The sequence below is a fragment of the Anopheles arabiensis genome, chromosome 3, assembly GCF_016920715.1.
Source record: "Anopheles arabiensis isolate DONGOLA chromosome 3, AaraD3, whole genome shotgun sequence".
In the NCBI taxonomy this organism is placed as follows: Eukaryota; Metazoa; Arthropoda; class Insecta; order Diptera; family Culicidae; genus Anopheles; species Anopheles arabiensis.
In genome coordinates, this window is record NC_053518.1 from 28655923 (window position 1) to 28797149 (window position 141227).

The following is a 141227-nucleotide window of genomic DNA, read 5'->3' on the forward strand; positions in this document are numbered from 1 at the left end:
AGCGTGGCAGTTTAAAAGAAAAACAGAAACGACCTGTGAGCGAAAAATAAAGCAAACCCTAAGCCCCCGCACACTGACTTAGGAACGCTGCCGGTCCGGCAGGAGAGAGCTAACAAATTTTGGTCCAAAGGATGCGCCCGATACACACCACCACCATCATCATCACCACCCACTACCACAGCTCACGGTCGGACAGTACGGGCGTACGAACCAGGCGGGTAAGTTTTATGCAAAAGCACATAAATACATCAGCCGTCAGATTATTTTTTGCTCTTTCTCTTTCCACCCCTTTAGGTCCCTTGTCACCTTCCCCACTGTCGCTCTCTGTCTCTTTCATTTGTTCTGTTGTTCGAGTTCAGTTGCAGCATCCCTGCGGTAAGGGCAAAGAACCGTTACCGTGGTAACGGTTTCGTTAGCTGGCAGGTCGATTTTCCGTGCTGTTCCAGTTGTACCAGTGGCACGTTGTTCATCCTTCCCCGCCCTGTGCAATGGTGTCCACCAGCTACCCGCCAACCTAGTGAGGGTCGATCCCGCCTGTCGCTTTTTGGTGGCTGCCGCTGTTTGTGTGTCGTCGCAAGGGCCGCGCTTAATAATGCGCCGGTTGACTGGCGGTGGCAGGGTTTGGCTGGTACCTTGCAGAGCCCGGCAGAACTTAGCATACCAGCGAGCGGAACATGGTACGATGTTAAAATTAGCTCTCCGTTCCTTAGGTCGCGTCCGTCTCACCCGGTTGCCCACTCGCAAGGTACGGTGGTACGTGTTTTCTCGTACTTTGTTTGCCGGTTGTTTCTGCATCTTGTTCAACCCGGCTTATGATTACCTGTCTACCTTTAATGAGGTTTGCAGGGAGGGTTGTATGTGTTTTTTCTTCCTCTTATATTTGCTCTCCTGTCACTGCTGCTACGACTACACTGCACAGCCGCTACAAACCATCGTACCGTGGTGCTGATCCGTTTCAGCATTCCAACCCCGGCGTGTGCCGGAGCGCCCATCTATCAAGTCGTTCGTCTCGAAAGTTAGTCATTCGAATCGAAGTTTTGTTCGCCCGTTTCCCTTTACCTGGGTCGAACTGGTCTTTTTTATGTCGAGATAGACACGGCAAACAAAAAACGCATTTGTTAATTTATCTGCTCAGCAGAATGGTTCATTTTGTATAAGCAAAAAATAGAAGTTTATTTGAGTTTTTCATCCTTCTTACCGCCCTGTTCATCCTTAAAAGCTCATCAATGGCTCGCTGATTGCATTTATCGTACAATTTAATGCTCGAAATACTTTTTCCCTAATTATTGACACACTTTATGCGGGGGAGCTAGCATTTAGCTAGCGTTTTTGTTCCACCCTCCCGGACCGTTTGCCCCCCTGCCTAATTGTCGTTAATTGCAAAGTTGAGCTTGAACAGATCGGTGCTATAGGGCAAAAACAAAGTTGATCCTTGTTTTTAGCTAGATTATTCCACCATCCTCAAGCTTCAGCAATAATTTAAAGTAGAATAAAAGTTTCAAAAAGTGGTTACGCTTGCTTAAGCGTAATTTTAATAACGCTGGTAGCTCCACTCCTGTCCAACGCCCCAGAAAGCGTAGGGAAATGTTTAAGCATGCAGCATTCATTAAGCAAAAACTTTGCACCTCATCATTCCACCCAGCGCTGCTACGGCGTACCGCTACAACACACCTCCACCGTGCTGTAAAGATCGATGTTACACATGAGCGTAATAAATGTTTGCTACCATTTCCCAGCCGTCGGCAGGATAGGATAGGGAATCATCTGCCCGCACACAGCCCAGTGCCGATGCATGTTTAATAACGTGAGATGATTGATTTCCTGCCGGTTCATCCCGAAGCCCGGGGAGTGGGCCGCCGCTGCCTTTAATCAATCCTGTGGTCATGCTTTTATCTCGCCCACCGGACGGAACTGACGTGCAGACTACACCGGGAAGTGGCGCGCAAATATGGTTACAGTTTGTAGAAGAAATAAAGCAATTCGTTATTTACCCGATATGGGTGAGGAAGCGCACTAACTAGTACGATTTTGCGAAAGATGTTGTGTGATCAAATTTGCCGTAAGTTATTTTGTTTATCAAAACGCCTAAATATATGCAATATGTTATACAATATTGTTATACCATAAAAATACGTCATTAAAACGCCTAAATTTATGCAAAACCTATTACATGTTTGCATTTTTATGTAATTTGCACGGTTTTCTTAGAATTTTAAAAATCAATGAGGCATAGAAACTTTAAAAATTTATGAATTTAAATGAAATAATTTTCAATTTATCAGCTTTAACTAGTTCACCTTACCATGAGCGTCAATATCTTATTATTTGCGATTATTTAACCGAAAACCATCTTCACCTTATCGCCAACATTTTGTCACCCACTGTACACTTGCAAGGCCGGCAAACCGTGCATTACCTATGCTCTTTCACCGGACTAAAATCTACTCAAAAACTGACTATCAATATTTTAATGCTATTAAATATGCAATGCCGGCTTCGTTCGTACCGCTCGACACCACGCACCGATCATGATCCTGCCATTGCTTCGCGTCTTACTTTTTTGAGCTTAACGCATTCCGCATCCCATCGTACCGAGCATTGCTACCGGGCTGGCCAAAACAAAACCGGGGCCGTGCGCCGGGTGAGTAATTTCATGGTTGCACGATTCGTACCATTTCGCCGTCCCAGCTTGCTAGGGCTTGCCGGCCAAGCTAATAACTCATTCAAAAACTCAATCAACCGTTCACGAGCGAACCAAGCCCAAAACCACGAATCGTTCCACAGTAGAGCGGGTTGTTATGGAAGTGTGTGTGTGTGTGTGTGTGTGTGTGTGTGTGTGTGTGTGTGTGTGTGTGAGAGAGAGAGAGAAAGCAAGTGATGCTGTGGGGCAAGAAACATTCTTTTATGCAATTCAACAGCAACAACAGCAACCACCGAACATTCGTCCCTTGACCGTGGTGGTCGGGTTTGGTGAGCGCGAGTTGGTTGCAAATAAAAGTCTACCCCGAAGGAACTAACCGTGCCAGTTCGGGTGGAATGGCCAGCTTCGGTTGAGTTGGTTGAGCAACAACAACAAAAAAAAACCAAAACACCCTACCGTTGCATTTTCATACATCACATTCATAGCATACCGTGAGCTTGGGTTACCGCCAACCTAGCCACTTCCAAACGCCCTTGACGCCGCCACCAACGCTCACCGATGGATGGCCCCTTTCTGGCAAACAATTCAGCATTTTTCGCTCTCATTTTTTTTTATTATAGCTGTGTCACCCTGTGCCGTAACTTTGAATTGGCCATTCCATTCCCGTACAACCGAGCAGTCCTGCTAGTACGACCTACCACCTACAATAATTTTCATTCAGATATTGATCTGCAGCTCCCCCGCCCCAGCAGTGGAACAGGGAAGTGGTAGGAAAGGATGAAAGCCTCAAACCCTGCACAGCATCCCTCGCACACATCCACTAACACATAGACACGTGCTCCCACACACACATACACACATACGCACGTAGGGTCAGCACACGCACACTTGCAGCTCGATTCTGCACAATCTCAATGTGTATGCAATCCGCACTACACACTGCTACGGGTGTGCTCCGGGCAGCGGGACCAAAACCAGACCTTTTTATTGCTACCGTCCCACTCGCTCCCGTCGGCGGGGGAGCCCCATTTTCCTGCTCGAGGTTTCCATTGTTCCCTCCTCGCCTCGAGTAGCTTCCATCGCGTCCCGTGTACTATGCAAAAGTGGGAAAGCAACGCCACTTTGCAGAAAGAGACAACCAGTGACGGAAAAGCTGCATGCTTGCCGTTCATGCTGCCTCTTTGCCAATGGTTCGTTCTCTATCGCTCGTTGTTTTGCTCTCTTTCTATGGTTTTTTTTCATTTGCACTACCATCACTCACACTAACACAGCCAGCAACAGTTCGTGCAGCGCTCAACGCAACCATAACCCCCCCTTGCAACTCGCCCCATATGATAGGGAAATTTTCGACTTTCCTAAATTGTTCGCCCAGAAAGAATGCCCCCAGAATTTATGTGTCGTTTGTTTTCCATCTTTATTTGCAATGTTTTGCTTCCTTCAGCAGTGCAAGAGAGATGAGATGGAGCAAGTGAACAAGAGAGAGAGAGTGAGAGAGTGAGAGAGAAAGAGAGGTCTTTATCCGGTTATGAAAGCGGTAAACTTTCACACTACAATGGGGCTACTTAGGGGCCATTTGACTTTCTATTATTCTTTTCAAATTGTTCGCTTCACGCCTGGCGTGAATTGTGCTCGTGTAAGATGGAAATGGAACATGTCCCCAAACGGCAAGGAAATGACGTTGGGGTTTATCGTTCGAGCAGGCATTTTGGAGAAATGTTGTATCTGTGTTTGGCACTAAGGAGCAGAGTAAACATGCTAAAACTAAATCAGAATCTTTGCCAAACCTCGATGAATTAAAAATGAAAGAATATTTTTACATTCGTTCAACGATTGATGAATTGTTTTCCTCATATTTTTGAATCATTCGCCCGGTACATTTGGTGTTTTCCTTTTTTTAATAATTTGTACCTAACAAAAATAAATATTGAAACATCATATTGCATACCTTTAGGCTACTTAATTATTAATATAATTCTTGCCTATCTTTAGGCGCTCAGTACAGCGTTTCAAGCCAGCAGATTAATATACAATATATATATATATATATATATATATATATATATATATATATATATATATATATATATATATATATATATATATATATATATAAAACTTAGGTGTTTCCCAGTATATGCTCCACTGCTCTAAGTGATAATGAATCAATAGAATGTAAACCTAATAATGCCATATTTGCGTACCTCTTCGATTCATTAAATCTTATTCCACCGCAACGAAACGCGTGCGCCTCTATATGCATCAATCAACAAACAACTAGCCAACCGCTATGCAGCATTTAAATGTGACTAATTTAATATCGATTATTCCATTCCGTTTGAGCAGCACCCTGAGCGCACACGTAGATTGACGTTTCCACAGCAGGCAGCGCACGATGCTGACATCGTACCGATCAAAGCCAATATAAATCATTGCCAGCGGCAAATGCATGCAGCTCTTCACCGAGTGCAATGATATGAAATAATTTTGCACCTCATTCACTCCGGGTTTTAAATGCCGTCTCCTCGCTCCACATGCCTAGCGTACGTGATCTTTCGACACATTCCATTAGCCGGCTACCCGGGGGTGGCTGGTGAGCAGGAAGAATCGATACAATCTGGTATTTCCGGCATCCGGTGGGCATTATGATGGAATATGGTCCACGCGCGTGTTGCCTGCCTGTGCACTGTAGCACTGTCGATACGATGCTACTCCTTGATGACTGCTGCTGCTGCTGCTGCTGCTACGGTTCTGATAAACGGGACGATCCTCATTCCGCACACATATCGTGCAAACACACACACAGAAGAGCTGTTCTTATGATTATTTATATAACTTCCCGCCTTCTCGTTCACTCGAACGCTGCGGCCGCTGGCCGAATGGTGTATCTTTTATTGATTTATAATCATGAGGTCTCGAAACGGCTGGCTGGCATGCCCATGCTGTGTGCATATAAATGAGTAATGTGATCTCCCGTATCACTGCAACCGTGTGTTGAATAGGGGATCCAATTCCGTATTTAGAGGAGGGGGAGATGGTTTGCGCTTCGGTTTTATTTTCATATTGCTCTATCAATACTATCACCACAGTGGTACGAGGTGAAATTTTCCAAAGCACTCGCCGGAACACGGATACCACACGATCCGCTTGCATTGAACTGTGGCTTTCTGGCGAAATATCATATCATCGCTTGGCAGGAGCAAGCAAAACATTTCCCAAGAAAATGTCCACATCAAGCTCGTTCGGTCTGGTACTGCACACTGGATGTTATTTGCATGAATGTATGGTTCCCTTTTCTTGGGAAAATGGATCGAAAATCATCTAGCCAACACAGTGCGATGCTTATTGCCCCATACATCCTGCAAGCAGGCAGCAGAAACGGACACATACAGTCTCTGAAAACCGACTCGACATTCTGCTTTACCTTATTTGTGTGTGTTTTCTTCGCTCCGTTTTAACCATTGGCATAATGTAAGCAACCTAGACGAGCAAGAAACAATTCATCGAAGCATTTGAATTGTGCTTTGGCCTGTGGAAGGTTGACGCAGGGGCAAAATATGATATACCACGATCCTGATCAAAAGGATACTGCTTCAAAGGGATGACTCCGAGGGTTGGTACTCAATTCGCAAATCATTGCACCGTTGCTCGTTGCACTATAGCCGATCGCATTGGCAATATCTGTGGCAAACAAACTGGACCACATTGGTTCTTTGAAAATATAATATTGCTGCGCTTAATGAATGATACTGTTTCATTCCCTTATTCCACGAACCTTGGGTAAGAATGTCATAATGTTCCATTGTCGGGCTCAAAATGACGAATGAGGATTAATTAAACACACCTCAACAGCCATTTGTTAACACATTTAATAGTGAATGCAACTTTAATTGCTTCCTGAGTGTGATTTTTGTGAGTGCCACTCAAGCATTTCAATCGCTTTACAGCTAAAAACTTCATATCACAATAATGATCACCCATCGCAAACCCTTTCCCCCGCGATTGGAAAGCGTTTTCAGCTGAATTGATAAATTATTTAATCACCAACCACAACACCATGGTGCAATAAATGTGTTGCGGCATTGCAAAACATATGATCAGGAGAAACCAAACCAAAAAACAAAAACAAACATCAAGCTAACCAACGAACGGTGCATAAAATGCATGCAACGAAACAATCACCACAACACCTAAACCAACCACCAACGCTGCCGGCATCTATCAGGAGTCACCAGTTTTTGTGATCACCTCACACACACACCGTCCTCGAACCAACAATAACATCAAACGTGGAAGGGTAGGGCCTTCCACGCGCACAAAACCATAACATCAAACGTGGAAGGGTAGGGCCTTCCACGCGCACAAAACCATCAATTTGAAGGGAAAATGAACTTCAACTAGCGTCCATGCAACAGCATCCAATGAGTGCGAAAAAGTGAACGAGAGAGAGAGAGAGAGAGAGAGAGAGAGATAAAAGAATAAAAAAAAGTAATAGAATTGAGGGAACGGGAGCAGGGAACAAACAGACAAAAAGGCGAACGAAAGCATCGTAAATATTTTCACTGCCATCACCATAACTTTGCTCATCGAGTGTAATGAGATGGGGTGTGAGCTTATTTTTTATAAAGCCGTGCATAACTGGCCACAGCAAATGTGTAGCGCTAAAACCAAAACAACACTATCATCATCATCATCATCACCGTCAGCCGCTGCCGCGTTCAGCAACAACGGCGAGCAGCATTCTGGTGGTGATCGACATCCTTAGGGAGCGGGGTGAGCTGAGAGGGGTGAGGATGGGAGACGATGGGAACACCATCCCAAAAACTATATTTGTGCATCTCGCCGGCCACAGTCCCCGGGAATGGAAAGCCATTTTTGCCACGATGGAGCAGCCCAGTCCCTCACCCGGGTGGCATTTTTACCATGGAGCAGCCCAGTAGCTCACAGCCCCCCCACTGACTGCGTACGTGGAATGGTTCAAAGTCGGTTTGCTATTTTTGCTTTCATGAGAACCAGAAACGCACACACACACAGAGGCGGTCGGTACGCTTTCATCCCAAAACCGAATCGTCCCGCTATTTTGGCGTACACCGGCGTGGAAAGTTATTCTTGCTGCATCAGCTTGATGAAACGAAATTTATGAATGTTTTTCTTTACCTTTACCCCCATTGCTTACCCTGACTCCAGTTTTTTCCCTCCTTTGCCCCCACCACCCTCCTCACCATCTAAAACCACTCGTGCGGGATGGTTGGGAATTCTCCCTCGAAAGCGAACGTTATGCAGTGCAAGTTGGCTAAATGTCGTTTCCTGTGTTCCACCCTCAACACCCGTTTTCTCCAAGCCCCACAGCCCAACTATCCACACACACACACACACACACAAACCGCCCTGTCGTTAGCGCATTGTCTAAATTCAGTGGCAAACTTTGCCGCCCGAGAATGTGCGCTGTATGTTTTATGTATTCGACAAATAAGCGCACCGTTGGAATGGACCGACGGGAGCGGGATTCGATCCTCGGGCAGGTCAACGGTTTTAACGTACCGAGAGGTTCGACGAGCTCGGTTGGTTGTGGCGGCTCGCGTGCGCTTGCACCACACCTGGCTGGTGGAAGGAGTGGCAAAATGAGTGCTTATGATGACAAATTTGCAAAATCGTTCTCGTGCAAAAAAAAGCAGAATGAACTCGATGAAGAGTTTGTGCATTGCTGGAGGAACGGTATTTGGGTCAGACATTTTGTGCAGTTGTGGTTGTGTTGTTTTAGGCGAACAAAAGGGGCATCGTTGATCACTGTCGATGATGGCGATGATGAAGTGCCAAAATACTTTTGCCCAGTGTCTCCGGTGTGTGTTTGAACTGCAAAGTTTGGGTTTGCAGTTTTTTTTTTTGTAGATGTGGAAAGTTTTTTGCGTTTACTGGGTTTTCCAGGAGTTCTCATAGCTGTGAGACACTTTATTGACTATTTATTAGGTGAAATGAACTTAATGTTATAGGAATTAGACTCTATAGCATCCTTGTAGGACAAATCCAATAGGAATTTCTAGAAAGGGTGCCATAGAGTCCAATTTCCATCATATGAAGTTCACTTCACATAGGAAAGAGTCAAGGAAGTGTTGCGAAACTAAGGGATCCACTGGAAAATACTGTAATTGACATATTTTAAAATGTGTAAAAACATATACAGTATCTTATTCATTAACTTTTTTTTATCTACAAGAACATTCAAAAAGTTTTGAAAATTTGCGAGAAAGATTAGAAATTCTGATAGAAACCTTTCAAACTCTTATTTGAAAACATTAAATGGAATAAATGTGCATTTATTTTATTATTTATTTTTATCATTTATTATTTTTTTAACTGTATTGTTTTCAGATCACACCATCCACCATTTCTCATCACACTCCAACCAAGAGGTCTGTTTTATGCGACACAAGCAACCAATCAGGCAGAAAAGGAAACACACGTTTCCGTGATTCTAGGCATTCGGCATCCATTCAATCATTAGTTCTCCGAAAAAGGCCTCCAAATCAATGGTCGCTCGCTGGCACCGATTCTGTTACGCTCCGTCAGGCGTTACTCGTGCGCGTTCACCATTGCGTTGCTGGTCTTACACGTGGCGGTGCGCTTGATACAGCGCAATCCACAATCGCCACTCCCCGGGGCCCCGACAGCACTGAACGGCCCCGTGTGCAGCGAGCCGGTAATGTACACACACACACCCGAAAGCTTCCACCCAGCCGCCTGGTCAGCTGTGGCAAACAGCGTATGCCAACCGGTTCGTCACAAGCGAACGCGCTTTGCATTGTTTTGCACTTTCCGGTACTCTGATGAGGGAGAGTTGGGAGGAGCATAATAAAGAAAAAAAAAAACAAACGGAATTGCGAAAAAAGGAACCACTTCCCAGTCAGCTCGCGCAGTTTTCGTGGGCTTTTTGCGGGAATGGAGATGCAGAACCAGAACGTGCGCAGCCAGGACGGCACAACGACGACAGGTGGCGAGAAAAAGTTGAAAGATAAAATACATCCGGACGGATTTGCATTTCATTTTTCGAAGCTCAGCGCGAAATGCTTGCACACTTGGATTATTCATGATTCGCGGAATTTCGCACCACCAGCAGCAGAGGCTGAAGGATTTCGGTCCCGGGCTTCAGTCGAATAATATATACGGCACGTACCGCTGAGCAGCACACACACACAACCACTTTTGATGGTAACGGCGGCAAATAAAGAGAGGGGGAAAACAGAGAAGAAGAAAAAACAACTTGCAAAAATTAAAAGAATATTTAACCGAGCTGATTTCGTACCCTCGCGTTCGTTAGTTTAACAACAATTGCTGTTTTGGTTCCAAGAATTGTACCCAAACTGTTTCATTAAAGCTTTTGCAAACTTTCAAATGCATGAACCAAAAGGAGTGAAGGGATGAAAGGAAACACCAAGCCTGAAACAACTGCAAAACCAGCGCTGCCCGATGAGCGATGAACGGTTCTGTCAGGTTTGCGCACTTTTTATTGGTTTGTGAGTGCCACAAAATAAAAAAACGCACGAACGAACGGGGCTCTCCCGTGACGTGACGTGGTTACGCAAACGTACGACACATTGTAAATTTTCCTGTTTTCAAGCCCACGTCATAAACAAAAGGGCTGCCTGTAGCTGTAAATGTTGGTACAATTTCTTCGAAAAATGGTTCAATGGGGAGCAAATGCTGTCAAAAGCTGAGTGAGATGGTGGTAAATTTATGATCGGTTCGTTGGGAAAAGATATCGAAGAAAAATATAAGTCTAAAAAGTGGAACAAATAACGATGGAGTTGGTATCATGCTTTTATTCATTTTTATTATTCCTGTATAAAATTCCTGTATATAAACCGACTTGTGGAGAATCATATTTAAATAGAAAATCATAAAATCTCACAATAACGTCTTTGCTCCTTAGCTTTTATGTAAATCGTCTCGTAAAAAGCGCCTAAATGTATGTATCAAGAAATAATAACCCTTTTCTGCATAACTTTAGGCGTTCAGCAGAAAATGTTCAATTTTGCTTCAATATTTCGTTGACAACTGATTCTTGATTCATTTCTTTGTAAAGTTAGCATGAATCCTTACAATTTTTACGTCATCAATAAGAAGATCGCGTTAAATTTGATTACTTTTCTCTACGCCATTCCAGCAGCTTTACAATTGTGCCCTGAACACGACAACATACTGTACTTTCAAATTGATTTTTCTTCATTATATTTTTAATGATTCTCCGCGCTCGCCATACATTTCCAGCCAAGAAAATATGCCCCCAGTCCATGTCAATTTGAGGTTAAAAAAAGAGGAAAAGAGAAGGGGCAATGTGAAACCTTTCTAGCATAAAAGTATCCGTCCGTTATTTTCAATTGTCCATTCCATTCCATTCATCTGCTTTAAATTACATTCTACTCATCGCTTTGAGTTGGAAAATTAATAAATTTCCCCCTCTTTCTCACTCTCTATTTGCCCTTTTCCTTCGCAGCCAACCTAAAGCACCCAAGCACCCGTTCGCTTGGTTTCTGCTTTAGCTCAACTCTATCAAAAATAAATTCTTCAATTCAGCGCCAAGCATAAAACATACCGTTTAACATCTGTTTCCTATTTCCGAGCTGCCAGCAGCCCCCGGAGCGAGGACACAAAAAATGGAGTCGCAAAAACGAAAAATACCGATCCTTAAAAATATCTTTTCTACCCCACACCCACACAAAAAAAAAACTTGTGCAAAAGGGATTCCTTCCATTCGAGACTGCAGATTAAATCCGTAAGCTGGTAGTGTTGCTTGCTGCTACAACTGGACGCGGGGAACAGGGAACGCCCGGTGGCGTGCAAACTGAAACTGAAATACAAATGGAACGAAAGCACCAACGCCTTTTCCCAATGGTGTGCGGGTGCGATGAGCAAAACTCGATGGCCACCCTTCCGAAGCGACTTGGGCAGGGGAAAAAGCGCACCGAGAAAGCAGCAACGACACACACACACTCACAAAACTGCGCCCAAACATAATGGGAAAAAATGAAAGCTTTCTTCTTGTTCATCCACCCATCCAGCACCACACACACACACACTTTGCGCCACCTGGTTTTCCATTATTCTTTTGCTTTTTTCTTATCATCTCACCCTCTCATTGCCCTTGCCACGAAGGAGAGGGATGAGTTGAAAATGGTTTTATATTGTGCACAAGATTCGTTTTTCCGTCTCAAGAAGAAAAAAACTCCTTCCATCACCCTCTCGCTCACTGAACCACGGGCAGATGGAGAAGAAGAAAAGTTAAATTGCTTTTCTTTTGGCGTTTCTGTGTGTTGGCCCGGGCCGGCTCGCTCGCTCCAAAAGCCCGGGCATCTTCACGGGCAATGGGTTGCTCTGAAGTTCATTGCGAAACGTGCGCCGAACTTTGCACCGAGCAGCGAAAACCGGGCACTGGGGGGATGTGGAAAGAGAAAACTGTAGAATGAGCAAGGGAAGCGGAAGAAGAAGAAAGAGAGAAAAACGCCCTCGCAAAGCAAGCTGCTGGGAAATAAACGATCTAAGAAATGTTTGAAACGAAACAGTAAAACGACCCACCCGTGCCATATTTCTCACAATTCGTAGCGAATTGAGCATTCGCAACATACGCACACAGCGGGCATAGTGGCGAATGCTCCTCTAGCTCGGCTAGCCGCACCCGCACGCTCGTATCTTTGGGCCACTTTAAGAGCGACCATATATTCCACTCTTTTCTATCTGCTGTCAGCTTGCAGCTGGAAGATGTGAATAGTGTTCAACACCCTCAAGCTTGTCCCGCATGGCAAATGGTTAAAAAGATACGTCCCCGACCAAAAAAAAAGTGCACCCGATTAACCGATACCTACGACCGATGCCCGTATCTAGCGTCAGGGCCTTTAAACGAGCGGCAGAAGGATTCCACAATGTACGAAGATTGAATTTATTTCTTCGTATCAAATGGATTTTTCTTCGTTCTTTTTTTCATTTTTTCGGAACAATAAAATACACCATACAAGCCAATGTGATGGAAACCTTAAACGCATACTCCTGTTGAAGTTCAAAAATTGTTATAGAAATGTAATATGGCGCCTAAAAACAGGCTTTGTATTGCTTTTCTTAAAGAAAATGTTATTTAAATAGGAATATCAAATGCTAACAATCAAAAGTTGAACACATGTTCCCAAAACATCAAACAATGTTTTAAAAAACTCCAGTCTTAAATTCCGCAGCATTACATGTAAGCTTTGTTATCTCTTATTTTTGATTGCTAACTGAAGGAGGTTTATTCAATGATATTAATAGTATGAATACTTTCATAATTCCTGGTAACTATGCGTATATACAAAAAAAATCGCTGCAAAAAGGATTCATAAACAATTTAAAGTAAGCACTAGCGCTGTTCTTGCTCGATATGCTTTGAGAGGCGCCTAAAGCTATGCAATTTGATGATTTATTATTACATATAAGTAATTTTTGGTATGCAGGTATTTGCATTGCGTGAATAGTCTGAATATTTTAAAAATAAGCCGTAAACTTTATTCCTAAGACTAATCTGGTCAAATTCGATATAAATTGTAATTATATACGAGGATCACAATTAAGCATACCCTGAAGTAAGCCGTTCTCTTACGAGAACATTAAAAAAAGAACAACCTTAAGTTGAATTATTTCATTTACGTTATTATTTATTTTTAGATGAATTTGGAACAGTTCAAAGTTTCCAATGTATTTCAAAGAAAATAGTTACATGTTCTTCATGTTTTACAATCATATTGTTTACGTAAGTAGAGCTATTTCAGTAGGTATCTTGTTAAAATTTCTATACCACTAAAATTTTTTTGCCCCTTTAAACAAAACGTTGCCAGTGAAAGAAAAGAACTGATGTTCACATCTCCAAAACAAAACGAATGTATTTTTAAGCTAAACATATTGCCCTCCTTCCACCCGCTCAATGAACGATGCAGGTACTAAACTTGCCAACCCCCAACTAAAAAGATCCATTCATCAACCGGCGTTAAAAACAGTGCCATCTGTACCGTGTGCAATCCATTAGTGTGCAAGCAAAACCAGCACAGCTCCCAACACGAATGCATCTAGCAGGACGAGCAAAAGTGCAACCAACACGCACAGTGCACGCATCGTGTTAAAGAACGGCTTCCGGGACGGGGAAGCTTCTTGAAGAATGTGGCACTGTTGCTGTGTGGCTTTTGGGGAGTGGAACATTTGTCTACCAACGGGAGCATTCGTACCTCGTACAGCCCATCGTACAGATGTTTGTACATAATCATAGCGAAAAGGGCGGCACCGACGTACCCACGATCGTCTAAAAGCCATCCTTTGACTGAGAGACTAATGGGTTGACCATTTGTTTTAAAGCCATCGGCAATTAATTTGCTGTAAATGATGCCGTTTCGTAGCACCAAGTTCACTTTCTTATTTGTGTTTGTAAACGTGGTCTGCATACGTTTTTTAATGTAGTGTTGCTTGAAAAACAATGACAAATAAAATGAAGTTCATTATTTTCGCACGCTGTAAACAAGCGGCTCTTAATGAAATTATAATACAATTTTCAATTTCCAAATGGCGTACACAAAAAACAAACTGTGGAAAAAATTGAAACATTTTAAACTCTGTGTTCATTTCTGTCGAACCCTCCAGAAATATGCATCTACTTATGGATGCACCATGGGCCAAAAAACGAACGAGAACCAAAAAATGCTGATTAAAACGGAATGCCTTGTAACGAATAAATCAACACCCGCAAGCACGCACCAGCCAACCATGCACAGCATCCCAAAAAAGTGCATTCATTCACGCTCGGCCAGCGCTACACCGGTGCTGGTGCCACGCGTGCACAAAAATGAAAAATGGGAACACGTCCAGCATTTATCATTCAAACGGTGCAAACACGAGTCGTCTGCAAGGGGGAGAACTAGCGGCCTGGGTATTGTCCAGGTTTCGGGGACAAAAATACGCGTACGCGTGAGCAGTTTACAAAATCTCCCTCCCTGTTTTTTGCGACAACCGTAAGCCGAAATGCGTACACGCACACAAAAGAGGAATAAATTTTCCGCCCCGTTGACATGTCCGCTTTGGATGATGGAAGCTGGTGTGGGGTTTTTTTCACATTTTGGGAAAATCGAATGTGAATAATTTCGCCACAGAAAATGCCACCAGCCAGCACACAAAAACATACATTTGGCCAATAAAATATGCTCCACCGACGACGCACCGCAAATCCTGCCCGGGGAACGTTCCGGGTTGCACTGGGCTATGATTTAAAGGGGCTTGATTTCCCGGGCTGGTCGTGGGAAGGCGTGAACAGTTTAGATAGTGAAGCAGTGAGCAACCCTGTTTCCCGGAAGGGACTGCAAGTATGGATGGAAAAGATAGAAAAGGCAACCCAAGTCCCAAATCTAATTTCGTCCCTTAAGCCATCACTGGGAGATAGTGACCACCAGGGTGCAGATAGAGTGAAGGAGAGAGAGCGAGAGGCAGAGAGAGACAAAGATAAAAGAAAGCAAACATCCGCCCAACAGCTCGACGCTGACGCACGATTTTCTCCATTGTGAAGGGCGACGGGAATGAGTGGGGACTGGTTGTCCTTGGCTTTCTGGTTTCGTCCCATGGACGATGCCTATTTTCGCTGACTTTGCGCTCCCGTGAGGGGAACGGGCACCCAAAAGGACGGTATTTACGCCATTACGCTGTGCACGCGCATGAATAAAATGGTTCAAATCCAAACCCGAATGCAAATTTTTAAATAAATTTACCAAAAGTATAAACTGTGTGAGGGAGGCTCCGGCAGCATCCATGCTCGGTTTGTTCGGCCGGCAAAGCAAATCATGCCAAATTTTGATACCCAACTATGCCGATTTGTTTTGTCCTCTAACTCGTTGTGCGTTGTTTAGCATCTCTTTTCGGTAACGCACTGGATTGCGCAGAAGAACGAATGCAAATTAATGGATAAATGGCATGGTTTTGGGGTTTGAATGTGCTTCCGGCAGCAAAACGAAAGTATTTATTCAGCAAATAACCAATTCACAAAGAGCTAACAATCACAATCACTAAACCTCTTAAAAATGAATTCGAGTTGGATCAACAGTTCAGAAGCGGGTATATTGAAAAACAGGCATTAAAACCTTCTTGCAAAGCATGTTAATTGTTACAAAGCAGTTAATAAGTTTATTTAACATAATTAATGCTAGTAGCACAATTACACATAATTCTATGCACTAATAGTATACTACCAGGCGCATACATTTTATAGCACATACGCAAATGTGCAGCAAGCGCCTAAATATAGGCAATAAAAAAATAGTAAAATACATGCTATTGATACTAAGCAACCGGGTTTTGTCAATGTTTTATATCCACACTCGAGTACTTTAGGGATGTCTTGGTTACAAACGGAAAGTAAATCATCTATACATGCGTTAAAGTAAATAAGTTACAGTTTTCTCAATTTGAACAGCGGCAAAAGTTATGCAAAATTTAAGGTTTTTTTTATTGTTTTTATATGATATAAATTTATAGCAAATGTGTTCATGATCCGTTTTTGATATTCCCAATTGACATTTTCGAGTTCTAAAATCGGGATTTCGATCTATTTCCCTTAAACTGGCACCTTAAACTTCCCTTAAACTGCACCAGTTTAAGGGACTTTTAGAACAAGCCCTTTAAAATCGACTGTGAAGCGTATTTTTCGATGCTTTCATCTCTATAATTTGGTAAATTACGTTTTCAATTCTTATTACTAGTCGTATAGCTATTTTAAACAAAAAAACCTTCGAATTTTCACTAAATAACGCCGTACAAAAAGTACCTTTTTTTTTGCCAAATATTAAAGCAAATTAATGTTAAACGAAATGGACGCCATCTTCATCCAGATGAGGAAGGTCATTCGCATGCACAAACGAAATTTTGATACTTTTTACACGGTTTATCTCTCACACATCCACATATTTTGGTATCTCGAGCAACATTCGAGAAGATTATGGTAAAAAATTTAGATCAAATGTCACTTGAGTTTATATCCTTATGTGTTATAAAAACACAACTTAAAATACCTTAAAAAACAGTGTCTTGCCCTTTCATTGCATTTTGTATCTTGAATACTTTAAAATACATATTAAATATTTTGAAATTTCAAGCAAACTATTAGTTTAATACCGAAAGGGTCAAAATACATTTCAATAAAATTCCTTATTGCATATATTTAGGCGCAAAATAGATTCATTTCAGAACAGGAAACACAGTAAAAGTTGAAGATCTCGCTTTATATCGCACTTTAATAGCTCACTCTGGTGGTATATCTGGTGGTGATGGTGGCAGTCTTTCTTCACACCACTTTCCAACAGCCATCGGTCATTCATTTCGGAATACCAAGTAGCGTCCAGTGCACCGTCAGCATCATGTTTCAACCGATGTGCTGCATTCCCTCGGTGTGTTGCGCCGACCAGAGCGCCGAAACGAAACGCCCGTTTGGTTTCCTACACGGAACACTATTACCACCAGTCAACCGTAGCATTTGTAGTTGCCAAGCGTCCAGCAGTGGGATTCTTCCGGCGCTATGGCGATTCTCTTGTTGTGCTTTGGTTGCCATTCTCTTCCACCTACCACCCCTATCACTTGCCGTGTCAGGGATGTACCGCGACATCGGTTATTCTGATTGTCGACAGATAGGCCGACAGCGGTAGCACTAGCAACAGCAACATTTGCACGGAATGGTGATGCTTGTTCCATGCCCCTGGTTCCAAGCCTTGTGTCGTCTTGGACAACCAATTGCGACCGTCATTCAAACGGCATCAGGAAGAAATTTATGATCTACTCGAGAAATGCAGTGCCCGATGCAGTGGGCGAACGCAAGCAACAAGAGCTAAAACACACACACAAAAAGGAAAGAACAACACAACAAGAGAAAACATACGAACCGGCAGCGACGAAGAGAGGCCACTGGGAAACGGCTGCTGAGCTGGCACCATCCATTGGGACATTTCGGGATTCGACTTTATCGTCGACTGGTTTCCATTTCCGCCGTTATGGTCAGAAAGGGGCAAGGTAACGGTAGGAAAAAGGGTGGCTGGAAAAAAACGAAGGAAAAACTATTTCTGAATCTGATTGTATGTAAATTTTTGCTGCTTTCACAGCACGACTGAACGAAACTTCCTGTGCACTGCTGCTGGTACTGACACCGACACACACCGACACACACCGAACCCAAGTAGCGCAGGGATATGGTTCAAACCTCATCAAATGCACTTCCATGGTCCTGAATCGTTCGTTCATCTCTCGAATTTGCTTCTTTTTGCTGATGCCAATCCTTTTGCGCCTCTCGAGCGGTGGACGAACTTTATCTTCCGCTTTTGCACCGAAGAACGCAAGAAAGGTGAGTGATTTTGTGTCTGATTGCAGCACCAAGCTCAAGTTTGATATTTCCATTCGGATGAGCTTGTGAGTGATTGTGCAAGCTGTCACAGCTGCGAGCTGGGATTGGGCACTAGGAAATGGTGGAAGTGGCATAACATCATGCTCAATAGGTTGGTAGACAAGAGAGAAGGAGTTGAGTTGAGTCCATTCTTCACGCTTGCAGGAGATGTGCTGAAAGTTGTGTGAGTGTTTTTATAGCTTTTCTGTCGTTGATGGTGCCTGTTTATGGCAGGGAGGAGTCGATCAGTTTTATAAGGCCATTATTACGGGTTTAAGAGCATTGGGATTGATTCATTGTAGTTATAGCTTAACTAAGGCCATTGAATCAAGCTCTTGAAGCTACCGCATATACTCTCGGACACGTCGATACGTTCTTTCAAAGCTCGTTGCACTACCTCACTTTCCATTTTGCCATCATTAATCGCTTATAGCATTCCCTGCAACCTTCCGGACGCTTTTTACCGAAATCAACGTTGACGATGTGCAATTAGAATCCAACCACCGTCAGCAAGCGCGCATGTTATCTCAAAATCGGGTGCCAGAACGATTACGATTACTCCCTACGCCAGGCTTCACAGTCCCTGCCTTTTTGCTACGCCTAATGACACATCTTTCTCTTTGGCAGCGTTGGCGCTGGGCTGTTGCTTAATTCGATAATCAAACTTCCCCATTCATTTCGCGCGTCGAACACGATGGCATCCCACACGATGGGCGATGCTGGGAGGACCGAACGTGCACAAAGAACGCGCGCAACACGGTGCCTAATCGTATAAGCCTTTACGCCTGCCGTGCGCGTACCCACAAAAACCGATCGATAATCCTTTACCGGAGCAAGAAATCAGAGGAGAACCACCGAATCTCATCCCATTCCGATGGGGCAGGATGTGCATAATTTGGTAGCAAATGAGATGTAACGCGGGTAACGCGCGCTCCACCCGAGCTCGGCGGGTGGAAGAGTGTGCTGCTGGTTTATGGTAATGGATGCATAATTGGGCTCGCAGGCGCTAAGCCAACTCGTACGAAACTGGCGGCGGCGGAGGCGAAGGCATTCAAATTGCCAGGTTTGGGGGGATGATTTAGTAACGATGGGAGTTTTCTGTCAGATGCCGTTTTTATTGAGCAGGTTTAAAGGTAACATTTACAGGTTTTAAATGTACACATATCGTTCGGCACTGACTAGACGCGTTGGCTCCAAAATGACTAAACGCGATTAACTCTCACTTATCTACCTTATCACAAAGCTTTTGTTTTTCGAAGTCTTTAGTACATCTGATCCTATCTGATCGTGTCGGTAGTTACACCAAAGAAGAATAAAAAGAAGAAGAAAAAGTGGAAGAAGAAGAAAAAGAAGAGAAAAAGCAGTCGTTTTTTATATAAACGATCGATTATTATTAAACAAAGCATTTTCATGACTCCTAATGAAGTTTTTAAAGATTCTTGCCATTTTTTGAATTTTTCCCTGAGATGTTGACCGCTTTGAAGCCATTAAGCCGTACAATCGAATCCAAAATAATTGCAAAACTATAAAAAATCCAATGAGAAAAATTCAAATGTACTAATTTTCGATTAAAATAAAGTATTTAATGTTCGACAATAAAAATAGCTTCGATTCAAGCATAAAATCTAACTTTTTTAATTTATTTCACAATATCACTGAGTCTTCGACAATGATTTATATTTGTTCTTAATAAAAAATTTAGCCCAAACAACATCAAACACTAATGTTACGAACTTATTACGTTGATTTTAGTTAATAATCAACTAAAATTTAAATTCGTATTCTTAACACCTTAACAGCACAGCTTTTTATCTGAAGTGTGAAGCAAAACGTAACGCAATCACGTTTTTGTCGCCTGGGAACTGTGATATTCAATTTTCTTTAGCGCCATCTATTGGGAAATCAAGTCAAACTGCTCATCACGGTGGGAAATCTCATTCAAATTCAAATGGAATCAAATTCATTGTGCGCAATTCGTTTTCTTTCTGTAATTGTTCAATAAAAAAACATGTATTTTAATGTATGTTTCATTTATTTAATGCTAATTTTTCGACTCTGTTAAATTTTGATTTTTTTTCTTTTTTATAAGCCATTTTCGATGCTTTGTATACCAATTGGTATTTGAGTTAATTATTTCAATAAGAAAGTGAATAAAAATATGAACTTCTACAAGCAATTTTGCAACATTCTCAGTTCCATTGCATTAAACCATGACCCAAACTCACTCTTCCCCGTTGCCTTGTTCCGAAAAGTCCATCACCCGGCTCAGAATGTCCTCGATCAGCTCGTTCGCCATCCGGGAAATCTCCTCCTCTTCCACACCTTCCTCCATTACACCTTCCTCCCCCACCTCCTGCCCTTCGTAATCGAGGGCCGAAAAATCACTGCCCCCGATCTCCTCCTCCTCGTCCTCGGGCAGCTCTTCTACCTCGTTCTCGGAGTAGGCCGCATCCACGACCGGCGGCTGCAGCACGGCCCGATCGATAATACCATCCAGCAACCCACTGACTACCCGGCGCTCCTCGGGCTGGCGCTCCAAATCTTCCTTCAGCTGACTAGCATCCATATCCTCACGATCAGCTTTTTCTTTCTTCTCATCTTCCTCCTGCTCCTCCTCCTCCTCCTTTCGGTTGTAAATCAGCTCATGCACATTGGCCAACATTGACCGTTGCTTAAATTTTACATTCTCCCGAGCCGCTCGCCGGAACAGCTCGGGGAGCAGCATCTCGTCCGCCAGTGCTCCCGCCACACCGCCGACAGCTTCCCGATGCCCTGCGACCCCATCCCCGGCCATCAGCAGCAGCGAGCTGCCGTCACTGCGCCGATCCGCCTCCTCGTCGAACTTGCGCGCCATCTGCTGGATCCGCTCCCGCATCTCGTCCACATTGTCCGCCTGCTCGAGCAGTGCCGCCTCTAGGTAGAGGGCCATCTCATCGCCGCTCAGCTGCTGCTTCCGGTCCAGCATCGAGCCCGGCTCACTGTCCGCCTCCCGCCGATGACGTTCCCGTTCCGCGAGCAAGTAGAACGCCTGCGTGTTGCGCTCGTTCTGCAGCCGCGTCAGCTCCCTTTCGAGCGTACTCATCAACGAGCTCATCTGTGCGTGCGTACTGCTCTCGATGAACGCGTCCAGCAGCTGCTCGTTCTTGAGAATGTGCAGATAACGCTCCCGAACACTCCCCCCGGACGGCTCTCCACCGAACGATTGTAGGCCATCCGAGGGGAAAAACTCCTCCACAACGGGCAGCCGATGGGACGCGAGCAAATCATCCATCAGGTCGTGCTCGGTGGCGTAGTCACGGTGAATCATGTCCTGCGTCGCACGGCCTTTGATAAGCTTCTGGAGCAGAACGGCCTGCTGGTAGAGGTTGTCGCTTTCTTTCTCGGGCGAAACGGCGACTGGAGACATGATGACACTTTCCGTGGGTGATGAAACGACGATCAGACATTGCGGGATTGCTCGCTCGCTGTCTTTGCGGTTGCGGAATTGCTGAAGGAAGGAATTGCTGGGTGAGTTCCGAGGACTTTACTCCGAGCGAAAAGTCTTACCTTTAGTGACTCGTACAGCTTGCGAAGGAAGTTGTCCGACCAGAAGCCTTTTTGGAGCTCACGACAGACTTCCTTCGGCTTCCAGAGCTCCGGACGCTGATCCCGAGGGTTTACGAACTTCTGAGGAACAGTCGTCTTCTTGTCCAACTTTGCCAACCTAAGGACAAGATCAGATATTGAATTACATGTAGATCGCTCTCCTTGGAACATCCAACTTCTTACCCCACTTCAATAAGATTCGGATCGTAATCGTACGACTGCTTCGTGTACTTCTTCCTCGCCCCGGCCAGCGCCTCCAGCGCAAGTGTCTCCATCGCCTCCTGCCCCCGGCTCTTCCCCCCGTACCGCACGCTCAGCTGATGCCGCTTGCGGTCCAACTTCCTCAGATTGCGCTCAAAGTTTGCCTCCAGCTTTTCCATCGCCCGGTTCCGGGCCTGATTGATGCGCCGCTTCGTGTTCTCCATCTTGCCCTCCGTCGCCTGATGGTTGTCCCGTTCGCGCTTCTCCATTATCTTGGCCACCAGCTGCAACCGCAGCATCTGGTACCGATCGATCTGCCGCTCCCGGGCGACCCACTCCTCCCACTCGAAGATCTGCAGCACCAGCTTCTGCTGGCGCCACTCGTCCAGCGAGTCGCAGCTGCCGAGCGCATACTCCCAGGTCCGCTTGCGCCTCGCCCGCTCCACTATCTCCACCTCGTTCACGCCCGGGAAGCGCGTGTGCTGCAGCATCTCCGCCACGTACACAATTTCCGCCCCCGGCATCGCACTGTCCTTCAGTACGGCCGTCGGCATCCAGGGTTGCGTTTGGGCGGACGATTCGCGGTACTCCGTTTGGGAGGCTACCTCCCGAAAGCGGGCTGGTTGGGCTCCTCCCTCTTCATATTCATCTTCACAACCACAGTACTCCGGCTCCGCACCTGGCACGTAATCCGGGGCGTATCGAACATTGCAGCCCGACTCGCCCGCATTCGGATGGCAGAAAAACTTGGGCCGCTCCGAACCGAGCACTTTCGACGTGTCCGGATGGTGACCGTACCCACGGATCGGATCCACGCCCGGTTCCGGGTAGTACGGCAGCGGATTGCTATGCATCACGTAGTGGTTGCGGGTGAGCCGGGGCAGCTCGCTGAACATCGACTGGTACACGGGAAAGATGCCGATCGGGGCCGACTTCGTGAGCGCCGCATGGTTCGCCCGGCAGACGTCCTTCCGGTCGGAGGCCACGTACAGCGGGTCGTAGATGTGATCGAAGGCACGGGACGGTCCCACGTTGTGGCTGCGGTACGTCATGCTAGTAACACCACTTTTACCTGCACTTTATCAAGAATTGCAGAACGTAATTAACAAATTCCTACACCACAGCGCGTTGCTGTACGGGACGAATTCCGATGCACTACTACCGGATGCAAATACCTACGGCTGACGGGTTGTTGTACTGTATTTCCACGGTTAAATTTGATCGATAAATAAACAAAAATGCCTTTGGCCTTTGCCTTCGCCATAGCAACAGGATACTGGCACACCTTGATTGGCTTTGACGCGGACGGGAACGAGCAACACGTGCTTTGTTTGAAAATCAGCAACAGGTGGTTACTATGGTTATTTCTTTCGATTTTTATGGGTGTGAGTAGTTAAGAGAAGTGAAAACAAATTAATTGACCAATGAGCAAATTTGAACAAATCATTAAACAAAAATAAGTTATGAATTTATAAAACTGATAAAAGCTGATGTTACAATGTATCGTGATGCTTTATGTTATTTATTGCTACCCTAGACAACTAAGATAGTTTATAAGATCAGTGATAAGGCCGCAATGAAGGCCAATCACTTAACAAATACAAATTTAGATAATACAAACAAATAAACAAATAAACAAAACCAATCACAATTTGTTAAACAAGTAGGCGGTGTGAATAAAGAAGAAAATAGAAAAATAAAATAATAAAACATAAGAAAACACAAAGGTTTGAAACTTAAATATTATAAAATTCTTTCTATGATTTCCAAAAAGTTCTGAACAAAATTAGATAACATATACTATACACAAATATACAAAAATATACAAAAAAACTATTATAAGAACGACGTTCTTTTCATTAGCTCTCTTTATTTTTTCAACATTTCATTTCACATTTCATAAAACGGTAAAAATTCGCCTTGTTAACTGGACACGTGTGTCATTATATCATATGCTAAGAATTTTAAAATAGTCTGTTGTTTTATGCATTTTAACAATATTTTATTTTACTATTTTTACTTATATAATATCATTTGAGTTTTTTTTTTAATTATTTGATTTTCTCCTTCCTCTGAGTATTCAAAATGATGCAACTTAAAGTAAACATCACAACTTTCACCTCGTCATTTCTTATGTAAGATATTTCTTTTCAAATTAATCTCCCATTAGGTTTTTTTGGTACTTTTTTTCTTTTTAGTTAACTATGATAGAGCAGTCTTTTAAGAACCATTCTCTATTTACTCTTTTATATAGATCTACTCATAGCCTTGCTAACGAACCTCTATCTTCGTGATTATGATTCTTCATACAATGTAGAATTGCACATACATACACTGCACGTGCGTTTCATCCGCCATCGATCGATGACGTAAGATCGCGGATGAAACCGCCCTCGCCACCCTTACGCGCAAAAAAATACCAGACAATCGGTCTTCCCTGACGAGAATAAAGCTCAACATTCGCTCTGATTATCTCACATGGAACGAGACGCCACATTGCTCCCCCCAGTGGAGTGCATTTTTCGATCGCTAACTGTACAGTCGCGGACGCCCGTCAATTGGAAGCGTTCCGTACACTATCAGACCCGGCCCGGCCCACTGTTGCTCCACATTCTGTTCTGCAGCGAAAAATCCCTCGTTCTCATCTCGAAACCCCCGAGAGCGCTCTCAGTCGCCTTTCGCTATTGTGCGTGCAAAGAACCTTAGCCGCGTTTGTCCTCTTACTACTACCAGCACTGTAGCAGCAGCAGCAGCAGCAGTATCAGCTATCAGCTCAGAACAGTTCGTTTGGATGCTCTGAAACTCATATCACAATCTGCTTTACAATCAAATCGGCAGTGATGAAAATAACAAAAGCCAACGCTCTACCACAACCGCAAACCAACGATGATAATCGTTACGAGCCTCGGTGAAGAAAGCGTGTGCACCAATGCCAACAGATGGCATTTTTTGTGTTAACCTCTACTACGATGGTAGAACTGTGCGACAGTTTTGCTTTCCCCGGCTCTGGCCACAGTCGCGAACTGGCCGTGTTGCGAATCGGAAGTGCGTAAAATATCAGTCCGCTGACTGTGCTGGGTGCAGTTGATGGTTGGTGTGTAAGGAATGTTGTGATTGTGCTGCTTCCCACGGGTGTCTTATTGTCCACGATCGTTGAGTAATGCACGCGCCAATTACCAGGCGCCAATGTTTGAAAGTGAACCATACGTGCGAGTGCCTCGGTAGAAAGTGACGATCAGAACATACTCTTTTAATCGGTCGCGTAGGTTTGATCGTTTCCCCCACAATCTAGACCGTTTGTGCTCGTGATCGTGAGTATGGCAGAACCGCCCCACGGGTCCGCCCAAAACACCAACGACAGCTTGATCGCGATGAACGCTCAGACGGAACCGGGCGTTACCGATCTGGTCGAGATGCGTCGGCTGGAACCGCTCGAGCTGGGCTACGCAGAGGACGGTACGGCCAGCGTATCGGAGGTGGACGGTCGGCGTAAGACACGGGCAAGTCAAACGCAAACGTACGACATCCACAAGGGAATTGCCGAAAGTGCCATGGACATATCGCTGCTGACGGCGAACGCGAACCAGCTGCGGCTGCTGATGACGTACAACGAGAAGTCGCACACGTACGTGGCCTGCATTGCGCTCGTTATAAGCTCGCTGGTGTTGCAGATTTTTGTGGCCAGTGGTGTTATCATTATAAAGGTGGGTGGTCTTTAAATGTTACATTTTTGCGTTCTTTTTGAAAGAAAATTTTCATAAAGTCTTTCTTGTTTTGCTTCCAGAGCTATCCACGATCGAAGCCAAATCGTAGAATTCACAAGCTAAAAGTGTGCACCTCCATACTGGTGTCGATCATCACGGTCATAAACATTCTGGTGGCTTCGCTCGTCATCACGGATAAGTAGTTGACCCGCAGTCACTAAGAACATCCCCCTCCAACGCGTGGTTTAGCCGTTATAAACTGCTTATAAACCCAACACCAACACACACGTAGCTATAAGCGTATTTAGATGGCGTAACGCTTGACAAGCGTTACGCGCTGAATGTGATTCCAATCTCCAAACAGCTAGCTTTAAAGGAGCTGCTTGACTTCCAGTTTTTTGCGGATACAATTATCGTGCTCGGCACGCAAACGTAGCAATCCATTGTATCTATGTACAAAGCCCCAGTTCAGTCTTACACTACCTGCACTACTGCCCCATGTGATTGATGTTCATTCCACCACCAGAACCGACAGCGTAAAGATGACCAGCAACAGCACCACGATTTACAGAACCAAACCTACCGACGCTGCTGCCAATCAGCATCGTCTTGAAGTGGGCACCCCCATCGAGCACGGATCGTCCCGTTCGGCATCGGAGGAGCTAACGTACGATAGTGCCGGATCCGAGTACTATCTTGCTCTCAGCTACACCGGGTACGACTTCTTCCGATGTGTCGTCGAGATCGCGCTCAGTGTGTCCTTTCTAGCGGCAAACAGTAATCTGCTCCGGCTGCTGGTTAGCTTCAAGGAGACGGAATCGTTCATCGCCACCGAGGTGCTGGTGACGGTTTCGATCGTGCTGCAGATACTGGTGGCGATCTCCGTCATAACGATCACGGTAGGAGGGTGTACCACTTGGAAGTTTTAATACCTTAACCATGATTGGCGTTATATCTTACAGCAGGTGAACGATCCGAGTCGATACGCGAAGATGAAAGCATTTGCCGTGACGGGTGCGATCATCATTTCGCTCGTCAATCTGCTGATACCGTTCATGATCAATGTGGAGCATTCGCGGATTGATTTCGAGGAGATCTATCGGAGCCTTGGTGAACGTGCAGGACAACAGTAGTTTTTAAGGCTTTAGGACATTCGAAGTGGATATTATTTTAATAAAGATATAAGCATTATTTTTGTTACTTTTTAAAACATCTTTGTAAATTGATTATTAGTTTTACTTTATGCATCGTTCTTGTACCTTGTCCGAAAAGGGTTTGCACGCACTTCCATCCGGAAACGATGTACGGTTGGTAATGCATGGTTAAGCACCGACGAGGGTTAAAGAACATCACTAAGGGCTGTTCGGTGTGCATACAACCTTCACATCGGCTTCTTGCAGCCGCTGCACTGCCCTTGACTTACAAGCTTATAATAGCGCTCGGATGGTAGGGTACGATTTTCAGACGCTCCTCGGCCACCGGCACGTTATCACCGGTTGCGCAGTACGCAACCAAGCTTTGCGCAAAACGGTAAACGCGATCGCTTCCTCCCGGGCTCTTCATCATGACCAGACCCGAACCATCCCGCCGAAGCCCCGTGCGCTACAATAGACCGTCGCCACCGCCCCACCAGCACGTCGAGCACGCTGGCAATCGGGGCGTACGCATCTTTACCGGCAGCGAGAAACAGTCGAAAGTGTTCTGCAATCCGGTGATCTTCCACCAGGACGCTATCCGCGTCCAGCCGTACCAGGAGAACGATTGGGACAACAACGAAACGACACCGAACTACGAGGCGGATCGTGCCGTGAATGGGTCGGATCGACGGGACCGGGACAACGGTGGTTACGATGTGCGACGCTCGGTGCTGGAGAATGCGCTCAACATTGCCTTCCTGGCGGCCAACTCCAATCAGCTGCGACTGCTGGGCAGCTCCAACAGCGAGCGCCAGGAAACGGTCAGCTATCAAACTATCTTCGCGCTGCTGATAGTGTCGCTCGTACTGCAAATACTGAACTGTGTCGCCATGCTGATGATGTCGGTTAGTATATCGCGATGGAAGGGAGGGCGAGATTTTTTTTCAGTTGCCAATGCTAAATTCCAACGTATCGTTGTTGTTTCGTTTGCAGACGTACACCAGTCAGCGTTGGCCGCTGCTACGAACCCTGGCCTGCTTGGTGGCGACGGTAATTGCGCTGCTGAATCTGGGCGTCGTAACGCTGCTGAATGTTTTGCTGGAAACTTAGCCAACTTTCCCACCATGGAGTGAGGCATGTGTAATTGCTGTGGTGATTTGTTATCGTTTTTGTTGATTTGTTTGTCATAAAATATACATTTTTCTTCAAAAGAGCATTGTAAAGCTGAAACATATTCCAATAAATACCATCGCAAAACTCAGAAATCGTGCTGTATCTGCTCAATATGTTTTAAATTAATAATATTGAATTGGGAAAATTAAGATAAGATGATTCTTTCTCTACAAATCGTTATGAACCGTTCGGCATACGCCTGAACTGTAGTTGCTAATTGCTTATTTCTTATTACGTTTTACTCAGCCGATCCCGAGGTGTCCCGGTGGTCTAATGATAATCCCCCCGAAAGCTGATAAAACCAAATGTGGTTAGATTCCCCCAACTAAGATTGACGTTTATCTCATCACGCATGAAATATATGCAAAAATGCAAAAATAAATCTAATTAGCCTTGACCTTGTTTATAGACCCACATGACCTCACGTCGTTATTTAAAGAACTCATTAAATAAGTAAGGCTTAACAGTTAAGGGTGTTTGCTCTTTTATATTACTTCGATGTGCCTGAAGATAATACTTGTTATTTGAATTGTCCTTCAGAACATATAATTTTGCTCCTCTCTATAGCAACCTTCAATGAACAATAATTCTACTATTCAGACACAATTATCTTTTTATGTTCCGATTTAAATTACATCCCATTTAAGTCCTCCTTAAGGCTAAACTGACCTTCTTGCGATTAATATAGCATATCAAAAAAGCGTTTCACCTGACCAATCTCAGTTGCCCGCGACTTCCGAGTTCGATCGATACATACATTAATTCTATAGATCCCTGCTCGATACCCGTCCGGCAAGCGTTACTTTCCGAATGAGGTTATCATCGCACACCGACCACAGTGATCGTGCAGTTCGTTCCGAGGCAGCGTTCAGAAAGGATCGGAACGGATCAGCTTTGTAACGGTGAGGATCAGTAGTTATCTTTTTGTTTATATGGATGTAAAGTACAGTGCCCTTTTCCGGTTGATCAACGGTATTTGAAGCAAGTTATCTGACCGGACAATTTTGGTTAAGAAAGTGTCTTGTTTACTTTACTGTCCCATATGTAGGCCACAGTCTCGGTACGATCCCATTTCTACTCAGTGCAATGAACGATCGTGAGCAAGAGAAGCGCCCTGCCGATCTACCCGTAGTGTACCGTCCAAACGTTGCGACACCCAATGGACACTACAGGAACAACATTACCCGCACGAACCCCCTGTTCGGTAGGAGCAAAAGTGAACTCGATATAGCGAGCGGACAATTCGAGCTAAATCCGGAAGGAGCTGATTCGAACACGGATCCGTTGTCAGCGTTAATTGCACGCTCGTCCCGCAGCTCAACGGCAGCAGTTCCACCGACACCGCCACCCTTGCCCCCGAAACCAATTACCGTGACCGGTATCTATCAGACGGATAGTGGGCGCAGGGAGTCTACCATAACGCCTTCGTACGACATCTCCAAAAGCATCGCCGAAAGTGCTATGGACATTTCTCTGCTGACGGCGAACGCAAACCAGCTGCGGCTGCTCATTACCTACAACCAGGGTTCCAAGACGTACGTTGCGTGCATCACGTTCGTGATCATGTCGCTGGTACTGCAAATGATGGTCGCCATTACGATGATCGTAGTTTCGGTAGGTAGAATGAGGTTCTTTGTGTTGTATCTCGATAAACCATATTACTCTACTTTTCAATTTCAATCCTTCTTCAAAAGCTCACCAAACCCCAACGTGATGATCCGAAACGGCAGCGCGTCAAGATCGTAACGTCGATCGGTGTAGCCATCATTACGATGATCAACATCCTTGTAGCATCGCTGGTTGTTGCGGAACAACCACCCAATGCTATCGTGGCCTCTTCCGGCAGCGTGGTCGGTCTGCTTACCAACGTGAACATAACGGATAGCGCTCTTGGTGGAACGTAGAACACCTGCACGGAAGAACAGTTATGACCTTGACATAGCACTCCGATTTATAGTAATGCAGCTGCTGCTTTTGTCTTTATTTTTTCCATTTTTTTCGAAGAAATATTTCTTTTATTATTCATAGAATAGTTGAAGTCATCAAGTCAAACTCGAATAATTGATAAATAAAAGAAAATAAAGCTCTGCGTAAATCGATAAAAAAATTGTTACATAAACGGTCATTTCAAATCATCAAACTGCGGAACCTTACAAATGTCACTCTGCGCAACGGCTCCGCTGCTCCAGCTGTCAAACAGACGTTGTGCAAAAGAATCGCACGAAAAGAACAAACACAAGAACGAGCATTTCGTAAACATTCGACACACTTTCTGCGATTTCTCCAAATTAAGTGCAAGGTAGGTAAAGCACTGCTAAACATTCCTTATCATTGGTGAAACGGGTTCGTTCTGTGATACAAAGTCGCTTTCGGTTGTTTTTGTTGCGTCGCCCCGGCAAGAGCACCAACCACCCACCAGCACCACAATCGGCATGATGTAACACACAAACACATCAAGCTAGCTTCTTCCGGCAAACGCGGCGCAAGTGTCCCAAAAGCTGCATTCCTTTGCTCAACCTCACGCAATCCCCCTTGCAAAGGGAAGAAAAAACCTCCGCCGTGTACGAGATCACTAATTCCGGTCCGGTCTGTTTCAGATTGCGACCCTTCCGGGCACGGTGTGTGTTTGTGTTGCCAGCGCGGGGAACTGAATGCAAACCAGGCGCTACCGGTACCGGTCCCTCCCACCCATTTACTGAAACGATGGGTGAACCGATAGTGCTCATCCTGTCGGCGGACGCCACCGTCCAACCGGAAAGCATTGTCGAGCGGATCCGCAAGCACACGAACGGCCAGGACCGTATCACGATCGGCGATGCGCCAGAATCGATCGGCTTCCCCTATCAGATACACACCAAGTATTACGATACGCAGGTGGTGCTGTGTGCGCACGGTTCCGCCGACCTGTCCACAGTGCCCAGTACAATACTTAATCGCACGGAGGGCATGCTAATCTACTTCGATGGCAAGGATCGCACGTTTCTCGACCGGCTGCCGGCGTACGGGGCGTTCGTGCAGCAGCACGAGATCGAGTTTGGCATACTGCTCTGCTCGACGCTGCAGGAAAGCAGCGCGGAGGGTGTGACGTACGCGGAGGCCAAGAGCCAGTGCACCGTGCTGGACGTGATAGAGCTCGAACCGAGCGCCGAGGACGAGGCGGAAGGAAGCGAGGAGGTGGCGGGGGCGGTTGAAGCGACCGGGGTGGACGAGCTGATACAGGCGATGCATAATTACATCTGGTCTAATGTGAACATACACCGGGGGAGCAGGAACGCACCGGTGACGGATGGGGATGGGTCGGCTTTGTTGCCTTCCGCCAACCCGGGGAATGATGATGGCGCAGGTGGTGGTGGTGCTGGTGTTGGTGAAGAGGAAGACGATGATGGTCCGATAACGGAGGAGGAGGAACGGATAATCGAAGCCGAGCTGAACGGGTTCGAGCGACTGCTGACGGAGGTGATGAACTTCCAGCCAAACACCAGCAACTGGACGCGCAACGAGCGGCTAATGTACGCGGAAGAGCTGGCGGAGATGTTTGACGAAATGTTCGAGGAGGACGACGGTGTCGGGCATCCTTAAAGAGGTTCCTTTTTCGTTTGAACCTTAGCTTAAGTGCGCATTCCGCGATACAACCGCGAGAACTCATCTGAAGTATTGTTTAAGGGTGTTTTACTTTTTTACTTCTGTTGGCATTTACTGTCCCTCCAACTATGAACTTTGTATGCTCCCTACATGAATCATTGCGTTGAATTGACCTATTTTTTTACCAATCAACAGCTAGCGACTGTGTTACTATTGAAGAATAAATTCTTTTGAATCTGTATAAGCAGGATAATCAGGGCAACCCTCACAAACATTCCGACCAAATAACATCCGATGGCTCATTTTACATTCCAGTTCGGATCCTCCACACACACACACACACACAATGCTGTTCAAGCACCTTTCCCGACTGCTCCCGGCCACTGGCATCCGGCTGTACGCAACGGCCGAGAAGAGTGCGCTCGCGACGCTGCGCAAAAAGACCGGCTACACCTTTGCCAACTGCAAGAAAGCGCTCGAACTGCACAACAACGATCTGGCGAAGGCCGAACAGTGGCTGAAGGAGCAGGCAACGGCCATGGGCTGGTCAAAGGCGACCAAGCTCGAGGGGCGCAATACGGCCCAGGGACTGATCGGAGTGCTGGTGCAGCGAAATGTCGGCGCGATGGTGGAGGTGAACTGTGAGACGGACTTTGTGGCCCGCAACGCAAGCTTCCAGCGGTTTGTGCAGGTGGCGTCGGCCGCCTGTGTGCGGCACCTGGAGAAGGTCGAGTCCGACGCCAACCTGACCAAGGTGGGCCTGAACAGTGAGGCGCTGAAGCAGATCGTGCTGGACGATGGCAAATCGCTGGGCGACCATCTGGCGCTGATGATCGGTACGGTTGGGGAGAATGCGTCGCTCAACAGGGCGATCTGCTACAAAGTGCCAGACAGCATACAGCTGACGGGTAAGCTATGCGAGCAGAGTAAATCTTTAAATTATTTTAAATAAATAACCGTTTTCTGTGCTCTTTTTTTGTTTTGTTTTGCTAGGCTACGTACATCCCGCACCGAGCGAAGAAATCCCGCACGATGTCCCGCTGCTCGGCAAGTACGGCAGCCTGGTCGCATTTAAGTCGGAACATTCCACAGTGCAGGAGGGAGCGAACGTTGCCGAGCTAAGCCCGGCCCAGGTCGCGCGCAAAGTGTGCCAACACATCGTGGGCATGAAGCCGGAACGTATCGGTGTGCCGGGCAAGGATGAACCGGCCGCCGATAAGGACGACGAAACGTGCCTGATCCATCAGGAGTATCTGGTCGATCCGGCCTACACGGTGGGCGAGGTGCTCGAGGCGAACCGGTTGCAGATTGTCGACTTTCAGCGGTTCGCTTGCGGTGAGAAGAGCCAGTCCGAGGAGCAAAACGTTCGTGCCGCGACGAACTAGGGAGAAGAGGAAGGGTTGGGCCTGGACCACGTGTGTAGCATAGTCACAAAAAAATAAAATCTCTCAAGGAAGAGATTCTGCACCGTTTCCATGTTACAACTCGGCTGTCTCGTGTTGCGTGTGTCGATGACATAATTTTAGTTCCTCACCTTTTCGCGTTGTACCAACCACTGGGGTTAGGGACCGACCTTCCCAAATGTCCGCCGAGGTTGGCGCTACGTTTTGTTAAAAAACATGTGTTCTGTGTCGGTGCATTGTTAGACAGAGGGCAACTTAATTAACGTCCGTCGTTGTTAATTTGCAAACTTTTGAAAGGGTAGCTCTAAATATTTGTCGAAACGGCAAAAAAAAAACACAAAAACACATCAGCTCTTTTACATGGTAAAATACCCATTTATTACCGACTAAGGCTCTTAGCGCTGTTATGGGTTTTTTTCCTTCCCCCCAGATCTGTATAGAGTTTGAAGTGAAACAGAAAAATCAACCCGCTCTTTCCGCCCGTTCGGTATGATGAATGGCCACCCAGGGGCCTTGCAAAATCTGCCCTTTTCCGCGGATAAACGTACGCAAATAACATACACACACACACACACACACACACACACACACACACACACAGACCGGAGCCATGGTCCGGTAGGCACGCTGACGGGGTGGCTCTTAATAAACCCTCTTCGAGTGCCGCCGGGCATTTCTGCATATGGAATGTGATCAATGCATTTGCACACAGTGCGCGCCATGTTCGCCGAAGGGAAATGTTCCGGTGATACGGAAAGAAATGGAGGAGCGAGGGAGAGAGATGGAACAAAAAATGCGTTACACCGGCTAAAACCACAAAACGCGCTGCGGAACATACATAAATGGCCATCCAGCGAGGCGCGTAAATGTTTCAGGAGAAAAAGAGGCCGATTGATCGGGGGGAGCTGGTGAAAAGCCAGAACTAGATGGTCTGCTTTTTTTTCCCCTGCCGCGCATTTACTGATCGTAGCAAAACGGGAGAGGGTGGGTTGTGTATGTTGCGAATGATCTTTTTTTTATGTTGTTGAAGCATTTCTTTGAAACCCATCAACGGTTTCGCGAACTTCGATACACACCACGCTAATCATATTATCATGCAGTTAGTGTCCAGTCGGGCGTCGATCGTATCACGCGGGCATTTCGCGGGAGTGTGTGGTTCTGAATTTTGTGGCAAAATCTTCATTTTCTTCGTTAGATTGTGAGTTTGAGACCTTCTGCTGTTAGTTTGAGACACACTAAACATTACAAAACAAAACAAACATACCGTTTGATCGATTTTTTGGGATGATCGATTCGATACGGTCTCGGATCTTGTTGATCGGTGTGTGGGTGATCTGCAAAAAACGCGCGTTTTAGTTGACGGTTTGCCTTTGACCGAGTAAACATTGTTTTGCAACATTTGCTGTGGGTACTTTATGGTAGAGAATAAAGATACTAACCAACGCAAAAAGCTGTGTCCAATTAGTGATCGATGATCGTGTGACAGTTTGTAAATGCAGATCCAGTTATTGTGGTGAAGTGGTGGTGCAAACGATTTTGGGTTTTTGCAGGCGTTGTGTTCTATTCATTCTTTTCAGGTTGTTGTAGTACAGTAAACAAAACCAAAAAGTCAACAGTCTCACGGCTAGGCTACATGAGGAGGGAAGGGATGCGCTTTTCCGAATCAGCCACGGTCACCGTTCCTTCCACTACTTTATTGTTCCACTGAGTGTCGTTTAGTGCACTCTCGCTCTGCCTCTCCGTGCCCTCTCTGGAAGTAGGAGAAGCCAAGCCCAGCGCTTTTAGGATGGGTAACACTAAAGAACGGCTTTCCACCACCACCCAGGGTACAATTACACCCCCCCCCTCTTCCTTCAGTGGTGATGGACTGGAGAATACATCCAACAATAACCCACGCCCTTCCAACCTACCCTCTAGCACCGTTGCCTTGAAGTTTGTGGGAGCGCGCTAGAACGGGGTTCCTCCCCTGGAGGCCCCGCACGGTATTGTGTGTGCACGTTGTGACGGGTCGGTTCGTGCGTGACAGTTTGCAGCCGATTAGTTGAAAGTGAAATTCGCTCCCCGACGGTCGACGATCGCGCGACGCTCGTGAGATTCGTGTGGGACGAGCTAAAACGAAAATTAGCTGCAGACTAGGGCGAGATCGTGTGTTTCCTGTGATTACTCCCATCGATTAACGATCGTCTAATGATCGTTAGTGCTGATTGGTAAAAAGGGGAGGACAAATTTAATGTTTTGGCTGTTTGATTTTTCCTCCTCAAGTGTGTGTGATTAAGCTTCTCGGTGGCAGTTAAAGCGAAACTCCGGAAGTGTGGTTTTTGGGGGGAAAATTGCAACCCGCAGCGCGTGTGTGGATTATGTGACTGCAAGATCGAATTGGTGAAAAATTGAATAGTGAAACAAGAAGAAGAATTGATTGTGTCATTCGAGCCGTAAAATGATCAACACTAACCCGTTTTTGGTAAGTAGCGCAGTGGTGAGGTGAACGTTGATTTTTTAAGTATATTTAAAATTTCTTTTATATTTTAAATTAAATTGGAGAATTCACTTTTCTTTCGAATCAGCTGTGTTTTGAGGCAACTTGTTAATATATTAATTTTCAACCTGTTTGAGAAAACGAGCTTAAAGCGAAGAGCACGTCAGCAGAGGCCCTATTCGGTGCTTGCTGAACCATAAATTACCATTATTTAGACGACCATTCATCACCTCCCCGCACTCCAAGCATTCCCAACCTCAGCGACTATACGCGTACTTTACAGCACCCAACTTCCGGTGACATCGTTATTCTACTTCCCCACTCACACACCCCGTTACTTTCATTTCATCCGCCAGTCGGTTTCGAGCGGTAGAACAAACAAAAAATGGAAAAGCTCCAGCGAAGAGAATTTGCTTTTTGAAATAAAAAAAACAGCCATGGAACCCCGAGAATTATCCCAAAACCATTGTGGTAACGTTGGGTGGGTTTTTGGACGGGGCTGTGAAAAATGCGTAATGGTAAATGTAACGTTCACTCGTATCGGATGGTTGGATGGATGGGAACCGAAAACTGTTGCCTCGGCCAGAACGGTGGGTACAGAGCAACAGAACAGAGAAAAAAACGGCACCGCTAAGCTGGTGGTATAATAATAATCGGATCGACGGTGTATCGTTTGTGGTCTGTGACAAAAAAAAGTTAAATGAAAAGGAGGTTTGAATGGCCCGAACCGAGTCGGAATGAATGATTCATGTCGAATTGGTTTCGGAATTGCGATGGCAAAATTGCAGTGTGTGTGTGTGCAGGCAAAGTGACTAAACATATTTGCTTTTTAAATGAATATTTTTAAATGAGCTCAAAGTCTTGACAAAGGGACAATCGAAAAAGAGTTTGTGCTAGACTGTGCAATTTTGGCTATTTTCATGATTAAATTGAGTTGTAACTCATAACACCTGTACATTAATAAACGACCTAGAATATCGACGATCCCAAGGTGCTGTGCCAGAGCTCGCGGCCTAACGCAACGAAGGTTGTCTATCGTAATCTAATCTGGACCCGTGATCCAATCTTCTTTAATTAATGACATGAAGTCGGGTAAAATGAATTGTAATTACTATTCATGAAAGGTTATTATTCAAAAGTAAAGAAAGTACAGAAAACAAAATACAATAACAAGAAATAATGTTCACGTACATCTTACAGGACTTAAACACACATATATCTCTATCTATCGACTGCGCGCGCACACACCCATCACACGACAATCACAATGCTTGCACGTTGATCAATTTTACCCTCTGCCTTCGAATTATCTCTCTCTTCCTTTTATTTCCACTGCAATCCTCGTTTTTCCATACATAATTGGAAAACAGTGGTATGGTGCTCTATTGCCACGCCGCGATACCTTTCAATCTTCTTTGACTCTCCTCCATTCACGTTGAATGCCAACTGTGTAATGCCAAACCCCTGGCGGGAAAATTCAGGCACGATCTTCTTCACGGCCCTTTACCGTGTGTACCCGCTTCCCGAAGCGATCTTCTTTTACGCGATCGACGCGGCATCGTTGCGCAAAAATTGTCGATCGAAGCTCATCCGCGCCTATTGCCTTTCCCTTAACAGCTGACGTTCTCGTTAGACGACGCGTTTGGCAAAGGCAAATTGTGAGGGCTGCTCTGCTCTTTGGTGCTGCACGGCAAAGGAGGAAACCCCATTCCGTGCCCTACCAGCGTGTCTGATGCTTTCGTGTACGAACTGCCCGCTTCCCAAGCGTTTGAAGGGTGTGTGGGGCGCATGTTTATCGTTGCAGTCACATCCAACAACGAGCGCACCGTTGTGGCAGCAGCTAGACGGTTCTGTTGTACTGTTTGCGAGGCGTGCTATCTTCCCCTCCCATTCAGTTGTGTATATACGAACCGGTGCCACGCTGGGAAAGGTCAAAGCCGCCAGTGCCCATGCCGCAACCATAATAAAAGTTTGGCGGGTGAAGGAATGTGTGCTATATTTACCCCTCGGCACGGTAAGAAACAACGAAACCCCTGGCTCCAAATCGCTCGCGATTATACGCGTCACTTCTTGCCCACATAAAGCGTGATGAAGCGTGAACCATCACCATGCCCACGGTGAATGAAGGTGTTGACAGGGCGCTCCAATCTCGAATTGAATCACCGACGTGTGTCGAACTTGTTTTTCTGTAATTTTTGGGACAGAAATAATGGTACGGAACATAACGATAATGCCAGACGATGGGAAAGTTCGTTAGCCAAGAAGTTCTTGTTTAAAAAATGATCTTCTCTGCAAAGGTAGAAAGAACATTCGGATTCTCTCAAAATCCAAACGATGCTTTCCGCACTGTAGCGGACACAGCGAAACAAGGAAAAGCGCAGGAATAGGCGAGATGGAAAAGATTACAAATTTCTAATATAATGACCGTAGCGGGGGAAGGGTAATCGTCATCTTCTCGGAACTGCCATTAGACTGGGGAACTGCCGTTTCCTGCACTGCGTCTGCCAGCGTCGGGAACGATTCACACGATTCGTCATACTGGATAATTGGTGGAGAGTGAAGACGCGTCTCCATTCGTGTTGACCGGTGCTGAGTGCTACTGTCTCGGTCGCGGGATGGTTTGGCCCCTTGAAAGGTAAAACTTTACACCCAAATCGTTCGGGTTTTAATTTGGAAGCGTTGAGCAGTTTGGCTAATGGTAGTGATTACATTTCGAGCTGTACAATTTTTGGATATTAATTTTGGGAACTGCATTCTGGTTATTCTGCAGGAGGTTTCTAGTTACGAAAGTGGGTTTTAAAATACTCTGTAGTTTGTATGGCTTTTTTATTCCAGGCAAAGGGGAAAATATTAAAACAAATCAAATCATTCTTTAAAAAAGCTAAAGACAAAGGCTACAAACAAGAACATTTGATTAAAAATATCATATTATTGCTCGGTCTTGTATGTATTTGTACTTGTATTGGAGAAATTCGAAATATTTTCGGAAGTTGTATTATATGAATGAGTTATCGTAATTATTAAGCAAAAACTGATGAAGTAACGAGGATGAAAGTAATAAAAAAATTGTTTTCTGGTGGATTAAGTATCATGACATCATGCTTTGTCGTAGGGAAAGGTGGATACCGAATTCATTTCCTGCTGAGGCACTTCACGAAATCCAATATCTTGCCACGACTTGGACAACTTTAATCAATGTGAAGAAGAGACATTGATATGACATCGTTCAGGAATAGATGAAAGAATCTGTAATATTACACATGACTTGGCCTATTCAAAATAGTCCCTTAAAAATGCTAGGGTCGCTAACTTTCCATGACGTATTTTTCTACAGAGATGTTCTAGACCAGGGGTCTCCAAACTACGGCCCGCGGGCCGCATGCGGCCCTCAATAGCCTTTAATGCGGCCCGCGATGACTGGGTGAAGGTTAAATTAAATAGCTTTCTTTTCTGACTAACCAATCAAAATTTATTTTTTTAATTCTGGAAGACGAAAATCAAGATTCAATAAAAGAAAGCTCTAGAAATTTTATGTACTTTGCTAGTATTTTCTTATTAAAACAAGATTAAAACAAGACTCTAAAGGTAGCGTCAAAATAGTCCTCAACAAAGTTGATTGTGAAGCAATGCGGCCCGCGAACTGAAAAGTTTGGAGATCCCTGTTCTAGACTGTTGTTCTGTAAGCTGAATCAACGTCCGCTGCTAGTTCCAGATCCTTAGATTCTATAATCGAAATGCATTAGATTCTGAATTCTTCGATAAAAAACGCTAAATTCACGGCTAAATGAACCGCATTTGCAATTAGCCAACAATTGGGTATTTTGCGTACTAGGACGTGAAAAGCGATGGAGTGTGTTAAAATATTATGAACCTCTTAAATTTCCAACGTTTCTAAAAGTGTTTATCTTACCCTTCATGGTCTCCATCTTTCTTATATTAAGTGTCCGTCTTACCCGCACATTTCAAAACTGCACGGAAAGACCATGTTTTTATTTCATGAAACATAACAAAACATAAAAATCGATAAAAATTTAAAAGTTTCAACACATTTTCTGATAAAACATGAAAGTAAGATAAGGTGTGCACGTTTTCTAGGTCGTTGTATCAATATATCCCTAGGTTTTTAAAGTTTTGCTTGACGTGTTCTTCTTTACCTACCTTTCCTTATTGTTTTTTTATAAATTATAATAATTAGTAATTTCATTACAATAAATTCATTTTGTAGATATTAATATTGTATAAATAGAATGCTTTTATCCTATGTTTGAAATCCGCTTTTGTCTATCCATTATGTCCATGCTATTATCTCCAACTCGATAATGATAGAGAGGTAATAGCATTTCACTTTGATCATGTTTCCAACTTCTCCAAGCATCAATTGACACACCTAGCCCATTCTGCAACAATGTGTTCCTTTAGTTTTTCTTCAATCGTTGCAATTACCTACTTTTATGCTCTCTACAATCACAGACACTCACACACACACACGGTCCGCTGGCCGAGGGGTTGGTCCCTTTGATTTGTGTGCAATTCGCTCGATCATCACAGGAAAGCGTGCCAGAGCAAACGCACCATTCGATATGTACCTATTGTAAAAACGAATGGGGGGGAGGGGGGGGACAAACTAAATTTACCTCCCCTTGTGTAACATTCGCTACACTTTGCCAATGAAAAGGGGCAGCAAGGGGCCAACTGCTTTGAACTTTTCTTGCTTGCTAAACAAACACAAAGAATATCGCCCCTTTCCTTCCAGGGGGCCCTTTATTCTTCTACTCCCCCCTTTTATGAGGATGAATTATCTTATGCGGGCATGGGGCTGTTCTGTTTTTATGTACCAATACATTTCCCTCCTTAGCTGAGCGAGCGCATGCGCTGGTAGGAAGTTGCGAAAGAAAGGCCCAACTTACAGGCGCGTGCAATCGACGATCACAAGACAAACATGCCGCAAAACGCTTGCTCTGTCTGTCCGTCTGTGTCTGTGTGTTGTATCCCCCCCTCTTCCCCCACAATCCGCCTAACAAACGGCACCGTTGACACGGATCGTGCCCCTTTAACACCTCAAAGAAGGGCCCCCTATTTTACCCTGCCAAAAGGGCCGGAAAGTGCATCCGCACGCGCGCGCGCTCCGTATGTTTTCCGTTTTCATTTTCCAACCGCGCTCGCCAATGCGCTCGCGTGTGTCGCGTGTAATTTATCGGTTCAATGAACTCTCAAGCACAAGAATGATCGACTGTGTAGCTCTTGCGCGTTGTAGTATTATTGTGCTTTCTTTGCTGTTTCGCTTTGCTTCGTGTGGCGCTACTTCTGAGTCAACCCTTTCTTTCTTCGCCGTCACGAAGAAAACGATCTTTCTTTCCGGCTGGAAAGGGATTTTCTTCCCTTTGCCACCCCGGTTCGTGTTACGGGCATTGTGTTTTCTGGTGCGTGAGTAGAGCATCAAAAGCTCCCCTCCCTTCTTCTCTTTCCTTCGCGCGATCATGTCCTCCCCTTGCGCGTTCATGGAACCGTAGCGGCAAGAACGTAATGACGCCGGTAATGGTGGGCCAGAACGGCGTTCGAATAGCGATCAAATCGAATTATTTACGGTTCATTACTCAATCAATTTCGAAAACAGCTTCAATGGTAGATTAGCCCTCCGCATCCGCCACACACACCCGCAGCACGAGCAAGAACCTCCCCGTGTCTGGGTGATGGATGGGATGGCAAAGAAAGGTTTTTCAATTCAACTTTCTGGCTTTCTGTCCCATGCGTAAGTCTTCATTCGAGATCGTGCTCGGAAACGAAACGGAATTGAAATCCGCCTGCTGATCGTGTCGTTTGGTTCAGGAATATGTATATCATGTTGTACATGTCGTTTTTGAGGGATCAATCAATAGATTAGTTGTAGGAGCTTTTTCACGTACATGCTAAAGAAACAAGGAAACACAATTAGGAATTAGACCACGCTGTTGCGTGACACATCGTTTAGCACATGCTCGTGATTTGAGCTTAACAATGAAAAGAAGTTATGAAACAAATGGAAATATTCAAAAAAAGCGCCATGTTGGGTATTTTATAATACTTCTTCAATCGAATTGCTTAGTATTTAGTAGTCATTGTTAGTTTTTAGTACTAAATAGCTTGATTATTAATTTTAAAAGCAATCACAATGCCTTTTTAATTAAATTTCCGTGTTTTGAAGAATTTTGTTCTTTAAAATTATAAGTTGGTTTGAGAAAGAGCATCGTTCAATTTGAAAAACAGATGATTTATACCTTTGCTTAACTTATAATAACTGCAACTCTGACAATTTCAATAAATCTGAGCTCGTTTTGCCCAAAAGCCGTTTACCTAAAGGGCCTTCACTTGGCCTTGGACTTGGCCAAACTGGATCGGAAAGCGTTCATTATATCGTAATGAAACCCTTATCAATGCTTTTCACTCGCCTCTGGCCTCATCTCGGCCTCGGTTACATCAAACGAATCATCTCATCACGGCGCTATGACACAGCTCTGACCGTGACACAGCGTACACGAATACTGGCCAAAAATACCTCTGGCAGCGGACTCCTGAGGGCTCCATCAACGGATGTGGCCGGTGGGGTTTATTTTTGCCACGCCGGAAATCTGCAGCACCCGAATGCAGCCCGTGGGAGCACCGTAACAGCAAGCAGCGTAAACAAGGGAGGGAAACAAAACTGAAAACCCCGACCTCGCATGCGGCATTTTTTTTTTGTTTCTTTTTTCTTCATGGACCGTCGATTTCTTCCATCGGGGTCCGGCTCCAAGTACGGTGGGCTCGCACCGTACGGTTCATTCCAGCATCGTCGCTCGGTGCGCAACGTTCGTCGCTTGCAGCAGCGCGCAAGTCGTTTGTTCGCGTTTTGTGCTCGCTGTTGAGTTTTGTTTTTTGTTTTTTTTTTGTTTTTCCTGTTGTTGTTTGCTGTTCATTTTTCGCTCACTGTCTCCCGCGGGTTCTTTTCATTTCCTGCTTTGCAAAGCGCAAAACTGCAATTGGGACTAATTGGTTTGTGTCGTGTAGTGTCGTGTATGGTGTAAGTGAAGAAAGAAAATCATCTTTAGCACAGTTGGAAGCATAGTTGTATTTTCTTCCCCTTTTGGTGGAAAATTGGACGGGAAGTGAACAAGAAGCTTCGAAACGCACACACACATGCAGTGCATACGCAGTAGAAAAGTGGAAATGTTTTCTTGGAGCGATTAGTGAGCTAGTTTGTGATTTGTGTGATAGTTTCTTGGAGAAGATATTCTCTTCCCTTCCCTTGCGGTGGCAATTAGCCAGCGTGAACTCTGTGGCAAACTCGTCAACTTTATCGTGATAGTTAAAGCTTTAGATTGATAAGCAGTGTGTGTGTGTGTGCAAAACGTTTGCGCAGGTTAATTGGGCAGAAATAGCGCTTTGTTGTCTGCCCGTGAAGAACGCGTGAGAAACGCCAAGTCGCCAAGATGCAGATACTGGATATAAATCAGAAAGATTATGTACGTATTGTTGGGAGCTGTGTGGTGGGTGTGACTTTATCGCTGCTTTTTTAAGTGGAACGCATTAAAGCTCTTGCTTATCGCTCTTTTTTTAATGTTCGCTTTCGATGCAAGCAAATTATTTGATAATCTAATCGTTGTAGGAGATTATAAGAATACATTGTCGGAGATTTAGATCCAATTAGTTTTTTTTCTACAAACATACTTACATATCTATCCACAATTACTTCTTCATTTGTGTCCTCCCTTCCCACTTAACTTCCCTATGCTAATGATCAATAACTACCGCTGGTACACGATTCCTGCAAGCCATTCCAACATCCATTCTTATTACGCATGTAAAACCAGCTCGTCAAAATTATGTAGCACCGATTGCTCTAAGCTCAGGAACGGTGGCGGAACCACATCAATGTTGCTCTCGTTTTACCGCAAAGGGTTTTCCATCCGTCCATCGGCTAACCGACAACAGCAATGCCCTTCCCTGCCCTGCATGGCGTGCTTTATCCCTGGCCGGCGTACCGATTGAGCCGATTGCAATGTTGCACGTTTTACTGTTTCATTCCACCCCTTTCACTCCTTTCACTGCTTTGTAGCCCTCCCTTTGTGGTCGTTTGTATTTTGACTTCCTTCTTTCTATTTAGTTTTTTGTATTTTTTGCCTTCCGGACTCTACCACCCACAGTAACGGAAAGCGGGTGGGCCATAGCGCACTTAAGGGCACTTGGAAAGAAGGAAGTCATAAAAATTTAATCCTAAAAGCAGTATCAGGCAGACAGGCCGCCACAGAACGGAGCTGTTCCATTTAAACGACAGCGAGGGTACATTATTTATGTGTTTGCTACGGAGTGGCTTAGCTAGCTGGGAGGGGGGGGGGATTTCTGGTACGCCTGAAGGTCGGGCGTTTTCTTTTACCGGAACGAAATTGTTGCACACACTTTTATGCATATCTATTGTGTGTTGGTAGTTTAATGGTTTTTGTTGTTGTTGAAGGGAACACATTTCTTCGGATTATCGCTGGCACAGGGTAATGGTTTTGTGTCTTTGTTTCTATCACAAAGAAATTGGCTAACACTTCAATTAATTTTATTTTTATTTTTTAGTTTTTTATTTTCTACTTTTACTATTATAATCCGTTCTGTTGGCAGAAAATGGATGATAATGGTGTCAATGCATTCTATTTAAACAGTATATTTTAGATGCCAAAACTCCACAAGGTCATAACTAAGTGGAAGTGTTTGTGATGTACTTCAAGTACTGAAGAGATAATGAAAACAATGATAATGAAACAAAACATAATTCGATGGAATGAGCATTTTTTGCACTTTTTCTTTTATTATTTTCGATAAAACAGCTTTTGGACTGTAACATTACGTAAGAAAAGTTAGACGATCAGCCAAAAACCTGGCAACGATCGTTTAAAAAACAATAAATACTTTAAACTGCTTTAGTATTAATTTCTATTACATTTTAACAAAGACTTTCTTTCGAATTTCTTCTTTTGTAACTTTAAAACGATATTTTATCAATCAAAATCAAGCTGCAAGAGGAAAACGATTGTTTCCATTTTCTCATTAAAGTCTCTACGGCTCAGCTCCACGATCAATCTACCCGTCTAATTTGCGTCACTAAGATTTATCACTTCACAGGCGACGAACCCGACAAAAAGAAGCAACTTTATCTCAGAATGATCTATTGCTTTCCGAGCGTACTTTGCATTCAGCAAATTTGCCCTACCCCTTACTTTACGATGCCATAATTTCATCCCTCTCGCCGTATTTCAATCAGCTCCCATCCCATAGCGATCAACCGAGTCCCGCTATTTATCATCTTCTTATGCCTTGCGGGGAAGGTTAGGGATGTTCTTACGTGCTTTACAATATGGCAAAGGTGGACTGTAGAAAAGAAGCAACTCACGAAGGAAATGCAAACCTTTCAATTATCCGTCTGCCCTAGCTGTGCTATTGTGGTCATCAGGCACGAACAAAACCCCATTCCCCATGGCCGTGTTTGCTGGGAATGGCCGTTAAAGGTTAGAGCCGTTGTTTTGCTCAAATTGTCTGCATGAAACGATTTTTTGTTGTTTGTGAGCTAGAATAAGTCAATCAGTGATTAGAGCAAGAGCGATCGAAGTGGTGTGGCGAGTGTTGTCTTAAATAGTTACAATTTTTCATAAAACTTTCCCAAATTTTCTCTAAAACATTGTACTTTCTATCCAATTTTCCATTACACTTGAGACATTTGAATATAATTTGCTTTCATTGCCTCTCTCTCGCTCTATCTCTGTGTCATCTTGTCAGGGTGAAACTGCATATCCCAAAAAACGAGATCATCCAAACCTGCTAAACGATCGGCAAACACAGCGTAAAAGGCAACCAAATAAATTTAATTAAAGCTTCCCAGCGCTTCCGGAAGGCGGCCGGGCACGCGTAACTAGACGCATCCATTTCCATTTGGAATGGCCAAAATTAATTAATTAATAATCCTCTCTTTCGCTTTCGCGCCGCTTCCCAGAAAGCCCTCCACCTCTTAAACCGAACGATTTGCTTAAGCCTAACCTCGATTACGATAAGTTGACCATGGCTAAATATTGCTAGCAGAAAGTCTAAGGGGGAGGAAACATCACAACAATTCCGACGAAAAAAACCCGCGCACACGGCAAGACTTTCTTTCCTATTAAGATGATCTTACTTCCGGCAAAACTGTATGTATATTTGCTTCATTTCGTTTCGCCTCATCGATGCATTTGGGTTGGTTTGTAAAATCCGACCGACAAATTGACGTTGATTTGGTTTCGCGAAGGGGGGTTTTCCCCCCCTTAGGGTCGCTACCATAGCGTCGTTGCGTATTTAATAGTGCCGGTAGTTTTCCGGCTTCTCGCTCGGTGTGGCGAATGTGGCCGTAGCCAAAGGGGCTAGGCAATGGAAGAGGCAAAAAAACCGGACCATTTTACGATCGATCATAATTTCTGCGCACCATTTCAGCACCTTTCCTTTTGCTCGCCGGGTGATGATGGGCGCGTGCGCCTGGGATTTTTTGTTGTTGTTGTTGTGTGTGCATCCAATCGGTGATGTTGCATGGCATAAACGCATTAAACGCAGCGTCAACGTTAGTACATGGCTTACTGACGCTTGCGTATACTAATGGGCACGAGAAGCGCTTGGCTGCGGTTGTATGTTATTCGCGCTAATGAGGAAGTGTGATAAGCCTGTGTGACACCTGCTCGATTGCAGTTTGACATGCGCAGTGGTTGAGGGTCGTCAATTGCGAGACGACCTAATCAATTGTTTATAAATTACAAATAGGCTTACCAATTTAGCTGTAAAGTGTTGCAATGTTATTATTTTTTTTTACTATTTTTTTGTGATGTACTTAATGGTCTTTTTATGTAAAATAGAATAGATTTATTTATTTATTATTAAATTTATTATTATTATTTATTATGTTTTAATTTATAAAGATATTTTTATTGTAGTTTAAAGAAGTTAGTGAATAATATTAAACATGTTTTAAGTTATTTATATTATTTTTCATGTCTTATTTTTCTTATGTAGCTCTTATTACTGTTTTTATTATTTTTTATTTGTTTTATTATACATTAAACTTAATCAAGCGACAAAGATTGTTAATTAATCCTCAGGTACTTATGTATAACTTTAAAAAAGGGTTTTCTAAGTCAAGTTTCAATTCAACTCATAATTGACTTGTGAAATGCACATTGCACCGAGCACGATGGACACTTTTGCATTGGTGGCTTACTGCACTGCACCGACCGCTGTGCATATCTCAATCCATCACGCCAATTGAAAGTGGAGAGCAGCGATGATAATAAAAAAAGACAGACTCGTCATGACGATTTCTCGGTGCGGAAAATTGCACTTCTTTTATGGGCTTACCACCACCACTAGCACATGGCATGAGAAATCGACTGTAAAACAACGGAATAACAGCCATCACCGTCTTCCTCTCTCCTCCCCTGTTCCCAAATCCTTCGGAAGTGGAAACAAAACACCCCCCGGTAACTTCGATGCAGATCGAGTGCAGCAACCTGCTGCACACGACTGTGCATCGCTGCACTTTGCACCCGCTCAGGCATGCAAATGCGAGCGATCGGGCAACCGAGCCAGCGGTCAATGGTCGGCCCTCCCGCCTCACGCCTTTTCTAATAGTGGCAATGCAAATGCTCTTTTCCTCCTCTGCATTTCTTTCTCCATTTTGCATACCCTACTTTGCATAATCTCTCACCACCTTCCTCCTGTGTTCCAAGTGGCAAACGGTCTGAGTGATGGAAAAGCAAATGTTCGAAACATCGCACAACCGTTCCGTTCCGCGTCAACACAGGCGCCCGTACGACTACGGGTGGGATTTAAATCATACCACAAGCGACGAACCTAGTGACTGCGTGTGCAATGATCAACAGCACCGGTCAACCTGCTTGGGCCTTTGCTGGGGTGGAAATGACAGCCTCACGTCAATTTTCCCTTCGGTAAACCACACACTGGTGGTTTTCACAGTTACATTTTCCCATGTCCACGAGAGAACCGAAGCGAACGAAGCATAATGAACATGCTACATGTCTGCCTTCCCTGTTCCCCCCCCCCCCCCTGAATATTAGCTTGCAACCGTCAACATCAAATACCGACGCAACGGCAGCAGCAGCAGCAACAGGTGTAAATGCAGCATAATTACCACCAGCGAAGGTCGTTAAAACGCGTTTAAAAGAAAGGGGAAGGGCGGCCAATAGCAAGATGAATCATTAATGTGTGTGCCACAAAGGGGGGGAAAAACATGCCCCATCCATTAGTGGATCGTCTAAATAGTGAAGTTTGCTAAAAGATTAAGTATCAAGTGGCAGGTTTGGTTTTTTGTTTATGTGCGTTTGAATGTGGTCCCTCTTCGCTTCCCTTTGTTTTCCTCTATCACTCTTAGCACGGTAAAATACGAAAAAGTCTATAATAATAGGCACACGGCACATCTAATTAAACGCCCCGTAAGTATAAGGCTCTATCAACCGCGCTCTCCCGCTCGGTGTACTGATCCATTCACATTAAACAAAGCTTTTAATGGTAGTAGTCGAACGAAAGTGACCAATTTACATAAATTTTGGGCAGCTGTGAGCTGGGATGGGTTGGGCTTGGGGCTGGCTAAAACAAAACGGGCGCCAATAAAAGGAAGAAACAAACCCATCAATCATCTCCGAATGGTACATTTTCGCTGGGAAATGGTGTAAATGGAGTGGAGGTGTAGAAATGGTGTTTCGAGTAGAAGGAAAGCAGCAAGTTGCAAGTTTATTGATTTGCAGGGTTGTGGTTAAAGATGAATGCTTGGTACTTTAATTGTATGCATATGGATTTTGATAGCTGTTTGACGAAGATTTTACAATTTTACTAATTAAATGTAAATATGTATTAGTATCAGGAGCTTTATAATCTTTCAATTGGATATCCAATATGCAAATATGCTCTAATTTACTCATATGATCAAATAAAGGTCTCCATAGTCAACTGATTTCAATTCACAAAAATCAATCAATTTAAGTGCTTATCTGGAAATCATTGGAGCTCAGCAGAAGCCAACCAACCAATACAATCAAACCGTCATCATCTCGATTGTAGTATTCAATTCAACAAAATTAACGAATGTTTTGTATTCAAGGAATTCTTTGGAGCTCAAAAGTCATCATTCTAAGATCCGCCCGCTGTACAATGTTGGTTTCTACCTTAATTCTAGCGGCCCTTTGTTTGATCAAGACCTTGTCATGTACGACAAAATTGATTTATTGACTCTCCGTTGCAACAATGTGTATCGATCATGCAATGATGCAACCTCCCCAAAAAGGGCTACTCTAAAACAATGCAAATCAGATATAGGCCATCCAATTGACTCCACCCTGCAGCCCAATTTAATCATATTGACCAATGAATGGCACACGATCGTGCCTATGATTGACTACTTTACATGGAGTACGGTCATAGATTGAAATACTACCAGAACACAATGCCTCTGATCGCAACACGCAACATCTCCACAAAGCTGTGGGTTTTCCCACAACAGCACAATTTCAACAAAACCCCTCCAAAGACACACCTTGCTCCATATTGAATGAAGATCACTGTTTTGCTCCCGCACAGTGCATTACCCGTAGAACCAGCGTCATGAACCGCTCGTGTTAAGCGTCTGGTGCCTCGTTAGTCATTAACCTCAAACATTGGTACATTGGTACATTGGGGGTTTGGGAGTCTCTTTTATGCGGGTACGTTAGAAATTGATGGATTGGTTGCTTTCGGTGCGGTTCTAAAATGGGGTGGTGGTGGGAGAATGACCGTTTTGTCGATCCGTTTTTTACCGGTTCGGTGTAGTGGGCCACCACCTCTAATGCCCGCGTAGGGGTAATATTTGGAGGTTGTGTCGTGCTCGCGCGATCTACGAAACAGCAAAGTAGGCGTCGATTTTCCACTCCACCGAAGCGTAACATCATCATCATCATTGTTGTCGTTGTCTGCATGGTTACCATGTTGTGGCTTCTACCTTGATGTGATGAGTGATGTGTTCTTCCAGATAGAATATCCTCCAAACAGTTTCTGTGTACAAATACCGTATATCTCGGTGTAGGAATTATAGCAATATTACGCTTTTGTCAACTGCAAACATCACTAACATTCCCCACCCTTAAATTCACTCCATGTAGGATCAGAAGCGTCCGGTGTACGAGGACATCAAGATTGATACCGCGTTCCGGAAGATTAGTCCCCGCTCGATCGGCTTCCACGTCTGGCGCATTCAGCAGGATCATGTGGAGACACTGCCAAAGGAACAGTACGGTACGTTCTATGACGAGTGTGCGTACGTCATCTATGCTGCGTCGCTTGCGGGGACCACCTGCGATAAGAGCACTATTGTGAGTAGATCTTCGAAGAATTCGAATGGCTAGTAGTATCTTCAACAGTCATTATATCTTCTCAGAGCCGTGAAATCAAAACTCCTGGAGCGGCAATCGAGCGCAACATTCACTTCTGGCTTGGTGCTAACATTCCTGCGGAACGTTCGAAATCTGCGGCGTACAAGATAATTGAGCTGGATCTACATCTCGACCACAAAACGACGCAGTTCCGGGAGTCGCAGGGTAACGAGGGCATACGCTTTCTGTCCTACTTCAAGGATGACGGTATCCTGTAAGTGGAGATCTCGTTGAATATCCCAATGTATCTAATTTCTTACAAGATCTTTTTTGAACTCCCTCTCCTGAAGTGTCCATTCTGGTAGCGATGCATCTTCAACTCCAACCGACCCAAGGCTGTATCAAATTTCCGGGACAGCTCCGCAACGCTGCGTCCAGCAGAAAACGATCAGCTGGCAGTGCTTCAACAGCGGTCAGGTGATGATCCTCCAGACGGCATCGATCGTGTTCGTGTGGATTGGTCGTTCGACCGGCTCGGTCGAGCGGATCTTTGGCATACGGATGGGTGAACGGCTCAAGCAACAGCACACCATTGCCGAGCTGGCGATCGTGGACGATGGTTACGAGCAGTCGATGAGCATCGCCCGGAAGGAGGTCTGGAACGGGTATCTAAATCTGGCCAAACGCTTCGTCAAACCGATGCCCCTCACGTCGACCGTCGCCGAGCGGCTGCTGAAGCTGTACCACTGTGACACAGTGAACGGTGTGTTCCGGGTGGAGTTGGTAAAGACGGGTGCGCTCGAGCAAGCGGATCTGTACGGGCGGGACAGTATCTACATTGTGGATTACTTCCCACAAGCGATCTGGATCTGGATTGGGCGCAGCTCCCACAAACAGAATCGGGCAGAAGCGATGCGCCATGTGCGGGGGTACGTCATCAAGAAGGGTTATCCCGCGGGTACACCTGTGGCGCGTGTTATTGATGGCCTTGAGCCGGCCGAGTTTGTGAGCCTCTTCCCGGCGTGGACCAGCGCCGACATTAACGGGAACACGGTGAAGGGGCTGTCGGAGAAGTTTGACGCACTGACGCTGATACAGCGCCCCCGGATGGCGGCCAAGATACAGCTGATGGACGATGGGTCGGGCGACATGACCGTGTACCAGATCGGCATCGATGAGGTGAAAGAGATCCCGAACAAGTACGCAAAAACGTTTTACTCGGGCAACTGTTACGCGGTGCACTACGAGGTCGCTTGCAGTACGGAGAACGCGAACGGTTCACTGCCAAACTCGATCCGTAATGTGGTCTATCTGTGGTGTGGATTGAATGCACCGCCCGAGCATCGTACGATTGGCGAAGCGTTCCTGGCCGAGCTGTGCGAGCATCTGAAGAAGAACGTGGTGCAGGTACGCATTGCGGAGGGCATGGAGCCGCCCCACTTTCTGCAGATCTTCAAGGGATCGCTGATCGTGCTGAATGCGCAAGATCCGAGTCTGGAGCAGGCGGGCGCTGTAGTTAACATACGCCAGTACCCCACGAGCTTCGTGCTGAAGGTGGTGGGGAATGCGACTTACACCTGCAAGGCGGTGCAGGTGTCGAGCAAGACGCTGTACTATCCGGAAGATTGCTACATCCTGAAGGCGCCGGACAATGAGGTGTGGATCTGGTGCGGCCAGTACTCGACGGGAGATTCGCGCGAGATGGCCAAGTCGATCGCGGGCCAGCTCGGGGAGTACAGTCTCGTGATGGAGGGCAATGAGACGGACGAGTTCTTCAACTCGGTGGGCGAGAAGTTCCTGAAGCAGCTGAAGAAGACGACCACGGCGGGTAATATTATAACGCCCGCGGTACAGACGAACGTGGCGCAGACGTGGGACCGGGCCGTGATTGGGCTGTACCGCTGTCAGTTGCTGGAGGATGGGAAGCCAACGTTGAGACAGATCTTTGGCTTTTCGCAGCAGGATCTACGGCCGGACAGTATCTTCCTGCTGGATGCGGGCAGTATCGTGTACGTGTGGATTGGGGAGCAGACGGTGGTGGAAGAGCGGGCCCAGTGTTGGGAGCTGGCGAGGCAGTTGATCGCGACGCATCCGGTGCAGCGCGATACGGCAATGCCGATCGCTGCCGTACGGCAGGGTGAGGAACCGATCACGTTCGTGGGCTTTTTTGATAGCTGGGACAGGAAGCGTTTTGAGGTAAGTGAAGCGTTTTGACAGCTACTAAGCGTGTATACTAATGGAAGTGTCTTTTTGCTTTCCCTTCCTGCGAAGTCGTGTGTGCTGTATGAAAATCTGCGAAGCGAAATCGAATATCCGAACGGTGTTGGAGCTGGTGGACGGTTGCCGGGTGCTCCCATTCCCGTGCCCCGCTCGTCCGTGCGGAGTGATGATGGGAGTGGTGATGATTTCGACCGATACCAAAAGTACCCGCTAGATATGCTGCGTGGCGATGCGGCCAATCTGCCGGCCAGTGTCAATCCGACGCGCAAGGAGATCCATCTGACGCACGACGACTTTGTGACGGTGTTCAGCATGACGTACCACGAGTTCGAGGAGCTGCCCAAGTGGAAGCAGGTGGAGCTGAAGAAGCAGAAGAAACTGTTTTGAGCCAGGTTGGGCTGTTAGGGAGGGGGGAGTTGTTACTAGATGGATGCTATTAGTGTATTGCGTTTTTCGATTGCGATTGTATTTTACGCACCAAAGCAAAGGTTGTTGCGCGTTATGGTGCATTTTATTTATCCGTTATGTGGTTTAATATTTGTAATATTTTTAACCTGAAACCTTTTTTTCCTTTTTTTAATACATGAAAGCAAAATAAACGCTTACACTACACACGTTTTTATTTGAAAATAAACTGAATTAAAATCATCTGTTTGATTACTTTTACTGTTTTTGGTGTTGGTTTTACTTTTTTCTTTTTGTTCGTTTATATTTTTCTGCTTCCGTTTGTTCTACTTTCTTTTTTATCTTTTTTCTATATTTTTACTTTAATGTATTCAATTTTTCTTTCTTCAATCTCTTAAAATATGGTTAAAATTCATTTTTGTACTTTCGTTTTTAATATTTTTTATTGTATTTTCACATTAATGCTACTATTTATCGATCCTCTTTCCATCTTTAATTATTTAATTATTTATTATTACTTACTGCTCCGTTGAAATATACTTTCGGACTAACCTTATTACCCCCTTGTTACCAAATGTAAAGTGTTCAAACGTTTAGTTTACTTATTTTCTGTTTCATTTCGCTTTTGTGTTGCTATATTTCAAACTGTGTTGCCTTTCTTTCTCATTTTCTTTCTACACTACTCTTTTATGTCTTATTTCTTTCTTTCAATTCTTACAACACCGTCAAAGTTTACTTTCATACAAAAAGTGTATATACTTTTATTACCGTATATATATCCGAGGGTTTTTTGCGCCTCTCATTGCTTACATTTCCGAACATTTTGCAGTAATGTATCTCGGATGGAGAAATAGGCTTACATACTTTTGGCTATTTGCTTACAGAAAATGTTCATTGCCTTGTCTTAAAGCTAGGTCGAGTAAATGCGGAACGGAACGACTTTCCGAAATCGATTCCGTTGGCTCCTTTCGTAAAACTAATAAAATAGCACATGTGCGCGTTGAATACGTTGGATATAGGGTAGCATTAGCATAGTTATAATAGTGATAGAACTGATTACGATAACATATTGCGTGGAATATTTGGCTTTTACTACAAGATCGTCCCTCGTTTTTTGCCCTAACTACTTCCTTTGCTGCGCTCGATTGAACGTTTTTTTCTTCGTCCTCTTTTCATTTCCCTCTGCTGCACGATATGGAAGATATGGAGGGAGAAAGTATCAAAAATTAAAACCTGTATTAAATTTGGATGCTCGAAAATAAGTGGCATTAATTGTTTTTTTTTTTGGAAATTTGCCATACAAAATAAACCTTTGGTTTAACATTCTCTCTTGTGCCTTCCTTTAATCCCGCTCCTGCTGCTTAGCTGTCGAAGCAAAAGTCGTAATTTTCCGGCTCCGGTGGAATGGCCGGTGGATCCTTGGAAATGTCCACCCCCTCCGTGTCGAGCAGCCGCAGCTTGATCTCCATCGACAGCAGCGTCTCGAAGTCTTCCTCCTGCTGCTTGCTCGTCATCGGCTGCCCGAGCAGCGCATTGATACCATCGGTCCAGTAGTTGAACGTGGCCTCGTCCGGTGCAATAAAGTCAAGCGTCGGCTGCTCGCTGCTTTCCGGCACGAGCGAAAACCCGAGCGGCGTGGACGCTTTCTTCGACCGCATCTCCTTCATGTGCGGGCACTCCTTGCCGACCAGCATCTGGCGGATGTCGATCACCGGCAGTTTGTTCGACAGCTCCTCCAGCGTCGGCACCGTCTTCTCGTCACAGTCGCCGTAGTGAATGACCTTGTGGTTGGGGGACAGCCGCACGTACCAGTACTTGTCCCGCTCGCGCTTGCCGCCCGAGTACTTGCAGAACCGTGTGCCCACGATCAGGTAGCCGAGCCGCTGCTCCTTAATAAGCGCCCTGATCTCGGGGGTAATTTTCTTCTTTAAGCTCACAATGGCCGATGCGGTCGATTCGCACTCCTCGCGCGACGTTCGCTCCTGCTGGCGCAGCGTCGTGATGGTGTTGTAGGTGAACGTGTGTATCTTCGCCTTGAAGTCCTCCAGGCTTGCCGGCCGCCCAACGATGCTGCGCACGATCTGTTCCCGCACCACCGAGAACACCTTCACAAAGTCCTCCGTCGTGGCGCGCATATCCTTCCACGTTTTGTTCAACACCACGATGCAGATGCAGAAAAACTCCTCGAACGGGTGGTCGTGGGTGAAGAACATCGGGTAAAACTCCTGCCCCTGCTCGGAGGGCGATTCGCCGATCCGGAAGATGTCGCACAGCACCTTCACCAGCTCGATGCTGGTGCGCCCGAACGGGCACTCGTGCTCGTCCGCCCGGCAGCTGTTCTCGTGCACCACCTTCGTGTAGCTTTGCGTGTAGTTGCGCGCAAAGTAGATCATACAGTCGAGGGCGAGCGTGCCGGGCGGCGTTTCGAAAAAGTCCTGCGCCGGATTGATGTCACACTTGAAGCCGAGCTTTTTGTAGTGGCTCGAGTAGGAGGAACCGTGCTGCCGGCGGGCCGTCACGTCCGGCATCGGTTCGATCCCGTCCGCCTCGAACGCTATCCGCCGCAGTTCCTTGATCTTTTCCTGCGCGTCCATTGCCGTCTTCATGCGCTGCTCCAGCAGACCCAGCGTAAGCGTTTGCAGCACGTACAGCTGGTGGGCCATCTCGGCGCCCATCGTCGGTGTGATGACGCTGTTGATCACGCTGCGGTACTGTTTCGAGCCGAGTGTCGCCGCCAGCATACGCCGCTTGCCGTCGTCCGCCTTAATGAAGAGCGCGTTCAGCAGCGCGATTGCGTTCTGCTGCACCTGCGTACGCGTTGCGTCGCGCAGCAGCTTCAGCAGCGTCTCGAGCGTAATTTCCTTCTCGACCAGTGCGTACTTGTTGCTGCTCTGCACAATGTTCTCCAGGATGGACAGGGCCGACTGGATAATTTCCGGCTTCGAGGACCCATTGATGAACGCCACGTTCCGCATGATGAACGACGGTTCCAGTATGTCCCACGAGATGGTACCGTGCTCCATCAGCTGCACGAACGAGCAGAGCGCCAGCTCGAGTATGCGCTCCTCGCACTGCCCGTCCTCGATCAGCGCAATGATTAACCGCAGGCCCTGCTCCTTGATAAACTCGAGCGCAAACGTGTTGTCCGCGCTCAGCACCTGCAGCTCCTTCAGCTCGGCCACCTTCTCGTCCTCCGTTCCGCTGCGCAGCTTCTCCAGTATGTCGTTCGTCGTCTTCGAGGGCGAAAAGCGCAACTTCAGCACCGTCCCATTCTTCACCTCGTTCCGGTTCTTCTCCGTCACGTAGTTGATGCCGTCGAACTGCAGGGCGTAGCTTTCCGCGTCCGGTATGCCCCAGGAGCTGCACAGGTTCTGGATGATGGCACCGAGCGGTTGCCGCTGGTCGAACTCGATCAGCTGCGGGTACATCTGGGGCGTGTTGTCCACATACTCGACCGCAATCTTCACGATGTGGCTGTCCTTAATTGCTGGCATTTTGCTGTGTTTCGGTAACATCGAGCAACTCTCTGGCGGTCGTGTTTCCGGTGGGCACCACCCCGTTTTTTGTTGTTGCTTGCCTTACCCTTTCTTGGCCTCAGGAGGGGGGGATTGTGTTGTAGCACCCCCTTAGCTACCAGGAAGACGTCTAACGAAAGCGGAAAACATTATTAAATTCAACAATACGTTAGTGAAAGCATAAATTTACCTGGAAAGACGCTACAGAAAGGGAAAATCAGTTAGTTTTTCTGCTTATCGATACGGGGCGAGAAATTGTTTCCCTTGAAGTCACTTTTTTAAGCCAATCAGCTCTGCTAATCACAACAGCACACATAGGGACGTCAGCGGTCATTTTATTTGAACGTTGATAAAACGGTTGCGATTTTTAAGATATTTTTCGATTTTGTAAAGTTGTTTGGCAATAAAACAATACTGGTTTTTGTTGAAATTTTGCTAGAATATCTTCTATTTTGTATTTTATAACTTTTTCGTAAATAATAATTCGTCAAAATTTCGATAATGCACATTGGAATCAGTGTGGCCAGATTATTTTGGCGGTTTTCGGTAGGTGCATCAAAATTTAATCGGTAGTTTTCGGTAGGTTATAACTCAAAACTTAACTGAGTTAAAAAAAAATAAAAAACGAAAGAAGTGTTAAGAGATGGCTAATGCGCAAAATGAAAGTTCCATCTCACGAGAATATGCATCCTTTATCTAAGATATGGATTAGATTTGGTTCAGCGGCTACACAAATGAAGGTCTTTCTGAAGTGTCGATGTGAAAATTGTACTGGGAATTCTAAGCCAAAGAAGAACTAAGATGCACATTATTTTTCTCAGTGGTGGCAAGTTCTTTTTCTCGGGGCTCTACCCGACCGCTTAGGGCCGCAGCAGTGCTCCATTTGATACAACTTTATCGTACGTGCTGTCATTTGATTTTCGCTGGATTATTTAGATTGATATGATTGTGTGGCTGAGTTTTACAGTTCAAGAATTAAAAAAATTGAAATCCTAGATATATATATACAGTCTGTTCCCGAGTTACACGGTTCTCGACTAACGCGGATTCGGAGATACGCGGTTTTCTAAATTTGACAGATTAAATGTCAAATCAGTACAATTTGCTTCAAGTTCGGTATAAATTGCATTTTTGCTAACAAATTGAAACCGCTTTAAAGCCAGAAATATTAGAATTTTCTGCACAAATCATAACAAATTAATGCTAAAGTGTATAAAAGTACTAAATTAGATCAAAAACTCCGAGTAATCAATAGTATTTTAGTCAAAAAACGTGAAATTCGACTTACGCGGATATTCGAGTTACGCGGATTCATCGGGAACGCAGAAACCGCGTAACTCGGGAGCAGATTGTATATATATACAGTGGAGCGCCGATTATCCAGGCTCTTCGGGGCTCGACCTCGCACGGATAGTCGAATAACACGGATAATGAGTCAACCCAAATAGCCAGAATTGCTTAAGCAGCTCATTTTGGCACGCTAAAGATCGCTGCTCTAATTCGCCTTTTGCAGTAGATAAACTGCATCAAAGATCTATGTGGGTCTTTCAAACAGCGCCTAAGCAGCTTCCTTATGCCACGATGCCAGGGATTATTTTTCTTTAGCAAGCGTCATCGATGAAATAAACAACAACATTTGTTTCGTTTTAACACATATGCATATTTTTAAATCTTTTGTATTGATGAATTACGCAAAATTATACACAATTTACTGGTAATTCACAATAACTTCACTCAATATTCATTCTTCAATTAACGAATCTAACTTGTGCAGCAGCAATGAGATTATTGCCGGCGTCCGTCTTTGACACTTTGACAAGAGCCACCTTGTACCGATGGCATGCATTAAAAAGCGATAAAGTTCCACCAAGTTCAGTACCCTTTCTTAACAAGCCTTCAAGTTCCATCATGAACCCTACACATAGTGCTAATCAGCCGCAAAGTTCCAAAGAGTACCATGTGCCTGTTTAAAAGCTCCATAGTTCCGCAAAGTACCGTCTATCTCTTAATCAGCCACAAAGTACGACATCGGAACGATTTTTCGTTAAACAGCCCTAAATCAGCTATAAAGTACGAGCTGGCTATTTGGGAAAGTATTTATTTTATCAGAAAATCCCGGTTTGTTTTAGAAATTGATAGTATGTTTCAGTAAAACCTAGCCAGTTTTATAAGCTTCATGTTTTTCAATGAGAATATTTGAAATGTGCCATGAATTATAACTTATTTTGTTAAGAGAAAATGCTCTGGTAACCGTTATTTCAAATATCTTTCTCAGCACGCAATGTCATATATGTATTGAACTGTCATTTTTCAACAGCACGGATAAACGGATAACCGAATAAAAGGTACCCGGATAAACGGCGCTCTACTGTATATACATCAGTATTTCTGGTCACTTTGCCCACAGGGCAAGGCGAGCTTTTTGGCGGCCACCGTCGCAAAACCGTCGCAAAACGTCAAAACCGGCGTCGCATGTACTGCAAACCGACGTCGCCGGTGAGCGAAACTCGCAACGATTTCGAGGCGCTGGCGACGGTCGTTTTTGACGTTTTGCGACGGTTATTGACCTTTCGAGCGAGCTTTTGCCCTGCGGGCCAGTGTGGCCAGATTATATTGGCAGATCTCGGTAGGAGCACTGTTGAGAACGCAACCATTTAACCTTCGTTTCTAAGACCAAAAATACACCCTCATCTTTATGACCACCTACCCGGATAGGTCATACATTTTGTATAGGAGTTTGCATTTCTGGATGGTAAATTGATCATATCTTCTGTTTTAATTATTGAAATAACTTCAAATTTTCAAGAAAGCTGCATGTGGAAAATTACACCGGGTGTGAAATTGGAGGAAAACTTGTGATATTTTGGGAATAAGAAAATAACGTGTAGACGGTTGAACTGTCACTTTGCTAATGTCTATTAACTTGTCTGTTTGGGTTCATTTGTACATGCTATAATTCATTGCATAGTTCAGTTAATCCTCATCTCCCAAGTAGCCTTAAGAAACTTTATTTGATTATTAACAGTGTTTTAAAGCCTTTAAAAATCAAATAGAGTTTCTTAAGAGAATGTGACATTTGACAGCGTTACAGCAGAACGACGTATTCCGTTACCCTGTTTTTTTTCGATTCGGGCCAATATAACACACAGTGTTTTTCAAATTTTATATACACCAGTTTCATTGTTTCAATATTCGGAAAATTATTTTTTTATTCTTATTTATGCATTATTACATAATTTTATTTTCACAACAAAATATTTGTTTGTTTAATGGTACGTAAAATATGTTTTTCTTTTTTCCTTCACTTGAATCTACGGTGCTAATAAAAAAAATAATAAAAAAATAATGTTTCAAATTTTTAAATATTATATGCAATGAGTTTGATGAAGGATATGCTAATGAGATAAATGTTTATAAAAAAATATTTTTTGTACAAAATAATATACTCTTGATGATGATAATTTTTGAGACATACTGTACATGGTCACGTACATGGCGCCTCCATTTCTGATGTCAAAAAGTTCGTCAAGCTTCTTGTGTATTGTGTGTAGATGACAACAAAACCAAGCGTCTGCGACAACTTCTATCAGCTATCGTTTAATTTGTGTATCATCATGCTTTTACAACAGGTCAGTGTATCGATATTACCAATCTCTACACATGAGCTACATAAGTTTTATATTTCGCAGCATTTTCGATTCGGATAGCGTTTGGACATCATGTTTTCCGTCCACGGCTGCAGCTAACCTCCATGCTAAATTGATGGAAGAAACTCATGGAATGAATGAAACTTATGTGAAACAGTGACAATATGCAGCGGCAAAATGATTAAATGTCGAATAAAAGCATTCGTGTTGCATTTATGCATTTATTCCATGAAATAATAACACCCATTGTTGTAACTTAACGAAGATCTAGAAAATTCGTATAGAAAGAGAAACAGCAATACAGCCATCTCTGTCGATTTGTTCGTTGAGTTTGATATTTTTCGTTAAAAATACCGGCTAAATTTTAATTTTTAACGAAACATTGACGAAGCCAGGAATGCGTTACGCAGTGTTTTAAGCCCCAGAATTACTGCTGTATGGAAAGCTAAAAGTAATACTTTTAGGCATACTTTTAACGGTTTCTTAACAGGATTGTGCTACTTGGGCTAGCTCCTTCCAAGCGCCACAGATTAAGCTTAAACGACTGGAAAATTGAATATCCATAGAAAAAAAATGAAAGCTCTACAGCTTCATTGGTTTGATCAATAGATGGCGTATTAAAACTGATTATTATATTGCTATCCTTTTCTTGCAATGTATTTCGACAAGTTTCATCTTATCATGACCTATATAGCCTTAAAAATTTCTGAGCAAAAATCTATATGAATGGTCGTGTGGTCAGATACGTGGGTATCAACACCAACGACCATTACTCAAATCTCACTTTCTTCAGTGCTGGTGGTTTCCGTTGGAGTTTAGTATTTAAGCAATCGTATCGCCGTTCTAGTTCTAGCGATGCATAACTTCAATGCGAAACCATACAACAGTACAGAGGCAATGAGAAAGCTCTCCTCCAAGCGATGAAGCTCAACTGGTTGGGGTATCCCACCAACAGAGAGCGCCACCAGCTTTTTGGCTGTTTTTAGAATGCATGAGTCGTTTGCCGTCTGCTAAACGAAGTCTTTCTATATTCCGTTTAGGTAGAGAACTTGAGTCGTTTAGAAGCCGTTTAGTGGTCGTTTAGTGGATTTGTGGCACTTGGGTTGTTATCCAGTAATCTTCAGATCATCATTTTAATCCAAGAACTGGCCGTTGCGTAGGTTTTTTTGGCTTCTTTCTTCGTGCCACGCCTGAGCAAAACCACATACAATTTTTGCGAGATTTTGTTTAAACTTTAAGGCATACTAGATTTTGCTATGGAGCAAACCGTCAAATTGTGTGTCGATGTATTGGGGAGAAAGAACACCATAAGCCCACCTGATATATACACTCACTTTGGTTAAATGGTTGCGTTCTCAACAGTGCTCCTACCGAGATCTGCCAATATAATCTGGCCACACTGGCCCGCAGGGCAAAAGCTCGCTCGAAAGGTCAATAACCGTCGCAAAACGTCAAAAACGACCGTCGCCAGCGCCTCGAAATCGTTGCGAGTTTCGCTCACCGGCGACGTCGGTTTGCAGTACATGCGACGCCGGTTTTGACGTTTTGCGACGGTTTTGCGACGGTGGCCGCCAAAAAGCTCGCCTGACCTGCGGACCAGTGTGGCCAGATTATATTGGCAGATTTCGGCAGGAGCACTGTTGAGAAAGCAACCATTTATATTTATTCAATTTGTTTAACGATCAATTTCTTCTTCATTTCTTCTTCTACAATGAAACAGCGCGAGCGAGCGTTCTTTTCAGTGGCACTCACTGGCGCTCTGCCTCGTGCATTTTAAAGGCATGCAATAGAGCGCATTCTCTCCGTGAAGGCGCTTCATCCGCCATTTTTAATTTTCAGCCCAAAACAACGGACTTCGGATCCGATCTTGGGCCGGAACCCCACCGTGTGTTTGTACCTACCCCTCGACTGAAAATTTAATTCTCTTTTTCTGTCAGGTGAGCTTAAACCGCGGACAGCGAGATTAAAATTCAAATTTAAATAATTTTCTTTGACGAGCAATTCTCGGAATCCCCACAACTGACATGGTCTACTTATTAGGAACATTAAATTTTAACAGATAAAACTAAAAAGTGCCAGGCAAACAAACGTGCATCAGCGCGATAAGTAACAAATGAGGATAGCGATCCTTGAAACAGCAACCCAAGCGCCACAGATTAAGCTGAAACGACTGAAAAATCAAATATCTGTGATAATGGATCAAATATCTATAAATGGAAAATCGGTAGTTTTAGAGCGGTCATCTGTGACCGTCCAAATAAACATAGAGCGACAACGTCGCGCGCGACGAAAAATAGCTCAACATTTCACTCGGTGTAGATCAAAGTAGCTCATTTGACTCAGTCAACCAACTTGTTTTTTTATTTGAAAACACACAAAAATAGGTTAAAATGTGTTCAAATTTATTTATTTTTGTGTTTGGTATTAATCTCGCTCAGCCGGTCTCGTAGTACAGTCAAGTCGTACGACTTAACAACATGCCCGTCATGGGTTCAATCCCCAAACAGACCGTGCCGCCATACGTAGGATTGACTATCCTGCTATGGGGGGGAATCAATTAGTCACTGAAAGCCAAGCCCACAAGTGGGTACAGGCAGGCCTTGACCGACATCGGTTGTTGAGCCAAAGAAGAAGATTAATCTCGCTTGTAAAAAAAACTAGATAATTCGATTATATAGGATGAAGCAAAAATGTCGCGCGCGACGAGTAGCTCTGTTTGCAAAATTGAGCTACTTTTTTCGCGCGCGCCGTCGTCTCGCGCGACGTTGTCGCTGTATGTCTATTTGGACGGTGAATCGGTAGGCGTATAAAAAATCGGTAGGAATACAGATAAATCGGTATTTCTGGTCACTCTGGCTGTCACCGTCGCTCATTGGACGCGAATAGAAAAAAATCTGTAGAGCTTCGGCTTGCGGCACAATTCCCAATTGTTATTACCAGTGAAAAAAGGTTAAATCGATTCCACTTCGTCCTACTTTATTGGTTAAAGTGCATCAGAAAGTGTTCTCTCAGCAACGAACGAAACACGCAAAACGGTAATTACGCTCAGCGTTTGTGTTTTTCACTTCGTATCTCGCGCTATGGCCGCCCGGTGAAGGGGGTCATGCATTGTGCTAAGGGACAGGAAGAAGAAAAAAGAAGCGCATCAACAACATCTCCATGTTGGCTTCTAAATTCGCTTCTTTGCTAAAGTGTTCCCCCTTTCCCCTTTTCAGCAATGCGCCGTAAAGCAAGTGGCGGTGTGAGCACACCGGAAAAATCTACCCCACGCCGTTCGACCCGGGGCCGGGTCCGTCGGTCGCCGTCGAAAAGTCCCGAACCGGAGCCGGACACGGACGAGTACGCCGCCACGACCAGTGCGCAGGATGAGGAGAAAAACAGTAGCTCCGAGGAGGAAACGACCAGCCGGAAGGGTGTTGGCCGGGGGCGCAGTGTACGCGGCCGCAGCACCCCTTCCCGGCGCAAGAAGGAAGAGACACCGCCGGCCCGCACCCGTCGCAACAGTCGGCGGGACAAAGAGTCGCAGGAGAAGACGATTGTTGCGGAGCAGGTAGAGGAAAATGGTGCCGAAATGCAAACAGAGCAAACTGTTCAGCGCGAGGAGCAGAAGGAGAAGGAACAACCGCAAGAGGTGGTTGATTCCGGTGCGTCCGAAGAGGTGATGGAACCGATTCCGGAAGAAACGCCGGAAGAGCTGCATGAAACTGACGCGACCACGGCTGAACAGAATGTGGCCCCAGACGAGCAAGACACCGGAAGCGAGACAGCGACGGCATCCGCACGCGTCGATGATAGAGCGCAGAAGGAAAGGAGCGAGCGAAGCCCTCCGGCCAGGCAGGATTCGGAGCCAGAGTCGAAGGCACCAGCGGCTGCCAGCGTAGAAAAGGTAAGTCATACAAATGGTGATGAGGAAGAGGAGGAAGAAGAAGAAGTGAAGGAAGCAAATAGAGACACCGAGAGACAGAAGACGGTGGAGCCGGAAGATGCACGAGATGATAGCAAACCGGTCGTTAACAATCGTTCTCGAACAAGGCAAGAAAGCGATTCCAACGAAAGTGTCCCGGAAGAAGAGCAAAGAGCAGAGGAGGATGAGGAGGAGGATGAAAAGATGGAGGAGAAAGCGGACTCAAGGCCGGCGAAAAGGGGCGAACGAGAGGTGCAACCGGAGGAACCGTCCGGTGGGGCGGAAGAATCGATGGATGCGGCCACCTCAGGCACGGAGGAGGAAGCGAAAGAGGCTTCGTCGCGTCGCGACTCGCATGATGCTGTAGAGTCGAATCGCAAGCAGAGAAACGATTCAGAAACGGCACGCGATCGTCGATCGCCCGCTAAAGCGAAACACGATTCGCCGCCCAGCAAAGAAGACGCGAACGAAGAGGAGCTGGAAGCGGGTGAAATAAAGGACACCGACCAGCAAGGTACGGCGGAACAGCAGCAGCAACAGCAGCAGTGCCCCAAGGAGGAGGGTGCGGCACTGGAGGCGCCAAAGATTCGCCCGCTGCAGCGCAAACGTCGCTGGCTGTCGTCGAAGAGTGCCGACGCGAAACCGGCCGTCATTACCATCTCGACGGACTCGCTGAAGAACATCATTTCCGACGTGAAGCCCGTCCCGCTGGCGGACGTGAAGCTGGACTCGTCGTCCGAGCCGGAGGGTGCCGACGATGCGCCGAGCGCGGACGAGAACGAAAAGGACCGTGTCAAGCGCAAGGTGCGCGAGGTGAACGAACCGGTCACGCAGCAGCAACCGCAGCAGCAGCCGCAGCAGCTCGCACCGTTGCCACAGCGACGCCGGCCATCGGCGGAGAAGGAAAACATCGCCACCGACGAGGCGGCGGACGTTGAGACGAACAATGGTGACGGAGCGGGGGTGAAGCAGAAGCCGGTCGGCGAAAAGATTGCCCTCACGCGCAAGATCAGCATCGTGAGCGATGATGGTAGCACGGTCAGCACAAAGGCACCGGTCGTGCGGCCCCCCAGCCCGGCCAAGCATCTGACGAGCAATATCCTGTACATTACGAACCTGGTGCGCCCGTTCACGGTGCTGCAGCTGAAGGGGCTGCTGGCACGGACTGGCAAGATCGTGGAGAATGGGTTCTGGATCGACAAGATCAAATCCAAGTGCTACGTCAAGTACGAAACGGAAGAGTAAGTGTCGAATTGAAGTATTTGGTGAGAACATTCTTTTAAAATGTTGTTTTGTCCTTTTCCCTCCAAAAAAATTGCAGCGAAGCTACGGAAACACGTCACGCACTGCACGGCATCCGTTGGCCAGTGTCGAATCCGAAATGTTTGGTGGTGGATTTCGGCAGCGAGGAGGCAATGGACAAGGCGATACTTTCCACGCTGGAAGATGGTGCGCTTCGTGCGACGGTCGAGGGGGCGAAGGATGGGAAAGAGTTTGGCTGGTCGCGTGATGCAGTCAAAAAGGAGGAGGTAAGCATGGCTGGATGATGGAATGGGTTTACGGCAAGTTGCCATACATTTTTGTCCTTAAGCTAGTGTCGTGCTTCATGAATTATTTGCTCAGATTCATCCATATGAATCTTCGGCGATCAGTGAGTTGAATCTCGAATCGTGTTTGTAATGATTTATAAAAGATTGATTTTTCGTAAAAGATTAAAGAATATCCCAAGATTGATGAACTTCCGAAGATTAATAAATCTGTAAAGATTAACTAACCTCCAAATGTTCATGAAGCTCCAAAGATTCATGAATCTTTGTTGATTCATGAGTCGTTAGAGATATGTGATTTTCAAGATATTGAATAATCTGAAAATCTCAGAAGTTTTATGTATCTCAGACTATTCATTAATCTCTTTAGATTTAAGAAATTAAAGATATTCATGACTGCCTAGAGCTGTTATTTGGCATATCATGATGATCATCAGAAATTCATGAATATTTGGAGATTCTTTTTGGATTCATAACTCTTCGGAGATTCATGAATCTCAAACTTTGAGATTCAGATTCATTAATAAATTTCATAGATTCATTCAACATTCATGAATCTGAATCAGAGTTTCCCATCTCTACTTAGGTCATCCTTCAAGGCATCAAATTTTACATTCTTTGTAGTTTCGCAGGCATTAATTATTTACTGTAAATCAATCGCTTTGTTTACAAAGTTAAACTTGATTTCTGAATCTCTGTGTTCCAAAATAAGTCAGTTAGAGGCACATATTTACAGGGTTCCAGTTCCAAGTTTCGAATGTAAACATTGTTATTCACCGCGCGCAACCTGTTAATCCACATCAATCTGATGTTTCATTTTCATTACAATAATTTTTAATTTCTTCAGCAAGATTTTCAACACGATTCAAATTGAGTTTGAGTTTGACAGTGCTTTGTTATGTGTCGAAAATCATGTGTTGAAACTGAAATATCATTTTGAAACAAATTAACCATTTGATAGCTGTTGAAAAACATCTTGGATGCGGTGAATAATTATGTGCACATAATTAAAAGTTGTAAAAGTTATGGCTGACTTTTTGAATGAAGTGTATCTGAAAGTCTCCATCAAATTGGTAAAATATCTTGAGATTTGTCATTACTTGTAATAGAATCAAACATTGTTGACTTATAGACAAAACACATACGTTAGAAACAAAAAAACTGATGCACGTTGCTAAAAAATAATGATTTAGAGCCTTGGCTACAACGACTGTAATGAAAAGAGAATAATTATTCTATTTTCGATTGTTTTTGTTTTACTACAGACGGTACGTCGCGTACGCGAGTGGGATCTCGGCAAGAAGGATGCGTTTGATCCGGAGCGAGATGTCAGAGGAGGGCGCGACGCGGCAGGACTGGCCGACAAGGACAAGCTGGGTGCCGATAGGGCCGGGCGTGAACGTGGGCGTGAGATCGAGGAAGAGCACCGTGATGGACGTGGAAACCGGCTCGACGGACCACCTGGTGACCGTAGTTTAGATCGGGGCAAACGTTCCGCGGAACGTGAGTTTGGACGAGAGAGACGGCGCAGCACCAGCGTATCACCAGGTAAGAAAGACGGGGGACATAAATGAAGCATTTGATTGTTAATTAATACGATTTTATCGTTTCTTTTCCAGCGAGAAAGTTCAAGAAGAAGGAAAACGAACCACCGATCAGGCTGCTCGATGATTTGTTCCGAAAAACGAAAACCACACCGTGCATATACTGGTTGCCGCTCACAACGGAACAGGTAAAGGGGCGGAAAATCACCCTCAAACAGCGAAATCGAACTGGACTCACTCAATTAATGCCTTTCACAGATCGCCATCAAGGAGGAGCAGCGGCGCAAGAACATGGCCGAACATTTGCGCCGCGTCGAGGAGCAGCGCAAGCAGGAGGAAGAGCGTGACCGCGAGCGGAAGCGCGAACGGGAGCGGCGCGACCGCGAACGTGAGCGCGAGCGCGAGCGGGACCGTGAGCGCGAACGCTACCGCGAGCCCGATCGTGACCGCGATCGCCGTCGGTCGCGCTCCCGCGAACGCAGCCGCGACGATGGTGGCCGTCGCCGGCACAGATAAGAACTTTCCCACAGTCTCTAGCAGTCGCCGCCGCCGCGTGCTCGTTTTTTCTTTCTTCTTCTCTCGTTTCGAGACTTTTTGAGCACCACCAATAATAGTGGGGGAGGGAATGGAAAAGAGCCCGAGGGGGAGGGGGCAAAACGGGGCGCCATGTTTGTGGGGTGCTTTGGTTTCTCGTTTTCGATGGTGGTACATCCTTCTAGAATGTAGAATATCTTGACTCCTTAGGAATATATTTCATATTCTTACGAACTGCACCGATAGAAGATCTTGAAGAAGAATTCGATCAATCGCCACAAATCGGGGAGGGGAATGAATGCGAGAATGGGAAAGCCATGGATGGAGACGGAGAGTATAAGCACAATAAGTATGCCCTCTTCATCCCATCTGGCACCACGAGTATGTATGTATATGAGCGTGTGTTTGTGGGTATGTGTGTATTTTGTGTGTAAGTGTTGCTAGTGTGGCATATCTTGTCTATCATGTTGTGCATTCGGGGTTTCAACTTTTCTGACCTGAAAGCGTGGAAAACAGGTTCGCAAATGTTAGGACTTTGATTGAAACACAAAATGCTCTTTTTAAGCATTCAGTAAACACGAAACACGAACATTTCAGTTCATTGTATTAGTTTGTAGTCATATTTTAAGAATTCACACTATTGTACTACCCATTTTAAGGTGTGTATGTTTGTGTGTGTGGTATGATTAGCACTTTCGACATTCAGTCGAAGGCCACATCCGATGCCCCCAACCTGCTCTTTTCTATCTGTCTTCTCCTCCCCTTTGACGTTTGAACTCACTAGTACAGTAAGGACAGTCTTTTGGCATCTTTTGAATTTGAATATTTTTCCCCGCCCGTATCCAATAACCCAATATCCAATCGCTCCCTTGAAGCTTCGCGTCGTGCGATTTTGACAACTGCACAACAAACGGAAACGCGCTAAAGCGAAAGGGGTCAATCCATACAACACGAAAAGGGGTCATTACAAAATAATAACTGTAACTGTAGTAACACACCCGGGGTTTGATGCAGCTTACTAACTGATCGGATCATACGTAACCATGTGGCGATTGCAAATGATGATGATGATGATGATGCTACACAATATTTTAGAGATACAGACGCATACTTTCGTCTCAGCCATTGGAGAGAGAGAGAGGCCTCTCCGGAACGCCGCACCGACAACGGGCGTAGCTTTGAGGTGGTAGAATTATGAGAAGAGAGTGATAGAGGAGGTGGTAGAGAGCTAAAAAAAGAGGAGCAAGGTTCGTGCAGCTACAACCGACTTCTCCCCCACTTCATCTTGCTGCGTCAACCCGGACACCACCAGTTTCCAGCTTCGTGGCGGACGTGTGGATCAATCAGTGGTAGATATTAAACGAACCTTACCGAACCGTACAGCATCATATTAACGATTCCATGTGTTTTCTGTGCTTGCATGATACGATCTTCGATCAGAATCGTCGGCCGAGGTACAAGGACATCTCTGGTTAGCAGTGGTACTCTCTATTTTACCCATTTCTGCTGCACCATGTACTCCCGTGGAATTAAGGAATTCAGGATGATCTACGACATTACAGATAAGGTCATGATTTATCAAACAACTACTGCTCTTCTCTGTAGCTTATCTTCTTAATTGGTGAGCGTAAAGCGTGTTCTGGGAAACATAATCTTGCTCTCGGTTAGAAGGCCTAACGCGAAAGGACGCCAGAACCATCGACTAACTTCTACTCCCCAAAACGTTCCGTTTCCGTCACATGAGATGCTCTCAGCCGTACGTCCTTAACATCTTTACCAAATAGAACAAGCAAACAAACAAAAAGAAATAAGATCATTTAGCTCGATACTGGCCGGCTGGTTGGTTCTTTCCGGAAATGAATTAAACTATTAACGAACTGTAAAATAGCATGAAATACACTTTTTACTGTCAAAAGAAATTTTATTTCCTCTACCATCGGTCACGTTGAAAGAATTGAAAGGGCTGTGTTTTATTGAACTCCTCTTCTGACGAGATACTTCAAACTGTGTGATCTCGTTGGGTTATACATATATCTAAAAACTGCTTGCTAGCTGTTTTATTTATTCTTCTCTTTGTAATTAGCACATACTTTCTGTACTATTTTCCTATTAACTTTTGCATGCTCCAACAGCCCATTTTTCCATTTTAAGTTCTAACGAAGTAACTCCTCGACGGAGGATTTATTTCTCTCGCCGGGGGAGTTGCACTAATTCGTTACTGATTCCTGTTGTGTTCTCGCGTTAGTCTTGTAAGCTCTATGGTGTATAGTTGTGAAAAATGTTCAATGGCAGTAGTTACACTTCGGATGGCACTTGATCCCGTTCACCCCGCACCGACAGCCACCGGACGTATCACCTTTACCGGCCGGTCCCCAGCGATGGCCGCGCGTTACCCAGCAAATTTCCGTCTTGCACATCGAGCACTTGAGCCAATCGCAGCCCCATTTCTTCATTACTATCACCTGTGGGGAAGTATGGGGAAAGGGAGGATATAGATTCTTAGAGTTGGAAGTTTTCAATCCTTCAAAGTTACCTGACAGGTGGGACAATTCAGTGCTTCACCCTTCTCGATCATCTCCTGCAGCATTGCTTTGGTGCGTCGCGCCTCTAAGTTAGTATCACAGTCACTGTTCATCCGGTCCTGGTACTGTTTGCAGTCGAGCCCGTCGTGAATAACCTGTGCAGTGATTAATTGGTGGAGTGTCGTTAGTGTTGGGTAAAACAAGAAGAACATTCATATAGGTTCACATTGTTTGGAGATCTGTGGGATATCAAATGTTAGATGTCAGTGGCTTGTTTTAAGTAAGCGGTTAGGTGCAAAGAGCCAATAAGTTGCAACAGAGAGCCAAGGAGAGCAACTCTGCCAAAGAACCTTCTGAGCTCTGAGTTCCTAGTATGAATTACCAACAATTTTGATAGTTAAGGGTGTTTGAACTCTTAGGTTAATGTATCCTAAGACTCTTCAATTTCTAATTAGTTGAGTCTTTAGTTATTTAACACTTTCCAGAGATTCGTGATTCTGAAGATTGAAGAGACTTGATTCATGATTCGATGACCTACCCGACACGTCAGACAGTTGACAATCCGGCAGACGGGACACTTGAACTGGTTCACATTGTCCTCGTAGATGCACCAGCCGCGGCAGTTCGGCGTCCGGCAGTGGAACGTGTTGTCGATCGTGCTTTCCGCCTGCTGGATCGATTTGGCAAGATGCGCCTCGTACAGCTCCTTGCTGACAAGAGCCTTGATTTCGCGTTGCTGTCCAAAAACACAGGAAAAGAAAGTCGGTTTAGTGTAATCGCAACTGTGAATGCTCCAAAAGCACCTCCTTATTACCTGTATAACACTTTCACAGCTGTAGACGGCGTCACTGTACGGGCAGCGTATTGCCGCATCCTCGCTGTACTGGATCGTGCTGATCAGGCACTGCTTGCAGAAGGAGTGCAGACAGTCCCGCAGCACGATGCCCTCGTACGGTTGAAAGGCACCGAAGCAGATCGGACACTCGAACGGTTCGATGTTCGCAATTAGATCCGCATTGTCCAGATTGACCAGCTCGGTGTAGTGGTTGGGCGTCACGTCCGACCCATCCTCGGGCAGGGCGAGCCCGTTGCGACCGAACCGCACGGCGGAAGCCTTCTCGCCGGACGAACCCTTCAGCAGCACCGCCCGCACGATCGGGCTGGCCGTCGTGATCATGGGCCGTTCCGGTTTAACCATGCCGCTCGAGTTGGGATTGAAGTTATCGACGCCCCGGTACTGGCTGCGGGTAATGTTGGGACTGCGGTGCGTGGCCAGCGCTGTCATAACGATGCGGCTCTGTTCCGGCACCTGGATGTGCTCCGGTCGGATGAGATCGGTGGTGCGAGGCTTCGGAACGGGCGGTGAACATGTTGCTAGGGAAGGCGCTTGTGGCGGTACGAGCGTCGGCGGACCCTTACTCTCATCGTGCAGTATGTTGAAGATGTCGGACGATTTGCGATTGGACGAGATGCGATTCAGATCGTTCCGCGTCTCGATCGGTGGGACGCGCAGCTGCACGTGCATCGTCGGCTCTTTGGTCCTGCGTTCCGGCGCGAGCGGTGGCTGCTGATCGAGATAGCGCGTCAAATCTTCCGGCGTCACGGTGATCTGTTCGACGGGAGACGGAGGGCGGAGGTGGCTTGGTCGGGCCTCGGAACATGCCGCACACCCGGGACGATCGAGTGGGTTTATCAGGGTGCACATCGGGCAGGCCCATCCGGGCTCACTGGCGCTGGACGTATTCTCCACTGTGATTTCGCACTTTGGCACAGTAACAGCAGTTCTTGGAGCTGCTTTAGGGAGTGCTATAGCACCTGGAAAGTAAAGAAGCCTCATTACATGAACTCCTTCTCTCGAACAGCTCCAACTTAGAGTAAACACTTACCAAGCACAGTTTCGTCGTTCTGTGTGTCTGAATGCTCACCGTCCGATTCGGACGATACGGACAGGAGCTTGATCTCGGCACTGCTAAAGTTTTGCTGCTTCAGCAGCGGTGGCTTCGGATCTTTGGCTGGTACGGCCGGCTGTACGATGTACACAAACAGCGTCCGATCGCTCGTCTGTATACCGTAATCGTAGAGTGTTCTAGTGTCATCGTCTAGCGGTTGATCGTCACAACGCCAGCGTTGTACCGCCACCGGTATTTGGTACTCGTTGCACAGTTTGGCCTTCAGTTGGGCGAGGGTCGCGAAGGCAGCCAGCGTCATACGGATTGGTCCCTTGTGTGAAACCTTATCATCGATGTAAACGTTTAAACTGCAATGCAATGTGAAATAGAGCAAGTCGAATTAGACGATCTTTAGCAATTTAGTGACTCTTGAAAAGTCAAGTTTATTGAACGATCAATGAAGCTACCAATTGATTTAATTTAGCGATCTCATAAGATTCGTAACATCGCTCACTTTATCTTATACATTTGGCATACTTTCTTGATTATTTATGCTTCAATATGTCTCAACAAAGTGTAAAATATTAACGTATGACACTAAGCTTAATAGACTCCATAAATGTATGCAAGTTGTATAAGTTATGGCAATAAATCTTCCAATCCTGTAAATGATGCTTTATTAAATCTTCAGAATCTCAAAATATTATTCACAGATATTTACAGATTTTCTTTCAGTTGAACTACTTGCTTCAGTCTTTATGCCTTTATGTGCCTCAACAAAGAACAAGGCATCAACCGTAGACTTTATGCCTTAGAGATTCCAGAATGTATGCAAACTGTATAAGATAAGTTGAGTATGCTTCAGAATTATTGTAAGAAACTAAGAATTTACGAGTGTTTTGAAGATCGATAAATTCCCAACATCTAGACCTACTTTTGTTCAATCGGAATCATTGAAGATCTCAAGACTGTCCCACCAAAACGTCTATCAACACACCTACCTTATATCAGTCAAACTTCCCGACGACGAAGAGTTCGGTCTACCCGGGCTTTGCCGCGTCACCGACAGGGACACCTTCATCCTCGCCAGATCCATCGCCAACTCGGCCGCCCGATCGTGCGCTCCCTCGCCGATCGCTTGCTCCAGATTCCGCAGCAGCTTGTTCAGCGCCAGCGTACCCGTCTTTCCGATACTGTTCGGTGTGTGCAGCAACGTGCTGCGGAAACGATCCACACCCTGCTGCGATCGTAACTGAACGGAGAGTTGCTTTAGCTTTTCATCCTGCTGCTGCTGCTGCTGCTTCTCCATCAACGACTTGCGGTGACGATCCTGCAACCGTGGGGATAGTGGAACACCCGACGGTCTTGGAATAGAACTGAGCGGTTGATCTGGGTGAGGCTGACGCGTTCCTGCCGCCCTTGCAAACTGCTGCTCGTCCATCGGTTCGACGTGCAGCGCCTGCACATCGTTCGTGAGCACTAGCTGGGAGGCAGCCGGTGGTGGTGGTGGTTGTTGATTGATCTCAACGACCGTGGCTGGAATTGTGCCTCGCAAGCTGTCCTGATTGATGATTTTACCCTCAGCATCGGACGTACGTCTTGGGAACGATGTCTTCCTGATTGCACCCGTGTTTGGCGAAGAAATGGGCGCTAGCTCTACAGTTGGCACCGCTGGAGTCTTCTGCTCTTTCCCGACACTGTCCTCCGGTATTGCAGCCGCTGCCGCTGGTGATGCCGCTTTCCGTGCCATCAGCGGACTGCTCACCCTTCTCGCCGGCACCGGACTAAGGCTCTTCGTGCTGATCGGTATACCCGAGGTGAGTCCATTTTTGCGCTGCACCAGCGGTGAGTCACGCTTCAGACTGCTGCTGCTGCTATTGCTGGGAGGTTTCTGCACGACCGGGTACTGTTCCGCCAGCGCTTTCGCGTTCATCGCACGGATCATCTCGCGCAAGCGTTCTTTTTCCTTCTCGAGCGCTTCCAGATCTTGCTGCTCTTTGGTTTTTGGTGGCGATGGTTGTTCCGGCTGTTGTTCCGGCTCCACCACTGCCCCAAAGCGGGCAATGCGAGCATTACGTATTTCTTCAATGTTAACACGATCCTTGGGAGAGTACGGCTTGCTGAGTGCTCCGTACACGGGATCTTCCTTCTCGGTGGTCGGTTCCGGTGAGGCTAGTGGAGCCACTGGACCGTTGCTGGAGTGACACTCTTTCAGCTTTTGATCATCAAACTTATTACTGCCTCCATCGGTAACGGCAGTAACGGTAGCAGTAACTCCATTGTAGCCCTCAGGGATGGCATTAAAGTTCCGATACATTGGCCCTGACGCAGTAGCGCCCTCTGGATGGACGGTCCGGTTCATCAGACTCTTGACGCCCATTTTGGGTGACGCCATTGGTTTCGTTTGGCCGTAGCTTGGCTTTCGCTGCACTAGCGAGGCACGATCGTCACCGTTCACCATGAGTGTACCGTTGGTGGCTGGGACGGCTGTCTGCGGTTTTGGCAGGAAGTACTTCAACCCACGTTCCGCTTGCTTGTCGTTCACATCGACACCGTTTGTCTGCGCTTTCTTCACCTCGGGGATGGGACGTTTTAGCGGATGGTTCGGTCTTAGTGGTGGCTCTTCCAGGATGCTTAGCTTACTGTCGTACGGTTTGATGCGCTCGCACGCCTCACAGATGATGCGCCAGTTCGGGTTTTCCAGCGTGCAGTACGGACAGGTCCACAGGCCTAGTAGGTTCTTGTCGCTGCCCGTTTTTGCGAGGCCATTTGTAGCAGTTGTTGGTGTTTGTGTTGGCGTCGTAGTTGGCGCTTGTGTTGGTGTCGTTGTTGTCGTCGGGTTCGCGGTCTGTTGCTGCAAACTACCATTCACAATCGATTGTGTTGGTGCCGGTTTCTCACTAATCCTGGTCACGGCAGCAACGGAAGGTTGCGTTGTTGTCGGCGGAGACGCTTTAGCCGACTCTACGCCAAAATAATCCTTCCTCGCTGCAAACGAACTGCACGCCGCTACCTTACCCGCCACCGGGACGCTCGTTGCCTCAAACTTTGATATGAGCTCTTTGGTCGACTTCTGCTTGTCGGTCGGTGCCTCCAGCGACTGTGTACCACCGTACCCGTTGTGCACGATCTCGGCCGCCTCCCGATCAAGCTCGCTAATGCTCGGTATGCCAATGGCCGATCGACGCTTCTCGGCGTCCCGCTCACGCCTCTTGGTATCATCCGACTTTTCCGTAATCTTCGCAAACAAGTTAAACTTTCCCACACCACTACCACTGGTAAGGGAAGAGGATGGACTTCCAGTGGATGTGTTCGTACCACCTGCTTCTGGATGTAGCAGCGAGAAAAGTGGCTGAGTGTGTGTGTGTGATTGTTTGTTCGGTGGTGTCAGATTGTAGCAAAACGAGCTCGGAAAATGTGGAAGCGATACAAAGAAAATCACATCGTGTGGAGTGTGGATGGATTGTCTAAATGGGGGTTTACGATAAAGCATCGATTAGAGGTACCATGAAATGGAGTATGAAATGGCTCTTTATGGCTAATAGTACGATGATTTCTCTCCAAAGACTGTGGTAAAAAGGGGGAGACAATAATAAAATATTTATTGTAATTCCATTTTCCACTCTTGTTTGCTTTAAACTGTAAAAGAATGATAGTAAAGCGTGTGAAGACAATTTATTTTAATAGAAGCTTATAGTTCTTCATTGGGGAATGAGTTATTTTTCATTTAATGTATAAAACATCTTATTTTATCGTGTTTATGAGTAACCATACGTCAAAATCTAATCATTCTAGTTGGTTATCATATACTATCTGTTTGTTCCCAAGACACACGGTTCGCCTGAAGTATGCAGAGTCGGAGATACTTTCCTTTTGAAATTTGACTGTATTTAGAGCAGATTGTTTAGGATTTTTGCACATAATTTTTTGGGGAATTTGAAATTAATCATCAGCAATTACATTTTTACAAATATATAACTTATGGAGACAATAAACCGTATATTGGATGTAAGCTCTACTCCACTCTCTCCACTGCCTATAGAGTCTTTTTGTGAATTATGCAAGAAATTAGCTTAACTCGAATATCTACAGCAATTTTCGTTTTATGTACATTTGATATATGGGTTACTAGAACACATTTTAGTGAATTTAGATATTTAATAAATTATTAAACATGAAGAAAATGAAGAAAAGAAAAAGCATATTTTCTCGACATGATTATTTATTTATTAAACCTCAGATAAAAGATAGTTTTTAAGTTTTATCCAAAAAGGTCAAATTTGGAAAATCGTGTACCTCCGAATTCACCGAAATTTAGAACCGCGTTACTTGGGAATACACTCTGTTCCCGAGTTATGCGGTTTCTGCGTTTCCGACGAATCCGCGTAACTCGAATATCCGCGTAAGTCGAATTTCACGTTTTTGACTAATGTATTATTGATTACTAGGAGTTTTTTTTATTTAATTTAGTACTTTTATACACTTTATCATTGATTTGATATGATATGTGTAGAAAATTTCTAATATTTCTCGCTTTTGGGCGGTTTCAAATTGTTAGCAAAAATGCAATTTATACTAAACTTGAAGCAAATTGTACTGATTTAACATTTAATCTGTCCAATTTAGAAATCCGCGTATCTCCGAATCCGCGTAAGTCGAGAACCATGTAACTCGGGAACAGACTGTACAATGTAACGTATTTAAATTAGACTTTTCTTTTATCTTTGATATCCATCCCTATTTTGCCGTGTTGTTTATGTTGTAATTATTGGGAAATGATACAAATGCTCATTAAGACAGATACATTTAATAGGAAACATTTTTAATCTATTGGGGAATTCCATCTCAAATCGCTTAGCGTATAAACATCTAAATTTCAATGAACAACATGTATGTATAAATAACTATATCCAAAACACGAAAGTATCATATTCACATTCTCGCGACCTCTACTCGCATCTTAATGATGGGACACTTCCGTACCACGAGCGTGTAACGAGGGAGGTAATGGAAATGATTTGTACCGCATTTGTTTGCTGTAAATAATTGCCTCTTACCTGCACCGACGGTTTTGACTTTGATTTGGGCGTTCTGCCGGCGTCTTCAGCCCTTCTGCTCCGGTTCCCGTTGCCGCTGCTGCTGCTCCCACCGGCGTACGCGTTCACAAGCACTTTGGCACCACCATCGGATTGGCGGTTCATATTACACGCGAATCCGTCGTTCTGTCGAGTTGTCCCCCCTTCGACGAATCAAGGAGGTGCATTATTCTATTAAGCCACGCACACTTGAGACGGTTGCGCCGTTCGCGCTAGTCTGCGGGAGCGGGATTCTGCGCGATAAACACACGCGCGATTGCGTCAATTTGGGTTGTTTGTGGTGCTGCCTTCAATCAAACCTCGAGTGCGTTTGTCCCTTTCGGTAGCGGTCTATATCAACAGAAGGGAGAAGATCGTACAAAATGCATCAATTGGAGGCTTCTGGTGGCGACGAACCTAACGGCAGCAGCATGTGTGATAAAGATTTCGACTAATAACCGACAACCTTCGTTAACCTTTCGGGAAAACGGTGTGGACGTCTCATGGGAAACATGTCGTAGCAAGCAAGCACAAAACAAAAACAAAAAGCACGTGTGCTAAATTTAAAATCCTTCAGATCGCTTACTTATGAGTAATCTGTGCGTCTCTTATGCGCCAAGTGATCAAATGGGCGGAAAATATGCCACGATCTTCGCTGCGTTCGCTGCAAACCCGACTCGGAGTTCGATGTACTGGCTGCGCTGCGCGCACCCAGACAGTGATTTATGACCCAACAGAACCGGGCGGACAGAATGAACGGCTCCAGCGTCCAAAAGCCCGGATCTCAGGTCGGCCGGTCGCATCGATCGTTATGTCGGATGCATAAGATCTCATATCCTGAATCATCAGCACGAATCATCGTCATGATCAGTGTACGACAGGCGTATGAGAGAATCCGGCTCAGCGTATGCACGTCGTGGTCCAATACTAGAGCTCGCCGTAAAAAAAGATACGCTAGCGCATACCACAAGCATCGTATAACGCATCTCTGCACATACCGCGCATACGCATCGTTCCGAAAACGAGGAACAGTTCTAATGCAGCAATGGGAGCGAACAGGAAAAATAAAAACCATTCGTGACACATTGCATTTGCGGGGTGTGCCAGCGTGCCTGCATATGGCTCAGGCATGGGAAAAACTCGGCGACGGTGCAATGAGTCGTAAAAAGAACCCATCTCCCTTCCCTTTTGCTTTCCCGCACCATCCCAAACGGTGGGACAGTCGGTTTCGAATGACTTTGGACGCGCGCGCGGACGGTGAAGGCACAAACGAACGACGAGCAAACGAGGCGACAATGTTTAATTATAAATTACCAAATGCAGGGATTTTTGCTTATGCTGCAATGTTGGTGAGGTTTTTGGTGACTTTTTCTCTCCTTTTCTTTTTCGCCGCTCCTGGGAGCGAGGTTGTTGCAGCGAGTGGGTGCAATTTGTTTTGAGGTTTGCTTCCACATTCGTGCCTTGGCTGGCACTTCTTGAAATTTGACGAAATATGGTTCAGTTAAGGCGGAATAATGCTTTTGATGTGGTTTGTGGTTTCTTTATAAACTGAATTTCACAATTTAACACTGTTTAGTTTTTGCAACTGTAACATATTGAGTTTCCGTTCGTAGAAATAATCAGTAACAGTTGATCATAAGCTAAACAGTACAGAGACAATTTTATAGTTAATTGGGGTAGAATTACTCAAAGTAGTGGTCGGAAAAGTAAACATTTTGAAATTTCCCATTTTTATGTGCATAAGTCTAAAACAGTATGACATGAAAAGAAAAATTTCACAGCATTTCTTCATGTTTTAACCTCAGAAAGCATATTTTTGGGAGACATTAAATTCCACCAATCAATTGTACTTGTTGCAAGCATCAAAATGCCTAAGCTGGTAGTGAAAGCAAAGGCATTTTCACAATTTATATAAGGCAACACATTTGTCAAAGAAAACATCGAATAGCATAAAGACTTGTGCAGCAATTCCATTCTATTCAATGCAATTCGATTGTAGCTTTTCGGATGAAGGAAATCTGTTTTATTGGAATATTTGTTAGTGAAGAGTTCAAAAGCCTTTTTAATGGTGACAAGTAGTTAAATGTTGTGAAGTTTAACATTTGTCTTTTCCTTTTCTCTTGGCCACAATTCTGTGTTGTGTTACAGTTCGAAGTTGTGTTACAGTAGAAGTAAAATGTTAGCCAACCCCTGGCTTAGACCATCCCGTAAGCTTCATCTGATTTATTCACTCTATCAAGCGTGCGACTATAATATATGTGCGTACACAAACCAGCCGCGCCTTCCATCGATCAGTCGATCATTTTGGGATGGACAAACAAATAATCGGCTATTTGCATTAGAATTTCAACTTCAATCTACAGAACGTTTACAACACGATCCGCGTGAAATCGGTTGTAATTTCCAGCCAGAAAAATCGAACACTTGTTCGGCCTTGTTCGGAGCAGACGCGTCTTATAACACCATTCTGCTCGTTCCAAAAGTAGCCCATACCCATGGAACAATATCTAAACAACTTCCAGTACTTCATTTCTCGCAAAATCCCCACGAAAGCCGACCCCATTTGCTGCCCATTGTAGCTTAGTGCCGTTGCAAAACATACGTAAACAGATACCACCGTACACCGCCAAGGTTCGCATAAACCTCTGGCCACTCGAAACACGAAACTGGTCGAATTTGGAGCAACCGACGTGCAATGGGATGAATTGCAGCTGTGTTGCTACTACTGCTGCATAAATTGCACACGAGATCAAATCACGCCTCGAGCAGACATATTCCGATTGCTTTAAAATAGTTTCGAACTGAACATTTCCCAATCGGCCGGTGCAAACATTTTGCTGCAAACGTTTCTAATGGGCTTCTAAGGCCAAACACAGTGTCGACATTCCGCCTGCCGGATGCAAACCGAAAGATATAAATAATATCTCCCCTCTCTCAGCTTAGGGTAAGTCGCGCGGACTGGCCGGAGCAACACGATCACCTGGTCGAGCCGAGTGGGAGGAAGAGGCGTTAGAACAAGCCAAAACTAATTATCCAGCACAATTGGATCCACATGGTTGATTGCCCAACCAGGGCGCTCCGTGGGTTGGTGGTTTTCTAATGGATCCGTAACTCAACGTAAGTACATTGAAATAAGCTGACAGTGGTGTACACGTGAGTTCACAGTCTACCCGTGTATCCCGTATTACACTACACCTTCGCGTAAAGTCCAGCCCCTCAGGTGTGATTGAAAACTTGTCTCCCGTCAGCCGGAGTAGCTTGTTAGTAGGGAACGTCCGACCACTGCACGTGGTCCACGTTCGAGTGGCAATTAAAGTCAGTCCGCAGCACACCGATCCCACCAAACCACGGTTAATCGGCTGGATGCATTAAGCCGAGAAGGGGACCGAGAATGTAAAGAGAACGCCATAAAACCAAACTGCACACGGCCAACGCTTTGAAGGGGAGGAAGGTCATTGCATGCGTTGACAGTTTCACGTTCCATTTCCTGGTATTTTGAAGGGAATCTTCTGGGACTGTTGAGAGACTTTAGAGTGTTGTAGTTAAGAGTGGTATAGAATAAAGCTAGTGTTGGGTTTCATGAATCTTTCGTTGAGATTCATTCATATGAATCTTTAGTGATGAGTGATTCGAATTTTGATTCATGAATCTCTAAACATTCACGAATCTTCAAAGATTCCTGAATTTTCAAAGAATCAAGAAGCTCTGAATATTCACGAATCTCTTAAGATTTCTGAATCTTTAAAGAATCAAGAATCTTTACATATTCATAAATCCATTAAAATTCACATATCTCCAAGGATTCACGATTCATGATTCATGGCATGACGTACATTGTTACGCCAAGAAGTATAATAATGAAAAGCTCAAGCTTTATGTATATGTTAACATATATATCTTACGGAGGCGGTCTCGTGGTACAGTCGTCAACTCGTACGACTTAATAATATGCCCGTCATTGGGTTCAAACCCCGAATGGACCGTGCCCACCATACCTCCATCACTGACAGCCAAGTCCACAAGAGGTTGATCACAGAGGCCTTGACCGACAATGGTTGTTGAGCCAAAAGAAGAAGAAGATGTATTCCTTGAGATTTATTAATCTCTCGACAGTCGACAATCTTTCGAGATATAAGAATTTATTGAAATTCATGAATCTTTCGAGATTTATGAATCTTTGAAATTCATGATATTTTGCAAACGAGATTCAGATTCATTGAATCTTTCCTAAGATTCATTAGGATTCATGAATTTGAATCAGATTTACCCAATACTACTTAAAACGATCGATACCTGCTTAAAATGGAAGAATTTTGAAGACTTGTGTTGAAGAGACAGAATTACCAAAAATCTTCATTTAATTGCCGGCTATTTGCCCACCCATGCCACACATGTTTATGTGTATTTCGTCTTAATTGTGTTTGAAACGATCGCATCGCTAAAAAAACCGCATCTTATGCAGATCGTTCAACTTGTTTGTCCAAATGCCCGCAACAGCCTCTTTTAGGTTAATAGCCGTGAAGAGTAAACAACGGACAGCTTCTTCCTATACGGGATCTTTTTCTCCGTTCCACAAGATTTGATCCCGCACCCAGAAAGTGAGAAAGACATAGTGAGAGCGAGCGAGTTCAACATGATCTGTTGATCTACATGATCGTTCGGCCTCCACCGTGTCTCGCTGGGGCTTCAGACAGCTCAAACAAGCAATTACTCAAGCAGGAGAGGCGTGACGGCGCGAGCTTCCGTTCAATATTAATATAATTTGATGTCATCACACCGCTGTTGCTGCTGCTGCTGCTGCTACCCCCGGGGTCGGCACATCCACTGTCTTTCTGCTGGAAAACTGTGCGTTTGTGAGGGATGGAAATTTGCTCGCCAGTTGTTGCATATCCGGTGTTTGCGTGCGACACCGAGAGAAAGGAAAGGTCTCCGAATGCGGTCGTCGTATGCTGCCGGGTTTTGAATAAATTGCACTAAATTACCAAGCACACACATACGTTCACCCGCTGGAGCTGTCGGCCCGTGGGGGGCGGAAGACACACGAGAAAGTGCTCGATCGTGCTCGTGGCTAACAAGACTGATTTGCCTGTAGCATCGAGCGAGATGAAGGAAAGATGCATTTAAAAATAATCTGTTGCAAACGCAGCCAAGGCATGGCGCCACAAATGCCCCTCCACACACCACTTCTGCGTCAAAAACCTACGGTAAAAGTACGTGAAAAATGTGAATTTGAAAGCAACCATTCACACGAACGAACACAAAACATTGCGCGACACGACGCTAATGAACAGATGAGTAAGCCGCTATTTATCACTTACACTTACACTGTACACAGAAGCACAGCAAAGAAGGCTTAAAGGGCCGCGAAATGATTCAAATCGCGTCACCGAATGATCTTGACCGCGTGCGCTCGAACGGTGGCGTTCAATGGTGCGACTTCGGTGGCTTTGATATTTAATCCTGAATTCACTTTCGCGCTTGATTCATGGGGCACTGGGACGGCCAACATCATGAGTGCTCGCGCGTAAATAAACGTACCAATAGCACCGAACTTCTGAACCGTTGGAGGAGATGAGTTCAGTCGACAAAGAGTTGCAGAACACACACGCACTGTCACTTGAACCCGGGAGGGGACAAATCAACACACTGCTTGCAGATCGCCTCCTTGACGGAAGCGATTTAGCAGATGGAAAGACGGCGATGTGATGGGATTACAAGCAACATTCGTTTATTGCAACTCTTTTGCTGCTACTGTCACTACGCACACACATACAGCATGGGGAAAAACGATCGAGTAAGCGATACTTTGTCGTCGTGAAGAGATTTTCCTGTCGTTCGCGTGTCTGTTTCACACGCACGACACTTTTGACGCACAAACACTCCGCTATTTTCACTTCACATTGAGATTGGGATTTTCCCGTTTTTCACTGACACTGACACGAACGAAAATACAAAGCTAACGGGCCATCGCACAGCCGTCCGTGCTGCTCCCGGGACAGCCAACACGATGTATGTGCGTCTCTCTCTCTCTCTCTATTCACCTTGGTCGTTTTTCGCAGAAAATTCACATTTTCAGACACATTCTTTACATTTTAAATAACACAAAAAATGGGATATTTCAGATTGAACACTTTCTATAAACAGTTATTCACATGATTAGTTCACTAATGCACTTTTAGCAAAAGTCTGATGAACGAAAAAAAAGGATTGTAACGAAAGAGGCCTTTGCCATTCCCTCAAACAGGAAAGGACCGTTTCGACGGGCGCGTGGTCGAATCGCGACTAGTAGCCGGCCGCAACAGACGAGCGTTTGAGTGAGTCCCTTTCTGTGAGATTGCGAAGCGGCGGACGGCTTTTTGGCAGCGGAAAACTTATAAATACTCTTACACCGGCGAGCCCGGACCTCGGGTGGAAAATCGTCTCGCTTTCGGGTGCGTCTGTCGAGCTCAGGGGTGAGGGAATGAAGGAAAAAACGTTTGCCACAAATTAGGACGAATCGTTTGCAATAGAGGAGGAAGGGGAGAGCGAGAGAGAGCAAATGGATGTTGAATAGTGAATGAGACAGTGCTGCGGGCTGCGGTAAACCAAACCCGACCGCGGCACCGTCAACGCGCACGACTTGATCGTTTCCGTTGGATCGTTTGGCTGTTGGGTCTCGGTTGGAATAGTTTCCATCCCAGTGGGCCGCACGCGTTCTGTTTATACTTGATGCGTGTGGTGTGAGGGAAAGCACAACCAGAAAGCAAGCAAGAAAGAAACCCAACTCCGGCTAGGCAAGCGCACGGGAGTACGATCATCATCGTGCGGGTTCAACAGTTTTCGCAACTGTTTCTGACCGGACGTTTGCGCGTCATTGCGTATTCAATCATTCCCCTAAAAAAAAAAGGAAAAAACCCTTTCCAACCGAAATCGTGTCGATGGATGTGCTGCAACGTGGTGCGGTTGAGGTAGGTACGAAAATCGGAACTCTATCGTCAGCTCCATTTTTGCGGTCAGCTCGATCGGATTGGAAGGTTTTGTTAAAAGCTAAAAACGGTTCCTCTCTTGTACGTCGAAAATGGACGTCATTTGGGAGAGGAATTGGTTTCATGTTTCATGTGCATGATATACATTTCAAAGCACTCGAACGTTGACCATTGCGCACCATTCATTGCGATTGAAATGATCTAATAAGCCCTAATTAGTAAATCACATCATCATCAAGAGTCACCAAGGAATGCTCCAATATCCCCATCCGATCTAGTGGACCCAATAACAGTGGACCCTTTTGTTTACTCTATTTATCTTCTTGCTGCTCTCTTGTTGTATTAGATCTTGTGAACATCTCGTCCGAAATCCCAACCATCTCGACACAGCTAAAACGTGACTGTTTATGTTTGCGAAAGCGAAGCGGCACACTCGTCAACGTCTTTAGTAAGTAGTAAAATCATGCTCACACACCGTCACAGTAACAGCTTCATTGTCGTGTGGTAGTAGCTGTAAGAGTGACTGCCGTTGTACAGTGCACGGGACGCATCGACGCGATCGTTTCGTTTCGCAAATTGGTGACCATTAATAACAATAAAGGTAATGAATTTCATCACCCTCACGAAAACAGCTCCTTGGCTGCTAGCCGCCTCCTCCCACGGCGTCTGTCTTCCCTCGGTTTCGAAGGAATCACCCCCACGAGTGGGTCACGATGTGTAGGAGTTTAAGTAATGATCTTTATTCTTGTGGCGCTGCACTCGCCCCGTTGCGTGTGTATTTTTCTATTTCCCGATCTCAAAACGACGGAAGAGGCGTCGGAGTTTTGTTGCATAAAAAAAAACGTTACTTTTCCCCAGAAATTTCGTCTTGCAACTATCTCTTCACTTGTCTCCCACTCTTGCCTAACCGATGAGGATGTCTATCATCGGTTGATGCCGGCTGGCACTTGCGAGATTTTTTAGTGGCGGTGAAATTCGCATTTTCATTGACTGCCAAACTGTGATCGGCGGTGGTAGAACGGCTCTAACTCCGGCTCCGCATGGACGGAGAAATGTTTCGGGACAAAAATAGCAGTAGGAAATTCCGTTGAGTGGGTTGAAAAATGTGTTGAAAAAAAAATTGATGTTTAATCGTTTAATATTTACTGTTTTTAATATTGATTGTAAATAATATCCATTTTTATAAAACTCGCCTCTAAACTACAAGGTTGCCGTATAAAGATTGCATATGTATTTCCATTTCTCTTATCATATTCAAGTGTTGCGCATCTTGAATATGTGTTTTCATTGTACTGTTTACGTCAGATGGGGGGAAAGTGTCTTTATATTGGTATATTTAAACAGTTTAAACGACATTGCATTGAAATACTGAAAAATGATTGTGAGAAGATCGTCCTTACCGTCACAATGTAACATTTGTATAAAAAATGAACAATAATTGTCGATTTTGAATGGGTTAATCTTTACCCACACTAATGAAACGTTAATTGCACCTTCAATAATAATAAGGTTTTAAGCAATTATATGTTCAACCTCAGAGGCAGACATATTGAAATTAATAAATGAAATGAAATGAAAATAATAGTATCCAATGAGTTAGTGAATGAAATTTGACACCTTTATTAGTTGAACTCTAACGATGATGGCCAAAAAAGTGAAGCAACTTCGTCCAGAAGCGTGTGCGATCAAAGAACGACGCCTAGTAGCGTCTTAAAGGGACTCCGTTCGGCAGTTTGTGGACGTCGTATAAGCCTATTCCAGCATTTAAAACATCGTGGCACTATTAGATAACCATCAGAGCATAGCAAAAAAATAAAAGACCGAGTTCTGAATGGTCGACGACCCTTATCGACAAGAAGCTCCAAATTATGCTGAAATAAAAAACAGAGGAAAATTCGTTTCATCGCAGCATTCGCTTGGCTAGGACGTCGATGCAACCAGTCATACAGTGAAATAGTACCTGGAAAACATGGTACAAACATATCAGGACGCAGAAATCGCTTCCACTGGCTACGCAGTGGCAAGCAATGACGCCAAAACTTAGTGCGATCGTTTTAGGCGAATTTTGGCGGCATATCCATATTACACCCAAGTCCGCAAACCAGACTAACATTCATCAGCTGCGTCCCAACGAACTTTTCTGGACTAAAATGATGCAAAAGTTCTACTCCATCAATTCTGTCACAAAAACCGAGGAGGAATTGATATAAATTGAAGGTAAATGTTAGAAAAAAAACATGTGTAGGCTTGACTTCGTCTACCAAATTCCGAACAACTGGCGGAAGGCTGCTCGCAAGGTCGTAAATTTATTTTTGCAAGTAAGCTTAAATAATTACCTTTCAAAGGGTGTAATTATTGTAAAAAATAAATTATCTTTCATAGGTTTATTTTTCTACAACCAGTCGAAAAAAGTCCTTTTTTAATTCCAACGTTATTATACACTCATTCACGATTAATGAAAAAAAAAAATCTTAATTGCACTCTCCTGCACAGAATACTTTAGTTGACTTCGACATTGACGTCCATTGGTTCCCAATTGTGACGCCGAAAATGGAGTATTAAATTCACTTAATTATCAAATTGCATCCATTTATCGTCTCCATCCGTTTTCTGAACCTTTGTGGAGCATTTTTGTTCCAAAATTAAATAATTGAATTTCCTTACAATAATGCCTTTTTCAACCAACCAACTCCATCACAGATGAAATCAGCGACGAATGTCACATTTCAGCACGAACATCTGCTGCAAGGCTGCCAACTTTCTAACCCACCCAATAGACGCGATTGGCTTTGCATCCCTCTTTCCACGCCGCGCTTGTTTATGAAGGTGCAAACAAGTGCGCTACCCTTTAACCTCTCGCACCAAAACCGATTGTGCGTAGATAGTGTTTTTTTGTTTTGTTTTGTTTTGTGCTTCAACCGTAACTGTGTTACTCCCCAGCGCAAGAATGGCGATGGATTGCGATGGTCAGTGGAGTCAGTCGGAAACGTAATCAATGAAAAAAAAAACACGGCTTACGTTTGTGCGCTTGCGGGGCCACAGCGGTGACATATGGTCAATTAACGGTTTGCGGCATCGAAATAGAAGAAGGAGAAGAAGCAAAAAAAAAACGAAAATAAAACGAACGAACGAAAAAACATTGATCCCGGCCGATCGTATGGGACGGGGCCGGGGAGCATCGCCATGGTCTGTTTAATGTGTGTTTTCGTTTGTGTTTCTTTATGTGTTTCTACTCAAGACAACCGACGAGAACGGGAGCAGATACTTAAAACACACACACACAAACCATTGATCGTAAGCGCCGATCGTAAACGACCATGCGTCGCCATGTGCTGAAAAATGAAGCTCTTGTTCGACATTTTGGGAAATCCGCCGGCTGTTTCATGTCACAATTCCACAATCCCCCTTGAAAACAGTACTGCCAATAGCAAGTCCGCAAAGCGTATGATTAATCGGCTCAATTAATCTATCTGTCAAAAGGGGTGGAAAATGGCAACGCGATCGAAAGGAAATGTCGCACCAAGCCACCAGCGGTGATCAGAGTATTGGGAAAAATGTTAGAAAAAAAAAGTTTGGTGCGTGAGATGTCCAATCCCTCGTTTCCTGCGCTGATAGTTTCAGAAAGTTTAAAAATAAACTGCAGAAAAGTGGGAGCGCGACATCACACCAAACTATGACCACATGGGGTGTGGGACCACAGAGTGACCATTTCGCTTACAGCAAGACGCGATGGCGATCGGCAATATCCCAAACACAACACCACACTCACAGGCAAGCGATGGGATGGGGTCGCTTACGCCGTGCAACACACACCGGCTCACTAATTGTCCGTAACGGACCAGCACGGGCTGCGGCGATGCTAGGGTACGGGCGCGATTCCAATTACCGCTCAATTGCGCACCCGTGTTGGCGTGTGTCGATCGGTGTCAAATGGCGCACAATCGAACCCGTTTCAAAGAAGCCCCACGATTGCCATCGATTCTCCAAACACGTGTGTGTGTGTGTGCTCCAAATGGGTAGAAAGGTTGCACACCGCACTACGAAAAATCGCTTTAGATTTTCGCCAATTTTTCCCCCAAAGGTGTTCACTCATCGCGGGACTTTGCGGGTGGTCACTGTAAATTGTAAACAGTTCGTTAAAACGATGCCGGTGATGTGCAAAAAAAAAAAAAAAGAAACCGAAGAAAAGAACCGAGACCCCACTAAGAATATAAATTTAGCTATCGAGAGCCGGCCACCCAGCGGAACGCTGCTTGATGAGATGCGCTATCGCACGCGGTGATCACTAGCTTTTGGGGTTGTTGTTTCACTGTTCGTTTCAATTTTGCTGCTAAACATCACCATCCAGTATTGAACTATCACCTACCATGCCACAAATACACACGATCGCACGAACTACACAAAGCGCGTTTATTTTGCGGGACGCACCGTTCCGCAACCCGGCACAAGAAGACGACGGGCCCGGGGCCAGAACCGCAACCGTTGGATGCTGCAGCCAAACTACTGTTGGCGCCTGCGAGAGAGCGCAACTTGGCTGCGTTCGCTCGTGTGCGCGCCCTCCTCGGCTGTCGTGCGTACACGCGCGGATCGCATCGGAGACGATCGGTTTTCGCGATCGTGAGGGGTTTCTTTTCTTTTTTCACTGCTTGCTTCATTACCGCACAGTGCTCTCCATTGCGCCGCTCCCCCAGATTCCTAACCACGTGCTTCCGTGCTGTTTCGCTGCTCGCGATCGTTCCGCATTGCACTGGGCGGCGTATGCTAGGCGTAAGTCAGTGAGATTGTGCACTGGAATCGGGAGTGAATGGAGGGGCAAGTTGTTGTGGTTGCTTTGTGTGGTTGGGATAGGGTGCGAGCAAAAGTTCGTTGCTAGTTTACGGGGAATAAATAAAATAAATTAAATAAATTAAATACATACAGTTAATGAGATCAATGAAATTGATAAAATAAATAAAATTATTAGAAATAATAAAATAAAAAAATAAAAAGAAGAACATAGAAAAAAATTCTAATAAATAGAAAATATAAATTAAATATATTAAATTAAAAATTATAAAAATCAATAAATAAATAAATAAATAAAAATGTGTGTCCTGTGTCCTACAATAACTGATATGGATTGTCTCCGTACTTTCCTTTGAAAATATGTGTAAATAAGTTGTACTTGTACTGTTGTACAAAGTTGTAGTTGCTTTATTCGCATACTGTATACATAATTTTGTATTGAAATATCATTTCATCCAGATTTTACCTCATTAAACATATACTAATTTAACAAACAAACACTTTGCACAATACGGAATAAAAATTCGCTTCCCAAGAGCCCTGCATCGCTCTCACTGCTCAGCCAGCGGCGTTTGGTCTGTGCGACAGTGTACACATTCATTCCCCCCGAGCGCTGTGGCTGTGCAAGCGAGCACAGGGGTGTTCAGCATGCCCTATATAAGATTCTCGTATTTTTTTTTGAATGAAATAAAAACGAAATACTGTCTGAATTTGATATCTGAGCTAAAGGAAACTAGCGTTGAAAAAGGCATAAAGTTGAAATTATAAGCTTTTATGTGCACAATTTTTCACACATTTTTATTAATACATTAAACAAAAATAAATAATGAATTGCATAATGTAACTAATAAATCTTTACATACCCGATTAAGATCAGAATGTGCCAAGGTTTGATAGTATTCAAACAGGTTTGGATAGTATTCAAACAAAAGTATGATGTGAATCTATTATTACACAACTTAACTATTATAAAATAACTTCAGATCTTCTAATTAATTGGAAACATTGCATTGTTTTACTAAAGGCAGTCCTGGCCTATCACGTGATTGTTTCATTCTTGTAAATTATGTAAATATATATGTATTAAGATCATAATAGATAATATCATGCTCTCTAATACAAATTTTTGTGAGCAATTTTCAATTAAAAACAATGAACATGTTTAAGCAAAACGGAACAATGTATCATGACTCCCGTAGACGCCGTAGAATATTTACATCCCACAGCAACACTGGACCCTCTTGTACGCTTAATTGTTGTGAGAATGCATTTGCATAAGCTTGCGCTGCTTCCGCTGCGAGCCAAAGGTATCTTTCGAGGATATTCACTCGCTCACTCTTCTTCCACTATGTAACGTTTGTGCTGTAGCGAAGCCTGTCGGTACGGAAGGTATAAGCATTGGCAAGGATTCAAACGAAAACGGTGGTAACCAGGTTTCGTTTACCATCTAGCCTGTGCATCTGGTCACGGCGCACAAGGTGTGTACGGTGATTGTTGTGCTGCAGCAGCTGCCGAGAACCGTCTCACAAGGGGGTAATTAGTATGCTATGTAGCAAATGTTGGGCTTTGTGGCGCAATCAGCCGTTTGCCGTGCGGTCAAGAGTAACCAATGCTTACGGCTGGTGCGGATCTTGGAGGTCATGGTTAAGTACAGCACAGCTGACTGCTGCGGGAGTTTAAAATGCTTACTATTGAGTAAAAACCAATACTGATCTACAGGGTTATTAAAACAGCGTTCTCTTTACTTTGAAGCAGATAACAATTATCTCAGGTGAAATGTGAATCTTTAAACAATTGCCGGATACACATAAGTGTCTACCGAAGGCAGCACAGCTTTATACCGAATGCTAACTGCCCTTTAAATTAAACATTCTACGAACGTTCGCTTGGTAGGTGTTTGTGGCATCACACGCCGTACAGTCGGTATCATAAGCATGTCGGGTTGGTTTAAGCTGCCGCGACACAACGATGTATTATTACATGTCCTAAAACCTACAAAGAATACAAAAACCCCTTTTTTTGCACGGGAATAGTTTCGGGATGATAAAGGAATCCATTTCGCACGTTCCATGGCTTTAACGTATGCGCCCGGGTTGACCAGCATAGCGCCACCGTACCACTGCTTGGTGGTACTTTTCCTGTTTTTTTTGTCGTTGTTGTTTGTTAGCAGTGAAATTCTTTCACCACCTTAGACGACACGATTGTTGTGGCATGAAATGAACATGACACTGTTGTCTACCACATTGTTTGCATAAAACTAGTGCGCCACCTTCGTTGGCTAGCCTCGCTTCCCCGCGCTCGAGAGGGTGCTCGAAGCCATAAACAGGAACGCCAGCAAATGGAAACCAAATAGTAGCGTGTTAGTGTGCTTTTGCTTCCTTTCTGCCTTGTCTCCTTTAGTGTTTGTTTTCTTGCTGCCGTTGCCGTTGCCGTATGTAGTGTGCACATGTACAAACGAATGTACAAACTCTTGGGAAGAAAACAACCGAGCAAGAGCGGGGGAAGGCAATGAAATAAATGGCGGAACACTAAATAGTCGCGCATATAATTTGCAACAAATGGTGTAAGCTTTAAATGGCAGGCATGGGGGCAGGTGTAATGTGATAGCGAAAATGGGATGACAGCGGATGGCAGCATCAAATTATTACTGTGACTGTACTGCACAGTTTGTGGTTGAACATTTGTAAAGGGAAACAATAGTAATAATTTTGATTGGATAACAGATGTCAACAAAATTGTTTAGAATGGTTTATAAATGAAATTGTTTATGCTTAACAAACGGAAAAATTGTGTTTTTGTTTATCTTATTTCATGAACAGCTGGGCGCCTCCTTTGCCGTATTCATTTGCCTACTCTCCACTAGATGGCAGTAGCAGCAGCGAAAGGGAATGTTTAAGTGCAAGCAAACGTTTTATCAATTTATTCCGTTCTGCTTCTAGCTGCATTGAAGTATGAATATTTTTGTTAGTCGATTATTTGTACGTTTTTCTTGGATTATTAATGTATATCCATTCCAGTATGAATGAAAAATAAGGAACTGTACTTTCTATATTGCTGTGTATATAAAACGTTAAATAAATTGGATCAAATTCTCGCTATTTCCAAATTGGATTCCGGGGCATGAACCAATCCAAAGTGTAAACATTGCACATTGCGTTAGTTTAGTTTGCTTGCTGGAAAAACAACTGTAACCTAGTTTTGTTGTTACTACGCAAACCGCAACACACATGTAAAGAAGATTGCGTGTATTCGTAAACAAATAAAGGCGATTGTTTGCGCTAAATGTGTGCAGCTAGCTATGGTTTCAGGCAAATTTGTGATCCTTTGAAAGGTATTATAGTTGTTAAAGGTAAATATTTTCCCCAACCATTAAAAAGTGTTGAATATTGAGTGGATACAATTCAACTCATCGTTTGAGTATCGTTTACACTTCACATTTCTGCACAAGCACAATGCACTGCACCAAGAACCACCCTCCCATGCGCCTTCAAATGATCCAATCTCGCTGGGCCGCTAATACGCTTACTTGCAAACATATCATTTACAGCTAGTGACAAGCAATCAGCCTTCCGGTTGGCAGGCTCAAAAGCCCCCCTGCGCCGTACATTGGTAGTACACGTGTGTTAATGCAGTGCATCCATTTCTCGAATCGTCCGCCCACCAACTGCTGCTCGTGCATTGTTATTAAACTCACAAAACGTCTGCGTGTGCGGTGTGTCTAGAACGCGATGGCATGGAAAGCCTCCCAGCCACGGCCAGTGTGTGGAAAAAGTGACCGCAAAATTACAATCTCCCGCTGTATCTAGCTGGGAGAGAGAGAGAGAGAGAAGGAGCGGCTATCTACCGAAATGGTAGAACATGCACGAATGCTTGCTGGCAACCGCTGGCTGGTATTGTTGCATTCGCCATTTCAACTATTATGCGGCTGCTGTGCGGGTGTACAAAATCATATCAGCACCCTGCTCGGCCGTGGGCCGTGAAAGGTCGGTTTGCTTGGCCACACAATGTTCGCTAGTTGTTCGGTGCCATGGTTGACGCCACAAATGAAGCCACCGGTTGTGCAGCAATGGGTTGCGATAGCGATAATCATCGTTCCCATCGTTGGTGCTGCCAGTGCTCCCGCTGGATGAGCGGGATGAGAATTAGTTTTGGGAAATAATATGGTAGCGGTTGGTATACACTGTAATTGTTTGCGTGGCTTCACAAGCGGTAGGCTGGAAAACGGTAAATTTAGCACCGAAGTAAGAATATAATGAAGGTTTGTACTATTTCCTAAACAGATGGTAGGAATAAATTGGTATGATTATGTATTATCCTCCCGAAGTGTAGTTAACGCCTAAAGGTATGCAACATACTAGATTGTAGACACCTTTAGAAGTAGTACTACTAAAATTAAAGCTAATAAGAAGAAACTTTTTAGCAATATTGCATACTTTTAGGCGTATGTGTCACACAAATTGTTGTATGCGCGCGACATGCTTGTTGTATTGTGCGCCTAAAAGCAAGCAAATGCTTAATTATTAACTACTATAATTCACAGTAGACACGCGATTTATGCGTTTCCGAAGCATCCACGTGAACCAAATTTCACGTTTTTAGCCAAAATATAGGTGCTTAATTGGTATTTGTTGAATACATTTTATAATTTTATAATTATCAATAACTGATTTAATACAATTCGATCAGAAAATTTTGATAGTTCTGTTCTTAAAGCTAAATCGCATGTTAATGAAAAAGAAATTTATTTTGAATTTGACAATTCATGGTGTTAGTTGTAATGGTTTGAAACTTAGTTAAAAAACTGCGTCTCTGTATGGAGTAGAGTCAGCTTTTAGAAATTAATAATAGATTCTCAATGAACATATCACTAGGTCACTAGTGAACGATTGTTTAAATGCTCATTGCAAACTGTAATTTTCTATAGAGCAATTTTTATAGAACAATCACAGCTTTCCCATCTTTTCTTTGCAAACAGCAAAAGCTTTTCGCTTCATTTATTCTTACAAAATGTACAGTTCATTTACGGTAGGTCGATTTTGTTCCAAAAAAGACATCATACGGTTAGTGTTCAGGGATGAATGCTGCATACAAACGGACCGTGTTCGGGGTATCTCTCTTGATGGCCAAAGTTTGGACCCGTACAAGTGCACACACACACACAGCCGGTTCAGCCCGGCACCGCAGACTAGTGGGATGTAAAATATTTCGAGATTTATGTAGTTCCACCGGCCAACGGTAAGTTTTTTTTCTTTGTGTGCGGCATGCCTTGCTCCTTCCTTGCTCACCGTAAAAGCCGAGTCGACCGATCTTACGCCATATTTCACTCATATCCTGCCGCTTGTACTAGCGCCACGACACGGGCCAATGGGTGTGGGTACACGAACCCATTGCTGATAGTGCTCGGTTTGGCCCGTTTGGCGATGCATCTTGCCCGGCTCCGACATTCCAGTGCTGGCAGGTAGGTATTAAATCAGCTCGGTTAACCTTGCTCATGACCGTCATGGGTGAGCAGCAAGGTGGAGGCCAGGTTGCAGTGTGAACCTATGCCCACATGCTTCACACAAGCTACCAGAGTTCGAGATCACCCAGCCAGTCAAGTAGTGATACCACTAACGTGTATTTCAAATGATACAGAACGAAAGAGAGAGAGAGAAAGAGAGATAGAGAGACAGAGAGGGACAGTATGAAACAGTGAATAATGTTAGTTCGGCGGTTCGTCAACATAGATGAAACGGTTAGCACGAAAAAAAAGTGCAACACTTTTCTCATTAATCGCATTGTATCTACCGAAACGGATGGAATCGGGACGAAGAAGCTTGAGTGATATATGCATACATTCACGAGCGTCGCTAACAAACACTGCTCGGGCCGAACCGTATCGGGTGCATCATCCGTTACAGGTGTTGAGTGTTTGATGAATATTTCAAATACATCCCACTGCACAACGCTTTATTATGCTTCATAATGCATGGAGATAAACGAGGTTTCGAAGGTGTCTTCTTGGCATGCTGCTGTGGTGAGCACTGGGTGAGCGTATAAATTATCGCCAAGATCGCTGTGGCAAGTCCAACACAAGCACGTTGAAGAACGTCAATTTAGGGCAGAAAAATCAAGCACAAAGAAGCGTTTGTTCGTTTTATTATGCATCTTAATAGATTTAGCGGACTGGTGCACTTGGTTACAAAGCGAATTGCATACTTTGTGGCGTATGGAAGCATACTTTCAGGGAACTTTTTCATTCTTTTAGGGTGTAAAATGCTCGTTTTTAATCTACTTACATGTAAAATAATCCGCTCATCAATAAAGTACTATTTTATTCATCGAAACATTTGAAAGAAAAAAAAAAAGACAAAACAAAAAATGCAAGCCGATTAAACATTGCAAACGTAATGAAATGAGAAACGGTGCGCTTTCTTTTCAGTTTGCACGCTGCAGGCGGCATTATTCTGATTTCAATTGTTGTTGATTTACGTAGAATGCTACTTTCCGGAAGCCTGAACACATTTGTTGCTTTATTTTTTCCGTTCATTTCGTTATTAAAAGCGAGCGATGGGCTTTCCGTATTAATTCAATTCATTCTCCCTGTGCAAAGAAAGCCACCAACAGTTCTTTAAAACCATTACTCAAACCACGGTTGCCGCTGGTGTGGCAGCTTCCAGCTGACTACATGCCATTCAATCGTGCGTGCGTGCGTACGTGCGCAATCATTTGTACTGCCGGAGTGTGATACATGATCATTGTTTTTGCTGCCGTGCTGCAGCAACGGTGAGCATAAAAATGATGCCGTAAAACTTCCACTTGGGCTCAAAGCTGGCGTCGAAATTTATGAGTCGGCTGCGGTGTGCGGGTAGGAGTATAAATTTGGTGGACAAATTTGTTGAAGCATGTTGCCAATCGCACCGGCATCGAACGCGTAAGGAATGGGACGGTCAGCTGATCATCAATTTATCACTGCGAGCCGTGCGGTATTGCCATTGAGCCCGCCCGCTGATTGAGTTATGTTACAGGAAGGTTCGCTTTCATAACGGACGATAGAATTCGATTTCTAGCGGCTGTGGTTTGTAGAGAATTGATTTGTAGCGAGTTTTTTTTGTTCATCCTACTGTAGCTTGGGTTTTCACATGTGGCTGTGACTTTATTGAAATGGTGGTTTTTATCGCTTGAGCTTTGAAGCTGTTTGTAAGTAGTTTAGTGTTTGATGCTGAATTTAATTGATTGCAGTATTAAAATAATGAAAAGGCAGACCCTTTTCCTGCCACAAGCGCCTACACAACTTCCGTTTAGATAGTTCATTGAAACGGTGGTTTAAACTTCTCCCGCCGGAGTGGCATGTACGCTTCTTTTCGGCACCGGAAATTGCCCGAGTCAAACACAATCAAGCTGTCAAAACTGCTCGTTCTGTTGACATATCCTCTTAGTCACGATTAATTCAATAACGCGCGTATCAAAAACACCCCGCAGGTATTGGACGCTTGGAGGGCCAAACTGGTGGAACAACCTGTTTCCTGTTCTCTGGGAATGACTAATTGATTTTTTTTCATGTTCGTTCCAGGCACCGTTCCATGGGTTCGGCGGACTTTACTTTCTTTCACCCGGCGGGGATAGCGGTACCTGGTAGGCAGTTGCTGTAGCGTTAATGATTTCATCAAGCGTCGTGAGTGTGCTTAGCGTGTAATAAAGTTAATATCCGACCGGACGCTTTCACACTTTGCTGGGGGCGGAGGACAAGTCGATGAAGTTTACTGTTTATGCGAAATCAATCAGTGGGTAAATCAATTACATAATGTGATCGTTTTAATGGCATAAATGCATTGCGTTGATATTAAGCTGCTATGTAAGCTCAATTGTATAGGAGAACGTCATATCTATTGCAAATCTGAACCATTTAATAATAAGAGTAGGGAAAGTGGATAATCGCCTGAAGGTAATGAAATTTTGCTTCACTACTTGCGACCACGACTTTTACAACCAACATTTTTGCGACCAAGAATATTGTGACCATGAATTTTGCGATTTATAATTTTGTGACGAACCATTTTGCAGCCAAGAATGCAGATTTTTTTCGCAAAAGTAAAAACATAGTGTGATCAAAAAGAGAAACCAAACGTGAATTGGACAAAAACAGAAATAAATCAGTTTAGTTCAAAAACTCCTTCGCCTAATTTACCGTGAAGCCATTACGAGTAAGTGTTTAGATATTCAAAAAGATTATTCCATGAATTATTGTTGATTTTGTAAAGAAACTCTTTGGATTTGAAATGAAAGCAGTTTTGGATATTTCTTCCCTGAGTAGGATTTGATACACAGCAAAAGCTTTTTCCTAGAGCGAGCAACAACTACCGAGAAAACGTTCCCAAACACTCAGCTGCACTTTTGGATTATTTGGCAGTTTGGTGTTCCTGGTAGTTGTTTTTTTTTGTGCAGGGAATTTGATCATCGACTTTTTTTTAAACTCCGCTTCTTTGTATGCATACCCACAGCGTTCGACACTCGGTCAACAGTGTGCAGCAAACGAGTCGGTAATTAAAAGCATCGCTTATGAGCAATGGATGGCGCTGATGGAGAAGAAAAAATACTCCACACATGCTCAGGTACCTACTCAAATCATCGTGCTCACCCCGTAAACCATCCATCCTATGTGAAAAGACTGACAAAACTCTTTCACATGCACGATGAAAAAAAAAACCGAAGACTAAAGAGAAACACTTCCTACTTTGAGAAAGGCGCACACTCGAGCCGGAACTTTCTTCACCGTACGCCAGTAGCAGTCGGACTGGAAAGTGAGTGCTAATCCGTGAACTAATCGTTCGCTTTTTTTCTTCCACCGGGTGCACGGTGCTGCTGCTGCTGCTACTGCTGCTGTACGGCATTGCTGGTTGTTGCGAAAAAGGTAGTAAAAGCGTTCGCCTTCCGAAACGTGACCGAACGCTGAAGAGTTGAAACAAAAACCTCGAAGGAAGCGGCAGCGCACGAAATCATTAAAGTTCCATTTTGCTTTTTCAAAAGCATTCGGAGTGAATGGGCAACAAAGGGAAAAAGTGGTGCGAGCCACCCTAAACGGTGAACGGCTGCCGGTTTAAACCTCGTTCGTTCGTCCGACTCAATTTGTACGAAGAGATTGAAGCTTTAGAATCGTTTTCTACTTTTCTTCTTCAACCCTAGCAACGGTGCATTTGGTAGGCGAGGCAGTTGTTTTTTTTGTGTTTGAAGAAAAAATCAGTTCAAAAGAAGCACAAACGCCTAAAGTTATGCACACCGTTAGACAAAATTCATCCAACGATATCCTTCTAACAGCTTGTTAGCAGTGGAGTTCACGTTCGCGTGCCCTTTAGTAGAAGGAAAGCGATGAAAAATCGTTCTGCAAATACAGCAATAATTTCGCTTGATTGCATTCTTGACAAACCATTTATATTTGTTTGTTTCGCCCGCGTCCGATAACTGGCTGACAGTTCGATATTATTACACCGTTTCGCGCTGCACCCGTAGCGGTGTGTGCGTGGATCAAACCGCCACTCCATGGAGCGATAAAGCTACCCGCGCTATAGAGAACCAGACGGCGCGCTATCCCTCTTGAGTAATGATATTCTCTATCCCTTGGATTACCCCGCAGCCAGTCGCACATATAGACATGCAGACCAATTCACACAGACCCTGGACGGTACGGGACAGTGTTTGTGAAATTATTCCTCGATTCACGTCCATCCATTTTGCACTCTCCACCCCACTCCAGATAACGGCGGAGTTTGGATGATGAATGATTTTTCCGCGACGGGTACAAAAATTATTAGACAAAACCACACGGCAATTCAACCGGAACCGGTTGATCCGTACCGATGGTCGTGCTGTTCTTCAGCTTTTTCGTCCAATGCACTTCCCTGTCGAGTGCCGTCGTAGCCACTGCAATTCTGAAAACAACAAAACACGAACACCATCCCAGTGTGCAAAATTTGAATTGATGGTTGCGGTATTTTCTACCTCGTTCGAAGGAACAGTGCACTTCATGTTCACGAAAATCCACACAAACAACTGTACCCAGGTACACCGGTATCTGTGTGTGTGTGTTTTTCCTCCAGGATGTGCGAAATCGATAGCAAAGCATACAAATTATGTTTCCCGTGGGAGCAGTGCTTGGCACAAGCGCATCGGATCCACATTGCGCGTCTGCTATTTACCCACCCGAACTCCGGATCCGGAAGTAGACTGGGCCACCCTATCATACCAGCCAGGGTTTGGTTTTTTTTCTTTCAGCCTCTCTTTTTTTCGGTATGCCCATGATGACCCGCGCCAACCGTGCTGGGTTTTGCTGGAGAGTGAGTTGAAATATGGTGCTCGAGCGCATAAAAATGAGCGATGCGCAAAACGCCACGTACAACGCCACGGGTGACGTACGGTCAAAACGGGGGGAGGAGGCGAACATTTATCTCCGACGGTGGCAATACTGTGTAAGCTACCCGTCCGGATGTTCGCCAGGTGCTCTGGCGTTGGTCGGAGCATTGAAATTCGTTTCATCGTTGCAACAGAAATTACGCCCGGATTGGGCTATAACCATCGTACAACAGAGTGCACGAGAAGGGGGTGTGTGGGTGTGTGTTTGCTTGCTGTTGGAAAAAGCAAAGCTTTAAACAAATCCGACTAAAACTACTTTGCACCAAACCTTTGGTGAACGGTGAAGCTGAGGTAATTCTTCAAAACAGGAAGCCTCGCAACGTGTTCTAGCTGGCTCAGGCATGCGGTGAAAAGCATCGTGCATCGTTTTCGGAATGGTAAATTACCCTAATTAGTTTCAAATTTCTGGTTTCCGGACGCATACTATCTTTGATGCGCCGGGGAGTTCGCGTCGAAAGTTTATGTTTGAGCTGTAATTCCAGCGAACGAACTGCGCTCAAGCAAACACGCCAAATCAACATGGACGTATTTGTGGAAAGTGCTGTCGTGCGATCGTGAGGTATGTGTTTTCGTGTTTTGGTTGGGAATGAACACCTTTCCTGGGAAATTATTATTGAGTCTGATAAAGGGATAATTGCGATTAATTCAGTCAAACTTCAAAAAATAATTACTAAAAGCTATCGCAATGAAACATTTCAATGCCATCCAATTAAACTCCAAATATATGCAAAACTGTGACGTTTTAGTATGTTGTTTCCTAGTATACTAAGTGGAGCTGCGCAAATATAAAGTGAATCTAACTACAGCTTTCAAGGCTCATATGGACCGACCCCCTGTAGCAAGCACTTGCATGGCACTCGCTGCGTAGTACTGAAAAAGTCGCCAAAAGCTTGCTTAGGACGGCATGTCCGTTTAGGACGTTACGCTAAGTACAAGATGAAGAAGATCTTGAAACACGGAGGGAATGGTTAAGATACGTGCCACTTTAAAAATTAAATATTAATCAAATATCAAATATATTTGTAAATATGCGTTATAGATTGGAAAACATACAGTTAAAAAAATGTGTCTTTATAGTTTTCTTGCGGCTCAAATAGAAACTGAACATTATACGCCTGTGTTTATGCTTTACTTTGCGCCTTGTACTAAACGCCTGTATTTATGCTTTAATATTTCATGTTATAGATTTTCGTATTTGTTTTGTGATGTAAGCATGGGTAACCTGAAATCAGCCAAAAAAGCTTACACATAAAAAAAAGCAAACCCATCGTTTCCGCTCGAACGATCGTCCGGCAATGTATCAATTTCATTAGAAGTCTTAACATCTAATCAGCACCATGACGCACATACACACAGCCGCATAGACAGAAACGTACTGCCAAATTGCACAACGGCATCGCAAGGAAGCAATCGAAGCCAATCGTTCACCTTCCCCCAGGACCCTTCCCTCGATCGGCTGTCATCGGCAATAAGCGGCCGCTCAATCCTCCCAAACTAGGCGACGGAAAACCGATATTTGTCATTCGCCGCTTAACGATGATGAATGGTCTCGCGAAAAGAAGGCGGAAAAGCCTCCCGCGTCCGTTTGGGAACGTTAATTATTAGTTACATCACAGCGCAGCCGGTAGCACGGAATCGTACGGAAGTGGCGAAACAAATAAAACCCCCGTCTGGGTAATTTTGCTTGCTGCAACGATGAGTCGATCAGGCACGAAGATGGAAATTTGATTTCAGGCTTAGAGTTCATTAGCAGAAGCTACGGCGCTACACATAAAATAGCTCGCGGTGGTTCAATCGTGCAAAAGTCCCGCCCGCCCCGCTAGCGAGTTCGAGTGCCGTTGCGTTGGGTTGCGCGGAAATCAAAAAGGAATGATATTAATTAGCCAGGGTCGTGCTGTGGGCTTGGTTCGTGGCTTGGTGGGCATGGATAGGACATAAATAGTGGCACAATTTCATCCGATCCCCCCTTATCGGTCGGGGCTTGTCGGGTTTTGTCCGGTCGTAAAGTTTGCAAGCCTGAATGATCGCAATCGTTCAAACGGTCATGCTGGTTTGTGGTGCTAGTTTTTCCTTTCCTGGTACCAAAATTTATTTCAAACCTCATAAAACTGTTCTGATTTGTTTTTGGCGCTCTGTTTTTGTGCTTTGGATGTCCGAGCGTTGAGCAATGATAGTGGTTTTGTGTTTAAGCTCATCAGAGAAACCGAACCCATCAAAACACGCCACCAAGGGCACGTGTCGTGGCACGCGTTTGAGGTGGGCGTTTTTTACCCGCCGCCTCGAGCTCGAGTTCCGGTGTCGATTCGCGAGTTAATGAAGGGTAGATGACGGTGGTGGTGGAGGTAGTACCAAGGCATGTGAACGCCCGAAGCCAGCGTGCGTAAAGTGGGTGAATTTCACCGCCCCGCTTACGCCCTTACCCGCGTCGGAAGTATGCGGCTTGCACGCGGGTATGCAAGTGGTGATCGATCACTGCGAGCTAATAAAGCCGGCAGGGTAGTGGTGGTGTACCGGAGCTATAAATTTCCGTTTGCCAATGGATACATGGCGCTGTGACGGGAAGGTGTGTTATGTTTTAGCGAACTAGAGACAATTTTCCTAAAGTGTTGCCATTTTATTGCACTGTCGATGGCGAAAATGAGGAGTAGGAGTGAGTTTGCTTGTTTTATGTGCCATTTATTCACTACATCAACACGTCATTTACAAACGAAATGGTCCGGCAGTTCTGGAATGAGTTGATTTAGTGATTTAAGCACTACAGAAACAGGAATGTATGCAATATTCTTACTATATAAACGGAATAAGACAATTTTGTAATGTGTGTTGCATAACTGTAGGCGTTTTGAGAATGAAAATCACACAATTTGTGGTGTATTTGTACCAGTTTGTTAAGAGTAGTTACTTGCAACTTTTTCATTACAAAATCGTTAACTTTTCATACAAAATATCATGCCCAGCATCAGCATGAGTCGGTATGCCATAAATGAAATCAGAAAATCTCGAAAACAAGCGCACTATAAAAACTACCATTCGCCGGCAATGCTTCTCTGCCCAACTTTATAACAACACGTGTGATAGCTCTAGCGTAAGAACGGTCAAATCAATTGGTTGCACAGATTTTTGTATAACCTTCCTACTGGGCACATCGCATTCGACAGCATGCTCACGAGTGTTGTATCACAAACTCTCGTTTCCATCGAACACGTTCGGAGAGTTCATCAAAAAGCTACTCAACATTACCAACCGTGGCAACTGCATTGTATACTCCCGCTTTACTTTCACAGGAGGGGGGTGTCCAACGTGCTGGACGGTTTATTTCGTGTCATCGTTACTGTAAGCCCTCCCTGTGCGCCCCTGCGAGTGTGTCACACAGTATGCACATGAAGGTCGGTCGAGGGATTGCATCTTTTACAACGCTCATAATCTGGGACTGAGAGCATTGAGACAACAACAAACATCGTATGCATAAGATTTGTCGTGCTGACTTTCGACCGACAGTGCTGTGCAGCTTGGCGCTCGGTGCAGCCAAAGTTTATGGAGCAGCCCGATTTTGGGAACGCGAACCGAGGTAAAAAATGGAAGACTTTGCAGCTCACTTTACGACCACGCCACCGAAGACGGTATGCAATTTTTACGAGAAAGTAATGATGCACCCGCCCCAGAAGGGGTGTGTGTTTTCTTTCGGAGTTTGCCGAGATTGCTGCGTGCAACAAAGCGTGAAACATAGTAGAGCTGTAACCGAAATGGAGACGAGAGCATTAATCGAGTGCACACGATGCACGTTCCGTATCTCGGCACGGTCGTAACTTTTCGGTTAATATTGGCTTTTTTATACATTTGTAATGAAGCGTGATTGATGGTTTGCCGTGCAAACGTTAGGTGATCCTTGTTGTTTGGCGTAGCAGGGAAAATGTGGTGTATTTACATGTTGATTGTAAGCGAAATTTTCAACTCTGTATGCGTTGATATGGTTCAGTTAAATTGCGCCTAAAGGTATGCAATGTAGATAAAAGTGCTATACCTTGTTTTTACCTTGATAAAAATCGCCTGAAAGTAAACAAAATGAATTATTTATGATGAAAGAGAGAAAAAATGAGTCAAACCCGTTCGAGACAAGCATGAAATGTCATTGGAGCGAAATAGTTGGATAATTTTTGTTGTTCGTCATCTCCACGCAATAAACGCTTCATAATACGGCAACAAATTTTGCTTCCGACCACCGAAATCTTAACAAAACTAAACAACTTCCATGACACTTTTCTTATCAGTTCGCTTCAACTTTTAGTGTTTTGCCATAAAGCTAAGCATTATGCATGCCGATGCAATGCACACACGGACCCGTACGCACTGAAGCGTACACGACCGCATCCAAAACATCCACCCCTTGGAGTGATCTGACTTTACTTTCTTGCAAGTTGCAATATCAACCCGGGAGGAACTGTCAACTGTCCGAGAAAACAGTCCCCTTGTTCCCCTCCCCCCTCTCCCCAGAGGCCATCACAAAACCATCAAAGGCCCTCTGCCAGGCTTGCTGCTACCTACCACTAATGCTGCCTTCCCATCCTGAATCGCTTCCAGCGCTCGGTCAACCGCAAAACTTTTCCGCTTCGTCCACATTAGCTTCACTCGAACTTTTTGCCTCTACCCATATAGTAGAAAGAGAGAGAGAGAGAGAGTGGGATACGATACAGCAGCACAACACACAACGCTCTAGCACTAGCAGCCCATTTCCGGTTGCCCATCCGTCGGAAAAGAAAAGTTTCACAAATGACCTACATAAAAACACACAACCGGGTCCGGTACAATCTTCTCGGGTGTATATCACTCATACACACGCTCTCTCTCACTCACACACACACATCTTGCCCATTTCTGGCCACATCCGGGGCACTTTGCTGCCGTTCGGTGGCCGTTAGCAATCGTAGTATGACAAATTGTATAATTTCTCTCGTAATTACAGGCTCGATGAACGTATTTCTATGGGAAGGTCCTGCAAATTGCCCACAGGGAGTGTCTGCCTAGACACCGGAACCGGTGAAGAAAATTGGCCGGCAAGTTTAGAAAAATTAGCATTACATAAGTGCAGCAGCAAACTCCCCCCCCGGGTGCATTAGATGGCATCGGAGGAGAGTTGAATTTATTTCATCAGAAAGCGTTCTTCCACTTTCCATGTCTGCATACACAAAATGGTAACGTTTTCTTTTGGTTTGTGTGTTTTTACTGCCACTGCCCAAAATTGCACAAAGATCGAAAATGCTTCCCGCTTTATGTGTACGTCGTAAAGCTGCAAAAGGAAAAAGAACAGCAAAGGAACGCTGCTGACGCTGGTGCAACTAAACTAATCAGCAAACTTGTGAACCATTTCGTCACGCTCTAGATAAACTTTTGCCGCACGGGGTTTTTTTTTGCCGAACGTCGGTACGGTCGGGAAATCTTTGAAATCGCACGATAGTTTTCTGACTGGTCGCATCTTTCGACGCTCACACATCACACCACGGAAGTCGACAGTGGCGGAAGTTGTATTTGAAGTTTTCTACAAATTATGCCACGCACAGTAGACGGCGCAGCGGAGGCAGTAGCAGCATATGCCGTTTTTTTTAAGGAAAGACCGGGAAAGGAATCATAAAAAATGATTTACACGGCCAATGATTCATGTTACTCGAAACGCGACGGGAAAGTAGTTATGGGTGTGTCAGTGTGTGGTTGGTAGCTGCTGAATATTTTTTGGCACCCAATACACTAATAAGCCTTTGTATGTGTGTGTGTGTCTGTGGAGTGGAACATTTTGTGCACTTGCAAGCTGCATTTCCCTCCCAAAAGCTGTTTAGTGTGTCGTTCCTTCGTGTTGGAGCTCATATCGTTGGCAAGCTTTCTAGCAGATACGATTCGCACCTTAAGCTTGTTAGCGTTGCCGGTAGCACGGCAAAGAAACGTGTAATCTGTCAACTTTCTTGCATTTGGAGCGCTTTTTTGTTGATGTTGGTGGTACAAATCGGATCAAAGAGTGACGGTTTTCTTGCTGTGCCTTTTGCATATGTGCAAAAGGCGGTAAAGTTTTCCCTTCATTAGCGTCACAGACGACGCTGTTCGCATCCCTTCCCCACCCCCGGCAGGAAGTCGAACGGATCCGTTTCGGTAAACGCTTGTCATTCGAATTACCAGCAATGGTGCAGTAACTTTTTACGTCGCTTTCCCGATCCACCGTGCGGGGCAGTAAATGGAGCAAGCAACGGTAAGCTGTTTGCGCGTTGAAACTGGGCCAACAAATAAAAAAATAAAAGGATTTTGGCAAAGGGAAAGCGGGCGAACCGCTCTTCTAACAAGTGCCCACGGTGTGGGAGGGATTGAAGCTGCAGTACAAATCAATATAATGCCATCAGCTCCCTGCAGGGAAGAAAAGGGATCAATGAAGGTAGTGTAAGAAAGCGATGGAAGAACTAGCTTCGCTTCGCGAAGAAAGTTAAAAGTAGTTTTCTTTATGGGAAAATGGTGCCATCAGAGAGATATATAGTAGATGATGTTAGAAGAAAGTTCGAAGAATCGATTGGAAATGGGAAATGTTGCAAGAAAGCTTTATGTTAACGGGTCTGTGAACTAAATCTAGGAAATCTTCAGCACTATTAGCTTTTTTTGTCTCCTTTTTTCGTTTCAGTTCACCTCCGAAGTGCAAGTGCAGCATTAATAAGAGAGTACTGTTATCAGTGTTGCATACATTTAGGCGTAGTATGATTTTATCATCAAAATCCATATAATTTTAAAGTTTCGAGGTTTTGAAACGATTTGTAGTGTTTGCCTAATAACATGGAGGAAAGTACAACACAAAATGGCCAACATTAAAATCAAAACCTCTGCAGTACATTCCAGCAAAACTATCAGTGACACTTGTTTGGAAGCTCGTTAAAACAGTAAAGCAGTTGTCCTGCTTGCTGCTGCACCGTACAGCACGCATTTCGCACAACCATTAACATCTGTCCACACGATGCGTACGGCACTTCAAAACGTGGCGGTCGCCCGAAACCGGCCCCACCCGGTAGTAGAGGGACAAATGTTTATCGCCGCTTATCCTGCTGTTTATCTCCAATTTATCACCTGCAATGACCAATAAACTGGCGCAATAACGTACCACTATCCCTGCTGTGTGGTGTTGCGTGTGATAAACATCACACTCTATCCGCGTGTCACGATTGGTGTAATCGGATTCCCTGCGCTCGCGGGATCGGGCACTGGGAGGTAGTGGGGCAGCGATAAATAAATCCACTTGGGCGTGTGTACCGATGGAAAACCAGGACACACGGTTGCAGCAAAAACAGCAACCCAAATCAACCGCATTAAACTACAGTGAATCTGTGTGTGTGTATGTGTGTGTGTGTGTGTGTGTTTGTACGTGACGGTGGTGGTAAAGGTGAACTTTTGGTTCTTGTGCATTATTCATGAGGTAAAGCGTGTCTTTTGTTCATTTTGTACCGTTCTTGAATCAATTCCGATCGTGTGAAGCGCGATTCTTTACTGATAGCTACACTCACCGGAGATAATCAGTGTTTATATGTGTGACAATTGCACACCGTTTGGGTTAATCTTCTTTGATGGTTATAATAATAACAACGAATCACAGAACAGGGATTGAATAAAACTTTTACCACTCAAAAGGTGTTTCAAGTAATAATACGCCTCAAAGTAGGCTATAATGTTTTTCAAAATAGTAATTCGCCTCAAAGTATGCAATCATGAAAACAAGCACGCTTTATAAAGTTACTTTCTCACCCACATACTGCAAACATGTTTGATTATGAATGATACTCTGAGCATCAGAAGGGCAATTAAAATTAGTAATACGCCCCAAAGTATGCAATCATGCAAGCAAACAAGCCCATTAGTGCTACTTTTTCAATCACATACTCAACACATGTTTCGAAATTGATCAAATTTTCCGAAAATTTACGAAGAAGCTTTTATTTCCTCACAGCTCACTGATTCAATTGATTTGGGTAAAACAAACTGTGTTAAAAACTCCACTTGTAACAACTTTATCGCAAGCCCCCCTCCCACCCCCTCATGCCAAACCAATGGTGCCCGCATTTGCAAACCTCTGCAGTACATCATGCGCGCTACACGCGTATGTTGCGGCGTAAAGTGTTTGCAGCGACCCGCTAGCAAAACCGCTAGCAACGCATCCTTTACGCATGATGAACGATCGAGGCACCACACGCATGCCCTTCCTCACAGGCACGCAAAATATGGCACCCCGTATGTGACACAGAAGTTACACACCCGCGTGGAGGTGTGTTTGCGGCGCTCGCAAGTTAAAATTAAATTGGGTAGAAAATTCCATTTCCCACGATTTCGGCACCTTGCCGCGGCTCGCTCGTTTCGGGGTGGAATGTGGTACGAAACATTTTCAACATTTTCACCTGCACGATGGTTGAGGAAGGCTTATTTCCAGCTCTCGCTTGTTTTTTTAGTAATCCAAGAAAACACTTCCCTAGCTCGTAAAACAACCGCCATTACGCTACTTTTATGAGCATTAAAAAAATCATTTTCATTCATTAAGAGGTACGAAACGGACCAACGTAACGGGCTCACTTGTTCCCTCCCTCCCTTCGTGCTCTACTTTTTAACCACACACACATACAATGCCGCACCGAAAAATGTTTCCGCAAACAGGCAAGGTGGTCTTGGTTTTGGCGGCCGCAGACAGTGATAAAAAATATTAAGGCAAAAATAATGTTTTCTTGCTTCTTTTTTGGGTTCTCACCCATTGTTCCACCTCCCATGGTGCCATGGTGGTTATCCTTCTCGGAAAAAATATTGTTCATATTTGCAACCGTCCGCACTGAACCGAGTGCCGGTGCAAGAATGTTGCAGCAAACTAATTTCAGCAATGGAAGCTAATTCTTTTTTGTTGCCAACCTCTCGACGGCAGCCGAGAAATATTAGCATTTGAAAATCATTCATTTTCATCCACTCGGGGTGGCTCGCAGGGGTTTTTTTAATTCACCAAATTGCTGCTCATTATTTAGACAGCACCTCAAACGAAGCTACTTCCATTCGCTTTGACCATTTGCTAACAAACCACGAACCATGGACGGATCCGTTGTTGCTGCAACGCCGGTGCTTCCGGGCTGATCATTAACCGGTGTGGCTGAGTGGTGGTTGAGGAAAAAAAGCTCATCCACTTCGGCAACAGTCTGCAGGGTGCAGAAGAAATAAAGGATAGAATAAAGGACGAAACCTAAAAAGAGAATGAAAAATCATGATTTGAACGTTACTGAAAGCAAGCGGGTGATTAAAATGGTCGGGAGGCGGAACTGAAGCTACCTCCAATGATTGTGCCAACGGAGTGGCAGCGCTGATCGGTTATGTAAACGTAACGAAACCGTCGACTGCATCGCGCTCATCAATTCGCAGGCAACGGCTCTTCTTACATCCGGTGGAATGGTAACTTTGGTTTTTGTACTACACGTTGTTACGACGTTGGCTTCTATTGGATGATGATATTCTATTCTTCCTTGCCACTCTTTTTCTCACAGCTCCTTCATTTTCTATTTGCACTCTCTCTCTCTCTCTCTCTCTCTCTCTCTCTCTCATGTGATGGTTAGCAATCGCTTTACGATCGATGGCTTTTTGCTGTTTTGCTCCGTCAACCTAATGCACGTGCCCTCGTTCGAAACTCGTTCCAATTAGATTCTTTGCCATTGCCGTCGACCCTTCGTTTGACTCATGTTTAATTAAATCTAGATTTATACGCGGTTACCGAGAAATTACGATGTCACTTTGGTTGTTTATCGTTCGGTTCGGTGGGGAACACGCGGGAGGTTATGGTTTGCTAAAATACCCAATGGTGGGAAAGGAAGCTTGTCGAAAGCAGGAAACGAAAGAAAATGGAAAGAAAATGGAACGAATGAAAGATTGGAACGGAAATATGAATTTATGACAGTGAAACCTGCTTTACGAGTGGTTCGATTCACGTCATTAGAAACCTTTCTTTGAAGCATGGCCGAATAAAACGCCTTTAACTATGCAATCCTCATAGCAGAAGTAGAGTTTTAATGGAAGCTTTATTTAAAAAAAAGTCACTAAGCTCAGTTTCAATTGTGGTTGGCAGATATTTAATAACGTTGTCAGCGCTCTTTAATATACATTCGGTCTGTTTTGCTGTGACGCTTCTCATCTCTATAGTCAATCTGCCTCGCAGTGACGGTGCGTCCGAACCGTGACACGCAAAATGCCATTAATTCCCCAATCGAATCACGCTTCAATCTACAAATTGCTCGCTCGGTGCCCATGCCCTCGCTCACCTTGGGCGTGACGCACACGTTCCGATTAACACGTTTCGATTAACAACAACCCAATTTTCGGAACCAAGTCGCAAAGCTCGCAAAGCGATCGCCAGCGGCCATGGCATGATTTAATTGCACTAAATCCATTGTCAAAATATAGATCACCGCCCGGTGCGTTCGCGTTTGCTGCATCCGGGGAATCGGGCGCCGATGGTGCATAGCTGCATAGTTGAGGTGCACACACTCACACCCACCTGTCAGTGTCGCTTGGCGATGGCAATATTTTCACAACGCGACAACCAAATCGATATACATTCCAATGCACCTCAACTCCAACTGCACCCAAGGTGGGGTGCACAAATCCCTAGGGAGTGAGTATTGCAATCAACGATTCGGTAACGGTAATCACAACGGGATATCAATTGTTCATTGCTGCTGCGAGATGGACTCGGTCAACGGTCGCAGTGCAGGTAAGGTGGCTTTTTTTTGCACAGCTCTATGCGACACGGCTGTACCAAGTTCCGTGAATACGGGTGCAACTCTTCAATCAGGCTAATGGCACTGGACGGAGCTTTAGAATAAACCAGCCCATGCTTTTCGTGGGAAAACGTATATAATGGTAAATCAAGAGCTCGAAAATATTCTCCTCCCAGCATTATTTTAAATCTGCTGCATTTGGGAGAAAGTGAAGCTTTTCTTGTTTATTTTTCATTTTTTCTGAGAGATGTACAAACGGAAAAGGAAAACGAGAAATTTTAAATGGCGACGAGTACAATGTAACGAGCGAAGAGTAATGAGGAGATATTTACTAATATCTTTAACCCAATTTCATATATTGAGGAGCATGATTTTGAAATATTGTTGAGAATGAATGCTACAATATAAAAATCCTTTTTGGTGCAAAATAGTAGATTACCACACAGATGATTCTACTAAACTCCTGAAAGTATGCAATGTAAACAAAATGCCGTTTTCTAGACTGTTTATCATGGTTTTGTAGTAATTTTAAATTTAATTAGAAACCGGTTGCCGGTCGTGTGGTACAGTCGTCAACTCGTACGACGTAACAACATGCCCGTCATGGGTTCAATTCCCGAATAGACCGTGCCCCCATACGTAGGACTGACTATCCTGCTATGGTAACAATAAGTCACTGAAAGCCAAGCTCATTTCACTAAGTGGGAACAGGAAGGCCTTGACCGACAGCGGTTGTTGTGCCAAAGAAGAAGAAGAAGAAGAAGAAACAAAGATGGCAAATGCGGCAAATATATGTTTGAAAATTGAACGGACCAGGTAGCCCAATTTCCGTACATTTCGAGCTTATTAGTTCTTAAGCTCAATACAGTTCCAAGTTTTATCGTACCATTGGATGTAGGCTAAACACGCAAACTAACCTGCAGAAGTACCTATTTGTGAGCACTTTGGTAGAGTTTGATTCATACAGCATGCTTATTGCAGTGCATAAGTCTAGACGAGATAGAAGAAAATACCAAACAGTGCCAAAATCCAATAGACTGTTAAGGATACTCGCTTCCATTTCCTACTCCTACGCGCGTAGTGTATAAAACCATTCCTTCCCTTCGCAGAACGCGCAGTTTGATGAAATGCTGGCAGCAGGAAGAAAAACGGCTTCCACCGCCATACCCATTCGTGTGAGTGTTCCCGAAATTGGACCATTTATAATCAGATTCGCCCTCACGGCCCGGGCCAGGTATTGTTCTCAAGTTTTTGGCTTGCGGAGGCTTTCAGTCTCGCCGCTTGCCGCACCCATTGCCAACCCGTGCCAACAAATCTCTTCCTGCACAAACAAACCATTTGCACTGGTAGGCCTTGGCGGGTATCGGCGCAGCGCTTCCGGGGTAGGTTTCGAATCGGCGTGCCACCACTTCGGCCAATTCCCGTGCGCACCCAGCGCCCGTAAGCTAGCTCATAAATTATTCAAATTAAAATATTCGTCTTCTGGTAGTGGTGGTGGCGATGGTGGCGGCAGTGCCGGCGATGGTGGTGATCCCGGCTTACCGACTTCTCGGGTAGTTTGTGCGCGGTTTTTGGACCGGTCGACATAAACAAAATCGCTCGCCGTGGTTCCTTCCGCGCCAAAGTATTCCTCGTATTCTCGTACGCTCCGTTGCGAGGTGGAGAAAAGGAACCGTTTCGGGTGGGGATGTTGATTTTCGCTGTTTTCGTTTCATTTCTGTTCGCTTTCGGAGGAATTTTGCCGCAGCCTGTGTATGTGTCTGTGTGTGTGCGCGAATGCTGGCCCAGGTTTGCATCGAATGGATTTGCGTGCTAATGAAATGATGATGTATGTGTGCGAGAGAGTGTGTGTTGGTATGTGTGATGATAATGCGGGTGCAGAATGCTCGCGCAATAGTTCCTGGAATAGCACAGGTTGTATTTTCTTTTCGCTACTTACCGTTCGAGGAAGATTTGGATGAAGAGTGTGAATCGTACGGTGAGAATGAGAAGAATTTCTAGGAATAATGGTTGAATAAATCATAGATAAGCGTATTGTGTGGAGCAGAAAGATGAAGGACAGACAGAATCAAGGCAAACAATGTTCGGGTGGCTTGTCAACAATAAATATGAATGTTGATGTTTTGCGGGAGAATGATAATTCTTGTTTAGCTTCGACTATGATACATCATGAATGCCTTATTACAACACTGAATAATATTAATATACATCCGTATTATTGTGCTTTAAATGTTTGATTATAATGAGTCTATAGAAACCAATAAAAGATTTCAAATACGGCGTGATTGTATATCCAGCCTTAAATTTAGTCCTAATAGATGCATTCGTACTGCGGATTGCATAACAGCAGGCGTAAACTGTCAATTTTCATTTATTCCCTGCAATTATTCCTACCAAAACACTCAAATCACACTCAATTTTCTAGTTGTTAACTATAATTTACCACCTGATGTTTCACTTGGTCTAGGTCGAACGATTCTCCGACCAATTAGTTCCTGCTTCCTGCTTGATTCCATCGAGCGATGCTTAACCATCCAGCGCGGTATCATCCGTTCAGCAAAGCAAATAATTTAATTTCACCTAGCAACCAATCTCCGGCAACCGCTGCCCGCCTATCCGACAGCGTGATAAATGGCCACCGAAAAGCAAACAGTGTCCGATTTTAACATTCTCACGAACACCGGCCGTGTAACTTTTTTCGCTCTTTTAATTTCTCAGGGCAAAACCCCCGGGGGCAGCGGAGCTCACGTGCTCGCGGGCTTGCATCCCCCTTGCAGGCATTCGAGAGATCGCCAAGCGCGTGCCACTGATTGAAGATTACGTATTCAGCGCAAAAACCGACGAAAGTACCTTGTTCGGGATTATTTACCTTTGGAGGCAGTTTTTTCGCTCTCTATCTGTTTGTCATGGATGGGCTGGAGTTGGAGTGGAGTGGGGTTTTTTTTATTTTGTTTCATCCACTCGGTGTATGTTCCCGTGTTTAGCTTTACGGTGGTATTTGTGTACGTTTTACGTGGCTGTTGTTGTTGTTTTGCACCAATTTTGGCTTAACCTTTCGCATCCTTCCGGTATGCGCTGGCAGCAGGAATCGACTGTCGTGTAGCATAATCATGGGGCCTAACTTTTGCCACGCCATTGCCATTGCCAGCAGCCAGGAAAATGTGCGGTGAGTGTTGTGTGTGTTTTTCTTTCTCGTCCTCTTTTTTAATGCTCAACAGCAGGAACGGGGCAACATTTGCTGATAATGAATTCCCAGTAAACACGTAACCGGACTCCGGGAACGTGACTTTCGCGTTCGGGCCAGATTGGCGCGAGAGTGCACGCGTTTTATTTTTCATTTACTGACGCTTTTTTCCTTCTCTCCCTTTCTATCAGTCAGCCCCTCTCCAGCTGCGACATGTTGGGCCTGTGGGCAAGTTCTCGCTTTACGATCGTTTTACTCGGCCGAATGAGGGAAGGAGGGCGAAACGAATTTGGCGCTTCCCGTGTCGCTTCCCGGCAATGGGAAAATGATGTTGATCCTTTTGAGCCCGCGGCATCCTGCTTCATTCCCGTCACACACTCACCTGCATATAAACCTGGGCTTTTTTTTTTGGCTTGGGGCACGACATTTTTGTTCGTTCGTTCAGTTGAGCAAATCTTGGTAGGTGATTAAATTATTAACGTTCCACAAACACTTTACGACAGTTCACTCCAGCACCTGAGCGGAGGGCATGTGCTCGTGAAGTGGTATGTGTGTTTAGAGTGTATTCTTTTTCGGTATCTTTTCGATAAAACTTTTAATGGAGAGCTGCTTGAAAGATGTCAGCGAATGTTTAAAATTGCAGCGTCTTGTCATTTACTGCTATTTTAAGAGTGTTTTTCAACTTTCGAGACGTTGAAAGAAAGTTTGTTATACATTCAAAGAATTGAGGCTAAAAATGGGTTGATGTATGGTTTTTTGTGTTGGAGCAAAGATCATAATAAAGCTTAGTGCTCTACCATTGTGCTTAAGCTAATTAGCGGAAGGCAGTAAGGGAAACAAATTTAACGTTTTTTGGTATTAAACAAGTATGGAGTTAAGTATATGGTTATATTATTGTTGGTGATAACAAAGTACAAAATATTACTCTATATTAGATTAGATTACGAGGCAAAAATCGAGCACAATCCAATTTTCTGTAAGCTATAAATGAGACTTTAGCTTTAATCTACGATGGAAATGATAATCAAAGAGTGAAAGAAACCCGCAGTTTCATAGCTGTTGTTTCGATTCGTTTCTCGAGTCTTGTTAATGCAGAATTGTCCTACATTGCATACCTTCAGGCGACGCTGAATGATACTTTGATTCGGATGAGTTGATTTAATTTATACAACTAATAATACAATTGTGAATCATTTATATATTTTTTATTCATTTTGTTGTGGCTTCCAAACAACAACTTTAACCATCACAATTGTGGCTCTATTTTGTATGCTTGAACAATGTATATGAAACGCGCACCAAACGGCAAACATCAACCAAACCAAGCACTGCACACGCTCAAACTTGTTGAGCGTAACCACAAACCCTCCCCCTCCCAGCAACCCACAAACAATGGATTGCACTTCTCGGCCGTGCATTGTATTGCAAACTTTACAGCACTCCAAGGCCGTCCAAAGGCTGCGGTATACTTCCTTACCTATCTGCGCTCCTCCTTACACCGTAACCGAAATTCGCAAAATGTATTCATAAACACATTCCACCCTCTTTGCCACAGTGACCGCATTGGTCCGCAATTTGCCCATGGATTTGTTTGAAGTGCAAGATCGTTCGGTATGGTGTGCAACACGAGCACACATACACACACACAGCACAACACAGTTTTGCTGCAGCAATGTTTGAGAATCTAAATGCGACGTCTTGCATCGAATCGAGAAGGAAGATTACAGCACTTGGGTTGTTCGTGGAGCTTTCTGGAACTTAAATTTCCTCGGGAGGGGAAGAGGAATGTATGTTTTGCGTCTTTCCGTGTTACGAAACCCAGATCTTAGAAGATGTGCCAGAATTTTCAACCACAGCACACACACACACACACACACACACACCAACACACGCTCTGAACCCTCTACACAGATACACACAGGGATATTTATTTTGCGAGCGTGACCAAATGGGAATAAAATTTGCCAGTTAATTGTGCGGTGAAGGGCTTTAGCATGTGGACGGCAACGGCATCCATGGTGTCCATGGAGTACTAGGTGGGAAATTTCAATTACATGCAGTACGTGTCGGGGCAGTTTAAGTAAGAGATTAGTAATGTGCTTGGTAGTACTTGTGCCCCGCCCGACTGGAACTGGGAAACGGAGTGAATGTGCAAATGAACCAACCAAGACGCTGGGTTTCGGGATGTTCCCACGGATGTTCCTCGCACCTCCCCTCAGAAAGGACACGACAAAAGGCAGTCCCTGCAGTAGTTTAATTTCGTTGCGCGTCTGTGAAGCAAATCATGCGTGTGCTTTTGAGACTGGAAAGCCCTGCAAGGGAGCTTTCGTTTAAAGGATAATGTTCTTTTATCGCTCTCTTGGAACATTGACATGGCTGAAACGTGATTAATATGTACATTACCATTGAAATGTCATCTATCTCTTCGACAGGCAGCTGAAAATTGCATCGCATGTAAGCACAATCCGCCTTAGCAGCTCTTAGCATTTGTGTGTGTGTAGATTCTCATCTTATCATTATGTACTGGAGGAAAAAAAGTGAGCTATTTATTCTTAAGATCCTGCTACATGCACGCGGGAAGCGGATTTTCATATATCATGCTTGCATTTGAATGTTAATCAACCATAAATCAAACCGAGTATCCGTCGGCCAAATCTAATATTCATACCTTTTGCGGACCATTATCCGTTACCACCGAGCTTTGGCGTGAGCGTGGTGGAGCGCTGCAACTTTGCGGCCCTGTTGGATGGAGCAGGGTGGCAGAAAAAGCAAACTTTACCAGCCCATAAAGTGTCGTCCCGTAATCTAGTCCCGTGTACCACAAAACCATTTCTACCTGTCCATGTAAAAGCTCGTCGTCCTGTGCTCGCTCGCCTTACCCCTTGTCTGCCTTATGGCCCGGCAAGATGCACCCTGGTGGGTTGGTGTTGGAGAGGCAGGGTGCTGCCAGTGCTGCAATCTAAGACATTTGTCTGAAGTACAATTTACGGAATGTAATGAATTTTTTACACCCAAGCGTGCCCAGTCAACTACCTCCGATGGGTGACGCTGAAGAAAGGCAACTCACATTCCACCTGACTTGTCGTCGGGTTCTGCAGCTCAGTGTGTGAGTGAGTGTGCTCAGTTCGGTGTGCATTTACTGGCGAGTGCATATATTATCGAGGCTTCGGACGTGGTACGGGTCCTACAGACCCTATGGCGATGCTGTCGGAACGCATATAAATCTAAATTTCATTGGCGTTTTTTTGTGTGTGAGTGTGTGGATGCTGAAGCTGTCCGTTTCTGCTGTGTGCGGGAATGTGTCCCGGGAATGTAAGTCTTTTGGCTATGTACCATCTGTTTTAGAGCAGATGGAGTAGGTGGGTGGGGAGGTGAAGTGTTTGAGCAGTGCGTTTTACACGGGAAAGGTGTTACGATGTGCAGCACGAGGCGGTGTTTAGCTTTTGTAGACAGGGCGATGCAATTGAAATTCACTTCCAGGGACATTTATTACTGGAAAGCTTTACCGGATCAGATGTGGGAAATAAAACCAAAGGAAAATGTATAAGTATGCATGTGAGGTTTTGGTACGTTCATGAGTTTTTGATAAATTTGTAGAAGTTTTTGAGTGTTCTTTTTATAAAAACATGCTGATAATGTAAATAGGTGAGGACTTATCCGAGCATCGTTGCGTACATGAAAAGGTCGAATGTTTAATTTTTACATTTTGAATGCTTAATAAACTAGCTATAAAATAATATTTTGCGCCTAAAGTTATGCATGCTTTGCATGTAAAAAAAATCATATTGTGTTGTACGATTTGAGTGAGTAAGGTTTAAAGATAATTTATTGTGATTGTATACAATGTTAATCGACTCAGAAAGTCGTATCGGTTCCCCGTTGAATCAAGAATGAAGTGTGTAGCCAATAATTCAAGACACACAACATGCGTGCATTTTATGTATTTTTCAGATCCAATCAACGGCTCTGGAACTGTCGCAGAATTAGAAATAGTGTTTATATTTGCTAAGGATGATTTCACATGTCGTCTTTTTGAGTCTTGTTTGCTAAAATGTGTAACTTGGATGTAAATTAAAAAGTTTTGGACAGCTTGCTTTCGCAATTTGAAACCTGTAACCTGTTAAAGCTTTAAGTAACTAGTCAAAATGTTAGTAAACGTTTAATAAATGTATCTTTATTAACCACATTTAAACTTAATTTCTACAGCTTTTCTTATACAAAGGGGTTGTTTTTGTTGTATAGCATATTAAGTATTTTTCGTTGATTTTAGGCCCATAGAACATAGCGAAGATTTGATTGTACTACCATGTTCTGCATATTCTTTTTGCATCAATGGAAAAGGAAAAACAGAGTAAGTTTTATAGCAGTCTGAAGTAGGGGATTTAAACACATCAATTTATAGTCTTTTTGGTATTCTTTCTTAGCATTCATCTTAGAATACGTTTATTTCCGCAAGAAGAAACCTTCCGTTTGATATTTAAAAACTGTAATTCATACAGCGTTACATTTTTTTAAGTCTTTTGCTTGCTGAATGATCCCCCATAACGCGGTTTGCTACTTAAACACTTTGAGTAGATGGATGACAAGAGTAAAACATCATTGGCACTGTTCAGCAAATGTGCTCTCCTTTTGCTAGTTTATCATATTCCTTGAGTGTTACAATATTGTAATAGCAGTATATTTCTATATTTTCCCTATTTCCTCTCGTTTATTATTCCACATTTGCTTTCAATCGTCGCCCGGAAGCCTCGACATGACTTCTAATGAAGTTGATGGCAGGTTCGATGGCAGCTCACAACACGCAACCACCGTGCACCGTAGCTGCCATACGCCCCGGGTAGAGTGCTGCCCTCATTGTCGAGTGCCAACAAATTCATTTACTTTTAATTCACTTTTTATCGCCTCCCTCGGCATGCAATTGCACCGCGTGGTGGCGAAAGTATGCGATAGTTTGCTTCGGCATCCGCCGCACCGAACACCAAGTGGGTCCCCTTTCAAGCCATGCCAAAACCTGGGACCGTTTTTCTGTCGAGCTCGTAAATAGGAACACAATGGAAAGCAAAGCGCACATGACGCATGCCGGGTGGTGCAGTGGTGCAAGTGCAAAACCTCAACCCAAACCATCTTCAACAAACACATTTGCCCTCGGTGGCGGTCACGACAATCAGCACACAAATGCATCGCGTTAACTGTGCTCGTGGTTTGACTTTTGTTCCCCCTTTTTTGAGGTGAAGGCGAAGTCGGCAACCGTTCAGGAACTTCCTCCAGTGGTGCAAATAATGGAAACTTACGAGCGAGTGAGCCCACACGACGTCCAACCGTTGGCGCGTTGAAGGAAACGAAACGTTCCTTGGAAACGGTGTCACCCTTTTCGGGGGGAACTATCGGCCGTAAATAAATAATAAAACCGCAATAAGAATGTAGAGCGCGCCGGGAGGGGCGAGTGAAGCCAACCTACCCATTGGAACGTAGCAGGTGGGTTGAGGATTTTTTGTTGTTTTTGCAAAACTGCACCACGCAATTGGTGCAGTGGGAAAATTGCTCGGAAAATTGGATCGAAATGGTTTCGTTTTGAACGCGTGAGTGTTTGATGGTTTTTTGTTTTAAGAACGAAGCGGCAAACCATTCAGCTTGTAGTTTCTAGGTACGGTTTTGTGTGGCTGCGATACATTCGCATCAATCGTGCAGCTAAGTGGTCGGTAATTGCGTGGTCTCCCCCCTGCTTTTTGTGGCGCATTGGGGCGGAATCGACTTCGGTGTAAACGCTAATCGATTGCGGACGTTTGCTTTGATGTTGGCCAACTGGTGCTGCAGGGAGAAATAGTTTTTTTGGATGGGGTATCATTCCACAATGATTGCCAGCAGATGGCGCCACTCGGTCACCGAGTGGAGTGAAGTTGACAGATTAAAAGCATTCACATTGGGTAGGGTTGCATCGATGTGCTGGGAAGGAGTTTGGGTGTGGTATAGTTTGCTTCGGGAATTAGGGCGAAACAACTGTTGGTAAAGTAATTTTGGTGCTCTATTTTTAGCCGTTTTGTGCAGCCGGAAGGACAGAATTCTTCGAACGAATGGTGATACGAGCACCAGAACAATTCCTTTGAACGAGATTAAATTTAGAAATAATTTACACTAACGATATTGTGAGACTTTTCCTTTAATTCTATTTTTGTGTTTATTTTTTACTAGTTCATCTCGAACAAAAATGTTTTGGTGATTGCATAATTTAAGGCGTAATTCAATCGACATAGCGTCTGAAGTGGAATACATTTAGGAGCCATCACAATCTTTCTTATCATTATCATATCGATAAATGTGATGGTAACCTTATAGTTGAATGTATTTCATGTCATTGCATATATTAAGAACCCAGCCTTTGTAGAACAAAGATTCATTCAATGCTTTAAGATTAGTTCGAATTATTTTTCATTGAATTGCTTAGATTGCATAAATTTAGGAGCCGTTCTTCTCAATATACAGAGCAACTCGCAGCAACTTTTTAAATTTGCCATGGAAGAAGATGTATTGTTCTCCATACAATTACGTCTAATGTGCTGTTTTCAACTACATTTTACTTTGCCCCCAAGGCATCACATTACTTTGCCTAATTTTACAGAGCAAGCTCGATACGATTGGTTCCACGAAACCGTTCGACCACATCTCGGTCTCGATTGGCCACGCTTCCAAGAAAACAACCCCGTTCTATTCATCTTCAAGATCAACCGGCTTGCGAGCGTTGCCGGTTTGGTAGCATTTCCTTCCGTTTCGACGATGCCGAAGCCCGGTGGCGGTTGGGATTAGTAACAAGCAATTTTAATCATGCCATTGTTCGGGAAGCGAGTGTATGTTGTTTGCTTTTCCGAGGTCAAATCAGCACGGTCGTGGGCCAGCCATGCTTGCTGTGCTTCGTTTGGTTAATGTCGCCAGCTGCAATAAAACGGGGCGCAGGGTAAGCAAGCAGCGGGATGGAACTAGGACACCAAACAACAACAGCGTACATCGGTGGTGGAAATGGAGGGGAGACAAATGGTGCAAAAGCAATAGCCCTCTTGCGAAGCGCTGCGGGACCGCCACGGGAGTTTTGTGTAACGAGTTTCGAGAAGCAGTTTCCATTTCATTTTCGTCCATTTTATGGCATCCCCATTCGCTTGCACGCTTGCCCACGTCTCTCGTTGCAATGGCGAGGACAAGGAGCGCGTTCGCGGCAACATTGGAAGCGTTGCGTACTGTTTTGGGCCCGTAGGGCTGGTTCGATGCGAACAACAGTCAGCAACGGTGAGCTGCTTGCTGTTTTAGCTGCATTGGTAGCAGAGCGAACGGGGTACGAAGTTTGTCTGCTCCCGGGCGAACCTCCATAAAAAGATCTATGTGTCCACAACAATTTCGAACGATTCGTATCACGCTAGGGTGAAGAGGGTGGCCTCGGTAGCGGGCGAATAGTAAACCATGTGGAGAAGACAAAGCAGTTGCTTCTGGGGTTCATGATGCAGCTTGGTGCATGGTGGGAATAATGTGGTTGGGGTATGGACATTTATATTTTATGGAAAAATTCTTATCGACAGCTTGTTTTATGCAAAATTTTAATTAAAACATGTTAAGTCTAGTCTTGACGCTCTTATTGAAGCCTTATCGTGTAATCAGAGTAACCGTGCAACTAGACATATAGAGACAATTTCACGCCGTGGAGCGTGAAAAAATAGCTAAAATCAACATGGCTGAAACATTTCACGCCTAAATGTATGTACCAAGCTGTCATCCTTTATGGTGCGATGACATTCGATGCAATTCCAAAACTTTTAATGCGTGAAAATATTCGCCATGAAATTGATTGTTTCTGTATGGATCTGTCATCGAATATCATCGAATGTCATCGAATTTTGCTTCACGCTTCACGGCACGACGCTATTTGGCGGGATGTCTGGTTGCACGGTTACACTCACCAAAGCTTATGAACGAGCATGTAAGAAAAAGATTGCATAAATTTAGGCAAATATTATAGCACATAGATATTCCGAATTTTTTTTTTTACATATTTGCAATACATAACACCAGTTTTTAATGATGAAAAAAATGCTTTTACATTCTTCTGACGTTCAAAAAAATTTTAACAGAAAATATTTTCAAACGCAAGTAATAAACATCTCATGACCAAATACCATCCCATAGTAATCGGGTCCAAAACACTTTCGGGTCGAAGGGAAACCAATGAAAGTGCATCATAGAAAGCAAGGCTGCTTGACACAACAAAAAAACACGGTTAAAAGCAACAACAACACAAAGAAACCTTAGAAACATACCAAATTGTTGTGGAAAATCGAAAACAGCCCTGCGCCAGACAAGCAACGGCCGGGTGCTGCCTCCTCGTTGACTGCCGCCTTTTTACAACACCAATAGCCAAAAACCCGCGTTAAGTGAAAACTGGCGATAGCAAAAATTTCCAATCTTTCCAACCCTACAAAAAAAAAGCGCCAACCCTCCTAACATTGGAGCAATCAGCCGTGCGAAGTGGCGATCGGCGAGTAGCGGTAAAGCGGGTGGGATGAGAAATTTTGCGTCATTGAAACCGAATTGAATGGAAGGTTGTAAAATTGCGCCAAACTGCGATCTCTGCCATCTTCACTACAGCCTCAGGGGGAGGGTAAGAAAGAAAAAAAACATGAACATAGTAACGAGATAGTGCACGGGGGGTGCGAAAAGCAAAAGTGATTTTCGCTAGGCAGCGTTCGGGCTTGGGATGCATCGTGGCGCTTGTGTACAACGATGTAGCGCTCGATGCGACTGTACAAGAGCCCTTCGTGTGAAGCAGCACATGGGCAAATGGGAAAGGATGGGTTGGGCTTCATAGCATGATTACACTGTAAACCTATCTGGTAAATGATGATGGTTTGGGGAGGGGATTGAATTTTGCACAGAAAAAAAATTACAAGGAGTAAGCTACGATGCAATATTGAGTAGCCCGCTGCCCGGTTTGGTGCTACAAATTTGAGGTCAGTAGTCGATAGTAATTTGAATGAGAGTTTTTTTTTCGTTTTACATGACAGGCTTGAAAACTCAAGCAGGCAGAAACAAATTTAACGAGTTGTATTTACTATCGGCTATACTGTGTAAAGCGCATTTAGCAAGGGAACCCTGTTCAATATAAAGGGAATTAAATTTAAAAAGAATGCACAGCACATTGCATACCTTCAGGAGTTTTGGAATTGCTTCGAAAAGAATACATTTTTGACTCTTCTCTTTGCCTTGAGAAGCTGAAATTAAACGCAGTGTTTAAAGTTGAACAGCCACAAGGTGGTTAAAAACTGGGAAAAGGTAAATCGAGCATCGTATATTGTAACGTATGAAACAATAGTACCTTTCCTCAAATTGTCCATGAACGAATCCGATGCTACCGGTACATTTGCCAGGAATAGTTTCTTCTGGTCCAGTGGTTCTGTATGCTAACCTACCCAAAGCGAAAACTGGTTCATGTGGCTTTTGTTTCCTCCTGATTCACAAATCAGCAAAATAGCAGCAAACTACCTGTGCTTTGCGGTTGCTTTCTCGCGTGAAGGTGCAGTAAGCGTTTCTCTTTTATGGCTGCTTTTATTGCTTCGTGGTGAGTGGTTGTACGTGTAGTTGCATTTTTGTTTTCTTTTGAGGGTAAATTGAAAGCTCAGAAGTTAAACTTGGTAAAAAAAAGAAAGTGCAATATAATAACCAAAGCACTCCGACGGTAAATGCTCCCCGTGCAGCAGCCTTTTCTTACTATCAAAATTATAATAGCAAGCAATAAATCCATTCGAAACTTTTAGCGGTCAGCATTCCGCTCTTCCTCGAGCTTGCTTACCTTGGTTTAGATTTTTTTTCAAACCTCCTTGCATGCCTAAAGAAGCTGTTCGTTTAAGCATCAACAGCACGCACCATAACTTCACCATGGTAAGGTGAAAAGGGGTTCAGTACTAACCACACACACCGCCAGCTGCTGCCAGGCTCGACCTTTGGGGCATGTTGTGTTGAAACTTGTGCTGCTTCCCGTTTAGTCCCACGCCATTGTGCGCCATGTTCAATGGTGCAAGTGTACCCACGGGATAGCAGGCGTCTCCGTTACGACGAGAGTGAAGGCGCAATATTGGTTACGGTACCGCTCAACCGTCGGTGGTTAACGAACTTAAACGGTGAACCATGGCCGGTGCGCAAACAGTTCGACACCATCGTTGGCAATGTAGCATATTAATAGCATAAGACATGCCGTGGCCCCCGCAAGCATCGAATAACAACAGTCGCGCACTACCAAACAGCGTGCTCTTGGGATGTGTGTACAAAAGTGAGAGAATGAGGGTGTCTGTTAAAAGTGCTGACTAGGGATTGTTTGTGAAAGTGAAGTTTTGCCCAAAGTTTCCTGCTCTTCTTCTACCCTGCTGTTTGAGTTTCACGCAGTGTCACCCAGCCGTATGGTGCGTGTACTTGACAATGGGGCATTTGGTTTGGCGTAGTACATGTGCCAGTGCTTGTCTCATTACCGGCAGCCAACGGTACGCGGCAGTGAAGCATTGAAATTCATTAGGTAATAATTTTGGACATTTTACAATAATTGTCTCCAAAAAAAAGGACGTGAAATCCCGAACCATTATCACCCGACTTGCTTGGCAGTGCAGCAATGTGTGAGAGAGATCGGAGTGAACGCAAACAGTGTGAGAGTATACGCTGTAGATGTTGTAATGTGAAAAGGGAAGGTTTGGTAAACGTAATAGTTTGAATGCGATGGAGACGCCTGGTAGTTGGTGTCCTTTTGGTAAATACGATAGATCAGGGGTCGGCAATTATTAACACTTTGACCGCCGACCTGACGTCACAGTTTTTGAGTGAGCACGTAGCGCATGGCAAGAGAGCGATGAGAGCGACAGTTTCTCGTGCCATTGTTATCACTCTTTTGTTTCATTGCGATAAGCGGAGTAGCACGTTCTCTCTTTCCTACCTCATTCGTTCTCAAGAGAATCACTGAGCGTCAGATGCAAAGCTGAACGGTGAGCAAAACCGTCATACGAATTTATATGACACGGCGGTGTTAAAGTGTTAAAAAAAAGTATAGTATTTTAGAGTGATATACGCTGATAATAATAGGTAAAAGGTCGAAAATGACTAAAATCAGATTACGGGGGTCATTATACACGAATGTGCTTTCGTTTACGCCTGAGACATGACATCCGATTAAATACAAAGATAGTCTGGTCTGGAAAAAGCAAATAATGTTGCCATAGAAAATGCGTTTGAGGCATTTTTTTTTAAACTGAGAATACAATTGATCTTACTAGAATCTTAAATAAGTTCATAAAAAAGGCTTAAGCATGAGGTTAAAAACAAGAATATCAAAAGTAGGTGAAAGTTACCTGATGGTCTTTAATTTACTTGTAGTAGATTAAAAAAAAATTAATTTGATCTTAATGACATTGTTAACATGCAAATGTACATTATTTTGTAGATTAAGAATTTTGAAAAGAAAACTTTTTTTTTATAGGCACGATTTTGTCAAGTCATATTGTGGTCACTTAATCCGATAAAACAGTAACTGTTTTTTTTCCTGAAATTTCGCACCATTTTTTTTTAATATATCGCTGTTTTCCTCCATTGACTGCGTCGTAGTGCTGTTGAATATAAAAAAAAAAATAAATAACAGAAAACCACGGTTAATCAATATTCAAAAAAAATACAGTAAATGATGTCTATACGGTCTTCTGTTTGCACCTTCAAAGTATAGATCAAACGGTTTCACAAGCCGAACAGTGCCAACCCCTGCGATGGATGAAAATGTGGCGTCTTTGAAAGTTGAGTGCGCTAATTTTGTGCTCTAAAAAACAAAAATTACAAGTTCACATGCTATGCCTTCCTGTGAACGTTGCCTGACTTTGTTGAAGGTGCGTAATATTGTAACAGTTTAATTTACGACCCAGCCTTTAACTTTTTGTTTAAAGTAGTGTTGTTACCTACACACACACGCTCACATAACAAGCGGATAGTGCAGCCAATTGAACCGAGCACACCATCGTTACACACAGCTCATTATCATCTCCAGCCTCGTTTGCTGTGCAGTGAACGAACCTTTAAAGGCCGCTCGGCACACATCGGACCTTCAATCAGGGACCGGCTATCTCAGCCGTCACATGCGCCCCAAACCATTGTGCAACCCCATCGTTGGGTCTGTGAAAGCGAGCAAAAGTTTAATTTGAGCTTTTTTATGGTTTGTCATCGAGAACCGGTCCCGAATCCGTCCGTTGCCTCGGTTAGGGGCGAGATTTGGCTCCGCTTTTGCTTAATGAGGGTGTTCCCCAACAAAAAAGGCATCCCTTACACCAGCGTAGGTGGCGAACGTGCGTGAGCATGTGTGTCGGTATGTGAGAATGAGATTAAACTTAATTGCAAACCATGGCGCGCTCTTGCAGATGTCCACAAATCTGCTCGAAAGCCTTGCCCTAACATTTTCCATGGATCATGTGTGGAGCGGCCTATCTGCTTTGAAATAAATTTGCCCATTCACAGCATTCTCCCCTTTTTTGGCTTTTGTTTTTCATGTTTGATCTCACCATAAAGCTGGAATCATTCATTAGTCAGCCGAATGGATGCTGCATAACAAGGAAGAAAGAATCGAGAAGCAGTTACGCTCCCTTTTGTATGCATTATCTAAGGGTGCGAAAATTGATTACCGAGTCCGTCCGATCGCGATATGATTCAGCATACGCAGAGAGAGAGAGAGGGAGGAATGTGTCATTAGCACAAATCGAGCCCCGAACTCTTATCAGATTGTCGTTGAAAGTTGTTTCCAAAGCAGCAGCAGCCAGCTTGATTTGTGGCTTTTGCAAACACATTATTACAATTCAGTTTGTGGGGGATGAAAAACAAAAGCTAAACAGCACGATTGTTACCATTTAAATGGATAAGTTTCCCGACTGCTGAGATGCAATCGGCAAGCTTGCCACAACCACTGCTTGCACACTAACACACACACAGCTTACACACCATTACCACGTTATCGAAGCCACACATACCCACACATAATGCTAATCTGGGGTTTTGCGAGCAATAATTAAAATAATGGGCGCAATTCGAATTAAAATGGCAACACACGAGTGCATCCTTCGCACCGCTGCATTGAGCTGCCGCTTTTGCAATTATATTGTACGCACTGTGAGCAGTGAGGGAGGAAGCCGTGCAATGCATATCGGGAGTAGTGGAGGAAAAATGGACAGAAACTTTTGAATTACTGAATGCAATCCCTCGCATTACCGTGCATAAGTGTTTGCAAACATAGGGGTAGTGTATGGTAGTGTTTCGTGTGGCAACAGGAACGATGGAATTCGGCAGGCCAAAGTTGGTTTCCTTCTGTAGTGCGTTTGCGATGGGCTAGAATTATGTTTCACTTTGTTCTCGCATTTGTCTGTGCCCACAAAGGAACCACCGGGCGTAGTACCAGTTTGATGCTGCTATGGCAACAAATGAGCTACAAACGAATGGAAGGGAAAACACAGCTACACACACAAACATATTATTTTCCCCCGGCTTACCCGGGTTTTTGCACAGGGTTTTGGCACTCCAAAGCCATGAACTGCGTGGTATAATGTTTGCGTTTATATTTTGTATGCTATGCGCTGGGAGATTCGCATCGTAGAATTTCGCTTCTTCAGATAAGCCATGCAAACAAAAAAACAAAAAAAAAAGCACAAACACACCCAACCATACCTTGCCCGGAATGCACCGGCTGCACGTATTGATGCGAAGGATGGAATTAATTCAAGCAGCATCGCAATCCCCCACTTGCCTGCTGCACCACACGATGGTGAAATATTTTCATCATGCGCAAAAAGTTCGGGCACAAACCCCGAAAGCTTCGTTGCATAAATCCGTTTTCGAACTTGTCGAAATGCAGAAGTTCGCAGCAACAGCAGCAGCAGTAATAGTGACGCTCTTTTGGCTTTTAATTAAAACCATCCTTTCCTCGGATCGGCTTCAGTGCCCACTATTGCGCTCGTGGATGGACTGAAAGTTGTGCAAATGTTGAGTGCTAGCAGCCTGGGCAGAGTGAGGTGGGCTATAGCTAGGTAGAGCCTCAAGATGGACGGGCGGGAGAGGGAGTGCAGCTGCGCAAAGTTTCACAAATGAACTGCATGATACAACATGTAGTTTGCTGATAAGCGCTTGAGCCGATAAGGGTGGCTTTTATCTAATTGAAAGTTCGCCTCAGGTTGTGGATGATTTCTGCGTTTCGGCACATTTTCGGTAAATATTATCGAGTTTGTGGTAGCATAGGTGTGTGTGTGTGTGTGTGTGTGTGTGTGTGTGTGTGTGTGTGTGTGTGTGTGTGTGTGTGTGTGTGTGTGTGTGTGTGTGTGTGTGTGTGTGTGTGTGTGTGTGTGTGTGTGTGTGTGTGTGTGTGTGTGTGTGTGTGTGTGTGTGTGTGTGTGTTTGTGTGTGTGGATTTGCTGTTATGTACTGATCATTGTTGGCGGCCCGTGTGTGCACGCACGATTTCGATTGAATATGTAAAATTGAAAAGTAGTCATTGGAGCGTAAAATCATCTAAAACTGCATTTTGTATTCCATGGAAGGAGTTGCAAGGGTTGTTCAAGTAATTTTTTGTTCGAAGAGAACGTAGTTCATAGAAACCAATATACATATTCAAACTAATTCCAAATGGCTATTGCGGCTGAATCATTTGCCTAATCAGATTAAACTAATAGTTGAAGTCGTTGCAAATAAGCTGCCATCAAAATTATTTTATTCTCATACTCGATTCGAGTTGGCGCGAGACCGTGAGCGGTTTCGGACACTCCTGGGGCAGGCCAAGTCGGCAAAGCGGTTGTAGTGCCGGATAAGGCAGGCTCGATTCTAGTGGAGAAATTTGACTGGATTATTTTTTGAGATTTTGAGACAACAAACATGTCTTAGAATTTTGGTGGGGAACACCAATCGAGACGGGCAGCCGACATCGAAGACGGTGACGAACAGCCAAACCAACTCTCGGGAATGGCTTTAAAATAAACTTACTTAATTAGAATGTCAGCCAAAAAAATAAGGAATTTACTTCAGCATTTATTCTTTTCTTATTTCATAGAATTATCGGTTGTTTTCATGTCGATACATTTACATGTGGTTTTAGTGGCGTTTAAGTGGGGTTTTTGTTTTAAATAATTTTGAAATATATCAGTGCTTTATTTTCCACAGCAAGCGGCTCGATTCGACTCTCGACAGGCTTGATTCGACTCTGGAATTGATAGAACATATAGACGCTTTCATCGAAAACGTGCCTGATTTCTCGACGATTGCAAGAATAGAATAATCCTGAATCTCTCAACCAAAACATTAGGAAATGTAGCTAACCAGAAAATGGTTGAACATTAAAATCATAAATATAGGAGCACAACATCATGGACTGGACTGAATAGAACCAAAACGTCCGACTTCACCCGAGATAAGGTTTCCATAAGAGAAAGAAATGTCTCCCAGTCAATATGGATTGTAGCACCATGATTTATTATTATATGCTTGATTTTAAAGCAATACGGCCTTTTTGACCGTTCCTCTTGAATAAAAAAAAACGTTAATTTAACATTGCACCCTTCGCAAAGGTTTAATGTTTGCAATGAAATAAACAGAACAGAATCGTGTCAGGAATACTCAAACAAAAGGCAATGTTCTGTTGAAAGCAGGTCGTTTGTTGGATCTCTTGTAGCTATGTTTTATATATTTTATAATGAATGGACATTCAGAAGAAAACTACATGTTCTCTCGGATTGCAAAATAAATAGTTCAATTCATTAAGACCATAAACAAATTTCCATACTGAGCCCTGGAACAGTCAAATTCTTGGTACAATAGTACATCTGATTTCACAGAAGAAGGAAGACGTATAACTACTCCGTTTAATATTGTTCCATATGTTGAGTGATCTTTTGCTATCGAATACTGAATATAAAAGAGATTTTTTCTTACATTAATACTACGCCATTGCACTGCATATGTAATCGAACATGTTTTATTCAGCTCACTATTGTCGTACATCTCTACCCGGACTCTACGCGTATGTCTGAGCACGCACAAGTAAGAAAAAAGGAGGTAAGAAAACAGCAACTGCTTCGAAACACCACATAATCTTCATAAATAGGTGAGTTATCGGTCCGATATCGCATTACCCGAAGGGGACAAACCAGTGTACTGCCAGTGAAAGCGTGTAATGCATGCAGAAAAAAGGGGTCAACCATTTTTCGGCGGGAGAGAGAGAGTCTCGTAAAGCTATCCCTTCCAAAGCGCAGGAAGTGTTGCGTACGTGCCACAATTTAACGGATCACGAGTGGAACGGTTCGAGAGCGAAAAAGCGGTCGGAGCGAGCTTGAGTGCGTGCAAGTGGAGTTGTGTGGGGTGCGTGTAACGGAATTTTATAGCTTTTAGTCCTTGTTCACTTTCCGATGTTGTTCGGAGTGGTACGCACGCACGACAACAAAAAGAGCGATCACATCGGTTAAAGGGTAAGTTATAGGGACGCCACATTAATAACATGGCGACCCAACGTCCACCGGCCCGTGTGCATGCCGAGGAATGATTGCTTTAATGAAATACGTGAGGCTGGTGCTGGAATGAAAAGGGATTCACATGGTGTGAGTGTGTGTGTCCCAGGTGTTTTTTCTTATTTATTTCTGTCACAAAGAGCGTTTAATTGCGAATCCGTTTCGGGATTACACGTGTTGTGATTATTGGTTTCGAGCTTTTTTTTGCCGAAAACTGAACCGCGTTCACATGCGAAACGCATTTTGAAACTGAAAGCTCAGCTTATCCTTCATCTTAAAATCGTCGGTTGCGCTTCACATTAAATCTGCCAAAGTTTCGCCACCAAAGTTACCTTTGCACAGTGCGCAAAAATGTCGAACTATACTTTTGTAAACCAATTCTCCCCTCACTTACCGATGCTAATTCTTCGTGGGCAGTAAATAAAAACTCCTTATTATGTTAATCCCCCTCCAAAAAGCTTCTAATGGGTACAGCAAAATGTAAAAGTGTGCAAAAACTCCAACAAAACTCGCCCTAACTAACATAATCCAAATGCTGGGGCGGTCGGTGATGTGACTCAAAAAAAAAAAAAAAGAAAAAGTGAGCTCAAACGCTTCCCAGCAGCAAAAGTTTCCTGCTAAGCTGCGTGTTGTATAAAATTAGCTTCTTTTAGGGAGCGGTTAAACAGAGAGGGAATAAATGGCACTGCACAATGTCATGTCTTCCGCGTGGGAACGATTTCAATCCACTTTCCGGCGTAGGCAGCTTGTAAGCCGAAACCGTAGCTTAGCGCTTTCGACGGTTGCATTGTGTCGAACCACTGAATAGGTTGAATCCTGCAATCCGCGGTGCAATGTGTGCATTTCGGGTGAAACACTTGCATTGTTTCATTTTACATGCTGTGTGATGACTATGACACTGTTAAACAGTGAGCTGCTTAACGATTGTGTTGTGTGTGTGTGTGTGTGTGTTTTTTTTTTGTTCCTTTTATTTTGCAGTAACGGTAAGCTGTTGTTGTATTGTCGGTGTTTTTGTGCCATTTCTCCTACCTTTTCAATCATCAACGGTACGACCTGTTACTAAGCAGCTGAAAAGGATGACCGGAGAGGAGGGGGCGTTTTATGAGGTTACATTTGGCTGAATGATACCAGACGCATCGAAACATGGCCAGCGGAACAAAAGCGTACGCGGTTTTTTGTTGCCATCAAAAGCATAGTCAGCAGCAACAGCCAAGTAGCTTATCGTGCAATGAAATGAAAAGCAACCATGAGACGAGGATGAACAAAGCAAGGCAAGCGCTCGCTTCACGAAAAAGGATCTTTCGGCACACGCTTCTACACACTATTGTGAGGGGGGGGGGGGCGAGCGCGTCAACCAGAAGAGGAAGGCGGTGGGTTTGATATGGGTTGGTGAATTTGTACAGGAGCGCAACCGGCGCATTAAGTGTGCCTCTTTATGGTCGGATATTGAGGTGACGGGATTTTTTCCGCCCCTTCGACGCGCAAGCTCTCCTTTATTTTGCCCGGGTTTGTTTGGTTTTTTTTTGCAGTGTAAAGCGGCGGCAGTTATTTTCCAGCTGGTCGCGTTTCCATTGTGCAGCGGTGGAAACAACGCTCAACCCTTCAGAAAACCCATCGGCAGACAATGGACAATGCGCAGGTTGGGCCGCGTACTGCCGTTCGACCTGTTGCCCGGTGGTTTTTTGTCTGCCCACCTTCCTTCCTGCCAACCGCTTGAATTGATGTTTAAGTGAAGGGTGATATGAATGGTTTGGAGAGTGGGAGAGTAAGCAAATGAAGCCGGAAATGGGGAGGGAGAGGGATCTGGACTATTGTTGTGTGCAGGTGCCAAGGCAAAACAGATGAAATGTCGCTGTAAACCACTTCAGACGTTCGCGAAATTGAGGAAGCGGTGGACGGTGTAAATATAATGACTTAAATGTTGTTCTCGTTTGGCGGAACGCATCTTTTGTAAATGAAAAAAAAATAGTAATAAATATATTTATAAAAATAATGATAAAAATAACAAGCTTATTAATTATTATAATTTTAAAAATAATAACTGTGAGTAAAGTCAAATTTTGAACGATACGAATAAAACAAATAATATACAAAATGTAATGCAACATAGTTTAAAATAATAAAATAATAATAAATTAGAACGCTTGAGAAGGGGCAACAGCTTTGACCCATTCAGTGATTGTGAAAGAATCACTTTATTTTTCCGTGTGAGGAAGTGACTTCTTCCACCAAACTAAATTATCTACCTGCAATTGCGCGCTGTGGTTATTTCATAATGAATCTAAGCATTTCCTATACATTGTAGCACTGTCAAAGAGTTGTACCCAGTCAGACAAATCGGACTTAATTTACCCCTATCTTACCGCTAAATTACCGGTAATTTAAGAGTAATTTAATGGTAAATTAGCAGCCGTTAATTTACCCATTCGAGCAGTTTTGACAGATCCTATTCCTTCCTCTATTTTTTTATATTTTTTTTTTCGGCCAAATTGTTAATAAATAACACAAAATGTATTATATTACAGTTTAATGATTATATTCAATCATTTTCTTTAACAAACATTAAATATATTTTTTTAGCAAACTCTTTCAAGTCGAGCCGCTTCACCTGAGAAGGTGATGCACAAATAGCACTAATAAACGCAATTTCTCGACTGTTTTTTACATTTAACAGTTTTGAACACACCGCAGACGTTTTCTTTCACTAGAAGATCATTAAAGCAATACTCTTTTTGTTCTTATTTATCTTTTCACTGACAACAAACGACAACACTTCGTACCGCTAAATTGCTCTTAAATTACTATTATGACAGACACAATACTGCTCGAATGGGAAAATTAACAAAAAGCTGTCTGACTGGGTAGAGCATCTTTTGTACATTTGATTGCATACTTTTAGGCGCATTTGATTATTAAGAGAGGGAACCTGTCGTGGAAGATCCAGCCCAAACCTTTCAAATGGAGGTTCAATGTTAATTTTTGTTAATTCGTAGACTCTTGTGTCGCAGTAAGTTGACGGTTGATAAGACTTAAGCAAAATCGACCGATTGTAGTTTTTGGGACTGTGAGAGTGAATATGAATGATGTCAGAGAATATTTTTAATAATATAATTTTGTATTGTATCATCTTGAAAGGCATTTGCAAAAAATGTACCATTCTATGATGGCTCCATGTAATTTATTTTATTTGATTCTATGCAAACATTTGTCCGCTATTCTTTACCGTTAACGTCTTGAGTTTATTGTACCGTGCATTACTTTTACTGCTCGAATAAAAATATTGTCCCTTTCCCCATTTTTCATGACCAATTCTCCCTTCATTTTCTACCCGCTCGTTCTGTAACCAGCACACCCGCTGTTGTACCGTTGGGCTTACCGGCACAGGGGCAATTAAAATATGAGTTCAACACCTACTTCGATTTATGTTTTACACCATGGGGGGAAAACCCAGCACCGTACATGCACTAGGCGAAACGATTACATGCACTCGTGGTTTATGTCATGAAACGCAACCAACACACAAGCTAGCGTTACTGTACGAACGGTAGGACAAAGAGCGGCCCGGTCTGCCATGTACACGTTACGGCCATAAATGTAAGTGGACCACAGCTAAGCACAACAGTGATGGTAGCGCTATAAAGCGGAAGCTATGCGAGCACCCTAAACCCATCAGGGGGTGCTCGAGCTTTTGAGACGCGAGTCCGGTCGTCTGAAAAAGAAAGAAGGAAATAGTAGCGCTTTGCATACATTAGGGCGTTAAGGTGCTCGGGTTGTGAGTGTGTAGGGGACCCTTCACACGAGAACGAAGCTACACATCATGGAAAACAAACAAAAGGGGTGAAAAAAGGAAATGTGGCTCTTTACGGAAAAATCATCCCACCGGGTGAGCCCCAACTGGGAATTCTTTTGCAGAGTTTTTTTTTCGGCAAAAGTTTGCCTTCCTGGGCGTCTGGTTTGCGAGAAAGAAAATCTATGAGCAAAATTAAGCATGCATATGCTGACAGACGACGTTTCGACGTTTTGCCGCACGTTCTTTGCCCGCGTTGCGTTGTTCAGTTTTCATCGTAGCATGTAAAGATGCTACAATTCCCGCTGGAGAGTAGCATCGTCGTCGTCGTCGTCGTCGTCGTCGTCGTCGTCGACCGTAAAGTGGCATCCCAATGGGGAGAAAGAGTGCTCGTGAATGCTTTAACTCATCGCGCTCTATGAGTGTGGTGGTTTTCTTCCCGGGAAGCCTTTCTTCCGCAGCTAAACAGGTCAACGTAACGACGCTGCGACTGTTGAGATGTTACTATGAGCGTAATATTTTTCTACCCAAGGAAACAAACGCAGAAACATGCCACATGGGAACAAGCAGGCAGCGTTGAGCATCCAACCACACATGGCGCATTATGTACTTACAAATAGGTCCTTTAAAATCTCACCCATCTACTCACACCGAGCCCCGATTGCTACGCAGCTTACGTCTATTATGCTATCGTTCTTATTATACCGCTTAACCGAGCAAGCGGGTCCACCACACACAGTCGCGAACCGTAGACACCGGGTGAAAGAAGTTAAGTCTATCTTTTGAATCTGGCGCTATAAAGCAATCCCCACCAGTGCACAGGTTGTGGTACCCCCGACGTGTTCAGGCAAATGTCTGCATCGACATGGCGCTAGGACATTCAACTAGCGAGCGAGTGCTCGTCGGATCATGCCGGGCGGTTCCATTCAGCTTGGCTATGCCGGTACGAATCAACGAGATGGGATATCACATGAGATAGCTTTCCGCAAGCAGAGGATTGGCAGCGTTTCTGCTGTATCTCATGAGTGCATCTTTGCTGTGTGTCTAGAAAACTACATGTCTACACTTTAGCTTCACTTTGCGCTCTGCGGGGCTGGTATTAAAACAAAGCGCGGTGGCACTGAGTAGGTGACGCTATTTTGAGATACGACTTTAGTGACAGCGAAGGACATTTATTTACGGCCTTTACAGCATTTGCGTTTTGCAAAAGAAACAAAAAAGGGAGCCCCCACCCGTCCGGGTGCCGTTTTATCAAGGGTTCCGAGTGGAGCAACTTTTCATAGCTTCAGTGAGACACTTTACGCGTAAAGAGGAATGATTTCCCTTTATCGAAAGGCCCTGGCACCGTTGCGCAGTGTGAGAACTAGCAGTAGCGTCGTAAAATCGTAATGAGAATTTGTCGTTCACCATGTTTGGTACGGCCACCGTTTGTTGACCCTTTTTGTGGAGGACGTGGTTCTCTTTCCCAATAAACCCTTAAGGTCAGGGGTTGGCAACAATGCGTTGTGTTTGGGTTTATAAAGAGTGGCGTTTAACGGCAGAGTACTTGCGATGAGGTCAGTTGCTGTATAGACAAATGATTTCAGAGCTCCTCAAAGTATGCAAAGCAAGTAACACATTTTGAAAAAGAGTTTCCATGAAAATCAAACCATTTTTAATCAAATTCGAATAAAAACAGCTCAACAGTTACAAGCCAAAATGTATTACATTAATTCCAATTCAATTGCATACCTTTAGGCGAAGCTCTTACAAACGCACAGTTCCGTGCAAATCACATACTTGTAGGCGTTAACCACTCGTTCGTTAAAACACTATTCCGCCAAACGAAGCACACAAATGCAACACACAATTGACGATTTATTCAATTCATAATAATGATAAATACATCATATTGTAATCACATTGCTATTTTTCGCTACCCCTGCCGCGCCGTGTCAATTTTATTACGCCGAGTGATTTGCGAAACTCACTCGGATGGAAAATGGGCAACCGGAAAATGACACGAGCCCCGAGAAAAGGACCGTAGGCGTCGGAGCGAGGATTAATGCTAGGCTCATCAAAGGGAGCCGCTGATGAAGTTTTGGCCCCGCTCTGCATGCTATCGCAACGTGGGGAGTAACTCATTAATGGCATAATGATCCAATTGGGAAGCGAGCGAGTAATTCAATTTATTGCCACAAGCACTGCGTTGGTTCTTGCCAAAAGTTCTCCCTGCTTGCCCGAACGTGCCGATAATGCATTAGCCACATTAGCCCAGTGGGGGAGAGGAAGTAGTGTATGGAGTTGTAGTGATATGAAATCTTCTAACTACCCAAAAGAATAATGTGGCTTGAATTTGTGTAGTTACTTGGAGTTTATTTCTTCTATGTTAACTCGGGCAGCGTTTCCTCTTAGATCGGACTTTTGTTAATGATCCTAAACCTCAACTTATCCTTACTTTATACTCACTCGTTCGCGCCAAAATTCCTTAATCCTATTCCTCATTGGCTAATCCTAATTATCGCCTATTTTACTATTTCCTATTTCCTATCTTATGCTATTCTATTCTATCCTACGTGTAACCTTAATTGTAGATGTATGTGTGTAAATATATATATGCATAATAAAAATCTAACTATGTGTATGTGTGTAAGTGTATATGTGTATAATTTAAACCTAGCTAGCTATAATTATTCTGTGCGCGTTTTGCCTATCTTGCAGGCGCTACACCTCCCCCCTTTAGAAATGAAAAGCGTATGCTTTTCATCCCTTAATTAATCTATTTTTATGCACTGTACTTAGTTTGTTTGTATTTGTATTCTTTATTGTACAGTTAACATTATCTAACTTTACTACTATGTACGGTCCTAAGTATATCGGATCTAATTTTTTTCTATTTTCGTTTTTTAGATAAACCGCATCTCCTATTTTTATGATAAGGGGGTTTACATTACTATTTGCTCTAATCTGTCTTCTTTCTTTTTGCTCAATTAAATTTTTACGCGCTATTTCGTTTGATTTTTGCAATTTGAATTTAATTTCATTAAAATATGCATCATAATTGTATACTGGTTCAATATTACCATGGCATAAATCTTGGGGAAGAATTGCTTTTTTTCCAAATATTAATTCGTATGGGCTATAGTTCGTATCTGTATGAGGTGTTGTGTTATAATTAAATTCGTAAAATTTTAGCCAATCATCCCAATTGTCACCATGCTCATTTGTAAATGCTCTTAAGTATTCATTGAGTGTTCTGTGGTTTCTTTCCAAGGAACCTATGGTTTCTGGGTGATAGGCAGTGGCAAAAGTCTGCTTGATCCCCAGCAACTCCGCTACCTTTTTTAATACCTCGTTATTGTATTCAAGGCCTTGATCCGATTTCATCTCAAGAAACCTCCCGTATTTTAATATGCAGTTCTCAACCATGGCCCTAGCTATCGTGTTCGCTTCTTTATTTTCTGTTGGAATAAGAACAATGTATTTCGAGAGTTCACATTGCATTGTAACGATGTATCTATGATTTTTATTGGTTTTCGGCAAGGGACCCACTGTGTCTATACAGACTACTTCGAAAGGCTTTAAAGGTGTAGTCGTAACAGCACTTTTTTCTTTTGTATGTCTTACGATTTTGTTCACTTTGCATACTTTGCAGCCTCTAACGTAATTTTTAATTTCTTCCTTCATATTCTTCCATTTATATTTTTCTCTAATTTTGAGGTATAATCGATACTGTCCGACATGTCCTCCCGAAGGTGACATGTGATAGTTTTCTAAAATATTTGCTATTTCCTCCTTTTTTGAAATCCATTTTGGTGGAATAAAAGCAATGATCTCTAAACCGGAAATGGCATTATCTGCGATTTCCTTTATGGTGTAAAAAGAGTATTGCCTGAATAGGGGATCTTCTAATGAAATTGCAATTTTGTCACGATTGTATTCTTTTGCTATTTGTTGTACTTTTAGAAGAGCAGACTCTAGCGCCTGACTTCCATCTTCATAACAATGAATTGTTGTATTTCCTAACTCCTTGTTGTAATTATTATTGAAAACTGTTATTTTGATTTTGCCATATTCTGTTTTTGACAGGATTTTCAAAAGTTTGTTTACTTCTGTTGGGTTTTCTGTTTGCCAAAGTGTAGGTTTAGTTATGGAATCTTTTTCATCTTCGTTTAATTCTGGAGGAGGCTTGAAATTGTTCAGTCTTGTCATTGCTCTTGTTTTCACTGCTAGTAGTGATTTATCATTTGTTTCGTTTGCATTATTCTTTTGCATAAGCTTCAACTTGTCTGAATCAATGACAATTCTCGATAGTGCGTCAGCTCCTGTGTTCGTTTTTCCTTGCACAAATTCCACTTCAAAATCAAATTCCTCCAGGTCTAACCTCATGCGTGTTAGTTTTGAAGTAGGATTTTTCATGTTGAATAGATATACCAATGGTCTGTGGTCGGTTCGTACTTTAAACTTTTTTCCAAAAATATAAGGTTTGAAATAATTTACTGCCCAATGTATTGCTGTTAGCTCTTTTTCTATAGTCGGTTTAGATTTCTCTCCTTTAGTAAAACTTTTACTCGCGTATGCAATAGGTAGGTCATTACCATCTGTTTTCTGCGATAAGATAGCGCCACATGCTACATCGGACGCATCAGTAGTAATGATAAACTCTTTCTCAAAGTTTGGGTACTGTAATATAGTAGGTGATACAAGGCTTCTTCTAAGAGTGTCGAAAGCATGCTGACATTCATTAGACCACGTGAATGTAGCTCCTTTCTTTAGTAAATTATTTAACGGTCTTACCAATTCAGCAAAATTTTTAACGAACTTGCGATAGTAATTGCAGAACGCTACAAACCTTCTAACTTCATCCACATTTATTGGTACTGGGTATTTTTTTTATCGTTTCGAACTTGGACTCATCGGGATATATGCCTTTATCTGTTATTTTGTGACCTAAATAGGTTACACTGTTTTGGAAAAATTTACATTTCTCTGGATTTAGCTTCAAGTTATAATTTCTTAGCCTGTTAAATACTTTCATTAAGTTTTCTAGATGATGTTGCATTGTGCAACCCGTTATAATAATATCATCTATGTAAACAAAAGCACTCTCCGGAGTAAGTCCCGCCATTGCTATCGTTATCATCCGTTGAAAGCTATTAGGGCTTATATTCAGCCCAAAAGGGAGTCTTGTAAATTGATAATGGCCTGAAGAAGTTGAGAAAGCAGTATATTTTCTAGAGTTCTTGTGTAAAGGTATCTGGTGAAACCCGGACATAAGGTCCAAAGTAGTAAAATATTTTGCTCTTCCTAATTGGTCTAATATATCATCGATTCTAGGTAGTGGGAACTTATCAGGCATTATTTTTTATTCAACTGCCTGTAGTCTACTACCAATCTCCATTTTTTTCGTTATCTCCAGATTTTTTGGTACCAATAAAATTGGTGAATTATATGGAGAAACCGAATGCTCTATTATGTTATTTTTAAGCATTTTATCAACCTGATTTTTTATCTCGTCACTTTGAGAATATATTTGCTTATAATTCGGAATGTAACATGGTACGTTATCTTTCAATTGTATCGATTGCTCGTAAAAATTATTAATTGGGATTTGATCATTATCGGTGCAGAAAATATCGTGGTACTCGGATAATATTTTTTCTAAATGAGGGATTATATATTTAGGAACATTCTGACTATCGATTTTGCTCAATAATGTTTTTATTTTAGATTCATTTGCTTTAGTGCTTTTAAATTTTAAATTTTTCTGAATATAATTTTTCAGCGGGTCAATCTGTGGTTTAAATGAATCTTTTTCAATATACACATTGCTTTCAGTGGTGTTTACAAATTTTACATATTGGTTTTGTTTTGATACCACAGAGTTGCCACAAAATACTCCTGGTAATATTTCGCTCGCAAGGACAATAGAGTCTTCAACGAGGTCGGGCAAATTTATCTTTCGGATAACCTCACTGCGTAGAGGCAATATGAAACCATCATTGATACTATCTTCAATAGGGTGGCTGATTGTAACACCGTAACAATTGAAATTTAAAAGCCAGTGCTCATAATCTATAACACATCTATGTTTAGTGAAAAAATCTCTTCCCAAAATACCATCCGCTGTGATATCTATTTCTGCAGGAATGATATGAAAAGTGTGGTTAATAGAAGCATTTCCGAATGTTATATTAGTGCTAGTAGTTGCTAATGTTGATACCGATTCGGTTGTTATGCCTGTTAAGTTTATCCTATTTTGCGCGTAGACTTGCTGTGTTGGTTTTATTTTATCAACTTTGAACAATGACACGTCTGCTCCCGTGTCGATAATTAATATGCTTATTTCACCCATTGCCATTTCTACTTTAATTTTGATAAAGTTATTAGCATTTAAGTTTATCGCTAATGTTGACCATCGTTTGTAGGTTGAATGATTTCTTCTAACGCCTGTGGTACCCCTAAAAAATGTTCCTCTTCTGCAGCTTGTGTATTGTAGACTCTACGAGTATTTGTATTTGGAAATTGTTTTCTGAAAGAGTTATTAGAATATCTTTGGTTTTGGAATCTGTTGCTAGTTGCCTGATTATTACCAAGAGGAGATCTATTGGAAAACCATCTATTATTTGTGTTTGGCTGGAATCTATTGTATGTGTTCGGCGGGTATTTATTACGAACGAATTTTCTATTGTCATAGTAGTTTCTGTTGAAGGCTAATATTTGTGAACCGTTGCTATTCCTTTCGTTTTCTAATACTTTCTCTGAAGCATCTGAAACAGATGCGAATTGACCTGCTTTTAAAACAATTTTTGTTTCTTGATTATGAACTTTTTCAATCAGAGCATTAATCCCATGCTTTAATGACATGTCATTTGCAACTTTTTCGGGAATGTGCAACTGCAAATAAACGTTTTTTAATTTTGTGCTGAGTAATTCAACCTCATCACAAAGAGCTTTAGTATCCGTCTGGCGAATAGATTTCAATTGACTTATTATTTTATCTGGATTAAGTTTTTCTTGACATCTGGACCGTATATCATTTATTAACGAGTCAAAATCGTCAATATTAGGCGGCAGTCCTAAACGCGCCTTTCCTATCAATCTTGTTTTTAAAAATTTTACCAACATTTGTGGATTTTTTGGACATAATTCCTTTAATAAATTTGAAGAGTCCACAAAATTTTCCAAACCATCTGTATTGCCATCGTATATTTGCACCAAAGCGGTGGCTGTTTTGATATCGAAAGTTTCCATTTTGTTTTGATTCCAACGGTTGAACACGATAGCTAGTTTTGCCAAAGTTTTAAACTTAACTTGAATTTTGTTTGTTTGATGAAATTGTATGCGCGATTGGATATTGGCGTATATGTCACTCGCTTCCTTCAAAATTCGTTTTAGCTCTGAAACGGGTTCAGTTTCCTGAATTGAATCTAGGTAATACTTGATCTTATCAAAACAAAATTTAGCGGAACCGCTGTAATGATCAAGCAAACATCTGCGAAACTTTCTATCACACGATAATTTTTTTTCAATATTTTTAAGCCTTATAGTATTTTGATTAATTTTTAAGAGCATTGAATGAGATGTGATCGAGATGTTTTGCTATATATATAGTAATTATATATATATATATATTATGTATTATATTATATATATATATATATATATATTTTTTTTTTTAATTTAATTTTTTTTTGATACCCAGATAATGGTAATATTACTTTTTTTTATTTAATTATTTTTTTTTTATTTTTTTTTTTTTTAAACCAATGGTAACTCCCCCAATAGTATGTGCATATTGTAATGGAAAATGGTAATATTGTACGTTTCATAAAAAAGAATTTAATTGAGCAATTACAAAAAATATTTAAATGAGTAAATTGCAACTATATTGAGTGTGTAGCCTACCTTACTTTCTCTCTTTTTTTTTCGCTTGATCCTTACTCCGTGTACCGCTGCCCGATCGATAAGTATAGCGTTATCTCGCTTTATCCACTGCAAATCGCTGCTCGTTCTCTCACAGCACACTGCTGCACCGTCGCTCCTATCCACTGCAAATCGCTGCTCGCTCTCTCACAGTTCACTGCTTCGCCGTCGCTTCTTCCTTCTTCTCGCAACAACGTTATGTCTCTCTCGTGCAAACGACACTTGGTCACTTGTCGCAAAAGGTCATGCCGGTTCAAACTGTGATGCTTATCGCCGATGGTACGAAATGTGGCTTACTCGTACGTGCGATAATCTTGTCCGATCGAGGTCACTGCACTTAGATCACTTTACGCACGGTCCCGTTAACTATCGCTGCTTTTTTTTTTTGTTTTTTAACACCGAATGTTTGTTAGCATTCATTTAACTTTTCCTGGCCACTTTT

At 44.0% G+C, this 141227-nt stretch overlaps 10 protein-coding genes and 1 long non-coding RNA gene across 21 annotated transcripts; 7 read left to right on the top strand and 4 right to left on the bottom strand.

Annotated features, from left to right (window-relative positions):
• Positions 1 to 20232: 20232 nt before the first annotated feature.
• LOC120904014 (cilia- and flagella-associated protein 91-like) lies at positions 20233 to 23133 on the bottom strand. 3 transcript variants are annotated; one of them, XM_040313716.1, is made up of 4 exons: positions 23022 to 23133; positions 21825 to 22914; positions 21603 to 21759; positions 20233 to 21543 (listed from the first exon to the last, which is right to left on the bottom strand). In XM_040313716.1, the coding sequence occupies exons 1-4, from the start codon at positions 23104 to 23106 to the stop codon at positions 20278 to 20280; spliced, it is 2598 nt and encodes an 865-aa protein (XP_040169650.1). In that variant the 5' UTR covers positions 23107 to 23133; the 3' UTR covers positions 20233 to 20277. The 3 variants fall into 3 exon arrangements, with proteins under 3 accessions (XP_040169650.1, XP_040169649.1, XP_040169651.1); XM_040313715.1 differs by having other exon boundaries at positions 21825 to 22919; positions 23018 to 23133; XM_040313717.1 differs by having other exon boundaries at positions 21825 to 22919; positions 23022 to 23104.
• Positions 23134 to 24357: 1224 nt separating this feature from the next.
• On the top strand, positions 24358 to 25766 carry LOC120903779 (ninjurin-1-like). 2 transcript variants are annotated; one of them, XM_040313389.1, is made up of 2 exons: positions 24358 to 25546; positions 25606 to 25766. In XM_040313389.1, exons 1-2 carry the CDS (start codon positions 25160 to 25162, stop codon positions 25747 to 25749), a joined length of 531 nt encoding a protein of 176 aa, XP_040169323.1. In that variant the 5' UTR covers positions 24358 to 25159; the 3' UTR covers positions 25750 to 25766. The 2 variants fall into 2 exon arrangements, with proteins under 2 accessions (XP_040169323.1, XP_040169324.1); XM_040313390.1 differs by having other exon boundaries at positions 24374 to 25546; positions 25627 to 25766.
• Positions 25767 to 26058: 292 nt separating this feature from the next.
• Positions 26059 to 26737, top strand: LOC120903780. 2 transcript variants are annotated; one of them, XM_040313392.1, is made up of 2 exons: positions 26059 to 26445; positions 26509 to 26737. In XM_040313392.1, the coding sequence occupies exons 1-2, from the start codon at positions 26089 to 26091 to the stop codon at positions 26677 to 26679; spliced, it is 528 nt and encodes a 175-aa protein (XP_040169326.1). In that variant the 5' UTR covers positions 26059 to 26088; the 3' UTR covers positions 26680 to 26737. The 2 variants fall into 2 exon arrangements, with proteins under 2 accessions (XP_040169326.1, XP_040169327.1); XM_040313393.1 differs by having other exon boundaries at positions 26512 to 26737.
• Positions 26738 to 26996: 259 nt separating this feature from the next.
• LOC120902391 lies at positions 26997 to 27934 on the top strand. The gene is made up of 2 exons (XM_040311103.1): positions 26997 to 27587; positions 27676 to 27934. The coding sequence occupies exons 1-2, from the start codon at positions 27111 to 27113 to the stop codon at positions 27790 to 27792; spliced, it is 594 nt and encodes a 197-aa protein (XP_040167037.1). The 5' UTR covers positions 26997 to 27110; the 3' UTR covers positions 27793 to 27934.
• Positions 27935 to 28684: 750 nt separating this feature from the next.
• Positions 28685 to 29924, top strand: LOC120902871. Its single transcript, XM_040311925.1, has 3 exons — positions 28685 to 28757; positions 28904 to 29469; positions 29550 to 29924. Exons 2-3 carry the CDS (start codon positions 28942 to 28944, stop codon positions 29757 to 29759), a joined length of 738 nt encoding a protein of 245 aa, XP_040167859.1. The 5' UTR covers positions 28685 to 28757; positions 28904 to 28941; the 3' UTR covers positions 29760 to 29924.
• Positions 29925 to 30035: 111 nt separating this feature from the next.
• On the top strand, positions 30036 to 32921 carry LOC120902008 (elongation factor Ts, mitochondrial). 2 transcript variants are annotated; one of them, XM_040310433.1, is made up of 3 exons: positions 30036 to 30154; positions 31753 to 32345; positions 32431 to 32921. In XM_040310433.1, exons 2-3 carry the CDS (start codon positions 31784 to 31786, stop codon positions 32820 to 32822), a joined length of 954 nt encoding a protein of 317 aa, XP_040166367.1. In that variant the 5' UTR covers positions 30036 to 30154; positions 31753 to 31783; the 3' UTR covers positions 32823 to 32921. The 2 variants fall into 2 exon arrangements, with proteins under 2 accessions (XP_040166367.1, XP_040166368.1); XM_040310434.1 differs by lacking the exons at positions 31753 to 32345; positions 32431 to 32921 and adding an exon at positions 30453 to 31690.
• A 902-nt stretch (positions 32922 to 33823) lies between these two features.
• Positions 33824 to 52571, top strand: LOC120902007 (villin-like protein quail). Of its 5 annotated transcripts, none has more exons than XM_040310431.1 (6): positions 33824 to 34038; positions 35103 to 35301; positions 49476 to 49685; positions 49751 to 49959; positions 50036 to 51881; positions 51957 to 52571. In XM_040310431.1, exons 2-6 carry the CDS (start codon positions 35278 to 35280, stop codon positions 52290 to 52292), a joined length of 2625 nt encoding a protein of 874 aa, XP_040166365.1. In that variant the 5' UTR covers positions 33824 to 34038; positions 35103 to 35277; the 3' UTR covers positions 52293 to 52571. The 5 variants fall into 5 exon arrangements, with proteins under 5 accessions (XP_040166365.1, XP_040166363.1, XP_040166362.1 ...); XM_040310429.1 differs by lacking the exon at positions 33824 to 34038 and adding an exon at positions 34758 to 34985; XM_040310428.1 differs by lacking the exon at positions 33824 to 34038 and having other exon boundaries at positions 34758 to 35301.
• Positions 52572 to 53041: 470 nt separating this feature from the next.
• On the bottom strand, positions 53042 to 56143 carry LOC120902892 (engulfment and cell motility protein 1). Its single transcript, XM_040311970.1, has 2 exons — positions 56016 to 56143; positions 53042 to 55955 (listed from the first exon to the last, which is right to left on the bottom strand). The coding sequence occupies exon 2, from the start codon at positions 55823 to 55825 to the stop codon at positions 53672 to 53674; it is 2154 nt and encodes a 717-aa protein (XP_040167904.1). The 5' UTR covers positions 55826 to 55955; positions 56016 to 56143; the 3' UTR covers positions 53042 to 53671.
• Positions 56144 to 62325: 6182 nt separating this feature from the next.
• On the top strand, positions 62326 to 68920 carry LOC120899753 (apoptotic chromatin condensation inducer in the nucleus-like). 2 transcript variants are annotated; one of them, XM_040305941.1, is made up of 7 exons: positions 62326 to 62507; positions 62688 to 64617; positions 64698 to 64905; positions 66189 to 66471; positions 66543 to 66655; positions 66726 to 68350; positions 68442 to 68920. In XM_040305941.1, exons 2-6 carry the CDS (start codon positions 62690 to 62692, stop codon positions 66981 to 66983), a joined length of 2790 nt encoding a protein of 929 aa, XP_040161875.1. In that variant the 5' UTR covers positions 62326 to 62507; positions 62688 to 62689; the 3' UTR covers positions 66984 to 68350; positions 68442 to 68920. The 2 variants fall into 2 exon arrangements, with proteins under 2 accessions (XP_040161875.1, XP_040161876.1); XM_040305942.1 differs by lacking the exon at positions 62326 to 62507 and having other exon boundaries at positions 63246 to 63358; positions 63505 to 64617.
• On the bottom strand, positions 68897 to 74905 carry LOC120899598. Its single transcript, XM_040305632.1, has 6 exons — positions 72414 to 74905; positions 71410 to 71780; positions 70338 to 71338; positions 70062 to 70259; positions 69535 to 69678; positions 68897 to 69463 (listed from the first exon to the last, which is right to left on the bottom strand). Exons 1-6 carry the CDS (start codon positions 74903 to 74905, stop codon positions 69284 to 69286), a joined length of 4386 nt encoding a protein of 1461 aa, XP_040161566.1. The 3' UTR covers positions 68897 to 69283.
• A 1017-nt stretch (positions 74906 to 75922) lies between these two features.
• Positions 75923 to 88204, bottom strand: LOC120903674. Its single transcript, XR_005739636.1, has 3 exons — positions 87819 to 88204; positions 81806 to 82673; positions 75923 to 76838 (listed from the first exon to the last, which is right to left on the bottom strand). It is a non-coding gene; the product is annotated as an uncharacterized LOC120903674 (long non-coding RNA).
• Positions 88205 to 141227: the final 53023 nt, after the last annotated feature.

What these genes read in the sequence shown, in the direction of transcription:
- LOC120904014 (XM_040313715.1), bottom strand. Translation starts at nt 23,106, where the DNA reads ATGGCGAAGGCAAAGGCCAAAGGCATTTTTGTTTATTTATCGATCAAA. An exon ending in CCGAATCTTATTGAAGTGGG is followed by an intron (nt 21,760 to 21,824) that starts GTAAGAAGTTGG and finishes TCTTGTCCTTAG; the next exon opens with GTTGGCAAAGTTGGACAAGA. An exon ending in AGCTGTACGAGTCACTAAAG is followed by an intron (nt 21,544 to 21,602) that starts GTAAGACTTTTC and finishes TCCTTCCTTCAG; the next exon opens with CAATTCCGCAACCGCAAAGA.
- LOC120903779 (XM_040313389.1), top strand. Translation starts at nt 25,160, where the DNA reads ATGGCAGAACCGCCCCACGGGTCCGCCCAAAACACCAACGACAGCTTG. An exon ending in GTGGTGTTATCATTATAAAG is followed by an intron (nt 25,547 to 25,605) that starts GTGGGTGGTCTT and finishes ATTTTCATAAAG; the next exon opens with TCTTTCTTGTTTTGCTTCCA.
- LOC120903780 (XM_040313392.1), top strand. Translation starts at nt 26,089, where the DNA reads ATGACCAGCAACAGCACCACGATTTACAGAACCAAACCTACCGACGCT. An exon ending in TCTCCGTCATAACGATCACG is followed by an intron (nt 26,446 to 26,508) that starts GTAGGAGGGTGT and finishes TATATCTTACAG; the next exon opens with CAGGTGAACGATCCGAGTCG.
- LOC120902391 (XM_040311103.1), top strand. Translation starts at nt 27,111, where the DNA reads ATGACCAGACCCGAACCATCCCGCCGAAGCCCCGTGCGCTACAATAGA. An exon ending in TCGCCATGCTGATGATGTCG is followed by an intron (nt 27,588 to 27,675) that starts GTTAGTATATCG and finishes TTTCGTTTGCAG; the next exon opens with ACGTACACCAGTCAGCGTTG.
- LOC120902871 (XM_040311925.1), top strand. Translation starts at nt 28,942, where the DNA reads ATGAACGATCGTGAGCAAGAGAAGCGCCCTGCCGATCTACCCGTAGTG. An exon ending in TTACGATGATCGTAGTTTCG is followed by an intron (nt 29,470 to 29,549) that starts GTAGGTAGAATG and finishes CTTCTTCAAAAG; the next exon opens with CTCACCAAACCCCAACGTGA.
- LOC120902008 (XM_040310433.1), top strand. Translation starts at nt 31,784, where the DNA reads ATGCTGTTCAAGCACCTTTCCCGACTGCTCCCGGCCACTGGCATCCGG. An exon ending in AGACAGCATACAGCTGACGG is followed by an intron (nt 32,346 to 32,430) that starts GTAAGCTATGCG and finishes TTGTTTTGCTAG; the next exon opens with GCTACGTACATCCCGCACCG.
- LOC120902007 (XM_040310427.1), top strand. Translation starts at nt 42,759, where the DNA reads ATGCAGATACTGGATATAAATCAGAAAGATTAT. An exon ending in CCTGCGATAAGAGCACTATT is followed by an intron (nt 49,686 to 49,750) that starts GTGAGTAGATCT and finishes ATATCTTCTCAG; the next exon opens with AGCCGTGAAATCAAAACTCC. An exon ending in GGGACAGGAAGCGTTTTGAG is followed by an intron (nt 51,882 to 51,956) that starts GTAAGTGAAGCG and finishes CTTCCTGCGAAG; the next exon opens with TCGTGTGTGCTGTATGAAAA.
- LOC120902892 (XM_040311970.1), bottom strand. Translation starts at nt 55,825, where the DNA reads ATGTTACCGAAACACAGCAAAATGCCAGCAATTAAGGACAGCCACATC.
- LOC120899753 (XM_040305941.1), top strand. Translation starts at nt 62,690, where the DNA reads ATGCGCCGTAAAGCAAGTGGCGGTGTGAGCACACCGGAAAAATCTACC. An exon ending in ATGCAGTCAAAAAGGAGGAG is followed by an intron (nt 64,906 to 66,188) that starts GTAAGCATGGCT and finishes GTTTTACTACAG; the next exon opens with ACGGTACGTCGCGTACGCGA. An exon ending in TGCCGCTCACAACGGAACAG is followed by an intron (nt 66,656 to 66,725) that starts GTAAAGGGGCGG and finishes TGCCTTTCACAG; the next exon opens with ATCGCCATCAAGGAGGAGCA.
- LOC120899598 (XM_040305632.1), bottom strand. Translation starts at nt 74,905, where the DNA reads ATGCTTTATCGTAAACCCCCATTTAGACAATCCATCCACACTCCACAC. An exon ending in GGAAGTTTGACTGATATAAG is followed by an intron (nt 71,781 to 72,413) that starts GTAGGTGTGTTG and finishes ATTGCATTGCAG; the next exon opens with TTTAAACGTTTACATCGATG. An exon ending in TCAACTGTCTGACGTGTCGG is followed by an intron (nt 69,679 to 70,061) that starts GTAGGTCATCGA and finishes ATCACTGCACAG; the next exon opens with GTTATTCACGACGGGCTCGA.